The sequence below is a fragment of the Salmo salar genome, chromosome ssa04 (assembly GCF_905237065.1).
Source record: "Salmo salar chromosome ssa04, Ssal_v3.1, whole genome shotgun sequence".
NCBI classification, from domain to species: domain Eukaryota; kingdom Metazoa; phylum Chordata; class Actinopteri; order Salmoniformes; family Salmonidae; genus Salmo; species Salmo salar.
In genome coordinates this window covers 39,648,977-39,769,683 of record NC_059445.1, presented here as the reverse complement: position 1 = coordinate 39,769,683, position 120,707 = coordinate 39,648,977, and the positions used below count along the sequence as shown (strand labels likewise).

Genomic DNA, 120,707 nt, shown 5'->3' with positions numbered 1-120,707 from the left:
CAGTCTTTCATATTGATGTTGGGTGACTTTATGACACTCCTGGCTGTTTGATGGCTTGTAACCATCCATCTTCCTCTTGATCACATTCCAGAGGTTTTCAATGGGGTTCAGGTCTGGAGATTGGCCTGGCCATGGCAGGGTCTTGATCTGGTGGTCCTCCATTCACACCTTGTGATCTTAATTGCCTACCGTCTGCAAGCTGTTAGTGTCTTAACGACCGTTCCACAGGTGCATGTTCATTCATTGTTTATGGTTCATTGAACAAGCATGGAAAACAGTGTTTGAACCCTTTACAATGAAGATCTGTGAAGTTATTTGGATTTTTACAAATTATCTTTGAACGACAGGGTGAAAAAGGGATGTTTATTTTTTTGCTGAGTGTGTGTATATATATATATATATAAAAGATCATACTTTTTGGAGAAATGTCCTCTGGTCTGTTGAAACAAAAATATAACTGTTTGGCCATAATGACCATTGTTCTGTTTGGAGAAAAAAGGGAGGCTTACAAGCCAAAGAACACCATCCCAACCATGAAGCACAGGGTTGGCAGCGTCATGTTGTGGGGTGCTTTGCTGCAGGAGGGACTGGTGCACTTCACAAAATAATGTGGATATATTGAAGCAACATCTCAAGACATCAGTCAGGAAGTTAAAGCTTGGTCGCAAATAGGTCTTCCAAATGGACAATGACCCCAAGCATACTTCCAAAGTTGTGGCAAAATGGCTTAAGGACAACAAAGTCAAGGTATTGGAGTGGCCATCACAAAGCCCTGACCTCAATCCTATAGAACATTTGTGGGCAGAACTGAAAAAGCGTGTGCGAGCAAGGAGGCCTACAAACCTGACTCAGTTACACCAGCTCTGTCAGGAGGAATGGGCCAAAATTCACCCAACTTACTGTGTAAAGCTTGTGGAAGGCTACCCGAAACATTTGACACAAGTTAAACAATTTAAAGGCAATGCTACCAAATACTAATTGAATGTATGTAACCCACTGGGAATGTGATGAAAGAAATAAATCGCAACTATTATTCTGACATTTCACATTCGTAAAATAAAGTGGTGATCCTAACTGACCTAAGACAGGGAATTTTTACTAGGATTAAATGTCAGGAATTGTGAAAAACTAAGTTTAAATGGATTTGCCTAAGGTGTATCCAAACTTCCGACTTCATCTGTATATGAGAGAGTTGTATTTCTATTTTATTTCACTAGTCCTGCATGTTGAAGCTCAACGCCGAAGATTTTTACTGTACCCTGCAATCACACCTGTAACCCTGTACATGTGACTATTAAACATTCTGAATCAGTTGGGGAAAATGGGAGTAAAGCATCAGGAAACAAAACAAAAGCTCCCCAGAGACACCAATAGATTGTTTAAGATTTTATTCAACCAGCTTGAAAACCTGCTCTGGCAGCACAAATCAACAGGACACCAGAGTTTAGTTAGCCAAGAGGCCACTAGGTCTCCAGTTAGCATCAGGTCTAATCTGTAATCCATTACTGCCCCCAACCCCACCCTGTCGGTCTGCCACTAGTGTGGCCGTTAACCCTCTGTCTGCTGGATTTATGATCTGACTAAAAGGAAAGGTCAAGCATTAGAAGATTGAAACTATTACTGAAACAACTGTTTCTTTGGAGAAACCAAACCTAAAGCATGTTTAAAAGCTCTTTAGTAAAGTAAGTCGATTACATGAAATGGGCAGGATGTGTGGATTGCTCTTAATAGTCCTTCACAGAGAGTTGTGGTGTAGCGGCTGACTGAGCACCTGATGTGTAACAAAGACCTGGATCAACTATGCATGCATCAGGGAATAGAGTCCAGAATAAAAACAGCATCAAAAATGTGCTCGAGAAGGAACCAAAATGACCAAATAATGGACAATAAATACAACTACAGCAATGCTGTCTGGCAAAGTCTTAATGCACGGCAAAAGAAAAAGGGGGGGGGGGGGGGGAGAAAGGGATCAATGCATCGGTCTTCACATAAAACAGAGATCCGCAGTTAAATTGTAAGTGGATCTAATATGCGAGAGATATATAGCTCTTGCCTTGCTTTGTTTCTCTAAACGAGCAGGCGTGACAAATCTACACATTTCCCTTCACAGTTTAAGACCGTATAGACCTGTCTTTTCAAATAGAATCTCTCACGTCGTTTGCCTCTGTATCTGAACCTTTTCTTGAAGTTACTGGCTTTCAGGTCCTTGCCTTTCTTCGCAATTAAAACGTTCTTCCCAATTAAAAACTAACTCACAGCTCTAGCTATGTTCTTTCCCAAGACCTATTCAATATACTCCAATGTAACCCACGCCACAGAAAACAAGATAAAAATGAGTAACCCACCAGTACTAAACATGCTTCAAACAGGTGACTAACGGAAAGTGTACGTGTGAACAGAACCATATTCTCAAACCTTGTAAGCAAGCCCATATTCCTTAATGTAAGGAAGTAGAAACAAGGCTCCTGTACATCAATACAACAATCCCAGAGCCAGCCAGGCAGGGCTTCATGTTATCTACAAAGAGCCAGGCTTGGCAGCTTACAGTACATGCTCCTCCACTTTCTTCCATCCAAGAGGAGAGAAGGCGCAATGTTTCAATTCAAAATGGCTTTGGCTGCCACGGTGCTCTAACCAGAGAGAAGAGACGATTCTTCTTCTTCTTCTTAAAAAAAAAAGTGACCCGATTTGAATAAATAAATAAAATAAAGATTTAAACGAGTAGTGTCGAATTCCCAGCTGCAAAGAGATGCCTCCCTCTCCTCCTGTCTAAGCCCCTCATTCTCCTCTCTGCCGGCCCACAAAGCGGTACAGCTTGTCACAGTTGTCCAGCTTCAGAGACTCAGCCTTCGCCTTCAGCCTGTCATCACGGTACAGTTGGGCAAGGTTCGCCAAGTCCGACTCTGAACGAGGATGGAGGAAAAAAAACATATCAGCTTATATGGATGAAATTCATACTCTGCAACATGAATAAACCATGCATGGCTGCCTCAGTCAACATGTCTCCAAATGGAGACAGCGCCAAGCTACCAGGATCTGACTGCAGCTGAACTTACTCTGCTGTTTCTCCTTCCAGCAGCTGCTCTGCAGGTGTTCAATGTAGTCACTCTCTATGGTCTTCTCCAGCTCCTCCAGGGACTCCCCACTGTACTCCTTCTGGAAGCCCTTGTCCACGTAGTAGGGCACACCCATATTCTGGGTCTCCCGGGAGACCACCAGGCCCATGGCCCTGAAAGACAAATATACAGTCAGTCCCACTACAGGCAGACTTAGAGGGTAATACACGTCACACCTCACCTGCTTACGCAGGGGTGGGCAATTCCAGTCCTCGAGGTCCTGATTGGCCGTCACAGTTTTGCCCCAGCTCCAGCTAACACCTGACTACTAGTCTACTTTCGAGACAAACGTGTCATCAAGAAGCTTGGTCGATGTGGTTGACTCACGGTTTGTAGAAGAGACTGTAGGGAGGGTTGGTGGCCATGAGTTGGGTCACAACAGATATGAGGATCAGCACCAGCACAGGAAGAAGCTGCAGGAAGGCCGTGAAGGTGTTCTGCTGAGGAAAGGCAGAGCCAGAAAGAAATGTTAAAGCAAATGTTTATAACAAACCATATACCTGTAAATATATATATATTTTTTTTAAATCAATCTGCAGTAATATTCCTAGGACTCTATTGCTTATTGCGACAACAACAAAAAGAAAAGCTTGTTTACTCATTTTCACAGCTGGTCCGTTTCATTGGTCAACCTTTAACCCCTACTGTAACTGACCCTCTTGGAGCAGCATACGGTTCTCATTTTTATTGCCTCTTGTAGCACTGCATAAAGGGAAATAATATCTAAAATGGCAGAGACAGGATCAAAAACCAAACCTTAGAGTGGTGGCTCTAAATTTAAGGCCCAGCATTAATTGTGAACACATAGGAAATACATACGCTGTAGCCATGCGAGTTAAACTGTACGCCCATAGAAAAATCCGCTGTAGCTCTGTTGGTTAATCACACAGCTACAGAACATCTATGATGTGAACTGGTGGGAGTTTCTAGGAGATTCTGACTGACCGGACTGCGGTTCTCCTCCACTTCCTCATCGCGCCTCTCATATGCGCGTCGCCGACGAGGCTGGTAGAAGTTAGAGTAGGTGGCTCCTCTGTTTGTGTACACATGGATGTTGCCTGAGGGAGCAGAACATACTCGTAACTACTACGCAACAACCGACAAGGTGACTAATCCAAAAATGAAAGGGACAAGAGAGAAAACGCAGACACATACATGCACACAGTTCCACCAAGGTTATTATCCTTTTTATTTCTATTTGTTTTTTCAATTTTTATTTGAAATGTGAGTTTTAAGTTTGTTTTCCGACTTGATTTACTAGTTTTAGTTTTTATATGATTTAGTTTCAGTTTTAATGTTAAGGACAAAGTAGAGTCGGCGTGGGAGGCTAAAAGACATTTCAGTTTTGTAGGCCTTTAATTTTTTCGGGATTTTTGACGTCTTGCCACAGGGCAGTAATACATACATTGATAGGTTTAAATTGTGAAGTCAACCTCATTGTGACTTGGATTTAAAACAATTACTGCCTAGACTGGTTGCAGAAATATGGAAGACAACTTGCCCATTTTTACACAAAGCTTTTTAAAGCTTTTTCAGCTTTAGTAGTACATGTAAGAAACAAGTATCTATATCTGAAAGAGAGGAAAAAACAATAACAAATGATGTCATGGCACATTTGTTAGCTAGTGATAGTGATGCACTAGTCTCGGAAATCCCAGACCTAGGCAACAGCAGCGCTAGGTCTGGGGAGGATGACTCTTGGACATTTCGAAAGGGGGGGGGGGGATTGTTCCGGAGAGCGTCTTCTTAAGACACACAACTCTCTACAATTCATGAGTTTGGGTAGACGGGCCAGAATATCACGATTAGAAACTAAAGTTTGCCGGCAAAGCCTTTGCACTGGTTTTAGTGAAGGTAGATGCAAATTAGCCACTTGCGAAAAGCACTCATTACATACAACCATTCTCCATCTTGCTAGCTTGATATTACGTTATGTCCGGCGGGAATGTTTTACACTTGGGCAACAAGTAGACACGGTGGTGACACGCATCCCATTTCCCACTCCTCTGTCCCAACTGGCGCAGACACTTCTACAGACGTGTATGCAGGAACATTGGTACATTGTGGGAGGCAACGTCAGTCTTGAGAGACTAGTGATGCACAAGCAAGGTTAATTTGAAACGTCGCCATCTCCTGGCGGCATTTACCTGCCAGATTCAGAAGCATGAAAACCACATTGGGGAAAACAAGCTTGAAAACCCTGTTTCATTTTTGCCCAAAGTTTAGAAGAAAACAAACTAAAACTGAACCATAATTTGATGTTTTTCATATTTGAGTTAGTTTCAGTTTTTCAAATGGGTTTCTTCATTTTATTTCAGTTTACAAAAGTCTTCATGATTTGTTTTAGGGCTCCATTCAAGCTACCGCTGAAGCGTTACAGATTACGCAATAGAAATGTAAAGGTCATTTCCGATTGAGCCGAACATATGCAGCGTTTCCCGTGAATGCCATCTCCGCTGACGCGGTAACGTTTCCTTTCAATCACGCTGTAACCTTTTCAGTTTACTCTAATAACCTCGACTTCCACACACACACACAAATCTTACCTGTGGGAAATCTTCCTCCAAAGAAGATATTGAAAAGTTCTTCAGGGGAGATGTCAGCCTCAAAGTCCCTGTTGAAGTTGCGGTAGTGTCCGTGGCGAGCTTGGGCTGAGGGGTGGGTGGTGCTCTCAGAGGGAGCCTGCTCTCCGTACTGGTCATACTTATGACGCTGCTCAGCATTGCTCAGCACTGCATACGCATTGCCTATGGCTGTAGAGGGGGGGGGGGGAAACACTTATCAGGCCTATGATCGATGCTCTTGGGGTGACGTCGTCTGACTCGATGCACATACAGGGCCACAATAGCATGATAATTAAGGAGCTAATTATCTGCACCAGCAGTCCCACAAAATACAGAGGCCCTATTTATTCATCTATTTTGTTGTTAGAATTTGTTTCTTAGCTCACAGAGAAAGATGTGAATCAGATGAGTCCTGGATCAGGTTACCTTTAAATGCATCGGTGGCTCCCGGGGCACAGTTCTTGTCAGGGTGGAACTTCAGTGCCAGCTTCCTGTATGCCTTCTTCAGATCTTCATCGCTAGAGTCTTTAGGAACGCCCAGGATCTCATAGAAGTCCTTGGATTTCTTTATCCTGCAATGGATCAAACCCCACAAAGATTAGTACGAAATCTGACACCACAACAGGGCAACGTGCATTTGCCCTTTCACTGGGCGGACATCTTGACAAATGTAGCAAAGGTCTGTAAGTGCTCAAAATGAACGTAGGTCTATCACTCAGGTTACCTGAGAACACCCTGACGCTGATCCTCTGTGTATGTCTTCTTCTCCTCGTTGGCCCCTTTGCGCGCTTCCTCTCGATCCCCGTCCTCTTCATTGGATCGAAAGCCACGCGGTGGGGGTATGTGGGGCTCCTCTGGAGCAGCAGAGCTCCCATTCCTCACTATGGCATCGATCAGCACTGATGGAGGGATCAGGAATGGGGGCAAATATTAATAGAAGAAACAGCCAGTCTGGCCAGGCCTAGCTTTTGGTGTGTAAGTAACATTATGTACCCGAAACATGTATTCCCCTAACCTAGTCCCTTCTTGTATTCAGAAGATGAGTTACTTACACTGTGTGTACAAAACATTAGGAACACCTTCCTAATATTAGGTCCTGTATAAAACACAAACTCACTTCCTTGACAACAGCTCTCCGCTGCTAGGCAAAACACAAGAAGTACGAATGCCCTGAGTTCTGCAGAGGCCATACCACCATAACTGCTGCACGGCCAATGCATATGTCGGAATGACCATGCAGAGCCTATAAGTGTTCTGATAACCTTGCGTTATTATTAGCAGCTTGTGTCTTTTTTAATATTGAGGACTGTTTCATTTTTTGGGGTCATAGGAGTAACATGAATTGGTGCATGAGGCTATTTGCAGTTCTCAGCATTGTTACAAAATTTGGGAGGCGCACAGCGATGCGGTACAGAGCTCAATTTGGCCTCTGCGAGCCTTTGGAGGCTCCGCAATTACGTCACGCCTCCGACCACATTTTCAGATCAAGCATAAATTGGCTCTTATGTTTCGCCATCAGCTGGAAAACTGTGTCCTCTTTTCTCAGCAGAGGGAGGGAGAGAGAGACGGTGAGAGGCAGCCTCACCACTGCTCCCTCCCTCAGATGCAGGCCATCAGTCCAGCTCACTTAGCTGTGCCTCACAAGTAATACAACAAATTATCTATTAACAGTGTGATCATATACAAAGTATTTTTAAATATCATTTCAAAATGGTCTGAGAAGAACAGCATTGGCAGGGCAATTCCAGCATAGCCAATATGCAGTGATAATGTATTGGGTTTATAGCCTACTGCACAAACCTCATTGCTACAGAACGTTTTTTAAATGGTTACTGTTAAATAGGCTTACGTTTTTTATTTTATGACTGATCTTCACTCAAAAGGTTGGTGACCAATGAGCTACACTGATTGAAGTGGACTTAACAAGTCGCATCAATATGGGATCCTTATTGGTCAGTATGTCATGAAAAGTGCAGGTGTTTTTAATATATATCACATTTATTTTTAAATGTAACCTTTATTTAACTAGGCAAGACAGTTAAGAACAAATTCTTATTTTACAATGACGGCCTACCGGGGAACAGTGGGTTAGCCTTGTTCAGAAGCAGAACGACAGATTTTTTTTTACCTTGTCAGCTCGGGGATTTGATCCTTTAACCTTTCGGTTACTGGCCCAACTAGGCTAACTGCCGCCCCGGTGTTCCAAATGTTTTGTACACTCCGTGTATATTAACAATAACAAACAATTTGGATGGCTGAAAGCTGCAACTCCAGATTGACTAATAACACGGCAAGTAAGTCAAACATGACTAGTTACAGTAGCTATACATTGTAGGGTGGCCTACAGGTTAGAAAAAGTAAATCAATCCACTTACAGGCACAAACATGCTATCTAAAAATATTGATTATTATAAGCCTGACCATGTTGTAAATATTCAGATGACATGCATAACACATTCGCTGATTCGAGCATACATTATGCAATTCACATTCACAAGATACAGACGTTGCACTTTCTATTTTAACATTCAAGTTGGCAAGCAAGGCTAACAAGACGGCCATTACGGGACCCTTACCTCTGGCCCGAGTACTGGGAAATATTTTCTGGGCTTCATACAACAATTGAAGGGCCTTTTCTCTCCGCCCTGACCGCAAGCACAGCTTTGCTTTCTCTATCAACCGATCTGATTCCGCTTTATCCATTTTGACAGCTGTTCGATAGCTAGCTTGTTACCGTTAGCTTATTCTCAGAGGCTGCAACCCCAATTAGCTACACAAATGCGGTTGACTGCCTGAAATTGTAATATTTTAGCTAGGCTAGCTATCTTATGTTCAGAAGTACATGGACGTTGTATGTCAACTCAATTAACGGTAACTAACTAGCTTTGTTCACATCCAGATAACAAGCTAAGCTAGCCAGCAATCGGTTAGCTACGAGATTTCGCCGTAACTATCAGGTATCATAGCGATGATGGCGACTGCCACAAGTCAGACACGAACACGGGTGCGAGTGCGCCTATTCAAGTCAACATACAAAACTGAAGTAGTAAAAATCCATGCATGACTGAGAGAAATGTAATACCGACATTATTGAACTGGTGTGGTTTGTTTCAGGTTACCACAGCACTAACCAATCACTTCCGGGGTACGGATTTTTTAACGTTCTAAATAACCCCCCGAGGTAATAGTAGAAAAGTGCCAATAACCTGTATTTAATAATTGTCTAAACAGTCATTCATATTTGTTCATGTGTAAGTGAAATTTACTGGGGGAGGGGGAGACTGGTCCAACTCAACATATCATTAAAATAATGCACCCCCCAACGTAAAACCTACTGTATAAACACAAATCATTTAAAAGTGATCGGGATTGCGCAATAAAGCTGGGTACTTATTTCCATTGTGGTCCCTACATTTGCTGCAGCATATGCTACGGTAATATAAGGACTGAATGCACGTTTAATTTACACATCACCTGGCTTTCCAGGGTCATCTTGTTTTTTAACATGGCTACATCTATGGGTTTTTCTGTCGTACGAAATATGCGGTGGCCTATAACATAGGCTATGTATTGGATAAGGGCACAATAATTTGTTTTTTTGGACTTGGGCTCATAAAATGTATTTAATGTATAGCTCATCAGGCTCAGGTAGCAGCAGACTTGAATTGTCACGCCTATCAAAGCTCTAATCAAATCAAGACATATGCTTTAGAATTACACTTCCGGTTTGAGCGGGGGAAACATGGTTCCCGTGGAGTAAAGTGATTGTTCTCCCAATGAAAATAGTGGGAAAATATTCAAACCTAGTCTGTAGTTTATTCTTTAGATGTTTGGGGCTGCTGGTGAACCAGGATGTGCAGGCATAATCAAAGTAACACTGGACTAGCGCATTTATAGTCTTTAGTGTCTATAGGTTTCCATGCAATTGTCGACAGATTTTTATGCGAATATTCTAAAATATGCATGAAAACAATAGGCACATTTAAGGGTTTCCTTCAGGAAGATTTGACGCTGGACAACGTGACCTGGAATATTTTTAATTTACCAGACATTTGGTAAACGAGGGATATTGGCCAAATGAACCACATTAACGTGTCCTTAAAAACGGACTATAACACATAAAAAAATCACTATTCCTTGTGTTTCGATGTGTAGCATATGCAAAACTTTATAGCCTATTTTTTGGTTCAGCTGTCGGTGATTTGAGCGCTAAATGCATCAGGGAGTTGCATGCATAGGCCATTAGGCTTAGATGTCCACTGTATATTAATATGTACAAAAAATATATAGTCTATATAAAGGAAGAGAAGCTTAGGCCTATCCTAAGAGAGATAGATCGAGATATGCAGGCCGCATGCTAAGACACCGACATGCATTTCTTTATGTCAGATGGCTACTGCGTCTGCCATACATATATAGATTTACAGTAGAAGGTTAATTCGTTCGTTTTCGATCAGGACATTTTGTATAAAAATAAGCATTATATTGTTAGATTAAAGGAGTATCTCTGGTAGGCCTGAAACGTTTTTCCTCACCTCAAATTCAACTGTCAGAGTCAGTTGGAGCGCTGGTGCATACTGCCTTCATATCATAGGCTTGCAGTAGCTAAATCGTAATATAGCCACACCACACCAAACATTCACAAAAGTTTCTATACTTTATTAGGGTAAAATCAAAAGTAAGTCAAGCCATTGTTTATATGGAATATATCTGCAGGCTATTATATTGCAGAAAACACAACATTAAACTTAATTTGGACACAGAAAATGGCTCAACAGAATGAAATAAAACAATTGCGAACATGTCCTTAAAACAAGTCAAAATGAGGCTCAGTAGTGTGTGTGGCCTCCACGTGCCTGTATGACCTCCCTACAACGCCTGGGCATGCTCCTGATGAGGTGGCGGATGGTCTCCTGAGGGATCTCCTCCCAGACCTGGACTAAAGCATCCGCCAACTCCTGGACAGTCTGTGGTGCAACGTGGCGTTGGTGGATGGAGCGAGACATGATGTCCCAGATGTGCTCAATTGGATTCAGGTCTGGGGAACGGGCGGGCCAGTCCATAGCAACAATGCCTTCCTCTTGCAGGAACTGCTGACACACTCCAGCCACATGAGGTCTAGCATTGTCTTGCATTAGGAGGAACCCAGGGCCAACCGCACCAGCAGATGGTCTCACAAGGGGTCTGAGGATCTCATCTTGGTACCTAATGGCAGTCAGGCTACCTCTGGCGAGCACATGGAGGGCTGTGTGGCCCCCCAAAGAAATGCCACCCCACACCATGACTGACCCACCGCCAAACCGGTCATGCTGGAGGATGTTGCAGGCAGCAGAACGTTCTCCACGGCGTCTCCAGACTCTGTCACGTCTGTCACGTGCTCAGTGTGAACCTGCTTTCATCTGTGAAGAGCACAGGGCGCCAGTGGCGAATTTGCCAATCTTGGTGTTCTCTGGCAAATGCCAAACGTCCTGCACGGTGTTGGGCTGTAAGCACAACCCCCACCTGTGGACGTTGGGCCCTCATACCACCCTCATGGAGTCTGTTTCTGACCGTTTGAGCAGACACATGCACATTTGTGGCCTGCTGGAGGTCATTTTGCAGGGCTCTGGCAGTGCTTCTCCTGCTCCTCCTTGCACAAAGGCGGAGGTAGCGGTCCTGCTGCTGGGTTGTTGCCCTCCTACGGCCTCCTCTATGTCTCCTGATGTACTGGCCTGTCTCCTGGTAGCGCCTCCATGCTCTGGACACTACGCTGACAGACACAGCAAACCTTCTTGCCACAGCTCGCATTGATGTGCCATCCTGGATGAGCTGCACTAGCTGAGCCACTTGTGTGGGTTATAGACTCCATCTCATGCTACCACTAGAGTGAAAGCACCGCCAGCATTCAAAAGTGACCAAAACATCAGCCAGGAAGCATAGGAACTGAGAAGTGGTCTGTGGTCCCCACCTGCAGAACCACTCCTTTATTAGGGGTGTCTTGCTAATTGCCTATCATTTCCACCTGTTGTCTATTCCATTTGCACAACAGCATGTGAAATTTATTGTCAATCTGTGTTGCTTCCTAAGTGGACAGTTTGATTTCACAGAAGTGTGATTGACTTGGAGTTACATTGTGTTGTTTAAGTGTTCCCTTTATTTTTTTGAGCAGTGTATATAATTTCGTCATTGTATCTCAAAATCATTTTATGGTTAACCTTAAAAATCAAAATGAGGCCTCGCGAGTGGTGCAGCGGTCTAAGGCACTGCATCGCCAGTGGCGGTTATAGACCATTTCAACTGGGGGGGGGCCAAGCTGGGGCCTGTTGTACTGTTAGAGGGGCCATTTACATTAGACGTTATTGTTGTCATATCGTTTTCTTCACTACATTTCAGGCATTAGCAGGCAAAAGACCATGTTCATAATCATTCAACAATTTATTAGCATTTTCTGTCTAATAACGGATGTAAAAAAAGAACGATAGCAAAAATTAGGTATGTAAAAATTATTTCATACTCCACATTTAGGGGGGCCACAAGGGGGTCCAAAATTGTTGTCACAGGGGCACTGCCCCCCCCCCCAGAACCGCTAGTGTGCATCGCATTGCTTAAGGCGTCACTACAGACCTGGGTTTGATCCCAGGCATTGTCACAGCTGGCCATAAACGGGAGACCCATGAAGCGGCGAAAAATTGGCCCAGCGTCGTCCAGGTTAGTGGAGGGTTTGGCCGGCCGGGAATTCCTTGTCCCATCGCTCTCTATTGACTCCTTGTGGCGGGCCGGACACCTGCCAGCTGGACGGTGTTTCCTCTGACACATTGGTGTGGCTGGCTTCCGGGTTAAGTGAGCAGTGTGTCAAGAAGCAGTGCTGATTGGCAGGGTCGTGTTTCGGAGGACGCATGGCTCTCGACCTTCGCCTCTCCTAATTCCATAGGGGAGTTGCAGCGATTGGACAAGACTGTAACAACCAATTGGGGAGAAAAAAGGGTAAAAGTAAAACAATTATGACAATTATTGAAATCTAAAAGATAAAATTAAACCAGGGATCATGGGAAAAGGCAGCACTTGACTGTTTTACTTGAATCATTCTCACGGTGAATGGCTAGGCCCACTACTCTATGAAACCATAAACTGTTGCAGAGACTGATTTTACGGCCGCAATTGATGTGGGGTGGCAGAGGCACAGAAACTCGCATCAATACCTTTGCCAGATAACCTGTTAAACGAAGAATTGATGCTGCTAGCAATCAAGGGGAATCGTACTAAACGACTCAAACTCCCCACTTCATGCTCGCCAAATGGACGTTAGCTGTGAGGGCCTAGATGCGCATGCATTTACTTTTGTTCGTTATACATGTCGGGGGATGCTATTCACGAGGACATATTGTTCTGTCTCACGATTCCCAAGCATGAAACGGCACAGGGGATGTTCAGTGTGCTGCATGGCTATATTCACAAAAAACAGATTCCATGGGATCGAATGGTGGGCTTTTGCACAGATGGGGCTTCATCTATGGCGGGACGGAGGGCCTCCACTCTAGTTATGAGTACGTCTCCCTCTGCCATATGGATGCATTGTATGATACACCGAGAGCATCTGGTGTCAACAGAGCTGAGCACAGAACTAGGAGATATACTGCAGCAGGTAACTTCGATTGTAAACTACATCAAACCACACTCACTGTGTCTGTTCGCAAAACAATGTGGCGATATGGGATCAGAGCATGTTCTATGAAATCGAGCTGTCATCTGAATGAATGCATTCACGGATCACTAAGAGGGAGTTTTGTTTCCTAACTAAAAGGGAATACCCAGCAGACACGGAACCGTCTCCCTCTGAGCATTAATGCCGCATTCAAAACAACTGGGAACTCGGAAATCTCCAACTTCCGACTTCAAAGGGAAAGGGGAATACCTAGTCAGTTGTACAACTGAATGCATTAAACTGAAATGTGTCTTCCACATTTAAGCGTTCAAGTCAACTGGGAACTCGGAAAAAACGAGCTCCGAACAGTCATCCAACTCGGAATTCCAGCTTGGGAACTCTGACCTCTTCTCTTTCTAGAGCTCCAATTTTCTGACCTGAAAATCACTGACGTCATGATTTGACCTATTTTTCAGAGTTCCCAGTTGTCTTGAAAGCACTATAAAACTCATGGTACCCTTCGTCAGCTCATATCTGTATGAAGCTGGATTCAGTGCTCTCATCTGCATTATAACCGAATATCAATCCAGGTTGGCTGTGACAGTAGAGATGAGGTGCGCACTGTCACCACGCCCCATGACTTTGAGAAGCTTTGAAGCGACATGCATCAAGCACACCCATCTCATTAGTGGTGGAGAGATGAGTAAGGGATAATCAACGAGGGGCTATGCGTTCTATGGAAAATAATGAACGACGTGGAAGGTGTGTTCCACTATGTGCTAGCTGAGTGGAACTGAGCTTCCACAGAGTTGCATTATTTTCTAGAGAACGCATAGTGTTCTGAGTAGATTATCCCTTTTATACCATGGCTGTAATTGAACAAATTGGTGTTCATTTGCCAGTAGAAATGTGTTCAACATCCACTGAAGTAGCTAGCAAGTTTATTGGATAGGCCTAGCTACAGCAGTTGCTGTGGTAACCAAACAAACCATCAGTCCTAGCTTGCCGTGGTGAAAATCGAATTCAACAATGCCTATAATGTTTACAATTCGACTTTCGCTTTCAAAAGCAGCTCAAACATAGAACATGTGAGAATGAACTACAGCCACAGAATTCTACCCCGCAAATCTACTGTGAGTTATAGGGAAATAATATGTGCTCTAGAATGCCCTTCAAGCCAATCAGAAACAAGTATTCAACAATGCCATGGTATAAGTCAGACTAATATGCAATTGACTGTCATAGCCCTACATTAAAAGTATGTGACGGTTAGTTGAGAAGACAATCAGAAATACTGTTGGAATGTTTTTCAATTGACTGCCATGGCCCCAAAAAAAAAAAAAAAAGGTCAACATTTGCCGTTAATTATATAATTTGTTTCACATGGCTGGGGTCGTGACAGTTTTCAGATATCAAAATGGAGTAGTGGGCCAAAAAGGTTTGTGAACCCCTGATGTAGGCTGTATGTACACTCTAGACAACAGCATTATCTGCGCTGTTGGCTAGAATGCATATGCCAATACCAGAGTGGCCACACTGGCTATATAATGCAAACTCTTTATGTGAGTAAACCATAAGTATAGTTGAAAATGCTATGGAAACCCTTAACTTGTATTTTTTTATTCGGTACATGGGAATTTTAAAAGGGTAATTTTATGTGCAGGTTCGCATAAAGAAGAGATGCGACAGTTACCTTAATTTTTGTTGTTGCTGCGACATTGCTTTTGTAGAATAAACCTGGTTCAATGGAAACCTGCCTACTCACCCAGGTTTATTCGACAAAAGCAAGGTCGCGAAGATAAATCAATGCGACGTGTAACGGAAATGGCAGATAAACTATAGGAGACATTTTCTAAAGATCGACAATATTTTTATCCCTTCGACACATTTTTCTTTTGTTTATCTTTCTTTATTGTGACGAATGTTGATGGAAATAGAGTAACCAAAAAATCTCATTTGAATACATCCGACCAAAGGACAGATTTCCACGGTCTAATGTCCATTGCTCTTTTTTCTTGGCCCAAGCAAGTCTCTTCTTATTATTGGTGTCCTTTAGTAGTGGTTTCCTTGCAGCAATTCGACCATGAAGGCCTGATTCACGCAGTCTCCTCTGATGTTGAGATGTGTATGTTACTTGAACTCTGAAGCATTTATTTGGGCTCCAATCTAAGCGCTTGATGGGTTTTGCGACTGCACTTGAAGAAACTGTCAAAGTTCTTAATTTTCCATATTGACTGACCTTCATGTCTTAAAATAATGATGGACTGTCATTTCTCTTTGCTTATTTGAGCTGTCCTTGCTGTAATATGGACTTGGTATTTTATACCAAATAGGGCTATATTTTGTATACCACCCATACATAGTAACAACAAAACTAATTGTCTCAAAGGCATTAAGTAAAGAAATTCCACAAATTAATTTTTAACAAGGCACACCTGTTAATTGAAATGCATTCCAGGTGACTACCTCATAAAGCTGGTTGAGAGAATGCCAAGAGTGTGCAAAGCTGTCATCAAGGAAAATGGTGGCTATTTGAAGGATCTCGCATATAAAATGTATTTTGATTTAACACTTTTGGTTCGTACATGATTTTGGTTACTACATGTGTTATTTCATAGTTTTGATGTCTTCACTACAATGTAGAAAATAATTTTTTTAAATAAAGAAAAACCCTTGAATGAGTAGGTGTGTCCAAACTTTTGACAGGTACTGTGTATCTATAAGTACCTGTAATCTGGCTGTGACGACTTTATTTGAACCTACCTGCTGGAATGAGGAGAAACATACTCAGCAGAGTGACGGGATATAGAAGCAGATCAATGTCCAAATCCACACCGTTTCCTCTGTCTGTGACTGGAGCGTCTCACGTTCCCACTATGTGTGTGTGTGTGTATGTATGTGTAAAATGTATGAGTGTGTGAGTTCACCCAGGGGCAAGAGGAACCACTGTGTAGCAGAGAGAATGGAGACTCTCTGAATAGTATGTCTGTCTAAGGCAGCTGGCTCGACTTGTGGCGTCTGTGTGTATTTGTATGTGTTAAGGTCCTGGTAGCGGGATGTTATCGTCTTGATCCATAGACTTGCCCCCTACAGTGGGTTCAGTGTGAGGTGGGAGTGGTTGCCATGGCCTGTGTGACGCTGTTCCCGGAGTTTCCTGTGGAAGAATGACAGGAAGCAGACCGAATGCCCACATGGAAACTGGAGAGAAAAGCACATTCGCCTACTGTATGGGATCCAAGTTGGCTGTGAAAAGCAGCTCCCTTCAAAAACAGTGAAGCTGCCCATTTTACATATGCGCAGCACACACACACTTCATCCTGCAGAGCATACTGTTTAGGAGTGGCTTAAATTGTGAAAAGGCATTCTATTTACATCATGTTGCACACATTTCCTATCTATCGATGAGAAACTGGAAGCCACACTATTGGTTCATGCATATTTTATTCAAGAGTAAAAAATGTGATTTGTCCCATAGGGCATGCTTACAATGTGTGTATCGTTTAGGAAGTCAAATGCCAAAACTTAGTTCCAGAAAAAATTACAAGAACAATTGTCACAAGTTAAAATCCATGAAATTCCTTCTTCGAAAATAAACCATGTCTAGACCAAACAAGGATCAGAAAACAGTGGAAGGGGGGAAAAACTGTAAGCTTAATCGTTAGAATCATAAGAATATCATCAAGATTGATAATGAGAATATATATTTTTTCCTTTTAAAAGAAACTGAGACACAGGATTTTCATTATGTCCAATTTGTTTACATTTGAACAAACCATGCGAGCATGCTTTGGTAGCCTGAATGTTGCTTATCACGGAGTAATATGTTCATTCAAACGATTGAATAACTTCTGTACACCAACAGAACAGAAAAAAACAAGGCTTCACACCTTAAAGAGAGCATCTGTGTCTGTAGAGCGAAACAATATAAAAATAGAAAACAGTAATAAAATTAAAAATAATATTGATGGAAAAATGTACAAAAACAAAGGAAGCAAGAATGAAAAATTATATATAAAAAAACTAAAGATATCTTTGAAGAGGGAAATAATTCAAGTCTACTATATTGAAACACATCACAATAAAAATTGTACATATCAATAAGGAACTTAATTGCATGCATTGATGCGTTCCATAACGTAGATGCTGTTAAAAATCATTATCTTTGTTATTGTCCATCTTTATAATTAATTATATATATATATAGATATAAGATTTTTTTTTACTGCGACAGCAGATTTGACATACCATGTGCATTCTCTCTCTTTAGTTACAGGCAAGTGAAAAACAATCAGGTAGAAGGTAGGTAGAAGGTAGCTTAAACTGCAGCCCCTAAACATGACAGACTGTGGCTTTGGTTGGTGGAGAGGCCACAGTCAAGCCCACGTTCCAACCCTACCCTCTGCAGGCTCATGGCGTCTTACCACAAAATAAATCAAGAAAGAAAAGTTCTCAGGTAAGATTGCATTGCAAGTAGTAAAATGTACATCTTTTTTATTCTCAAATGCCCTTTCTTACAAATAACATTTTGTCTTTTTGTATTTGTTTTTATTACTACTAGTAGCAAAACATGTTGAGTAGCGAGATTATTTCTGTATGAGATGAGTTCATGAGTGAAACTCTTAATCAAAATAGTAAAATGTGTGTGTGGCATGGGTACTGTACAGGAGTGTCTCGTATCAGACCCTTTGAGGATGTAGCGGACATGGGAGAGAGTTCGAGACTCTAAACCCTGCCTACGCGGTCTGTGATTGGACTGAGAAAGGGAACAGCAGACACACCCACAGGACCATACCCCCTGGCCCTCATCCCAACAAGTTCCCCTGCATCCCGCCCCGCTCGCCTCCATGTCCCTTCCCTAATCTCTGACCCCACTACCCCCTCCCAATCCACAGACCAAAGAGCGGGAAAACCTTCCCTTCTGAGCTCAGTTCCCCCATGTGGTGACCTGGCGTCAAAGAATATACCACCTTACCCATTTGTACAAGAGACTTAACATTTGATTTGTTTCTCTAATTGGATGTAGGCGCAGCAGCGGCAGATGCAGATGTGTTGTGTCTGTGTTTTGTTGTATCTTTATTCTGAGGTCTGATATCACGATTTGGCGATGTCTTATCGCACAGCGCAGCAGTAGCATGAGCTCTGGGGCGGGCCTCAGCATCACTGGACGTTGCTGTTGTCATTGTCATTGTCGTCGGTGCCGTTGGCCTCGGACATGTTCATCTTGCCCATGGACTGTCCCACGTGGTTGACCCCGACTCTGCGGGGTGGCATGCGCTCGTTGATACGGTCTAGCCCCTTAGCTTCTTCGAAGCTGGCGATCTTATGCTGGGGAGAGAACCCACGGATGGCTGAGGGGAGGGACAGGTGGGAGGAGAGAAGGGGGCACACAAGGGATCAGAATCACTGTCTCATGACAGCGTTCATAAATAATAAACCTGGATTTTAAATCCTTTGAAATTCCTCTTTGTGCACGCTCATATGATAAAAATTTGTTAAGTACCATACTGGGCCTGAACATAATAGAACATTACAATATTTCAGTCCCTTAAACATAGCGTTCTCATGTCACACAGCAGTACAAGCTAGCATTGTGATTTCAAAGATCATTTGACACGCGTCTAGAGAGAACATCTGAACACAGCTTTGAGTAAGATAAAGACGATTTGAATAAGATTTAGTTGTGGACAAAGTGATATCAGAACCCTTGGGATATTCACAGGCTCTTCTAAGAGAAACGTCTGAGATAATGAGTCAACGACTCACCCAGCCACTCAGAGAAACAACCATGGCTATAATAGCACCCTCGTGTCCTGTACTAGAATGACACCCTTGTTTACTACAATAGCACCCAGCACCCTCCTTTACTCAAATGGCACCCTCGTTTACTAGAATAGCACATTAGTTTATTGGAATGCCACCCTCCTTTACTAAAATGGGACCCTTGTTTACCACAATAGCACCCTCCTTTACCTGAAGGGCACCCTTCTTTTACTGTTGTTATTATTATGCATCATGAAGCCAAATGACATTACAGTACCAGCTACATGGCATAAGCATGTCATACTACATACCAGTGGAGGCTGGTGAGGGGAGGACGGCCCATAGTAATGTCTGGAATGGGGTCAATGGAATAGTATCAATCACATCAAAGACTTGGTTTCCATGTGGTTGATACCATTCCATTGACTCCATTCCAGACATTATTATGGGCCGTCCTCCCCTCAGCAGCCTCCACTGCTATATACGTAGTCCTGATAGTGTGTTAGTTCATCACAACCCTGTCGTGATGCAGGCACTTGTTGAACTGCAGCTGTCAAATGGGTACTAAGTGTCCAGAGACTCTATGGTTCACACAGATAGCATCACGCTCATGATATCATTCAGTTGGCATCATGATGCATACTGTATTTCACCTTAGCGCTCACCTGTGTCCTGTTCTCCCTGAATGCGATGCATCTTTCAACCAGATGGGGGCGGAAGATTAGCCAAATCCCCAAAATAAAAGAAGGAATCATGCCTGAGCATAAAAAGGCACCCGAAACCATCATGCATCTCTTGGTAGCACCTCACTTTGCGTGGCTTAAATTACTTCCATACAAATCCACGTGTTTATATGTACCGGTATATTTGTTAATATATGTGCGTTTGTATTTTTAGAGCAAGGTATCAAACTTGTGAAAAAGCTTTGTTTTTCATTAGCACACTATGTAATTATTGTTATATATCCTGACCCTTATATCATAACTGATATAGTTGAGATATCTTGTAATCAAGGTACTGCAAAGTTCCGTGCTACCCACTCTAAACCAACTGTCCCCCTGAGATGTTCGACGCAGGCTGAATATGAACTGCTATTGTCACTGATGGGTAGTTGACCCAATGCATGTCCTGCTGAAAGGGGTGGGGGGACGCAGCTTTACCTTCTCCGTCCTCAGTTTCTGTGTCGATGGCTTCGATGGCCTCGGTGGTGGCTGGGGGGAGGGGGAAAGGAGGGGAGCGAGTTACTTCTGACAAAGCCATGCAAATGCAGAATGCAGCCCCCCGGCGGTCGGTAGGCAGCTGGCCAGAGACCAGCGAGACACACATGTAACCCAGCAACACAGCCAGGCAGGCTGGATCAGCAACCCACTCCAGTCTCTGTAGAACACAACAGACTGAGTGACCAAAGGACTGGGGAACACCCCAGGGCCGGGCTAGAGTGACTCTGGAGGCCCACAGACACCTCACCCAGCTTTTCAAAGAGCAACTCGATGGGAGTGAATACAGGTGAGACGACTGTCTCTCTCTAGTGTCGAGCTATAGCTAAAGAGGACGGAATCTGCAGTCCTCCAGAGTCACGGGTGGCTGCACAAACCTGGGTCAGAAACAAAGGGACCAGAGGACGGATACGAAGACAAAGACCCAGGGAGAGATGGAGAGCGACGGAGACTGTGACAGAAAGAGAGTAAGAGTCACAGTGATAGAAAGAGGAACGGATATACAGGGTGGGAGGAGGAGGAGAGGGCAGGCGGGACGGACGGAGGGAGGGAGGATAGAAAAGCCATGGCCTGGCTTGGGCCTGGTCCTCACCACTCTGCAGGGTCTGTTTTCCCCCAGAGAGCACCCCACTGGGCAGCATGCCAGTAGGCGTCAGGCCCTTCAGCGTCAACACGTTCTCACTCTCCTCCCTGCAGGACACACACACACACACACACACAGGCAGGTCAGAGGGCATCCACAAAGATCACTCATGTAGGCTTCTACTGTATATCTACTCAGTTATAATTACTCTATATTCCGTATTAGATATGTGTTGATGTGGAACAGCTCATGTGAAGTGAGGGGAAGAACGTTCTCACCGAAGCACTTTGAACATCGTGGCCATTTTCCCGATGGCGCGGATCTTGTTCCTGATGACCTCCTTCCGAGCTGCAGCTGCGTTGGCTAGAAAGAGAGAACACTCATTTTCAGATCTCAGGAGTGAGTCTACGGGCCACATTGAAGTGATCCATTTATATTCTTTACAGGTAATTCAAAGAGCCCCTCATAACAAACAAATACCCAGAGGCCATTTAATATACTGTACACATACATTGTTTTTCAATTGTTTATCAGGATCTATGCCAGGTAATGTGATACACTATAGCACAAATGGATTCTTAAAGGCCTAGTGCAGTCAAAAACTTGATTTGTCCTGTGTATTATATACTCTACCGTTCAAAAGTTTGGGATCACTTAAAAATGTCCTCGTTTTTGAAAGAAAAGCACTTTTTTTGTCCGTTAAAATAACGTCAAATTGATCAGAAATACAGTGTAGACATTGTTAATGTTGTAAATGACAATTGTAGCTGGAAACGGCTGATTTTAAATGGAATACATAGGCGTGCAGAGGCCATTATCAGCAACCATCACTCCTGTGTTCCAATGGCACGTTGTGTTAGCTAATCCAAGTTTATCATTTTAAAAAGGCTAATTGATCATAAAAAAAACCTTTTGCGATTATGTTAGCACAGCTGAAAACTGTTGTTCTGATTAAAGCAATAAAACTGGCCTTCTTTAGACTAGTTGCGTATCTGGAGCATCAGCATTTGTGGGTTCGATTACAGGCTCAAAATGGCTAGAAACAAAGACCTTTCTTCTGAACGCGTCAGTCTATTCTTGTTCTGAGAAATGAAGGCTATTCCATGTGAGAAATTGCCAAGAAACTGAAGATCGCGTACAACGCTGTGTACTACTCCCTTCACAGAACAGCGCAAACTGTCTCTAACCAGAATAGAAAGAGGATTGGGAGGCCCCGGTGCACAACTGAGCAAGAGGACAAGTACATTAGAGTGTCTAGTTTGAGAAACAGACGCCTCACAAGTCCTCAACTGGCAGCTTCATTAAATAGTACCCGCAAAACACGTCTCAACGTCAACAGTGAAGAGGCGACTCTGGGATGCTGGCCTTCTGGGCAGAGTTGCAAAGAAAAAGCCATATCTCAGACAGGATAATAAAAAGAAAAGATTAAGATGGGCAAAAGAACACAGACATTGGACAGAGGAACTCTGCCTAGAAGGCCAGCATCCCGGAGTCGCCTCCTCACTGTTGACATTGAGACTGGTGTTTTGCGGGTACTATTTAATGAAGCTGCCAGTTGAGGACTTGTGAGGCGTCTGTTTCTCAAACTAGACACTCTAATGTACTTGTCCTCTTGCTCAGTTGTGTACCGGGGCCTCCCACTCCTCTTTCTATTCTGGTTAGGGACAGTTTGCGCTGTTCTGTGAAGGGAGTAGTACACAGCGTTGTACCAGATCTTCAGTTTCTTGGCAATTTCTCACATTTAATAGCCTTCATTTCTCAGAACAAGAATAGACTGACTAGTTTCAGAAGAAAGTTATTTGTTTCTGGCCATTTTGAGCCTGTAATCAAACCTACAAATGCTAATGCTCCAGATACTCAACTAGTCTAAAGAAGGCCAGTTTTATTTCTTCTTTAATCAGCACAACAGTTTTCAGCTGTGCTAACATAATCGCAAAAGTGTTTTCTAATGATTAATTAGCCTTTTAAAATGATAAACTTGGATTAGCAAACACAACGTGCCATTGGAACACAGGAGTGATGGTTGCTGATAATGGGCCTCTGCACGCCTATGTAGATATTCTATTAAAAAAATAAATCAGCTGTTTACAGCTACAATAGTCATTTACAACATTAACAATGTCTACACTGTATTTCTGATCAATATGATCTTTTAATGGACCAAAAAAATTGCTTTTCTTTCAAAAACAAGGACATTTCTAAGTGACCCCAAACATTTGAACGGTAGTGTATATATTTCCACACTCTGAGGTTGGATAATAATACTGTGAAAATAATGACAATGCCCTTTTAGTGTAAGAGCTGTGTGAAAAGACCACCTGAATTCAATTAAATTCATTAATAGACCAATAAGAGAGAGTTCCAAACCTCTCTGCCAATAACAGCTAGCTCTCAGTTTTCCCCTCCCCACTCAGACCACTCCCAGACAGTCCAAGCAAAATTATTGCTTGAGAAATTGCTCTTTGCTAAGAAGCAATTTTTGTTTCTTTTTGACCAGTAAGGTACTTAAATTGTTACCCAGAAATGATTTGATATTAAGATACATTTTTTGGGGCTGCATTGGACTCTTAACAGTGCGGTATATGAGTGACTCACCATCAAGGATCTCCTGGTCATCTCCGTCATTCATGAGCTCGTCGTCAGAGCAGATGCTCAACACGTTCACCAGCATCTCTGTGACTGGACAAGGGTCAAAAGGTTCTCAGATGAGGGTGCTGCCGGACATATTTGTTTATGATAAAAATGTAGTAAGAGGGTAAATATAGGAAGGACACGGTCGTTGCTTATCGTAGCAGTCTAAGAGCCTGCATATGTCGTGCTGAATGTTAGTCTATACTATCAAATTAAGATGATTTTTTAACACAAACTTGGGGTCAGGACATAAGGGTGGTAGTGGTACCTTTCTCCCCCACAAAGGGCAGGGACCAGGTGAACACGTCCATGAAGTTGGGCAGCCAGTAGGGATGAGGGGAGCAGTTGAACTGGCGGATGTTCATCACGTTATTCTCATACTTCAGTACTGCAGCTGCGGAGGGAGGACAACTTGAGAGGGTCATGGTAACATAAACATTTCAGCATGGATACACACATACTACACAAAACATAGATGTACAGAAACAACACAGTAAAAATGACCATCAGTGTGTCGAGTGATACATTATTAAAGCCCTGTATGTCTTCCAGCTCACGGTTCAATATCACATTCTCCATTTTGAGCCCCCCCCTCCTATGTCAATGATGCAGCATGGTTTATTTTGCTGCCAGCATATGCATGGGAATACGTTCCAAATCCTGTCAATTCCCCCCCCTCACACCAACGTTTCATGCCTTCAGTTGCAGACAGAACACAAAGCATCTGATGTGCTTCTTCCCCAGGGATATTCATAGATTGATTTTTTATGTTTTGTTGTTGCATGTATTTGAAACAGCAGCAGCGGCTGATGCTAGCTAGCACTAGGATAATTATGACAATGCTACTTCCACTATATACAGTATAAGCTTGATATAGGAGTTTCTTCTCTTGACAAATATATGCTTTAGGAAGGAGCCTTTTTACTAAAAGTTGTAACACAATCCATGACATCTAAAAAACACTTTCTTTGAATGACTGTATAAAACACCACCACAACGAAAGACATCTAATAATCAAAAAATGTAAGCAAGAGTAGAGCTCTTATAACACACTGGCTCTTCAGGGTGGCAAGGAGATACTAGGCTGTAGCAACATCCTTAGTCTTATGGGGGTGCACATCTTGATATGTGTTTGCGTGTGAGAGAGAGACGGACACAGAAACACAGAGACAGACAGAGGCAGAGAGAAACAGAGGCAGAGAGAAACAGAGGCAGAGGAAGAGACAGAGTGAGAGGGAAACAGAGGCAGAGAGACACAGGAACACAGAGACAGAAACAGACAGGCAGACACAGAAACAGGCAGAGGAAGAGACAGTGAGAGGGAAACAGAGGCAGAAAGACACAGAAACACAGAGACAGAGGCAGACACAGAGACAGACAAAGGCAGCGAGAGGGGCAGCGAGGCAGAGGCAGCGAGACAGAGTCAGCGAGAAACAGAGGCACAGGAAGAAACAGAGACAGGCAGAGACCCATAGAGAGAGATGAGATGATCAACCACTAGGTGCCCCTCTTGAGCCCCAGAAATGCCGTTACAGTTCCATCAGGAGAGATAAAGCCACATGGAGATAGTCAGTCATACCGACAGTCCCTCCCACGCTCTCCCCATGTCCCACTATCCATCTCCACAAGCCACACATTGAACACCACCCACCAGCAAACACTTGCTCCAGCATACATTCACTACAAATATTTACTGGTTCACATAGATTCATCAAGTAGCACCACAAATACATGGAGCAGATAGACTGACCTTTGTTGTTGTAAACATCAAGGTAGTTTGGCGCTGAGAAGATGGTGATTAGGGAGGGGAAGCCGGTGGTTTGGCTCTTCCGGTACATCCGGTAGCTATAGGACACCACAGAGAGAGTGGGAGGTGTTTCCAGGTTAATAATCTGGATGAATCATCAATTGTATAAAAGCTACTGAAACGTGTGTGTGTGTGTGTGTGTGAGAGAGAAAGAGAGAGTGTGTGGGTACATACCCAGCATCTTGTGCTTCATGTGCTCGGATGACTGATAATAAGTTATTGTTCTGTAGGAACTCGCATACAGCTGGATAACTGCAAGGCAGAAAAGAGAGAGATAGAGGGTTTAGGGGATGTCATATATACATTCACACATATCACAGTGCAACACAGCCTGACCTATGGAATCGAAAACAGCGCGCCGAATGCAGAAGTATTGTGTAACAGAGCATACACATTACATTCAACTGAACACAAACATGATTTTCTGCATATTACATTCACGAAACAGAGCATGAGCGAGCATGACGCCCCTGGTCCAGCCACAGAGTAGAACATTGACATTGTCCTAAAATAAACACAGAGCAGAGCATCAGCAGTCATCAGTGTGCTGTTATCAGATCACTGCTCAGCATGATGCAAGACGTAACAGCCCATCCCAGCCCAGCACATGGCTCACAGGTCACCCAAAGCAACTTAATGCCACTCACTGGGCCTTAAAGAACACAACAAATCATCATGTCAACTCTCATTTGACGGCTAACTGGCTGTCAGTTCTACCCGACAGGAAGTGTGAGGATTAGGACATTTTCCCCATCCTTTAGGCATACTGTTAACGAGACGGCCTGCTTGACAGCATTGGTCCTCCGCCTCTCTCCCTCTTCACAGATCACTCCTTCCCTTGTAGCTCTCCCTCGCTCCAGTTTGGGCTGGAGGAGTGAGTTGTCATAGCAACAGCTCATTGCAGAGCCCCAGGGGGATTGTGGGATAGACGGCAGTGTTGAGTTGATACTGGCCACTTCTTTTATTCCACGCTCGACTCCGCCTCACCCACGGTGCATTTCAACCGCCTGGTTTGGAGTAGGAGATCCCTGCGTACTTGTCTACTCCCCCTCTCATCTCCTCTACATTCCTCTCCTTTAACCTCACAACCCCCACAAGCAGTATTTAATATATCCACCCCCCCCCCTCTGTATCTCACTCCATCCTGCTGATCCAGACAGACAGAGATGCTGATACAGATTCAGCTCGATTCCATTTAATTCCTGAAGCTCCAGTTTTACCTCTCAGTCTACGAGCTTAACAGACGTTAAGAAGCCAGGATGTGTACATGGTTAATAATCAGTGTGTAGGCTTCAGGTAAAATCTATGTCAATCAATTTCCCAAGACGGCATTGTTTTTCCCCTCTCACACCAACGTTTCATGCCTCCAGTTGCAGACACAAAAACGGAGCATGCGATGCGTTTCTTCTGCAGGCATATTCACAGGGATCAACGAAGGTGGCAATTTTGAAAAAAGCATGTCTTTGAAACAGCAGTGGTTGATGTTAGCAGGGCAAGATTAATGTAGGGGCTTACTGGGGCTGATTAAGGAACGATATATATATATATATATACACACGATATTATATACAGTGCAATCAGAAAGTACTCAGACCCCTTGGCTTTTTCCACATTTTGTTACGTTACAGCCTTAATTCTAAAATGTATCAAATGTATTTTTCCTTCATCAATCTACACAATACCCCATAATGACAAAGCGAAAACCGGTTTACCTTTTGCAGATTTCAAAACACAAATCAGGAAAAACGTACAGTTTGGAAAGCAAATGCCTACTGCTGAAAAGAGAAGACTAATCTGTCTGTAGAACCAATATAACTTTTTTTCTAGCCAACAGCAACGCTGTTTTTCAAAGTAGCTCATCTTGAGATAGGCCATTGCCACAACGAGCACATAGGGCCATCACCGTGAGTAGCCTATATCTTCATCATTAGGTTTCTTTTTTTAACTGTATTTATTTAACTAGGCAAGTCAGTTAAGAACACATATCTTATTTACAATGATGGCCAAACCCGGACGACGCTGGGCCAATTGTGCGCTGCCCTATGGGACTCCCAATCAAGGCCGGATATGATACAGCCTGGATTCGAACCAAGGTCTGAGATGCAGTGCCTTAGACCGCTACGCCACTTGGGAGTCAGTGTACAACTGGAATTTTGATTTAGTAGCCAATATATACTGCATATACAGTATATATATTGGCTCTTAATAATGTACATTCTGTGTGTCGCTTCATTGGCCTGGGCTATTGTTTGTTAAATTCAAGACCAGATTGATCTCAGTCTGTCAGTGTCAGTGTAGCCAGTCATTTCGGTCATTTGTGTGGTATTAGAAAAGATTCCGCTAATGTCTTCTGTCATGTACATTACTTAGAACTGCATAAAATGCATTTATAAAAAAGGCAGATTTTTTTTTTGGGGGGGGATCCTAAATATGCCTCTGCTCAACTGTAACCTATCCGTGTCATGGCAGGTAGCCTAGTGGGTTGGGCGTTGGGCCAGCGTTGGGCCAGTAACCGAAAGGTTGCCAGATTGAATCCCTGAGCTGACAAGGTGAAAAATCTGTTGTTCTCTACCCCTGAACAAGGCAGTGTTCATAGGCTGTCATTGTAAGTAAGAATTTGTTCTTAACTGACTTGCCTAGTTAAATAAAATAAAAAAGGTCTGTGTCAGATTTGGCTCCTGAGGCATTTCTCTGGACCACCGTAGTGTTGAAACCTTCAGGTGCTGAAGCCGTCGGGTTACAGAGTGACGGATGAGAAGCACTACTGAACTGTTCCCCTGAAGACACTACCGTAACTCCTCACTGACAAACCAGACCATAGGTCTTTCACCTCATCATATCAAAACAAGCACAGTCCACCACCTAACAACAAGGATGTCGGGTGGGACAACATACAGTGTTATGTGGCTGTTTGATAGTTCCCTTAATGTATTGCTGTGGTCAGTCAGAATGATACAGTCCACAAAAGGACACAAAGCCTTTACAACATGGATATATAAGCCAGCTGAGATCCACCAATAACACCAGGGATCCCAGATGCCCCCCATCAAACTGACAGACCAACGACCTGAGGTGTGCACTTGTTTCTGTGTAAAAAAAAAAAAGCCTCTAATGAGGATGTGTTCCCCTACCACAGCCATGTATTGTACCAAAATCTCCATCCATCCCATCCTACCACCACCATCCCCTCTACCCCTCCCTACAGCCACGCCCCATCTAAGTTATCATCGGCGTGTGAAATATTTAAGTGTTCAAAGACTTTGGGCAGGAAAGAAAAGAAACGAATAACGGCCGTGCTCTGAGCACCTACTGAGAGCCTACTGAATGCAGCCCCTATAGATCTGAGACTTTCCGCCCAAATACCCTCGGCACCTAGAATGTAGGTCAGTGCAGCGGCTGCATCTCACACAGACATGACAAATAACGGCACACACTATGGCTGACAGGATACAGAACCACGGCAACACAGATGCACATCGGGACTGCGTACGAGCTGTATTTCCCTGTGTGTGTACAATTTTAAGATAGGATTCGTGCTGTTTGGTTTGGAGGTAATTGTTCGGTCGACAGACCCAGAGTGGGATAATAAAAACATGGTGTTGAGGTGGAGCGAGCGAGCGAGAGAGAGAGCTGACCTGTAGAAGTACGAGCAGCCTCGGACTGTGTTATGGCTGAAGTACTCCTGGGTTTTCTCGTTGCCAAAGTCCTCCAGAGGGTCAGACCACAGTAGGTCACACATTGGCCCAAACGCTGGAGGCTCCTTGAACCGGTCTATCTACAGCAGAGAGAAACATACTGAATTCAAACACAAGCAAATACGCAAATATTCAAACTCAAAAACAACACTCTTGTACGCACACAGGTACTCACGCATGCACTCACACACAAAATGCACAAGTGCTGTACTGAAGTATGCAAAGACGTGAAACACAGTTCATTTGATTTTCCTATGCATGGCTTGTCAGTGCCATGGTGGTAGGTCAATACCTTCTTTATGTCATCTAAGTTGTGTATTTCTGGTGAGAGTCCTCCATGGACACACAGAAACTGCTGGTTCATGAGGGCAGCCAGGGGAAGGCAGTCAAAAGCGTCCATGCATGAGTCATACACCTGCTCCGAGTACTTGATTTTACCTGTCCACCACAGAGAGCGACAGACAGAGACAACTGGATCAGTGCAATTATACAGACAGGGACCTCAGGGACCACACAAGTCATCCATCAAGGTGGAATCCTGATGTGAGATATGGGCTAATAACTTTGACTGTTGCATAAGCTGTCCATTGACATTAATGCACGATTCATGCTTAAGAGAGATTTCAGCCTGGAATAGATAGTCCGAGTAAGAGCAAACACAATATCTCACAGTCAAAAGCATTTACGTTTTAGTCATTTAGCAGGCACTCTTAGCCAGAGCAATTTACAGTAGTGAGTGCATACATTTTTGTACGTTTTCTCGTAATAACATCCAACCATCCTCTCTCAAGAAGATATACTGTATTGTGTGATCCGACTGAGCAGAGAAGAACAAGATGAGTCCCGTCATGCACTTCTCCATGGATGTTAAGAGACCCAGAGAACTATAAAAATAAAGAGTCGCACACGTCATATATAAACTCCCAGTAATTTATTGGGTAAATCACCTAAGACCCAGAGAACACCTCTCTACCTTCTGTCGTATTCCTTCCCAGCTAAGGGATCTCGGATATTCATCACAACACCTTCTCACACTTCTCCCCAGGCTCGCCCGATTTCATCTTTGTTTGTGTGTGTGTCTGTGTCTGTATGCCATGGCAGTCTTTTTTCATTAACTCCTAATCCCCAACCTTTCACAGCATTGGTAACCATGGTGATGTGCCACCGGAGAAGATACGGAAATAGGTTCCAGGTCTACCTGTACTTGTAGCCTCCTGCCTGCTTCTCCTCATGGGATACCTCCGCTCGAACCATCCATCCACTACTTCTCTCTAATGTTGCACGCATTCATTTTCAAGAATCCTTTCATAGCCTCTCAAGGCACAATGCACGAGATGACAGAGAAATAGAACATCTCTGGAGAGTACTCACATTCTTGTTTGAAGGTGAAGTATTCTGTCAAATGTCTACATTCGTGGTTTCCTCGCAGTAAATATAGCGTCTTTGGGTAGAGGATTTTCAGCGACCAAAGGTACAAAACACACTGTCAAGAGAGTAGATAAAGGGTTATTAGATCAGTTTACATACACACAAAAAAACAATGATATAATACACTGTTCGGGACCTAAGAAAAAAGGCCTGCAATAGGCTGCAGCTTGACGATAACAACATCAGCGTTACATAACTTGGCATTGGATATAAAATCAGACTGTACCACGATCAATGACTGCCTTGAGCTCAAACCAGAAAAGGCTTAAAAATTGACCTTTATTTGAAATATATAAAACGCAACAATTTCAACAATTTTACTGAGTTACAGTTCATATAAGTAAATCAGTCAATTGAAATAAATTCATTAGGCCCTAATCTATTGATTTCACATGACTGTGCAGGGGCGCAGCCATGTGTGGGCCTGGGAGGGCATCGGTCCACCCACTTGGAGCCAGGCCAACCCACTGGGGAGCCAGGCCTAGCCAATCAAAATGAGTTTTCCCCCACAAAAGAGCTTATTACAGACAGAAATACTCCTCAGTTTTATCGGCTGTCTGGTCTCAGACTATCCCCCTAATTGAAGAAGCCGGATGTGGAGGTCCTGGGCTGCTGTAGTTACACATGAACTGTGGTTGTGAGGCCGGTTTGGCGTACTGCCAAATTCTCTAAAATGATGTTGGAGGCGGCTTATGGTAGATTAATGAACATTCAATTCTCTGCCAACAACTCTGACATTCCTGCAGTCAGCACGCCAATTGCACGCTCCCTCAAAACATCTGTGGCATTGTGTGACAAAACTGCACATTTTAGAGTGGCCTTTTATTGTCCCCAGCACAAGGTGCACCTGTGTAATGATCATGCTGTTTCATCAGCTTCTTGATATGCCACACCTTTCAGGTGGATGGATTATCTTGGCAAAGGAGAAATGCTCACTAACAGCGATGTAAACAAACTTGTGCACAACATTTTAGAGAAATACGTTTTCTGTGCATATGGAACATTTCTGGGATGTTTTATTTCAGTTCATGAAACATGGGACCAACACTTTACATGTTAGGTTTATATTTTTGTTCAGTATATATCAGATGAGGACCCCCAGCCATTGATTTGCTGACAGCTGATAAAGATAGTGTGCTAATCATGAGAATTGGTGGAGCCAGTCTGTTTGCGGAAAATCAACCCCTCAGGCCAGCGGGTGAGCCTTCCTTTATGCAAATGCAACTTGTCAGCATCGATTGCATGTGATTGGATGATTCCTCCTTCCTCCTCACGGAAGATTCCGGGGGAAGCTGGCCGCGTGACAGCGAGTGCAGAGCTGGTGTTTTTGCGGTGCTTCAGTGCACTATAGCTCCTCCACTATAGCAACGTAGGGATGCGGCACAGCACACGGAGAGGCACAGGGAGGGAGGCAGCAGGACAGAGATGCCAATCGTCTCTCATTCCATGTGGAAACGGCAGGAATGCCTCCCAGCCTAAAGGTCTCTTACCTCGATACTGAAGTATCCCCGGTCCACATAGTCTCCCAGGAAGAGGTAACGCGTCGTGGCCGGCGAGCCACCCACCTCAAACAGCTTCATAAGGTCAAAGAACTGCCCATGGATGTCCCCGCACACTGCAAAACATCAAATCCCACAGCATGAGAAAAGACGAGCTCATTATTACTGGATCTGTTAGCACTACATACAGTACACAGCGGGCGTTTTATATACAGTTGAAGTCGGGAAGTTTACATACACTTAGGTTGGAGTCATTAAAACTTGTTTTTCAACCACTCCACAAATTTGTTGTTAACAAACTATATTTTTGGCAAGTCAGTTAGGACATGACACAAGTAATTTTTCCAACAATTGTTTACAGACAGATTATTTCACTTATAATTCACTGTATCACAATTCCAGTGGGTCAGAAGTTTACATACACTAAGTTGACTGTGCCTTAAACAGCTTGGAAAATTCCAGAAAATTATGTCATGGCTTTAGAAGGTTCTGATAAATGATGTCAATTAGCCTGAGTGAATTGGAGGTGTACTTGTGGATGTATTTCAAGGCCTACCTTCAAACTCAGTGCTTCTTTGCTTGACATCATGGGAAAATCTATAGAAATCAGCCAAGACCTCAGAAAAAAAATTGTAGACCTCCACAAGTCTGGTTCATCCTTGGGAGCAATTTCCAAACGCCTGAAGGTACCACGTTCATCTGTACAAACAATAGTACACAAGTATAAACACGATGGGACCACACAGCTGTCATACCGCTCAGGAAGGAGACGCGTTATGTCTCCTAGAGATGAACGTGCTTTGGTGCGAAAAGTGCAAATCAATCCTAGAACAACAGCAACGGACCTTGTGAAGACGCTGGAGGAAACAGTATCTATATCCACAGTAAAACGAGTCCTATATCGACATAACCTGAAAGGCCGCTCAACAAGGAAGAAGCCAATGCTCCAAAACCGCCATAAAAACGCCAGACTACAGTTTGCAACAGCACATGGGGACAAAGATCGTACTTTTTGGAGAAATGTCCTCTGGTCTGATGAAACAAAAATTGAACTGTTTGGCCATAATGACCATCGTTATGTTTGGAGGAAAAGGGGGGATGCTTGCAAGCCGAAGAACACCATCTGAACCGTGAAGCACGGGGGTGGCAGCATCATGTTGTGGGGGTGCTTTGCTGCAGGAGGGACTGGTGCACTTCACAAAATAGATGGCATCATGAGGCAGGAACATTTTGTGGATATATTGAAACATCTCAAGACATCAGTCAGGAAGTTAAAGCTTAGTCGCAAATGAGTCTTCCAAATGGACAATGACCCCAAGCATACTTCCAAAGTTGTGGCAAAATGGCTTAAGGACAACAAAATCAAGTTATTGGAGTGGCCATCACAAAGCCCTGACCTCAATCCCATAGAAAATTTGTAGGCAGAACTGAAAAAGCGTGTGCGAGCAAGGAGGCCTACAAACCTGACTCAGTTACACCAGCTCTGTCAGGAGGAATGGGCCAAAATTCACCTAACTTATTGTGGGAGCTTGTGGAAGGCTACCCGAAATGTTTGACCCAAGTTAAACAATTTAAAGACAATGCTACCAAATACTAATTGAGTGTATGTAAACTTCTGATCCACTGGGAATGTGATGAAAGAAATAAAATCCGAAATAAATCTCTACTATTATTCTGACATTTCACATTCTTAAAATAAAGTGGTGATCCTAACTGACCTAAGACAGGGAATTCTTACTAGGATTAAATGTCAGGAATTGTGAAAAACTGAGTTGAAATGTATTTGGCTAAGGTGTATGTAAACTTCCGACTTCAATTGTATGATAAAGTGTGTGTGTGTGTGAGTGCGTCTGCATTCTTGTAAGTCTGCGTGTGTGGTACTGAGAAAGAGAGTGCCTGTGTGATGCATGCTTTTCCTGTGTAAATTAGACAGTAGAAGATTCATGCTGTTTCTCAGCTCAGTGGTTTTCTCAGAGAGTGTGTGAGAGAGAGAGGGTGAGAGAGAGAGATGAGAGAAGTTGCAAACTCCTGTTGTCATGGTGATATGATTTTTATGAGAATAAATAATGAAATAAATGTTTTTATTTATCTCGCCCTCGCGCGGTGTTGGCATGGAGATGCTGCCTGGGTGTTTGCCCCCAGAGGCCTCTCTCTTTCTACCCCCAGTAGGAGGTGGGTGTGGCTCAGGGACCCTGGGCCTGGGGGAGGGAGCCTGGGAGGCTGGGACTCTGGGAGGCTGGGACTCTGGCTGGCTGGCTGGCTCCAATCCCCTGGAGACAATAACAACTGGACTCTGGGTGCTCAACACTGTGGGTTTACAGCCTAAACCTGCATCTCATTTCGTCATCTTTCCCCGTCTCCTCTTTCATCATCACCACTCTCTCGCTCCCACTCACCCTCCCTCTCCTCCTGTCTGCCTCGGTCTCCCTCTATCAGCTCCACTGTGGCCTTTTGTCCACTCAAAGCTCAGAGCAACACGAGTGGGAGCCTCTGCTTGTGTGAGTAAAGCAATCAACACACGCACACATGCTTGCACGCACACGCAAAAAATAGCATATGCACACCGCACATATAGTAGTACATGAATGCATAAATACACACACACACACAAACGTAAGACTAAGCACAGACATTCAAAAACAGTGCTAGCAACAGCAAGAATACAGTCATCTTACATAGAGCTCCACACTTGCAACGCTATTCTTAAGAATGTCTTTGCACTGATACACACATCATCATCCATATTTCATGCTCAATAAATAAAGCATATGACCCTCATGTTTGTGGCGCTTGCTCACCAGAGGGTCGAAGGACTACCCCTGTACTGTAACTAAGGTATCCTGTCTCCATTTACCATCTCCCACCAATCAATCAACCAATCAATCACTCAGTGCCAGGGGAGGAGCCATCTGTACAATGGGCTGTGTCTATTCATCATGTTCACAACTCCTAGTATACCTTGGTAACACATGCTGCACAATGGCAACCGATGCCTTTTTCAGAGCAGGAATTAAATGAAAATGGGTACTAATACCAAATGAAATAACTCTAATTAGAAGAACCTATGGCCCCTAATGTCGGTGACACACGGTGTGCCTATTTTTAACTAAATTATAGCACACGAACAAGGACAGGCAGGCACCTCCGTACAAATAGATTTCTAATCTCAATGTAATCACCTGTATAAACACAGGATAAATTGGCAGTTATCTGACAAAGCAAATGGGTCGGGACTCACATTACAGCCCAGTCTAAGTGAACACTAGCTGCGGATGTAATATGGTAAACTGGGAGTTCCTCTGTCCTCTACTGCCTTACTCCAGCCTTCCTCTCCCTCCATGGCCTTAGTATGGCAGGGGGTTCAGACATGGGGGAAGAGTAGAAAAGGCTGATGTGTACAGAAGAGAACCTCGTCTCTCTCTCTCTGAGGAAGTATCATGTAAGTTAGTCTGCATCTAGCATCCCATGAATACTGGTCTTAATGACAGAGGCAAGACTAAATCCGATAACAGTGTGTATATGAATGAACCAGCAATGTCCAATGAGTGAGTATGTTTTTGCTGTGCTGTTGTATTTGCAGGTTTGTGTATACGTGCGTGCGTGCGACTCGTGCATATGGGAGTGTTTGTACAGTAAGCGACTGTGTGCTGGTTGTTTGTGTGCACGTGTTGTGAGTTGGTATAACCCTATCTGTTCATAATGACTTGGTAAGATAAGCCAAAATGAAGACGAATAAAGTATGTGTGAAAATCGTCTATTATTAATGTCAAGACCGTATCAAATAAACAAGAAGCTTTGAGAATGCTTATGGTAAATAGGTCTACCTGCTATGTGATAAGACGTAATGGTAAATAGGTCTACCTGCTATGTGATTAGACGTAATGGTAAATAGGTCTACCTGCTATGTGATTAGACGTAATGGTAAATAGGTCTACCTGCTATGTGATTAGACGTAATGGTAAATAGGTCTACCTGCTATGTGATTAGACGTAATGGTAAATAGGTCTACCTGCTATGTGATTAGACGTAATGGCAGTCGTGTAAAGTACTTAAGTAAAAATGATTTAAAGTGCTACTTAAGTCGTTTTTGGGGGTATCTGTACTTTACTATTTATATTTTTTTACTACTTTTACTCTGCTACATTTCTAAAGAAAATAATGTACTTTCTTCTCGATACATTTTCCCTGACATCCAAAAGTACTCCTTACATTTTGAATGCTTAACAGGACAGGAAAATTGTTTAATTCACGCACTTAAAGAGAAAATCCGTGGTCATCCCTACTGCATCTGATCTGACAGACTCACTAAACACAAATGCTTTGTTTTGTAAATTATGACTGAGTGTTGGAGTGTGCCCTTGGCTAGCCGTAAATTTAAAAAAACAAGAAAATTGTGCCGTCTGGTTTGCTTAATATAAGGAATTTGAAATTATATATACTTTTAAAAAAGGTGCCTAGTGTTTTGAAAGGGTATCTTAGTCCGTTTGAACCACCTGGGTGCTCCAGCAGCCAAGCAGCTTTCACTGGGATGTGCTCATGCTCAGTGGTGTGGATGTGTCTGGACTGTCGGGCTGTTCAGCTCTACCATCGCTGTGGGCTGGGTGGAGTCACTGTACAAGAGAATGAACACTTACGAATATAACTATTATTCCCAGAAGGAGGGAACGGAGTATAACAGACTATTGGGAATCAACGACCAATCATATTTCACCTGAAGAAAACTGAAATCACGCCCAACGGACCAATGGATGCTGAGCCCGCCCTCGGAAGCCCCGGCTTCCTGGCTATAATACTGGGGCTGCCGTTAATTTCCTCAATTCAGTGAGCTCAAATATGTGGGACCAAAATATGTTATACCTCGTTTCCTCCTTCAGGGAACAGTAATTATATTCATAACCGTAAGTTCCCTTTCAGTCGGTCACTCGGAATAACATACTAAGGGACATACAATCACGCCCCAAGCTGGCTCAGATGTTACCAAACTAGGAGGCCCATGGCAGCCCAAGCACACACACGTTTCACCGACTCCAAAAAGGGGTTACAGAAGCCACCCTTTTCCCTAATATTTACCGGAGAAGCCTGAACTGTCAGAGCCCGATGAGGACTGAACTGTCAGAGCCCGATGAGGACTGAACTGTCAGAGCCTCATATAGGAAACTGAACCTGCTGCAACTTGGCTATGTGTACTGACACGCTGCCACTACAGCCTAAGTCCACAGACCCCACGGTTCCAAGAACAATACTTACCTTGAGCCTGAAATGTCAGAATTCGTGCAAGGAATCACAAGTCCTAAAAAACCAGAACACCTGTCGTGACTCGGTACGCGCACACGTGCTCTGCATAGCATAGACCAGAGTCGATGAACCACGGCAGCCCGAGGCTCAAGCCCACAGGAAACCTGCAGTAATTTGTGTACTCGCGCACTGCCACGGCAGCTCAAGGCGCAAGCCCAAAGGAAACTGTGGTAACCCTGATAATGCGCACTTTACACGCTGCCGCTCCCACAGGCAGCCCAAGGCTCAAACACATAGGGAACTGTGGTAACACGGATAAATGCACAACCTGCACGCTTCCTAATACCCACTCCCGAACCCAGCCATAAGAACACTAGGAGCAGTTACATCCTAGTGATAAAACCTCACAAAAGGTATGTGGGGGACCCCAACTTACTGCAGCACAGGTATCACCAATCGTCATGCTCCTGAACAATGCCCAAGAAGCTGCCACAACCCTAGTGGAGTGAGTATGCATATCGCTAGGCAACCATTATCCTTTGGTGTCATACGCCAGGGACATAGCCTCCACAATGCAATGAGAAAGATGTGGCTTAGAAAGTGCCCTACCCCGAGCTGGATTAGAAAAAAAATTACAAAAGCTGCTCACAATGCAGATATCCTTGGTCCTATCCGTATACACTATATATACAAAAGTTTGTAGACACCCCGTCAAATTAGTGGATTTGGCTATTTCAGTCACACCCATTGCTGACAGGTGTATACAGCCATGCAATCTCCATAGACAAACATTGGCAGTAGAATGACCTTACTGAAGAGCTCAGTAACTTTCAACGTGGCACAGTTATAAGATGCCACCTTTCCAACAAGTCAGTTCGTCAAATTTCTGCCCTGCTAGAGCTACCCCGGGCAACTGTAAGTGCTGTTATTGTGAAGTGGAAACGTCTAGGAGCAACAATGGTTCAGCCGCATAGTGGTAGGCAACACAAGCTCACAGAACCGGACCGCTGAGTGCTCAAGCGCGTAGAGCCTAAAAATTGTCTGTTCTCGGTTGCAACACTCACTACCGAGTTCCAAGCTGCCTCTGGAAGCAATGTCAGCACAAGAACTGTTCGTCGGGAGCTTTATGAAATGGGTTTCCATGGCCGAGCAGCCGCACACAAGCCTAAGATCACCATGTGCACTGCCAAGCGTCGGCAGGAGTGGTGTAAAGTTCGCTGCCATTGGACTCTGGATCTGTAGAAACGCATTCTCTGGAGTGATGAATCACGCTTCACCACCTGGCAGTCCGACAGATGAATCTGGGTTTGGTGGATGCCAGGAGAACGCTACCTGCCCGAATGCATAGTAGCAATTGTCAAGTTCGTTGGAGGAGGAATAATGGTCTGGGGCTGTTTTTCATGGTTCGGGCTAGGCCCCTTAGTTCCAGTGAAGGGAAATCTTAACGCTATAGCATACAATGACATTCTAGACGATTCTGTGCTTCCAAAGTTGTGGCAACAGTTTGGGGAAGGCCCTTTCCTCTTTTAGCATGACAATGCCCCGTGCACAAACTGAGGTCCATACAGAAATGGTTTGTCAAGATCGTTGTGGAAGAACTTGACTGGCCTGCACAGAGTCCTGACCTCAACCCAATCGAACACCTTTGGGATGAATTGGAACGCCGACTGTGAGCCAGGCCTAATCGCTCAACATCCGTGCCCGACCTCACTAAAGCTCTTGTGGCTGAATGGAAGCAAGTCCCTGCAGCAATGTTCCAACATCTAGTGGAAAGCCTTCCTAGGTGAGTGGAGACTGTTATAGCAGCAAAGGGAGAACCAACTCCATTTTAATGCCCATGATTTTGGAATGAGATGTTCGACGAGCAGGTGTCCACATACTTTTGGTCATCTAGTGTACATGTGTAAAGCGCACACCGGACACAGATCCCATATCTGCGGTTGTGAGTGCCAAACTCTCCCGTGCGCCTGGGACAATATATCCCTCGACGGGTCCCCGCCCAACAAGTGGATGATCTCCGGGAACCGGGGTTGTCTGGGCCAACGGGAAGCCACCAGAATCAACAACAGACCCTCCTGACGGACCTTCTCCATGATTGCCCGAATCAGGTCCACTGGAGGAAATAGAGCAGGGTCAGAGGCCACTGATATGCCAAAGCATCCATTCCCAACAGAGCGCCCAGATCCTTCATTGAGAAGAACAGACGACAATGCACTTTTTCTCGCGATGCGTAAAGATCTCCGTCGACCCTGCTGAACCGGTCCCATATCTGGGCAACCACCCGAGGGGTGCAGTCTCCACTCTGTAGAGATAGAACCCCCCGGAACGTATATCTGCATCCATGTTGAGAGACCTGGGAAGATGCGTCAACCTGAGAGATAGGAAATGCGCACTGCTCCATGCGAGCAGATAATGGGCCAGGTTTAGGAGAGAGAGAGACCGCGTTAGAGGTCTTCACGGGTCCAAAAAGTTTAAAATGGATCCCCGATATGCATAGATACATTTAAAAAAAACGGAGACATGTTCCAAATGGACCCCAGGACAGTCATCCCCGTTCCGCAAAGGACTGTGGAAAACAGACCTAAACAGACCCGTTTGGGTCTGGTTCGGATCCGAGAGACCCGTTCAGATCCGAGAGTAGAAAAAGAGAGAGAAAACCAACAACAAAAACTACAACTGGGCCCTGCCAGCGCCATCAATTAACAAGTGATATTGGCCAAATGATCCACAGTTACGTGTCCTTAAAAACAAAAACAAATTATAAAAACATTATTTCTGTTCCGGTGCTGTTCTGTTCCTTTGGAACTTAATTTAGCCAACAAAACAACAAAAATCAAACAAAACACTTTTTGCATAGGCTATTTAAAGAACTGATTTAGATTATTAAAATAGGCCTACAATAATAATTACAATGATAGTAACGACTAAACAATTGATAATAAATACGAAAATAAATAAAAAGGTAAAAAATTGCTTTCAACCTCAGTAGTGAGTTGCACACAGTCCATTTGGCCGCTCCAACGTTCTTCTCATCTTTGTCCACTACAATATAAAAACATTCCCCTAGTCGGCATCTTTTCACTATACTCTTTCTCCTCTAACTTTAGTTTAACTTCAACAAAAAAGGACTCCATCTTCACAATCAACAGTAGCCTAGACCAAGGCTCCTTTTACACACTTTCTCTCTCGCTCTCCCTCTTCAGCAGCAGGCGTAAGTGAAATGAGCAGCCGGAACCAGTTTCAGCTGGACATAAGTTATACGTTTTATTTAGTTTCAATTGGCTGACACAGATAACAAGTTGGCGCAGTTCTCAACACACAAACACTAAATTAACAAAAGGCCAGTTCCAAACGGGTCCAGTCGGTAAATCAATATTAATTGCACATGCCCGAGACTCGTGGCAATTGTATCAAACCTGACTCAGTTCCGAGACGAAAGTCTGAATTTAGGACCCGGATCCCTGGTCAGATCTCTGAATTTCGCGTCTGTGAAAACCTTAGACCGCATCCCTCCCTACCTGTTGATGCACGCCACCACCAACACCAGTCCTTCCAAGGAGTCAACGCCCTTAGACACGACAGGGACACGTTGAGCAACCGATGGCTCTGTCGAGACGCATCAAGATGCGTAGCAATCACCCAGCGCTGACACAGATGCGTCAACAGCAGTCCCAGAGGCACCACGGCTATCATACAGGCCATCAGACCCAATAATCACTGGCACAAGTGAAAAGGCACAGAGTGCCCCAGCTGAAACCGTGTCAGATAGAGCCAGAACGCGACTCTCCTCTGTTGGGACAAAAACACATGATTCAGAACCGAGTCTAGAATGAGACCCAGAAATTGAAAGTGCTGAGCCAGAGTCTAACAACTTTTCTCATGATTCACTATGAACCCCTGAGACTTAATATGGGAAATCAGCGTAGCCGCGTGGAGCTCCAGATAGGCCAATACGCTGATCCCCTGTCACCGCACGGGTGTCAAAGCCACCTCCACCACCATAGAAACGGTGCGGGGTGATAGGGAGAGCCAGAAAGCCAGTACCAGAAACTCGGGGGCCACACCCTCGAAATGAAACCTCCGAAACTTTCTGTGGGGAGGATGTATAGGCACGTGAAAATACGCATCCTTCAGATCTATGAACGTGAACCAAACGCGGGGATGCATAGCGGCGAAAGTGTGATCAAAGCGAAGAGCTGAAGCTAATGTAATGCTAGGTAGCCAGCTGGCTAACGGCTGAGTGACAGCTGTCTATCACCGCATCTGGATGACTAAACCAGTGGTTAGCCTAAATTACAGTAGTTTTTTTTTTTTTACAATCGCTAGGACCCATTTCTCAATACTTAGGTCATTTTTTCAAAACTCTTCACACAGTGAGCACAACAGCAGTCTATGTGAGCTAAACTGTCGATCATTTTTCATTGCTTTGGCACAAAATGCATTCAATGACTACATCTTTCAAATTTCATGAATTCTTTTCTCACTCAGACACAACCACCACCAAAACTCTATGTACCTACAGGACAATTTGCACATGTTCACATACTCTTTTCAAAACGGTTAAACCTAAGTCCAAAACCTAACATAACACAACATTGAATAAGACAGCAATTTGCTACATTTCTACAGTAATACTCTATTGAAATATATTCCACATCTAAAAAATGAAATACTATCAAAACAATTAGAACAACCGCAGCTGATTCCCATTGTAGCTGAGCCCTTACACAGGTGTTAGTCTTTCAATTACATTACCATCTATACAAAAGGGGACATGTTAGGAATAATGCTGTACTGTAATGTAAACATGGACCCAGACAGAGATAGAGAAGTGGCTGACAGAGGAAGATTGCCAGGGATGGACCAGGCATGCTAAAAGATTCTTTCCTAGGCGTATTGCCCAGGATGACATAAGATGTGATGTGGATGAGAACCTGTGGCCAAATGCAGAAGACTGGGTTGACTAGCATTGCTACTGTATCTGTAGATGGTGTATATACAAATTCTTGTATTTTGGAATCACTCAATGCCAAAAAATGACAAACATATTGAAGCATATTGCATAACGTCTGATTAATTCCTATAACATATACTGCAGTGAATTCTAAACAGTGGAGAGGTGTCATTCTTGTTTTGTAAAGAAATTTGACAAAAGAAAACATTGTGTAATGGTACCTGTTGTTAGTGTTGTTTAGGTTGTTGTTTTATGAGTGACAGTGTGCTTGTTGGGTGACAACCTTTGCTAGTGTTATGGAAGAATGAGTTGATTTGAGACATGTATGAAGTGTTTTGGTAGTTTTAGTGCATTTTGGATGAGAAATGAACTGCTGTGCCAACTGAAAGTTGGTTAGGAGAACTGTGTGAAGAGTTTTGAAAAAGTGACCTAAGTATTGAGAACCGGGTCCTAGCGATTGTAAAAAACTGTAATACGATTACATTCCTACGTGTGGAAAAGATATTTAGAGAAAACTAACTTATGACTGAACAGACAAATATAATGGAAATGATTTGCTAAATTATGAACTTTTACACTAGTGACAAGAAACATATGGAATGTTCCATGCATCTGGACAGTGGATATAGCCAGAGCCATATATTTAGAGAGTTTGGACAACTTTTTTAATTTGTAATATATATATATTTTTTTACTAAACTCCATGTGTAATGTTAATGGGGTGCCAACATGGCTGAAGTGTTCGAAGTGTCATGTAGGCTAAATGTCATGTAAATGCATCATAATGCAGAAACCTCAATGTCCCAACTGTCTAAACACATGGCTCAGGACACAGCGCATAGTGTCCGATATCGCGTTTTGCAACAAAACACATTCTAAAGCACATCTAAAGTAAATGTTCATAGAAAGGGATGCATGAGCATTTCAGATGAAAAAAAAATGCTAAATGTGAAAAATGTGTGTCTATTGCGTTTTGGAATCAAACCCTTTATATGCAGGTGAGGCGACAAACCGCTGTACTTCTATGATTGGTTGAACAAGCCTCAGTATACTCTGGTCCTCATCATGTATAAGTGCCTGTCTGAGAGGTATCTTCAAACAACACTCAACATTGATGCTCTGATACTTGAAAAGAAAGCTAAAGAGAGATACAGAGCGCTTGAGGTGCTTGAGAAATATATTATTCTTACATGACTATAATACTTGAGAGTGACAGCTACCTGCTATGGGACTCTGCATATAGAGAGTCCTGCTTTGCTGTCTCTGCTTTTCATCTTCATTTCAACTCCAGTCAGGTGCTTTGGAGTTTATTTTTGTATTTCAGGTCATTCATTTGCACACTCACTCCCAGTCTCTCTATGCTTGTCTTCCTGTTTCACTTTCAGACACTACTTTCCCACAAATATTTGCTTATAGACATAGTACAGTAAAACACCTTCACACACATACATTTATACATCAAAAGAAAGTACATTCTCCCAGATAGCCAAAATACCAACTTCTCTACAGTGCAGGTTTACTCCAGAGCTCAGACTCACTCTCACGCTAACCTGCTTATATAAGAGTCCCTCAGTCTGAAGCACTTTAGACCCACAGACCCACTCTCACAGCAACCTAGTCACTCATAATACTCTTTCTCACTCGCCACTGGACCAAATAACCAGAAGAAATCATATCTATTCTGACAGGTCTGTCTTCAACATTTTGATATGACTCCCTTACTTCCTCCCTGTTGGACCGTGATATGAACGCTGTGAATGTTAGTCAACGTTTGTTTCACCGAAGTCAAAAAGGGAATCTCTTTTCCTCACCTGTGACTGGTGCTTCTATGTCCAGCATGGTTTTCTCCTGGCGCAAGATGGCGGCGCCCTCGTTGACGATGCGTAGTGCCACGGCTTCCTCCACGCGGCCCTCCTTGGTGAGGTGGGCTTTGAGCAGGTCCACCCTGGGCTTCCCCTCACTGTCAAAGACCTCCTTCAATGTGAGGCGATGACTCAGGGGGAAGGGCACGGCTGTGGAGACAACACAGTGAGACAACACACCCCAATGGGACGTCAGGACAGTCCGTGATCACCTGCTCTGAGACTAGGACACAAACACTTCAGACTTAAGGTTAAGCACGGGGGAAAGAGGCCAGAGAATTCTAATCACATAATGTTTTGTTTAAAAAAATAATAATAGCTGGCCAATTACTTTATGTGATAATGTTTGCAAGCTACTTTAACTCTGGTCCAGATTGATGGTGCAGAGGTTTATTCCACATTGGCTAGCTTGTCCTTCCTATGACATGAGTTCCCTCTGCGGGATGTATTATACAGGGAACATGGCTTCATGTAGTACAGTACAATCCAATCGCTGAGGGCCCCAGATATAGGGGGCGGGGCAGAAGAGAGCCAATGAGAAGAGGAAACAGACCCATCAAAATCAAACCACCATGAGACAGGGAACAAAGACCACTCCCCTTAGAGACCCTCACACTGTATATCAGATGAACACAGAGCATCAGTTGTACAGCCAGCTCACAGGGGGGAAACCCACTAGACATCCTCAGATGCCGGATTCCAAATAGTCTGAGAGCAGTATGGCAATAAAAGCGTCGCAGAGTGTCTATCAGCAGACCTGCACAGAGCCCAACACAGGTGCGTTGAAACATTTCATTATGAGCTGCCTGGCGCTGTTTAACAGCCGTGGTGCTGAATCGGCGACCAGTCCCTTGTTTTAGTTCGCGCTGGTGCTGAACGTTTGTGTACCACTATAAGGACACAACAAGGGATTGCCGCAGGCTAGTTAGATGTCTTCACTGTACCGGCTTCTACAATTCATGTTACAACTAAGGCCTAAAACAGATACTCTATCCTCCAATACTTTGGTTAAACCTGCTCAGCCCGTTCAATTATGGTGCTTATATGCATAATGCTAATCCCGCCCTTCAAGAAACCTAAAAGAAAGTCAAACTTCTTTGCAGAGGGGAAAAGTTCTGTCAACAAATTCTTCCAAAATGTGGCCTACTTTAATTATGGATGCTTCCACAGCATATTATAATTCATGAATCGCTGTAAATGTACAATCTGATGTGTGGAATAAAAATCTCCATGTGATTTTTCCTCAGATAACACAACCTCTTTTTTTGTGAGAGTCAACAATCCATATTCTGAAGTACTGTCACGTCCTGGCCAGTATAAGGGTTAATTGTCATTGTAGTTTGGTCAGGACGTGGCAGAGGGTATTTGTTTTATGTGGTTCGGGGTGGTGTTTTGGTAAAAGGGCGTTTGATTTAGTATTTCCGGGTTTTTGGTTTATGGTCTATGTTTATGTATTTCTATGTGGAGTCTAGTGAGTGTGTTTCTATGGTTGATTAATTGGGGTTGGGACTTTCAATTGAAGGCAGGTGTTTTCTCTTTGCCTTTGATTGAGAGTCCCATATATTACGGTGTGTTTGTGTTTGTCATTTGTGGGAGATTGTTCTGTGTTTAGCCTTGTGCCTTGCCAGACTGTTTTGTTGATCGTTCGTTCTTTTGTTATTTTTGTACGTTCATTCTGAGTTAATAAACGTCAAGATGAGCATAAACATACCTGCTGCGTTTTGGTCTCATCACTACGACAACTGTGACAGAATCTCCCACCAAACTTGGACCAAGCAGCAGAGGAACGAGGAGGAAGGATGGACATGGACAGAAATAAGGTTGAGCGTTTCCAGGGCTATGGAGGAGTTTAGGAAACTCGAGAGGCAGCCCCAATACATTTTTTTGGGGGGGCACAAGGGCAGTTTTGCGGGGCAAGAATGGAGCCCCAGGCCAGCTCCCCGCACTAGCCCAAAGGTGCGTGTCTCCAGGCTGGCACGTCCAGTACCAGCCCCACGCACAAGGCTTCTAGTGCGTCAGTCCAGCCCCGTCAGTCAAGAGTCGCCGGAGCTGCCAGAGCGGCCAGACTGCCCGGAGCTGCCAGAGCGGCCAGACTGCCCGGAGCTGCCAGACTGCCCGGAGCTGCCAGACTGCCCGGAGCTGCCAGACTGCCCGGAGCTGCCAGAGCGGCCAGACTGCCCGGAGCTGCCAGACTGCACGGAGCTGCCGGACTGCCCAGACTGCCCAGAGCTGCCAGAGCGGCCGGAGCTGCCCGGAGCTGCCGGAGCGGCCGGAGCTGCCCGGAGCTGCCAGAGCGGCCGGAGCTGCCCGGAGCTGCCAGAGCGGCCGGAGCTGCCCGGAGCTGCCGGAGCGGCCCGGAGCTGCCAGACGGCCCGGAGCGGCCAGACTGCCCGGAGCTGCCCGGAGCGGCCGGAGCTGCCCGGAGCGGCCCGGAGCGGCCGGAGCTGCCCGGAGCGGCCGGAGCTGCCAGACTGCCCGGAGCTGCCAGAACGGCCAGACCGCCCGGAGCTGCCAGACTGCCCCATCGGCCAGGATCAGCCAGAGTGGCCCATCGGCCCAGAGTCTGCCGATTACGAAGAACCAAGGGAGTCGAGCAGCAACCCTGAACTGAGTAAGCCTGACAATCCAGAACTTAAAATGATTAACGGTTCAATTAATGAGTCTGTATACAGGGTGGAGAGGATGAGGTCTGCCCAGGATCCAGAGCAAGGGGAGTCTGCCTACGGTCCGAGGCTGATCGGGGTCGGCACTCTGGAGGACAATAGGCCGGAGCCTGAACCACCACCTGCATAGGTGGGTTGGGGAGGGGGGGTGTAGCACAAGTGCCGTCGGTGGCGGCAGCCACTCTCCCTTCCCTCCCTTTAGTTTAGGGCGATTTTTTGTTGTTGTTGTTTGGGGTTTTGTTATTCTTGAGGTGCTTCCGGGGTTAGCACCTTTAGGGGGGGGGTACTGTCACGTCCTGGCCAGTATAAGGGTTAATTGTCATTGTAGTTTGGTCAGGACGTGGCAGAGGGTATTTGTTTTACATGGTGTTTTGGTAAAAGGGCGTTTGATTTAGTATTTCCGGGTTTTTGGTTTACGGTCTATGTTTATGTATTTCTATGTGGAGTCTAGTGAGTGTGTTTCTATGGTTGATTAATTGGGGTTGGGACTCTCAATTGAAGGCAGGTGTTTTCTCTTTGCCTTTGATTGAGAGTCCCATATATTAGGGTGTGTTTGTCATTTGTGGGAGATTGTTCTTTGTCTAGCATGTATGAGCCTGAGAAGACTGTCAGTATATCGTGAGTTTGTTTTGTTGTTTTTGGTAATCATTTTGAGTTAATAAATGTTCAAAATGAACAAAACCAGTTCTGCTGCATATTGGTCCTCCTTTTCCGACGATGATTTCGCCATATCGTCTGACGACGACGAAATCCCTGACAAGTACGTATAAACAGCTTAACAAAAGTCTGCTCAACACAGAGGGCTTTATTTGCCACCACCATCTGAGTAGTTACTGTATGTATCTCTGATCCCTTAAAAGAGGGTACTGATTGTGTTGTGTTCCAACCAGGGGGTGCAGTAAGTTCTGATGAAAGAAAGCCAATAATACTGTAATACGACAGGAAACAAAACTTGAGTGTGAAGGAATAACTTCACCGGGTCATTAATACAAATCTAAAAACCCGTGAATAAGACAGCACTTGTCTACCAGACATCCTCTGAAAACATCCCTTCCAACATCACATCCATTGCTTTGGGAGCAACAAAAGGGAATTTACTGCACTGAAGCTAATCTATCTGTGTCAGTGGTCGAAATACTTTGGCGTTGGCTTTGCGTGCTGCATAATATAAAAGGGAATGGAACCACGCTCACTGATGCAGCAGCCTTTCTTATTGGACCTGTGGCCTTACTATGAAAGCAGGTTTGCATTCCAATCAAATCGGTCATAGACGATTATGTTTGATTCAGATTGGATACTAAATCCAACACCATTGTGCTCTTATATCACGGACCAGTCAGAATGAAAACAGCACGCATCAGGCAGGTCCTTTGACCCATAGGACAATGCACCTGTGAACTCACAACTATATAGGCCTGGGGGTCTTGATTGTTTCCATCAGCCAATAACACTACTGTACAAACCTACAAAAAGTTTTTGATTGGATAGTGATTACCTCACCAGTGTCTGAGCTCTAAACCTGTTGCTGACTGAAAAGTAATAATAAAAAGCAGCTGATACCATGACCTAAAGCAGAGTGGTGCTCCAGCCCCTGCAATATGGTTGTCTGAGACGTGCAAACACGCACGCACACACGCACACAGAGCAATATAGCAATATGGCCAAGTTTGTCGGCGAGAGATGTGTGTTGCTCAGTGCATGTGGCAATGGGGAGCTGCTGAGCGGAGTGCTGGGGGAATAGAAGAGAGAGAGAGAGAGAGAGCTCTCCAAGCTGAGGCTCAACGTGATCAACATGCTGTTAAATAATGGATGCTTGACTAGAGGGGGAAAAGAAAGAAGTCTCATGTTCCTGCTGCTGGGATAATGAGCCCAGGCCTGGCATGAGATTTTCACTGGGGTTAAATTAATCCCATTCAACAGTGTGTTTGTGTTTTATCTGTGCATGTGTCTGTGTGTGAAAGTCCATGTTAGTATATGTCTATGTGCGTATGTTTTGGGCTTGTGTATTTGCCTGAACGGTGCATGTTAACGTGTTTGTCGCTGTGCTTACATATACGGTAGGTGTGTATACCTGACTGTATTGTGTTTCCAAATATACACTGAGTGTACAAAACACTCGATGACCTAGACTGACCAGGTGAAAGTTATGATCCCTTATTGATGTCACTTGTTAAATCCACTTCAGTGTAGATGAAGGGGAGGAGACAGGTTAAAGAAGGATTTGTAAGCCTTGAGACAACTGAGACATGGATTGTGTATGTGTGAATAGGCAAGACAAAATATTTAAGTGCCTTTGAACAGGGTATGGTAGTAGGTGCCAGGCGCACCGGTTTTAGTGTGTCAAGAACTGCAACGCTGCTGGGTTTTTCACACTCAACAGTTTCCCGTGTATATCAAGAATGGTCCACCACCCAAAGAACATCCAGCCAACTTGACACAACTGGGAATCATTGGAGTCAACATGGGCCAGCAGCCCTGTGGAATGCTTTCGACACCTTGTATAGTCCATGCCCCGACGAATTGAGGCTGTTCTGAGGGCAAAAGGGGGGTGCAACTCAATATTAGGAAGGTGTTCGTCATGTTTTGTACACTCAGTGTATGTACGAGTTTGTGCAACTACTCGGAGCAAATTAAGTTCCCCCCTCAACGCTATAAACCAGATTGTGTTCTCGCAGCTAGCAGGAGCGAGATGAGGCAGAGCTGTGTGATCAAAAGAACGTGTCACAATCTCAGTGGCCTGTCTGGTGTGTTTATATCTCAGTCTTACCTACAGACATCACTGAACAGCCACTATAATACACTCAAAAAAGCCCTGATGGTAGAACTGCAGTGGTAGGTACTGTACCTAATGAAGAGACTAGAGATACTGCATGTCCTGTATGTTTGTAGACATGTCTGTATGTGTTTGAGAGTGTGCCTCATTTCCTTCAGTGTGTGTTTTTACACAACAGACAGTACTGTCCTTCTGATACTCTCCAACGCTAAAAGACTGAGAAGTCAGGGAGATTACTGGTGGACATTAGAGAGGGGGAGAGAAAGATGGAGAGAGATGAGAGTGTAGAAGAGAGCAAGAGATAAAGAAACAGAGGAGGGAGGATTTAGAGGGAGAGAACACCAGGCACGGTGAAAACACACAAGAGAGAAAGAGAGAGGGGGGGTTGAGATGGGAGACAGCTCACTTCGACTGGGCGCCCAAGCTAAGTTGAACTGTGGTGTATGTTGCCGGGCAACAGCAGCTAACTTTTGGAGTACAGCCAGTGTCAGTGCGAAATACTGCGATTTGCATGGGAGGATCAGAGACGCATACAGTATTCCCTCGTTCTCTCCTTTTATGAAGCACAATTTCCCCAAGACAATGCAGAAAGGGCAGGGAGCTTAATAATTGAGTAAGGATTTCAATAAACAGGAGACTAACAGTACAAATATAGCTTTTCACCCATTCTGCTATTCCATGGACTTATCATCATTGCACAGCCTACACTAATTACCACCAGACACATGTACTGTACCTTCATTAATAAATGGTAACGTATGCCTTATTGCCTAGGTCCTTTTTTTACAACCACTACTGTATATCAACCTGTCCAGCTGTCATGAAACATTGCCAGGCTGGATGCTGCAGAGAGAGAGACGGGGGAACTTTTGGTCGAACACTGCCCAGGTTTCTACCTAACTAATACAACAGCAGCAGTGAATACTCTCCATCCAGCCCTGGCATCCTGTCAATCTGTCCACACGTACAGCACACTACTCATCCTCTAGGTGTGTAGCTACTGTCCATCTGGATCTATGTGCATCTGGCTGTTTGTCTGTCTGTCTGTCACGTCTCTGGCCCAGGCTTGTGTTGGCTAGCTGCAACTGTCACTTGTCTCAGCCCTGCTTCTACCAAACCCTGCTGTCCCCCCTCTATCTGGGCCTGTGACCGTCTTCATTACCACACAGGAATATGCGGCAGGGAGGGAAGTTGCTCCAGGACTAGGGCTCTTGTGGTTTATGTCATCCTAACTTTGTAAAGGGACATTGCACACAACTAAGAGTAGAATTTACTACCTAAGTACAGATTCCCGCCAAAGCCATATGCAGCGTTGCCAGCAAGCTTTTCTTTGACGAAATAGACAAGACTAGAGACACGTGGAGATATTGTAAATAACATGGCAAACAACGTTGCCTAACCCTTTGGGTGACAAGATGTTTTGTTTGGTTCCTGTGTGCACTGTGAATAACTCTGACCTTTAAAGAGTCCATTCAATACCAATGTTGACGTTCCATCTATTTTGTTTCGTCTGTTATTATTGTTGTGATTATCACCGTACTCCATTTAATTGGGATTGTGTAGCAGTTGGGATAACTGAAGGGTTTGTTATCATAGGACTCAACAGCCTGCGATGCAAATGTTTGAAATGTCAAAATGAGTGTGTTCAATGATTGGACCTACGTTGACCCTGTTTCTTTCCTGTGCAAAACCCAAAATTGTGCAGAGCCCTAAAGTGCATTCTGCCTGCTTGCACGGAGTCTGCCAGGCCGTATGGCAGCTTGCGGCCCACAGATCAGCCCATGCATGAAAACCCAATATGCTAAAGACTGGGAAGAGAAGGAGCCAAGGAGGAAGCCATGTTAGCGGGTATCTGAACAGAGCAGCCAGGGTAGACACTAGGCAGTGTTTGTTTGACCAGTCTACAATACTGATGATGTCCCAAAACCACAACAGGTAAACTCAGTTGAATTAGAGCGGCACGTTGCTCTTCAATTATGCATAGAGGATACATTTGGACATTCACAAAATGGCAGAACTCAGTCATCGGTTCATGTGTCTTTTTGTCACCACCCCATAATGGCTATAGGAGTTGGTTCTATGACCCATCTTCTAGGTGCTATGTTCTAGGTGTTCCTTCAGTGTTCTGTCCCCTACTAAACCATGTAGGGTAGGCTGTCTCCCCCTCCAAACTGTATACTTTAAGTAGCACATTTCAGCCATCTATTTCCTGTCACTTACATTTCGCTGGATTGATTGCTTTCATTTTACTCCGGAGACTCTTTCATACTCTTGCTTGTGCCTGTCATTTTTTTTAAATTATAAACATTGCGACCGTGGAAATGTTAATAATGACCTGTCAAACACATCCTGGTAATGGCTGAAATGGGCTCGATTAAATACATTGTTTTTCCGTTACATCTATCAGAATGCTAAAACTTTGTCGGGGGCGTAACATATTGCCTCGACACTTGCATCACAAGAAAGAGAGAAATTATTTTGTGTTTTAATTTTTTGTGCAAAAAAATTATAATACAGTTGAAATGTTTCCAAATTAGATGCGCTGAAATGAAAGCAACCTCCCAAAATGAACACTTGGATTATAGTGATATTATGTGTGGTTTTACAAACAATGTAAAGTATGTATAGATAGGTGTAATCTGGAGCCAAGTTTGTTGATTTTTAATCCGAGGGTATCCTGCTATTGACACACTTGTTGAATAATGCAACAGAACATGACAACAACAGTAATTAATGCAGCAGTCTAGACAGAGCAGGTGAAGGCAGGTTGTCCTGTTAATATCTTCCCGGTGTGAAATAGTTCCCAATTGTTCTGATTGTGACGTCATGTTGTAAACATTTTCACGCGCGTTTGTGTGGATGGCTGAGCTCGTGCAGATGTTTTTCCTCACATCCCCTCGCCCTTGCTAGCTAACTAGCTGTAAACTGGTCTTAATGGCTTGTTCTCAGAAGTGTGCAATTTGAACCTGTTTGTTTAGCTAACAAACATTTTATGTATGTATGTATGTATGTATATATATATATATAGTCGTTTGCAATCACAAAATTGCGTGCCCACAGAACAATTTTTCTAGGTCGAAGGAGGGTGTGAGAGAAACATCCGCACGAGCTCAGCCATCCCACATAAAGAGCTGCGCATCCAATTATTGAACTGGGAACATATTCATGCTGGGAGAAATGTTACAGCATGACGTCACAATCAGAACGATCAGAACGACTGGGAACATATTCATGCTGGGAGAAATGTTACAGCATGACGTCACAATCAGAACGATCAGAACGACTGGGAACATATTCATGCTGGGAGAAATGTTACAGCATGACGTCACAATCAGAACGATCAGAACGACTGGGAACATATTCACGCTGGGAGAAATGTTACAGCATGACGTCACAATCAGAACGACTGGGAACATATTCACGCTGGGAGAAATGTTACAGCATGACGTCACAATCTGAACGATCAGAACGACTGGGAACATATTCACGCTGGGAGAAATGTTACAGCATGACGTCACAATCTGAACAATCAGAACGACTGGGAACATATTCACGCTGGGAGAAATGTTACAGCATGACGTCACAATCAGAACGATCAGAACGACTGGGAACATATTCATGCTGGGAGAAATGTTACAGCATGACGTCACAATCTGAACGATCAGAACGACTGGGAACATATTCACGCTGGGAGAAATGTTACAGCATGACTAAACAATCAGAACGACTGGGAACATATTCATGCTGGGAGAAATGTTACAGCATGACGTCACAATCAGAACGATCAGAACGACTGGGAACATATTCACGCTGGGAGAAATGTTACAGCATGACGTCACAATCAGAACGATCAGAACGACTGGGAACATATTCATGCTGGGAGAAATGTTACAGCATGACGTCACAATCTGAACGACTGGGAACATATTCACGCTGGGAGAAATGTTACAGCATGACGTCACAATCTGAACGACTGGGAACATATTCACGCTGGGAGAAATGTTACAGCATGACGTCACAATCAGAACGATCAGAACGACTGGGAACATATTCATGCTGGGAGAAATGTTACAGCATGACGTAACAATCAGAACGATCAGAACGACTGGGAACATATTCACGCTGGGAGAAATGTTACAGCATGACGTCACAATCAGAACGATCAGAACGACTGGGAACATATTCACGCTGGGAGAAATGTTACAGCATGACGTCACAATCAGAACGATCAGAACGACTGGGAACATATTCACGCTGGGAGAAATGTTACAGCATGACGTCACAATCAGAACGACTGGGAACATATTCACGCTGGGAGAAATGTTACAGCATGACGTCACAATCAGAACGACTGGGAACATATTCACGCTGGGAAGATTGTTTACATGACACAGGTAGGCCTAGATCAATGGACACCAACCTTTTCTGAGTCAAGATGACTTTCAAAATGCAAGCGATATCTACTGTTCAGATTTTTTTTTTTTACATGACTTAAAATATAAGCATTATGCAACATGAATCTATTAAAAACAGTACTGTGGTAATGAGGTAAGTGCATTATCACCACATATTGGCTGTGCTTGAATTGCCCTGCCAATGCTTTGTTGTTAAATCTCAGACCATTTCAAAATATACAGTACCAGTCAAAAGTCTGGACACACCTACTCATTCCAAGGTTTTTTCTTTATTTTTTACTATCTTCTACATTGTAGAATAATAGTGAAGGTATCAAAACTATGAAATAACATATGGAATCCCACTGCTGGCTTGCTTCTGAAGCTAAGCAGGGTTGGTCCTGGTCGGTCCCTCAATGGGAGACCAGATGCTGCTGGAAGTGGTGTTGGATGGCCAGTAGGAGGGACCCTTTCCTCTGGTCTAAAAAAAATATCCCAATACCCCTGGGAAATGGTTGGGGACATTGCCCTGTGTAGGGTGCTGTCTTTTGGATGGGAATTTAAATGGGTGTCCTGACTCTGTGGTCATGGCACTTATTGTAAGAGTAGGGGTGTTAACCCTGGTGTCCTGGCTAAATTCCCAAGCTGGCCCTCATACTGTCACCTAATCATCCCCAGTTTACAATTGGCTCATTCATCCTCTCCCCTCTAGCTATTCCCCAGGTTGTTGCTGTAAATGAGAAATTGTTCTCAGTCAACTTACCTGGTAAAATAAGGGTTAAATAAATGTAGTAACCAAAAAATATATTTGAGATTCTTCAAAGTAGACACCCTTTGCCTTGATGACAGCTTTGCACACTCTTGACATTCTCTAAACCAGCTTCATCAGGTAGACACCTGGAATGCATTTAAATTAACAGGTGTGCCTTCTTAATTTGTGGAATTTCTTTCCTTCTTCATTTGTTTGAGCCAAGCAGTTGTGTTGTGACAAGGCAGGGGTGGTATACAGAAGAAAGCCCTATTTGGTAAAAGACAAGTCCATATTATGGCAAGAACAGCTCAAATAAGCAAAGAGAAACGACAGTCCATCATTACTTTAAGATATGAAGGTCAGTCAATCAGGACAATTTCAAGAACTTTGAAAGTTTCTTCAAGTGGAGTCGCAAAAACCATCAAGCGCTGTGATGAAACTGGCTCTCGTGAGGACCGCCACAGGAAAGGAAGACACAGAGTTACCTCTGCTGCAGAGGATGAGTTATTCGAGTTACCAGCCTCAGAAATTGCAGCCCAAATAAATGCTTCACAGAGTTCAAGTAACAGACACATCTCAACATCAACTGTTCAGAGGAGACTGAGTGAATCAGGCCTTCATGGTCGAATTGCTGCAGAGAAACCACTACTAAAAGACACCAATAAGAAGATGCTTGGGCCAAGAAGCACGAGCAATGGACATTAGATCGGTGGAAATCTGTCCTTTGGTCTGATGAGTCCAAATTTGAGATTTTTGGTTCCAACCTCTGTGTCTTTGGGAGACGCAGAGTAGGGGAGTGGATGATCTCCGCATGCATGGTTCCCACCGTGAAGCATGGAGGAGGTGTGATGGTGCTTTGCTGGTGACACCGTCTGTGATTTATTTTGAATTCAAGGCACACTTAAGCAGCATGTCTTCCACAGCATTCTGCAGCGATATGCCATCCCATCTGGTTTGCGCTTAGTGGGACTATCATTTGTTTCTCAACAGGACAATGACCCAACACACCTCCAGAATGTGTAAGGGCTATTTGATCAAGGACAGTGATGGAGTGCTACATCAGATGACCTGGCCCCCACAATCGCCCAACCTCAATCCAATTAAGATGGTTTGGGATGAGTTGGACCGCAGAGTGAAGGAAAAGCAGCCAACAAGTGCTCAGCATATGTGGGAACTCCTTCAAGGCTGTTGGAAAAGCATTCTGGGTCAAGCTGGATGAAACAATGCCAATAGTGTGCAAAGCTGTCATCAAGGCAAAGGGTGGCTACTTTGAAGACTCAAGTATTAAATATATTTTGATTTGTTTAACACTTTTTTGGTTACTAGTTTTGATGTCTTCACTATTATACAATGTAGAAAATAAGAAAAACAAAGAAAAACCCTTGAATGAGTAGGTGTGTCAACTTTTGACTGATTATATATATATATATTTATATTTCAATATTTGAGGTAGGCTATATGATCACACCCAGGGGCGGAAATCCCGGGGGGGACGGGGGGGACACGACCCCCCCCATCCTAGGAACAATATGATTTGTCCCCCCCAATATATCACTGAAACATAACTATGTAATTTAAATCATATTAATAATACGCAATGAAAGCAATTGTGCTGATTATAGACACTTAATAGCGTGTTTTTAAGTTTCAAAAGATTGCGACCCCCCCACCCTTTGCCTCACAATGGTTTGATCCACTGCCAGTTCCTTAGTTGGCAAGGTAACAGAGGGGTCGTGTCTACTGTCTGAAAGGCACTCAATGCACGTAACTGACGTGAGGTTAATCCAGTCAATCGCGCACACACACTAGCTGAATATGCAGAGCTAGCGCGCAAATATTAACTATTAAGCTAGCTAGTACCTATTCCATTTATGTGGCGTCGTCAAAGATGGAATCTTTGCTATCGTCAATTTATTCCAAGATCAGCATGCAGATGATGTAAATTAGTGCTTCAAAGTCCCTGTGATAAGGTTAGCGATAAACTGAAGTCCAAACTGAACAGAACTACACTCTCTTCTACCATTGTCTTAAATATATTTAATGGTCTCGTTGCAAAAGCTAAATTGTCGCAAGGGAACTTTTATTTATTTATTCTATTTCACCCGGGTAGCAAAGATTATAGCAAACACCACTGAAACTGAATTGGTGCTCACTAGCTTTGCAAATTCAGCTATTGTTGGAAGCCAGCCAATATGAAACAAACTATTAAAATTACAAAAGGTTGCAGCATATGTTGTGTAAATGGTGAACTCATACAGCTGTCAACTCTTGTCATTTTAATCCGTTTCACATTTGCTAGCTACCTTTTAGATCGAAGCCCAAATAGAATGATTGAAGATGATAGAAGCCCATCTCCTACTGTAAATAACCTACACACTGTGTGTGTGTGTAGCCAGCCAGCCAGGTAGAAAAATGGCAGAAAAATAAAAGACGGACATCAGAGTATTTTTCAATACACCAAAACGCATAGTAAGAACCCTAGTAGCCTAATATCTCAAAGACTAGTTGATAAAATGTTCATAAGAAAGAAATTAAATTCTAATGGAAATGTTTCACAATGATGTCATTAGGCAGAGCAGGCAACAGATGGCACACAGACAGCAGAGTTGGGGACAGATATGCAGGGACAGACTGGCAGAGACAGGGAGTCTCAGGTAAGTTTGTTGAGTCTTTGTTTGGCAACATTATGAAAGGTTCTCAATTTTTTTGACTTGTAAAATAGGAACATAATTGGAAAATGCCATGGATACCCCCACTCTCAACTTTAACAAATCTTAGTTCAGTCACCAGTTTAAGGCAATGGTATTGCTGTTGTGATTAGTTGTGTAGTTTTGGGTACCGGTAGTTAGGAGTACGGCAAACACCTTATTTCTTTGGTTCCTCAATATACATTTACCATATTACAATGTAGGCTATGTGTTACAGCACTACTTTTGGTGTCCCCCTCAGGAATTGCTCTTGAGAAAATTTCATGTAATTGTCCCCTCCAAAGTTGATATCAGATTTTCGCCCCTGATCACACCAGTTGCTGTATTACTTGTCGGGCACAGCTGAGTGAGAAGAAATGTTAATAATTTGCTTTTTTTTAATCTGACTGGGCTGATGGAGTCTGCATCTGATGGTCAGTCTCAGCGGAGGGAGAGGGCAGCAATAGTGTGCAACTGCAGCCTGCAATTCGGGGTGTTCCTGCATGCATCCCATTGGTTCCTTCATGAACCCCCCCCGAGCATCCCATTGGTTCCTGCATGAGTTCTTTCGATCCCGCCTGCTGGAGTCCTCCTTGCTACCTAGCGGGACACCCGCCCTTACCGTCATTAATAGAAGTGTGGGAAAACAGTGCCCGACAGCTAGCTAAAAAACAGTACTGGTGAACAGCTAGCCAAGTACTGTTGTCGCCCCCGCTCCTTCTTCTGCGGGTTTAATCGGTGACTGGCATCCAACATTATTGTGCATTAACGCCACCTACTGTACTGGAGCACCACTGCCTCCTGCCTGTCCTAGTTTAAAAAGTCACCAATAGAAGTATAAAGGGGGTTTACCGGAGATGCAGGAATACCCACATGCAGGAACGCCGCCGAATTGCAGGCCCCAATTGTCCTCTTCGAGGGGAGCAGACTGAGGGTCTGCCTCAACGTCCCTCTGCTCTCCCTTTCCTCCACTGACACTGACCAAAAAGGGCCACCGTCTTCAAGCTGATGGCGAAACTCAAGTCGCACCGCAATTTCTGCCTCGTGCACAAATTCATGTTGTTACTCATATGACCAGAGAATGTCACACCCTGATCTGTTTCACCTGTGTTGTGATTGTCTCCAACCCCCAACAGGTGTCTCCCATTACCTCGCATAGTTATAGCTGTGTTTTCTGTCTTGTCCCGCCAAGTTCTAACAGCATGATCCCGTGTTTCCTGTGCTTTAGTTTTTTCTAGTCTTCCCAGTTCTGACCTTTCTGCCTGTCCTGATCCTGCCTGCCCTGATCCTGCCTGCCTCTGATTTGGATTACGACTCTTTGCCTGTCTTGACCTACCGATTGCCTGCCCCTTGTACTGTAATAAACTCTGACACTCATATTATCCACCTCCTGTGTCTGCATCTGGGTCTTAGCCTGAGCCTAGACAAAGTGAAATATTCCACAATATAAAAAAAAAGACCCAATAATAACAAGGCAAACCTATCCATACACTTTCCTACTCATTCGGTGCAACTTCACTGCTGGTTGTAGTATGAGTGGAAGTAGGTAGAATACACATTTTATGGTAGCTCTTTGCTGTATTCGTTAACAGTCTCTTCTTAGTTGTGGTTTTAAAAGTTTTGAAATCTCAGTCTCAATTGTGCTGTAGCTTTCTTTTACGCCTGCTACGTTACTGCAGGCACGGATGAGCCATCCGATTGTCCATTGGTAGGCCTACAGTGCATTTGATTTGCTCCCGGGCACATGCACACTGACGTCGGTCGCCAAGCTGTATGGCGTTTCCTCTGACACATTGGTGCGGCTGGCTCCCGGGTTAAGCGAGCAGTGTGTCAAGAAGCAGTGCGGCTTGGCGGGGTCGTGTTGACTCTCGACCTTCGCCTCTCCCGAGTCCGTACGGCAGTTGCAGTGATGGGACAAGACTAACTACCAATTGAATATCACGAAATTGGGGAGAAAAAGGGGTGAAAAATAAAATGTTTAAAAAAAAAACATTAAATGGTTCAAAATGGGAACACGTCGCCTACCCGGTGTGTACAGGGCAGCTGAATCGGGTGCACCTACCCATTTTTGGTGTTTGCAGCCATGTTCCACCCCTTTACGTTAATGAATTCATACAGTATATGCAAATACACACCGTATATTTATGCAAATTAGGAACATATCATTTATTTTATTTTAATTGAATACCTAAATTCCCACCAAAATCCCTGAACTCCATTATTTGTACGTGCCAGTAAAATGTTTTATGTGCCATAATTCAGTCAATATCTGATGGATAAAACAAAATAAACTTGTTGATGACTGTTTCTACTGTAAGAGCGCTCATGCGTGTGTGCAATCATGTGCGAGTGTCTCTCTCCTCCACCCCCCCCTTACTCTATCCTTTAGATTTGTCCTCTCCACTACACTACACTACTCTTCCTGACTCCATCTCCCTCCTCTACCCCCTCATAGCTAGACCTCAGGGAAGTTTCATTATGTAAGAGGCCTGTGTGCAGTAAAACACTGCTGCAAACCGATCCTTAAATAATTCACCCAAACTGCTAAATAAAGCTTGTGAGTATCATGCATGCAGATAGCCTTCAGAGGGGGCAAGCTGGGCGCAGGGTATCACACCATCAAGATACACCATGTCCACACATCTCAGGGGGTGGGCTCTACGCTGTCTGGCCAATGAGCCACCATGTCACTGATATTATTCTCAAAAAACAAAAAGCACACACTTATATAGCATCCATCACAGTAATAAAACACAAACGCTTATGAGAACAGGACACGTCAAAAAAAAAAAAAAAAAATTGCTTCCACAGAAAACAATTCAACAAAGAGTGACACATTTCCATGGATACAGACACCTAGCAGAATCATACCAACATTATACGACATCTAAAAGTGAAACTCATTTCTCAAGCATAGGTATAGCAGAATGGTGAAAGGCCTCTTCTCCCACAGACCCTTACACGTGAACCCGATCTGACCCATAACACACTACTTTCACAAACAGTGGGAACACAAACACCCAACAACTAGCTGTGCATTTTCACACTGAATGTCAGGAATCTGATTGTGGGTGTAGAGAAACGGATCAGAAACGGCTGAATGTTTATTGTAAATATGGATGTCCAAAGGATGGTCACCATTTTTAGAAAGATCTCTATCCAGCCTGAGCTTTGGGGGAGAAAAACGGAGCGACTGCATATGTCATAATCATATTTCAGAAGAGAGATTCCCCCTGTGTGCTTACTGACTGGCTGTCTAAATCCAGAAGTGCCTGTACTGATATGTCAGCCCTTTCCATGATTGTCTCCGTTTTGTTCTGAAAATAAATCTGCTATTGTCAGGGTTCCCTCTCTCAGACAAAAGGCATTCGATCCACAGTGATTTACCGAGCCCCACCAGAACTAACACCTATAGTGTCCTAGAATCTAAGACAAAGTAGGCCGCTCTGAGCCTAGCTTGTTCACAGTCTCCAGAGATGCCCTGACATGTGACCAGGCCAAGTGGCAGACACAGTCTCCACTCCTCCAATAGCCAGTTCATGTCCTGGTCACAATAACCCTACTCATAGGCATCACTAATATCCTCATTCCTCTATACCAAGACTAAAATCACCATGATCCCTGGTGGCCACCCATCCTCCTACACAGAGAAGGTACAGTAGTCCAGCTGTGTGACAGAAGAACAGCACCTAGGACAGCTTTTTCAATGAACCCTCTTCCCTCTCTGTTACATTTCCTGTGTGGGCCAATCATGTATCACAGTGCTGAAGAGTGCGGTCAATACACACTCCCGAGACCCTACTTGTAAATAGAGGGCTCTTCTTGAACCAGTAAAACAGTACTCATGCCACTGTGAATGTAGCACATGCCATTCTGACGCTATCTTGTTACGTGGGAGGATGTAGCAAGTGGACATATGATAGTATCCATCACTGAGTACCAGAGGGAAATTATGTGACAACATCAGAGGTTAACATCTTACCACCTGATATATAACTGTAAGAGAACATAAGAGTAAGTGTGACATTGTAAAAATAAGAGCTGAGTAAAATCAAACAGGAAAACAAACGCTTAAACACAGGCGAGTCATTTATAGGCCAGTATGTTTAGCTATGTGCTAAGCTTTGCTTCGGGGCAATTCCATGTTAACTGAATGACGCAGACTCCCATTTTTCATGTTAACACTCTGCCAAACAAAAACCATTGGTTGCAAAGTTAAACAAACCATACAACTCTATGCACAAGGACTACTTTGAACAATTTCCCCTGGAAAATGTTAAAACACATTTACTAGAAGAACCTGCAGATGTAAGGTTTGATAATGGAATGACAATCAAATTTCCCTCCGATTTTTATGCGGCTGTGTTTTTCAAAAACTCTTGTTAAATATCTACTCCGAATTAAGATTCCAAGATGTCAGTAGAAATAATGGGGTGTCAGCTATGACATCTTGACTTTAAAAAAATTGTTTTGGTTATTGTACTACAATAAGTGTTTGGATATTATTTTTACACACTGGCTATTATTCTGATGAGCTCTGCACACAAACAAGACCAGATCAAATCAAGATTGAGTTGGTCCGGAGTGGTCCAAATCTTTACCAATCATAGACATCTATGTTTCACAAGTTTGGACATCACAGTACAGTATACAGTAGATACAGTACAATAGAGTACAGTTCAGTACAGTATAAAATACAGTAAAGTACAATACAGTCAATTATACTGTACTCTACTCTGGTGTGAAAACAGCACCCTTCACTCTATCCCTGATGCAGTGAAAATAATGAAAATAAAACAATGAAGTAAGCTTTCCTTTATTTGTACTATTTTCTACATTGTAGAATAATAGTGAAGACATCAATACTATGAAATAACACATATGGAATCAGGAAGTAACCAAAAAGTGTTAAACAAATCAAAATAAATGTTATACTTTAGATTCTTAAAAGTAGCCACCATTTGCCTTGATGACAGCTTTGCACACTCTTGGAATTCTTTTCCAACAGTCTTGAAGGAGTTCCCACATATGCTGAGCACTTGTTGGCTGCTTTTCCTTCACTCTGCGGTCCAACTCATCCCAAACCATGTTAATTGGGTTGAGGTCGGGCGATTGTGGATGCCAGGTCATCTGATGCAGCACTCCTTCACTTTCCTTCTTGGTCAAATAGCCCTTACACAGTCTGGAGGTCTGTTTTAGGTCATTGTCCTGTTGAGAAACAAATGATAGTCCCACTAAGCGCAAACCAGATGGGATGGCGTATCGCTGCAGAATGCTGTGGTAGCCATGCTGGTTAAGTGTGACTTGAATTCTAAATAAATCACTGACAGTGTTACCAGCAAAGCACCCCCACACCATCACACCTCCTCCTCCATGCTTTACGATGGGAACCACACGTGGAGATCATCCGTTCCCCTACTCTGCGTCTCACAAAGACCCGGCGGTTGGAACCAAAAATCCCACATTTGGACTCATCAGACCAAAGGACAGATTTCCATGAGTCTATTGTTCCATGCGCATGTTTCTTGGCCCAAGCAAGTCTCTTCTTATTGGTGTCCTTTAGTAGTTGTTTATTTGCACCAATTCGACCATGAAGGCCTAATTTACACAGTCTCCACTGAACAGTTGATGTTGAGATGTGTCTGTTACTTGACATTTTCCTGATTGACTGAAGGTCAGTCAGTCAGGGAAATTAATGATGGACTGTCATTTCTCTTTGCTTATTTGAGCTGTTCTTGCCATAATATGGACTTGGTCTTTTACCACCCCTACCTTGTCACAACAACTGATTGGCTCAAATGCATTAAGGAAATAAATTCCACTATTTAACAGGGCATACCTGTTAATTGAAATGCATTGCAGGTGACTACCTCATGAAGCTGGTTGAGAGAATGCCAAGAGTGTGCAAAACAGTCATCAAGGCAAAGGGTGGCTACTTTGAAGAATCTCAAATATAAAATTATTAGGTGTGGCCAAACTTTTGACTGGTACTGTATTTGCCACAGCTGTAGCTTTGTAGGGTATTAGGAGCTCTAAACAAGCACCAAGTAGTACCACAATTCATCAATCTTCAGAAACCTCAAAAGAGATGTTTTTGTGAGCAGCATGAAGATATTACTCAAATTGATTAATCGGTTAATGAATTTCTAGTGCTATGAGATTGCTGCATTTACCAGTCCTGCCAGGGATGGCACAGGCATTGATCTGGCTGTGGTCATCCTGAAATCCCTTCACATTCAATACACAGTTGCAGTGGTTCATCCAGCATATCCCTCCTCCCTTACAATGCAACAGACCCACGGAAGACAGGATGTTCCTTGGAGAGAATTGTGCTCTACATTAACAACTACAGTCAACTTTGAGTGAACCCATTCCACTGTCAAAACCCTTCGTCCTCTCTGCAGAAACGCTCACTCGTTGAGATGCAGCACAGAAAACACACATCGGTCTGCTGTCTCTATTGTCACCTGTTCAAAGCAGTCTCTTTCCAAAACTATGTAGCTATGCCCTCTCAGAATGGAATTGAGTATTAAGGGATCTGTCCTTGCAATGCTTGCTGACTTACTATCCTGCAGCACATTCTTTTGCTAACTCGTTACGACTTAAATATGCTCTGCTTCTAAAGCGATTATTAAATTCTCCTATTGGCAATAGCCCCAAAAAGATTAAACATAAGACAAATAAATGATGTCTTCAATGGAAATGGTTACTTACTGAACTAACAAGTGCGTTAGTATGCAGGAATACATTACAAGAAGACAGCCTATGCATATTCACCCCCCAAAAGTTGATACATCCAATACCAGTCATATATGTGTCACACCCTGATCTGTTTCACCTGTCCTCGTTGTTGTCTCCACGCCCTCCAGGTGTAGCTTGTTTTCCCCAGTGTATTTATCCCTGTGTTTCCTGTCTCTCTGTGCCAGTTCGTCTTGTATGTTCCAAGTCAGCCAGCCAGCGGTTTTCCCGGTCGCATGCTTGTTGCTATTCTCCTTTTTCTGGTCTTCCTGGTTTTGACCCTTGCCTGTTTCTGGACTCTGTACCTGCTTGCCTGACCAGTCTGCCTGCCTTAACCATGAGCCTGTACCTTCTGGACTCTGATCTGGTTTTGACCTTTTGCCTGTCCACGACCATTCTCTTGCCTACTCCTCCTTTTGGATTAATAAACATTGTAAGACTCCAACCATCTGGGTCTCACTTTGTGTCATGATATGACATTTTTTCCCAAGTACCTTTAGGCAATATTAATGTGTGGGAGTGATCTAAACTGTATAGGCCTGAGCCTGTATGTGACATATTATAGGCTCCATCTGTGTTTTTGTAGCTTTGACCTATTGGATGTGGGGATGGTCCCACCATAGCATCATCAAATCATGTTGCCCTGCCCATCGTAGTACTGTAGGTGCACTGGGACAATTTGAAGAGCCGCTCATTCTGAAACAAATCGCAACACTACGCCTACCAATACTGCATGAGAAGAGCAAGCCGAGACGAGATCCAAGACTGGAAATTATTCCCATGTTGTATAGGCCTATCAGTTTATATCAGAGGAGGCTGGTGGGAGAAGCTATAGGAGGACGGGCTCATTGTCATGGCTGGAATGTAATTTATGGAACTGAGTCAAACGTGGTTTCAATATGTTTGCTACAGTTCTAGTTAATCCATTACAGCCATTACAATGAGCCTGTCCTCCTATAGCTCCTCCCACCAGCCTCCTCTGGTTTATATGTACTCTTGGTTAACCTTGGTTACATGAACTAAAGTCTCATGTAATTGGTCAGCTGCTTAAGGTCTGGGTTGTACCATAGAGGCACAGAATTAAGTTAGAGGAAAAATAAATGGAGGTACTTATTCAAGAAAGATCCAGTGTAATATATTATAAAAATAAAGCGAACTGGATGGAATATGGGGAAAAATGCACCAAATTCTTTTCCAATATAGAAATGCTACCACAAATGTGATAACTTGTTACAAATGATGGCGTCACGCATGATTCACCGAATGATATTTTGAAAGAGGAAGTAAAGTACTTTAAGAATGTTTTCGTTTCCATCTCCACTAACTGAAAGTAATTGTATGGATTTTTTTCCTCCTAATAATAATGTAAAATTAACATCTGTACAGAAAGACTCATGTGAAGGTCAAATTACAGAGGAACTTCTTGATGCAATTAAAGCCTTTAAGGCTGGGAAAACGTCAGGGCTGGATGGCATACCAGTGGAAGTATACAAAACTTTTTTTGATATACTCAGAGGACCATTATTAGCATGTTTTAACCACTCCTATATAAATGGTAGATTATCAGACACGCAACAAGGTCCAATATCATTATTACTGAAACAGGACCCAAGTGGTGTATATATAAAGATCCAGTCCATTTAGAAAATTGGAGACCTCTTACACTTCAGTGTTGTGATGCAAAAATCCTAGCAAAATGCTTGGTGCATAGAATTAAAGTATTGTCAGATATTATTCATCCTAATCAGACAGGTTTTTTACATAGACGGTACATTGGAGATAATATAAGACAAGTACTGGAAACAATAGAATACTATGAAATATCGGGGACACCAGGCCTGGTTTTCATAGCTGATTTTGAAAAGGCTTTTGAAAAAGTACAACTGGAGTTTATATATAAATGCCTAGAATATTTCAATTTTGGAGAATCTCTTATAAAATGGGTTAAAGTTATGTATAGTAACCCTAGGTGTAAAATAGTAAATAATGGCTACATCTCAAAGTTTTAAACTATCTAGAGGAGTAAAACAAGGTTGTCCACTATCGGCATATTTATTTATTATTGCCATTGAAATGTTAGCTGTTAAGATTAGATCAGAAAATAATATTAAGGGATTAGAAATCCGTGGCTTAAAAACTAAAGTGTCATTGTACGCTGATGATTCATGTTTTCTTTTAAAACCACAATTAGAGGATCTAGATACTTTTGCTATCCTCTCTGGATTAAAACCAAATTATGATAAGTGTATTATGTATTGGATCACAAAAAAATGCACATTTTACATTACCGTGTAGTTTACCAATTAAATGGTCTGACGGAGATGTGGACATACTCGGTATACAAATCGCAAAAGAAAGAAATGATCTCACTCCAATACATTTTTATAGAAAGTTAGCAAAATAGATAAGATCTTGCTACCATGGAAAGGAAAATACCTGTATATTTGTGGAAAAATCACCCTGATTAACTCTTTAGTCATATCACAGTTTACCTATTTGCTTATTGTTTTGCCTACACCTAGTGACCTGCTATTTTTAAATTATATGAACAAAAAATATTGAATTTTATTTGGAATGGCAAGCCAGACGAAATTAAAAGGGCCTATTTATATAACGAATATGAATTCAGAGGGTAGAAATTATTAAATATTAAAGCATTAGACTTCTCACTAAAGGCATCAGTCATACAAAAGTTATACTTAAATCAAAATGGGTTCTCTAGTAAATTGGTAAGAATGTCTCATCCTATGTTCAAGAATGGCCTTTTTCCCTTTATTCAGATTACACATGCTCACTTTTGGTTGTTTTGAAAAGGAAATCATCTCAAATATCGTTATTTTTTAAACAAGCCTTAGAAAGTTGGTTGCAATTTCAGTTTAATCCACCTGAAAAGACAGAACAAATAATACAACAAATATTGTGGTTAAACTCAAATATATTAATTGATTAAAAAAAACATATTTTTCGAAGAAATGTTTAAACAAGGTATTTTTGTGAATGATATCATAAATAGGACAGGTGGAGTGATGTCACACATGCAGCTAACACAGACATATGGAAATGTCTGCTCTACCCAAAATTACAACCAACTAATTGCAGCAATACCACAAAAATGGAAGAGGCAAGTAGAAAGGGAAAAAAGTAAGGAACTTGTATGTCGGCCCTGTATTAAAGAACATAAATGGTTAAAGAAGGTGTGATAAATAAAAACATATACCAATTTCATTTAAGGACCAAAAACCTGACAGCTGTGCCATATAAATTGCAAAATAGTTGGGAAGAGATTTTCGATGCACCCATTCCATGGCACATGGTTTATGAATTGATACGCAAAACAACGCCGGATTCAAAACTTCACAACCAATAGAATGTTATATATATGGGGGATACAATCTTCCCAGCTCTGCAGATTCTGCTGTGAGGAGGCAGAGTCATTAGATCATTTATTTTGGTATTGTCCATATGTAGCTCGTTTTTGGTCACAGGTCCAGGAATGGCTGAAGAATTGCAACATTTTCCTAGAACTAATGCTGCAGATAGCAATACTGGGCGATTTGAAAAGCCATAGTCAATCAATCAAAATTATAATTATTATTTTAGCAAAAATGTTTATTTTTAATTTACAATCTGTAGAAGCTATGAGAATAGAAAGGTTCAGTACTTTTGTCAATCATCACAGCACAATTGAAAAATATATGGCAAATAGAAATCCAAAATGGATGGTGTTGAGAGATAGATGGGAGGGGTTGAATGGAGCTGAAGGGTGGGACTAATATCAAGATAACCAGTGTAAAACATACAGGGTCTGTAAAATGTATATAGGTTCAGATATTTTGTGAAATAGCACAGTTACAAATAGAAATCAAACTGGATGGATATCAGAAATAGAGGAAGGACTAAAAACAAACAAAATATAACAATTGTAAAATAGATTGTGTCTGTAAAATGTGTATAAGATGTATATACTGAAGGTAGAAGCCTAAGTGGTATTGTTTATTAGTTTACTCCAATTGTTGGAGGGGTGGTAGGGTTTGCGGGGAATAATAAAGGTATATTCTAAAAAAGTATGTATGTGTCACACCCTGGCCATAGAGAGGGTTTTGTTCTCTATTTTGGTTAGGCCAGGGAGTGACTGGGGTGGGCGTTCTATGTTCCTTTTTCTATGTTTTTGTATTTCTTTGTTTCTTTGTTTTGTTCTCTATTTTGGTGAGTTTCATATTTATTAAACATGTGGAACTCTTAAGTACGCTGCGCCTTGGTCTACTCCTTTAGACGCTCGTGACAGTATGTCTATATAGGTATGTGTATTTATGTATGCATATGTGTATGTATATGGATATATATATTTACAAAAATATATATATGGGGGATTGGAAATGATGCAGACAATTACATTGATGGAAGCAACAATCTTTCCGCAATATTAAGCTGATCCACTTCTTAAAAAAAAAAGTTCTGGGTCCATACATGTTAAGAGAAGAGATCAAGAAAATGTTAGAACGAGGACCACCACCTTCTGTCTTTGCAAGTTATGCGCCACCTCCCCTTCCCAAATTCGAAAGATGCTAACACGGAACCCAAACCGGCTGCGCACGTGCTCCATCGTGCATAAATGTATTTTGTCCCCCCACACCAAACGCGATCACAACACGCAGGTTAAAATATCAAAACAAACTCTGAACCAATTATATTAATTTGGGGACAGGTCGAAAAGCATTAAACATTTATGGCAATTTAGCTAGTTAGCTTGCACTTGCTACAAGCTAATTTGTCCTATTTAGCTAGCTTGCTGTTGCTAATTTGTCCTGGGATATAAACATTGAGTTATTTTACCTGAAATAAGGTCCTCTATTCCGCCAATTAATCCACACATAAAATGGTCAACCGAATCGTTTCTAGTCATCTCTCTTCCTTCCAGGCCTTTTCTTCTCTTGACTTTATATTGCGATTGGCAACTTTCATAAATTAGGTGCATTACCGCCACTGACCTCGTTCGTCTTTCAGTCACCCACGTGGGTATAACCAAAGAGGAGATGGCACATGGGTACCTGCTTCTATAAACCAATGGGGAGATGGGAGAGGCAGGACTTGCGCAATCTGCGTCACAAATAGAACTGACTTCTATTTTAACCCTTGGCAACGCAGAGGCTTGTTGGCGCGCACGAGCAGTGTGGGTGCAATAATTGAATAATATCGATTTCTACATTTATTTTGTAACGCGAGCACACGACGCGAGCGGTGTAGTCAGCCTGTAACACCCTCGAAATCGTGATTTGTCCAAATGACCAGTGAAGACAAGCAAAACACGGGAACTACTGCTGCTCCTTATCCTAGCATCCCATTAAATCCAAACAGATTATCTTGGTTTACAGACAGAATCTTTCCACAACAGGTAAGCACATGCCAGATTGTACAATGCCTGGATAGTTATTTTACTTATAAACTAACCACATGTTATAGCAATCTGATGCTTGGCAGCACAGTCGATGACGTGACACCCAGCCATTGGTTGATGCATGCAACTTCTGAGCAGGGGCACACGACCTGTATGTGACAGTTGTCAGGGGCTTGGTGGGTCTAGCAGGCAGTGATCATCTTGATTTTATACTTTCACATGTTCTGTAAGAGATTAGACTCCCCTATGAAACACAGACCACATAAGGTTCCCACCCTTACACTACGATAAACCGAAGAGTAGATGTATAGCCCTATTTTCAATCAAGTGCTACAGTATTTGTATTTTAAACAATGCATATTCAATATATCACAATGCTGCTGTCCGGGCCTGGATAGCTGCAGCACCGAACTCGGGTTTACATTAGATTAAACCTCGTCTGCGATTGCAGACAAGTGCAATATGATTGCAGACAAGTGCCATGGGGTTGGGTGTGCAATTGAGACTCCAATTGTAAATAAAATGCGTCAGAAATAAACTATTCCAATATTGGAAAGCGGCAACCCCAAGGAGGAGCCCTGACGCACCACCGTAAAATGACTAAAACTGTCAGAAATCCCACGGGATGGCACATTTATAATAAAACGCCATTTAACATGAACGAGACGGCAAAGACAGTGACTTATTATTGAAGCTCAGTCGACACTATTTTACTTGTGGCATAGCCCCTATACATCATTGCAGACGACAGCACTTTTGACGCCAGAAAATGATATTGCAGAGACAATAGGGCTATTGAAAGAAAAGACTACAGGTCTACATTATGTTATATTTTCTATGATATGCATACTAATAGCCTACATCATAGCAGCATATATTTTATTGGCACACGTGCCAAAGAAACGTGAATATAGGCCTAATCGAAACGAGTGCGTAGTTTCAAACTCAAGATCCAAGCAAAAATAATCTATATGTTTTACTCATCGACAGTGAAAACTGCCACATACAATTCCAATATAGATTGCAACCCACCCCATCCCCCAAGTGAGTACGTAGATCCACGTATTCACCAAGCGCCCTCTATCACGGTGCCAGCGAAATCATGCTGCATCACTGCCTCAACCGCAAAGACGTCCACGGCAACACGGCCTCATTTAGTCTCTTCTTCTGTCTGTCCATGACTAAATTCAATCACATTGGGACAGTGAAAAACATATTGCCGGGACACGATTAGGAAGAGTTACCCCCCCCCCCCACACACACACACACACACACACACACACACACAGTCTGTAGGCTATAGCTATAAACACAGTCACTGCCTTTCACTGTTTATCAACATCACAGGTTCCGAGCAAAATACAATTATTTATATAGCACATCAGACATCCACATGACGCAACCCAACCCTAAACGAGATCTTAAACGGCACACAATTAATAGCGTATAGCTCTTAATAGCCTATAAAATAATCAAAAAAACAAAGAAAATGCACTCACTTTTTACTACCCGATCGGTGGCGTTTAAGACCATGTCAACGTTAGACATCTTCATGGGCAGTTGCGCTCTTGAGGCAAACTCGTTTTTAGTCCTCCTTGCGGAAGTGACTGTTTATTCTCGGTGTGTTTTCGCGGTTGCGAGATTTGGTTGGTGCAGTGGCATCACTTGGATACGTCCCTCCGTGTATCACTGCCTGCGCTGGGGATGACTACTGCTACCCAGTTAGGGTGGATGCTGCTGAGGAGGGTGCTGTGCTAAGCTGTCGTGTGGGGGAGGATGGAGGGAGCGAATTAGGAGGGGGTGGCAGAGAGAGAGAGAGTGGGAAAGAGCGAGCTCTGCTCAGGAGATCCTCACTGCGCGCTGCACCACCCCGACATGGCGTTGAGGGGAACTCCTACGCAAATGTTTCACGGGGCTGCCTGATGCTGCCATCAGGTGGAGGCAAAGCCGGGGTTTCCCAAAAACACGCACACGCGCCATGTTTTTGTATTCTATGCACTTGCTGAAAGGGGTGGGGATGTGGCCTGAGACGCATAGGTCTGTCGAATACTGTATTTAGTATGGTTGTATCGGTGAAGGTTCCTGGGGTAAAACATTGTGCCATTGATTTTTGTGTGAGATGTTATTTCTCCAACATTTTCAAATATTCAGAGAGACCTATGGGAGAACACGTGGCATCAATAGAGGAGATGACAAGCCCAAAATGTGTGTGTGTGTGTGTGTGTGTGTGACAAGAGCACATTGAATACGTAACCAATCAACACAGCACATTTCCTGGAAACTTTCAAATAACCATGGCATGTGGTTGCGCAAACTGTTCTGCCTCTCAGACCAAATGTGTCTGGGTGCCAAAGAATCTTGGATGAGTAGGCCTATTAGAGGAAAGTGGAAGTCTTAACGGCAGAAGGTTTTCCTGCAGCCACAGCCCCATAACAGGTGCTTTGAATGAATATTCTCATTATATAAGCTGCCAGAGCGCGGCGCTGTTCAGTGTCCGTGGTTCTGAAACCAGCGACCAGTCAGTCCGCGCTCATCGCAGCGCTGTGCGTAGTGCTGAATGTTTGCCCGCAGGTAGAGGGCACCTTCCCGTAGGCTAGATTCACTGCGGATTCTAAAATGTAAGTTAGAAAAGACGGACAACTTGTTTTGCCACCTCAACAACACACTGTGCTGTGGTGTCACAAGCACTTGGAAGACTATTTGTATTTATCTCAACTATCTTTTTTAGCAGGCCAAAGACAGGTAGCCTATGATGCGATCATGAATATTGTAGGTTTATCTTAATTTAGCCTATAGAGACCTACCTGTATATTGGGGATACGCTTTACAATAGCATTTACAATTTACATTATAGGCAGGTGGTAGACATACAGTGCAACCTATAATGTGGCCTAATTGGCCATTACATTTTATTTTTGTTCTAGTAATTTCTACAATTTGTAACCCATAAGAATCCATCTAATGAAACGAATTTTGCTGACTTAGCTCAAACAACTTGGCTGGGATGCCTTACTCATTCCCAGTGGTGTAAAGTACCTACGTAGAAAGTACTTAAAAGCACTACTACTTTAAAGTACTACTTAAGTCGTTTTTTTTTGGGGGGGGGGTATCTGTACTTAACTATTTATATATGTTTCACAACTTTTACTTTTACTTCGCTACATTCATAAAGAGAATAATGTTATTTTTACTGCATACATTTTCCCTGACGCCCAAAAGTAGCCGTTACATTTTGAATGCTTTGCAGGGCAGGAACATTCTCAAATTCATGCACTTATCAATAGAACGAACCTGGTCATCTCCCCTAATGCGTCTGATCTGGTGGACTCACTAAACACAAATGCTTCGTTTGTAAATGAGGTCTGAGTTTTGGAGTCTGCCCGTGGCTATCAGTACATTTGTTAAAAAACAAGAAAATTGTGCTGTCTGGTTTGTTTAATATAAGGAATTTGAAAGGATTTATACTTTAACTTTTGATACTTAAGTATATTTCAAACCAAATACTTTTACAAAGGTAGTATTTTACTGGGTGACTTTAACTTTTACTTGAGTCATTTTCTAAGGAATCTTTATTTTTAGTCAAGTATGACTATTGGGTACTTTTCCCACCACTGCTCATTCCCATGTAGGCCTATGGCTACAATAGAAGTCGTGGATTGGTGGGTCTTCTCTTCATCTGGATTTGTTGCCATGACGGGCTAGGACTTTGTGATGACTGTAGAAATGTGTGTGCTTGGCTAAATGTTCTATGATGTAACCTTATGCATATTACATGAACAAAATAAAGCTCTGAAAACGGTGAAACAATCTCTGTAGGCCTATTTCTTTTTGACAGCTATGAGGTTGCAGCTCCATCCCTTGTACATATGGTTCCACAGTTATTGTATATGAATATAAAGTTTACCATAACATGGGTAGGCCTAATTATGGATACAAGTGGGCTATCCTATTTATACATCTAGCTAATCATTAGAAAATATAGCACAAATTAGTCAAATCAAGGAGTCATATGGGAGGAACTAGTGGAGTTATGTAGCCAATTGCATAGCTCTAACCTGTCCCACGGTTTCCAGCGGATGTAGCGTGTCGCAAGCAGACGATTGCATCACAGTCTACCGAGAAGTGATGCGGTGCCCACTGCCCACAGCTGCTAGGAGGAGCCGGGTGAAGCGCACTGTATTTCACTTTCGCTAGGCTACTCCGATAGTCAGTCGCCGCATTGTACTGTAAGACAACAATTTAAAAACGTAGCTAGCTAATTTTAACTCCGGGGGGGTAACATCTGTGTGGAGAGGCAATAATCGTTATTTCGCAGAAGTAAACCGACCATACATTGACAGCGGCACGAACACAACAATGGCCCTGAAAAGAATTCATAAGGTAAGGAAGTAACGTTATCTTGCTTCCGTGCTAGCTAATTGCTAGCCCCTTTTGGCCTAATTACGAGCTAGGCTACTAAAGCAAAACGGCTTGCTAGCCCACATTTAGACAGCTTTCCTCATCTACCGCCTGGTCGGTGGCTAACTTCTGATCAGATTAATTTGCTTTTGAAAACTAGCGTTAGCTTGCTGGCTACTAGTCAGTTAGCTAGCACAGTTTAGCGGCAGATGACATCGATAACAGTGCGCTATGCTAGCTAACAAGGTAACTAACGTTAACTATGAGTTATTGGCTACTAGCTAGCTAGGCAACGACGTTAGCTAATTTGATTAGCAAGCTACCATTAGCTTATTATAGTTAGTTAATTAGGTAGTTAGCATACTGGCGGTGGTAGCTAGTTAGTTTGGCTAAATAGCTAGCTAGCTTTAATCATAGCTAGGTAGTTACACTTGGCAAGCTAACGTTTTTCGGGAAATTCCTTACTAGCTAGTACTACCTACTAACGTTACTTCCTTGTTGTAAACAAATGAACATCAGCTGCTGGTATCGTTTACACTCCCAAAAAATCACGTTTGGCATAGCTACCATGGTCCTGACCTGTCTAATGCCAGTAGTTACTTCAGCAACTTGACTTGAACAAGCTATAAAATAGTTTTACCATTGTCTTCAGTATCAAAATGAAGTTACTCTGTATGCTCTGTTGCCTTCATCTGACACTGGCTGATCAATGATTCATGAAAACGATTGAAGTTGACAGATTGTTTGACTTGGAAAGGAAAATATTTATCCGTCAATGCTATTCTAAATCCAGTACTATTTCTGTTTCATTGAGGACATTTAACTGACTTTCAGTTATGGCTGTGGCGGAAACGATGCTCAGTAGTAAACATGAATCCCGCAAACCCGTACAGGACAGGTCTGACCACAATGTTGTTTGTAGTCCTTGAAATGAGTTACATTTTGATAGGCCTCTGGCAACAAATCTGAGCCTAGCCTACTACATACCAGCCCACATTTAGCATTGGAGACATTGTATGCAGTTTGGCTGAATTACTAATACAATACAGGCATTGTTCATGGAAGTATTATTATTATAGTTTTTGGAAGAAATTAGAACTCTATTTTATTTAGTTTTTTCTCCTAGGAGTTAAATGATTTGGCTCGTGACCCTCCAGCACAGTGCTCCGCAGGACCAGTGGGAGATGACAGTAAGTCACCTCTATCACACAACACCACCACCTGCAAATGACTTTCACCACCTATTTCAATCAATATTCTTGATGGTTCATATCTTTAATCACAGAAAACAGTATTTGACTCCAAGAATACTGTTGATGAAATGTAGCCTATAGATGGGAGCCAATAACGATTGATGCTGGTATTCATCAATGACACCAGTTGTCATTTGCATACTGGCACGGAAATCTAATTAAAGCACTATTTACTTGTAATGGTGCTCATAGTGTATTAAAACAGTTTTCTCCTCTCCTACTTAGTGTTTCACTGGCAGGCTACAATAATGGGACCTGTAAGTATACCCCCTTGTTCTGCTCTTTAAAGTTTAGGGGTTCACAGCCTTTACTCTGGGTCATATAGTAACCATCTATTTTCCTTTCTGCAGAATGACAGTCCGTATCAGGGCGGCGTGTTCTTCTTGACCATTCACTTCCCCACTGACTATCCCTTCAAACCACCAAAGGTAAGGACTTATCCTGGAACTTGTGGGTAGACTTTTAATGTAGCTATGCGCTAGACCTACAATGATCGTAAAATTCCGTCATGCATGACTGTTTGTTTTCAGTGCATGCGACGTCTCGTCATTGCGGTAAAGGAGACGGTGAAAATGTAATACATTTGCAAAATACAGGGGGAAAAAAACATGTCCTCCCTATAGGTTGCATTCACCACAAGAATCTACCACCCGAACATCAACAGCAATGGCAGCATCTGCTTGGACATCCTGAGGTCGCAGTGGTCGCCAGCACTCACCATCTCCAAAGGTAAGTCCAAAATGGTGCTCTTGGTTTATATTTGTATATGGGTCTAGATCATTTGTTTTGGTTGGTTTAAACCAGTATGGTTTGAGTTTTCACAACAGATCCTGGTAAGTATGTCCCGAATTATGCTCAGGAAGAGGTCAGAGAGTTACATTGATTGTCAGAACTGTGGTGACTGTTGTTGGTCGTCCTACAGTCCTCCTGTCCATCTGCTCACTTCTGTGTGACCCAAACCCAGACGACCCACTAGTGCCTGAGATCGCCCGCATCTACAAGACAGACAGGGAAAAGTAGGTCTTACACATTTTCAACATTCAACACATTTTTGTATAACCTGTCTGCTACAAGGGAAGTGATTTGTATCCTGCTGTCATTCCAGATACAACAGAATAGCCCGGGAATGGACACAGAAATATGCAATGTAGTCTCAAGGCATAACACCAGAGAATCTGCCTTTTATATTCGAAGGCTTGGGGAGCTTTGAACGAAAAGAGGGAAAAAGTCTTGTTGGTTTCCATCGGAGTGATTTCTTTGAGCCACACCCTCCCTCTCCCTACGCACTTCACCTCCATCCTCCTGCCTCACCCTCTTCAAAACCTGTCCAGCTGCGGTGTTGTACATATTTCAGATTGCATATTGTATACCCCACTGTCTGTTTCTGCCACTATGTCCAACGGCACCCATGTAGGACCACTCTTATTTGATTCCAAGAAGCATTCCTTATAATTTTTTATGAACCCAAGGTTTGCTTTCCCAAGATAGAGTTTTTTTTTGTCTTTTTAAAAAAAAAACATTTTTTATTCTTTTTTTTCCTCCCTCTGTGCTTCCAACTATCCTGTGAGATGATGGTAAGGGTGGGGAGAGATGGGACTTGGAGAGTGTTTTTGGCTATGATAAGAAATAGCTTTCAATCTGTCACTATGGTTCTGGAAACCTCTAGGGGACTTTTTCTGTTTGGCTACGGTATGCCCAGGATCCCGCCTCAGCCCCACCACAATATTAATCACTGTCATTAAGATGATAGTTAAGTACCGGTGGACCCATCCACACTGTATGAAGTGGGACAATAGAATAATGAGACAGCGATCTATTGATAGCAGTATCTGAATATAACTTCCAAATTACTGTTTTCCCTCAACTTAGTCAAATGATATACTCCTTGTTGTTTTTGCTAAAGAAAAAAAATGGTGCCCTTTTAGATCGCCCTTTGAGCCTTCATTATATATTTTTTCTCTCAATGGTGGAAAGTCTTTCTTTTTGGTGTAGGTCTGATTTGGAAACAGCCAATGTTAGGCAGATAAGTTGGGTGGTACATGTAGTTTGTGACTGAAATGGTATTAATCCAGCTTGATCGTCCATTTGATCTAGCCTGAAAGGACAAAGACTTGACATTAGTAATAAATAATTTTTGAAGGCAACTTCACAAGACAAGCTCTAAAATGTTTTAAGCAACAGTAGCACTAGACTAGACGAATATGATAAGAGTTGAACTGTCTACCCTCAAGTGGGCTAAGTTGAAGGAAACAATCTGGGATGTAATTTTCAGTTATTTTCATTAAAAAATAATTTAAAAAAGTGAACTCATTATTCTGTATTCACACTTTGTATATTTGAGCTGCCATTGTTGACTTAGCTCCAATGACTCATTGGCTGGATCTCAGAACCCTGGACTCAAGGACTTGAGTTCCAGACCGACAAACTTCTGTATATTTAATTACCCAGGAGCTCATGGAGCTTGTGTTAAACTGTGTAATAAACATGATTATTAAAGTTGTGAGTTTCACTGTTTTATTTAATATCATTGCTCAAATATTTGCTTTTACAATTTTATCTGAAGTCTTTGTCAATTTGAAAAGATGAATATCTTATAGTTTTACTGTTTTTTTTTATTTATTTAACCTTTTATTTAGCTAGCCGAGTCTTGCATGTGCCCTATTCATGTCGGAGATTTTTGCTGATGTTTTCATCGCAACAATGAAACCTACGAAATGAACCTTTTTAATACAACTGTGGAACATTTTGCCTTCCTATTATTCCAACTGATTCATACCATCATGTTGTCTCACTCAGGTCCCTTTTACAGCAAACTTTACATTAAGACTTAGGACCAGGCTGTTCTTATTACTGCCAGCCAATACAATCAATTATTACATTATTTGAAGCAAAGTTACAGAACCTGCAACTACACTAGACCCGAATTCCATTCTTATATATTAGTGCTGCGCTGCTCCAAAAGTTGTATGGAATATTTCAGAAACAACTGTCTGATTTGTGAGACTACTGTACAACACTGTCCTGAATTTTTAAGGACAAAGCTGGGCCAAGAGCCGCATAATATACTTACACCAATTCAGCTGTCTCACCATGATGCTCAATTATAGTATGTATTTAGGAGGGGTTAGACCTTGTGTACAATATACAAATAAAGGTGTCTTTATTTCCAGGCAACAAATTAGATTATGTTTTATTCTCCCACTAGATGGAGCTCTATCATTGGGTTTGGCTCTAATGTTAGTTCGATTTTTCATAATGTAGGCTTAACGGCTTGTGCCATTCATTTGAGGGCCACAATCAGCTAGCCACTGTGGCATTTACAGTGGCTGTAGTCAATTAAGAGGTGTATGAGATGTCTTAGTTAAATGCCAATAGATACCGTAAACATATGTTATATCTATATAATGACTATGTCCATTTGCCGTGGATCCCAAGGGTAGTTTGCGGCCTATCACATTCTGAGTGCAGAGAATGAACGTGATTGCTTGTGGTCTGAACAACAAATCCTTGAAATCACGCCAGTGTTGACTGCCAGCAGCCCAGTGCAGCTTGGAGCGATGAGGCGCAGGTAAAGTCTACTATAGTCTACTGCATGTTTGAGTCATATACCTTGTGGTGAGGACATTTACCCACACAGAGAACCCATATCACCAATAAAACGATGGTTCTTTCATTCACTACAGGGGCTTGAGGCAGGGCCCAATACCCTTCCACATTTTGTGTGTCCTTGAATTTGGCAGTACTGAGGGGACTGATGAGTGGAGGGAGGCCAGCCAGATGAATGGGATGAGCCTCTGGACTAAAACAGGAGGTGTAAGGTGGGGAAGACAGCTGCACAGGGAGGTGAGGTACTGTCTTCTCATAAGGGTGTGTGGGAGTGAGAAAGGGGAGCTGCACTGTGATGTTTGGAGAACTTGCTTAGCTTGCAACATTACTCAGTGTCTGAGAAACCGGATGTTCATCTCTCTCTCTCTCCCTTCCTCTCGCCCCTTTCTCTCTTCCTCTCACCCCTCACTCCTCTTTTAGGCTTCCTTTAGAGGCTCTCCTGTGGCGCTGGTCATGTGTGCAGCTGGAGAAAGAGGCCGTGTAACACTAATCCCCCGGCCGGCTCAGGAAAGTACTCTGCCTCGCTTAGCACAGAGAGAAAACAACAAAGAGCTGAGTGTGGCTGCAGCCCCAGGGCTCAGCGCGCCCACAAGAACGTCTCCTGTGTCACAGCTTGCTGCTGCCTCCTACCCATGGCCACTCTCTCACCCATTGCTCTCTCGTTGTAACGCTCTCTCTGACACACCCCGTACCCGTGAAAAAAAAGACCCTTTCGGGAACTATGACGCCTAACCTATGTGTGTGTGTGTGTGTGTGTGCACGTGCGTGCGTGTGTATGTGAGTGTGTGAGAGAGATTGACTTCTGAGGGTCCAGATCAGGAATGTAGACAAGCCTAGAGCGGACAGGAAAAATGTGATCAGTCTGGACATTTTAAAATAACAAGGATGCACATGCGCGCCTCTGCACTATATATCAAATCAAAGTGAGGGACTCATGTCTGCGTGCTTTTAATCAATTTGAAACGAGTAGGCCCATGTGACCAATTACGAGAGTTCACTTATAAGTGTTATAACACATATTTTGGTAACGTGGTAAATATTGACCCCTTGCAGTGCATACACGCCGTTCCTCAAATGTCGTGCACACCCTACTCCACTATGCACATGCCTCAGAGCTTGGAGTTGGTATGGCTGGTGGTCCACATGAAAGTGATTTCCAAAGGCGCAAGGGATGACGAGGGGATTGACGTCTGCTTAATATGAGATAGGGTTAGACCAGGCATATTGCCAGAGCCATGCTAGACACTCCAGGGATTACGGAGAAATGCGTGTCCAATTTATGCACGGCAGTGCGTCTTGGGGGAATAGATGCGACCATTGTGCACTTACCTTGAACGGAACCCTTGCTTGTTATCCCACAGCCACTCTCAGTAAACACAGAAGCCTACAGGTAAAAATGATAATAATAATTGTAGAATGATAATAAACCAAATGGTGGTACAGCACTATTAATTGAATAGATTAATGGTACATTGTGGCCCTACAGGTAGTCTAGCAACACCAATCTATAGCCTATATTCTACTGACATGAAGAGAATATAAACGTTTGGCTTGGCTAAATTACAACAAATGGCATGATGAGTTAAACAAACAGGGAGATAAGTAATCACAAGAAACCCAAACCAAGCGATTCACAGGTGGCCATCCATGTGCTTACCTGTCACATTAGTGATTCCTCCACAGAACGTGAGGTGTGAATTGAGCGTAATAACAATTCAACTTTGGTTTCAAACCCAGTAATTAAGTCAATGTTTGGTGCTTCAAAGGATAGCTCTTAAGTGCCCAAATTTGCCATTTTTTTTGCAGATTATGCAATGCTTAAACATTGATGATAAAGTTGGTAATTTTAATAGGTCATGTCATGGACATGCCAATTACAATTATTGTTTACCAAATAGGTTATTTCTTTTTTCTTTTTGAGGATGTGAACACAATTACACAATAATGCATTACTCATTACGCATGAAATTGCTCTGCGTAATAGTGACCGAAAGGCTGCGTTTCGTGACAGATAAAGGTTTACTATTCACTGTGTGTGTGTATATTTGTGTGTCCAAGTGAGAGGGTGTTTTTGTCTGCGGGAGGTTGGCTGACTACTGCCAGTGTTGAACACCCCTCCCTCTCTCTCCCTCTCTCAAGCTGCCGCGTTATTTTCCAGCTCGGAACCTCAACCGCACGGCTCGATCGATTCGCATTGATTGTCCCTGACGAGCTGCTCCACTTTCTAGCCAATGTCAGCCCGTCTGCAATTGGGAAGGAGAGAAATGAAGGAAAATCTCTGCCGCCCTGGCGGTGTCATTTCCACACACTTCGGTTGGCCGCCTGCCAGTAGACAGGACATTCGAAAGAGGTGGAGTGGACTCTTGGTTTGAGCGAGAAGAGGAGCCGAGCGCACCGGTCATGGGCGATAACATAGCGAGTGGCGACAGAGCACGGTGTGGCCACTCCTGCGCGCACACACCGCTTCGAGTGTGAAAAACAACCCATCGCCTAATTACCTAATTACGCACGGTCAGCCACTGCGTAAAATAAACATGGTTACCATCAGAAACCACCAGTGACATGCCACACGAACGTGTCATCATCCTAAATTAGAACATTAAAATGTTAATGAAAGACAACATGATGTAAATTTCTAATAATTAAGTTCTACCATCAAGACAATTATGTTGTTTTGCAAATCAGACTCATTGCTACTGGAAAGGGGAATTGCAATAGCGCATCTTGCCATACTTTGGTTGGTTTAGGCGATTTTTTTGAATAAGGTAATAGCCTAATAGACACTTCGCATAACCAGGCTAGGTTCACACACATGTGGATGTCCATCACTGAAAATCAAATAAGAGAAAAATATTAGTTTTTGTCCGTGCAATATTAACCATTGGATATTTTTCCATATTGATGGATTGCACTGTAAAAGTTATTTGTAAACATTAACGTGTTAAAGGAAAGTTAAGTCTTAAAGAGGTATGACGAAATATCAACTTGCGCTCATACAGAGAGAAACAAATCATATTGTGCATACAGCCTGCACTGATGGGAGCCACAACAACCAGTCAAATGCATCTCAAAGTCCCTAAATATGTAAAGCTTTAATAACAAACATGTTCTTCATTATCCCTTGAATATTCAAAGTCGAGCCCTTAAAAGCCTCGAGAAGAGTAATACATCTCTATATTTAAAAGGTATTGGTGATATATTATTTGCTGTCGCCATGCTGCCGAAAATCCAGTTCGGTTTTTCCGAGAAGCTCCAAAAATCGATGAAATGTGTTTGCATGTTCTTCTCGGCGAGCGGGGATGTAGGTGGGATTGCGAGAATCGAAAAGGTTGGAGATCCCACACGCTCAGCTTCCGAGAAAGTACGTTTTACAATCATTTATTATTATATTTCCCTCTTGTTCTATACAGGCGAGGACTATATTAATTGAATTGCTTTGGTGTAAGGTTTTTTTCTGTATTTTTTTTTTTACATCAAGCTCTACGGTAGGCTTGGAGACGGACGGCTTGGACAGTCGGAGCCCTCCCCTCCACTCGGAACCGCTTTGGTAGGTGCGAACAAAAAAGAGCCAGTGTTTGCAAATATGCAGATACATAGGAGGGAGGGGGGGATCATACTTTGTTGAAGTCTGCTGAAAGTTGGGATGTCATCTTCCTAACGATCAAGTTAACTGGGAGAATGGGAGAATGGTTCTTCTCAAACGTGCTGGTGCAGACCATACGCTGGCACCGCAGAGACCGGGGTTTCAGGTCATTGAGTCGAGACAAAAGGTATTTTTTTGTGCTGCTTTAATGTTAGATACAATTAGGATTCGCGGGACTCGGATGCGTGTGATGTATGCACGGTTATTGGCTTGTTATTTTTTGAATGGCCATAATAGTCATTCTGCTGTCACATTCTATCCTCATTTGTAAATTTTTTCTTCGATCATTTGGCAACGCTCTAGAGGTTTGTAGAATTGTGGAGAGCTGTTCTTTCATTCAAAGATTTTTTGGGGGTGAATATTGAAAGTGTGAATCATCTGTTAATGACATGCGCTCCAAGAAACTTGACGCTCTCCAGAAATATTTTCCATTGAAATGATGGCAGTTTGCATTGGGTCTTGGCGTTTATGGTTGTAATCCTGTTAATGTCAGTAGATGATGAGGCGTCTCTTTACCTAGAGGTACATTTAAACGGAACTTTTATTTTCTGCTGTGTTCCCTTGAATCATCAACAAATGCTTTTGTGAAAATGCATAGCCTAATGGCTGAAAAACGAGCAAGATTTTTTTTAAATTTGTTTTCGATTTAGCCTATAGCCGAGTCATCCGAAGAACAGTATGCCAGGTGTTCTCAGAGTGATTAAATTGTAGAGCGAACGTGTTTGTTCTTCATTGTTCCGCATGCGACGATCAGCCAGTCTCCTGCGCGCGATGTCTCTGTGCTGTATCGCCGCTGCAAGCCTGGATTTTACGGCGACCCCCCTGGTACTGCCGCAATCCGCCACCAGTAGTGGCGCTCTTATGCTGCATGTTTATGCAAATAATTAGTCACGATTTAACACAAATAATTAGTAACGATTTAACACACCATCGCATGGATATACTTTTGTCTATTTTAACTCAGGAATTGGAGAAAAAAAAAACAGAGAGGCGCAACAGGTTGGATATTTAATTCTGGTCTTTATAAACTTCCTTGTGTCTCGTGCACAAATGTGCCTGACGGCGTGTGTGCGTGCTAGTGTGTGTCGGGGTTGGTGGGGGGGGGGCTTGTTGGCTTGTTGTTAGATGTTTTGGTGTTATGAGTGATGACAAAAATGAATATTTATTTCTTAATAGGCCTACATATTATTTTTACACTGACAGCAAATATTGACCGAAAACTATTGCAACGAAGGCCCTATTATGCCATATTGACAGTATTATCTATCCCAATTTTAATACCCCAAATAGTTTAGGCCTATCTGTTTATTTGTTAGCCTACTAGGCCCTCTCTTTTTATAGGCTGTGGTTATTTTCCATAGGCCTAATGAAGATTTTATGAATACAGCAAATACTTTGAGGAATATTAATTCTATGTTCTACAAATCGAAATGATTCATTAGGCCTTATATCATGCAAACTTCAGTATGACTTTTTACACTTGCAGATTTCAACGATTGTTCTGTTCCGATAGTGGGTTAGTCCATTTTGTTTGTATATTCCATACAGCTCCCTTTCTCGTTGGCCTTGGGGAGCCTGTATGGTCAGACTCCTTGGGATGGTTTATTCAGCAGAGAGGGGCCAATTACCGCTGCGCGCTGACCTCCAGGGATGAAGCACGAGCCACGTCTCTAGCAGCTCCCCCCTGACGTAATCAGTGAAGACCTATATGAGCAGGGCGAGGGGGTGCTCCAGTCAAAAGTATAGTCGGAAAGTATTATTATGTTTTATAGTGGCAGTCCTATTTGTGACGCTATTAGGAGAAGTTGAGCGCGAGGAAGAAGCTGTGGTAGAAGTTATAACCTAAGGCTACCCTTGGCATGATGGGTAATGACGTCATCGATGAAGATAACCTTTCCCCAGTAATATACGTTTTTTTTGCACCAACCTGTTCCTCATTATGCGTTCATTCTTGCGTTTCTAATCACCATCATCTCAACAGTATCAGCATAATTCTATTCAGAGAGAATACTTTGGTTACTGAAACTGGGGGACTGTTGAGTGACAGAGAAGAGATGATCAGTCTAGGGTCTGGAAGAGATATCACTTGAATGGGAAAGGGGGATACTTACTCAGTTGTCCAACTGAATGCATCCAACTGAAATGTGTTTTCCTCATTTAACCCAACCCCTCTGAATCAGAGAGGTACAGGGGGCTTCCTTAATCGACATCCACATATTCTGTGTCCAGGGAAGAGAATACGTTCTGCTCAGGGGAAGAACAACAGATTTTTACCTTGTCAGCTCGGGGATTCGATCCAGCAACCTTCTGCTTACTGGCCCAACGCTCTAACCACTAGGCTACTTGCCACCCCTGCACAGGGGGAGTGTGTGAATGACATGGCGGAGGAGCAGAGTGTTGAAAACTAGAAGGAATGTGGTCAAGGGGCAGGGAGACACTGTGAATGGATATGGAGGTGGGACAGAGACTATTATAAAGTCATGGCCATGGCATTGGAAGACGGATGGTAAAGTGAGAAAGAGGCACTGAGATGGTTGGGAAAGATAGACCGTGAATGACGTGTTCATGTTTGATGGAGATGGAAAGAGTGCGAAGGATATGGGTCAGACAGAGAGACACTCTCAGCATAGACGGAGTGAGGTAAGGACACCAGGAAGAGAGAGAGACACACACACACACACACACACACACACACACACACACACACACACACACACACACACACAGAGGCATAGACGTTAGTGGAGCAGGCGGGCGGCCCTGTAGCAGCAGCGAGAGAGAGCAGAGCCCTGGTCAGACTCAGAGCAGGAGAGCAAGGAGAGGAGCTGAGTTGCTGGCTCCGGTCCGCTGGCGCCACGGACCCCTGAGCTGGTGAGAATGCGGGGGCTGCGCTCCTGCCTTTGAAGCTTTACCTCCCACTAATTTTGGCCTTCCAATTTCCACACACTGCGCAGACCCCATCCTCTCTCCCTCCCCTTCCCTTTGTTTCCCTTATAAGGACTGGCCCGGCCATTTCCTCCGTTTTTCTCAGGGAGGTGCTTGTTTGTGAGTGGGGACAGGTCAGTGGGATAGTGTGTCTCTTCATAGGAGGTTAGCCATTGGGATCTTTCACCTGTACACACTCTGGATAAAGTATTGGAGTCACATCCATTTCAGTCCATTTTAATTTATGAATGAATTGGAAAAAATACCCACCCAGCAAATTGGTTGTTTTTCAATTCTTGGATTGTTCAAATGAAATGGACTCATAGAGAATAATAAGATGTCCCCCAAGAGAGACTGTCAAGCAGCATTTAACCCTCCTGTTGTGTTCGTTTCATGTTCATTCATTCTGTGTTCCCGGTCCAAAATGACCGCCCCCCATTATAGCTGATTATAAATCCATCCTCCTTGACCTGAGCTCATCCAACTCGTTTTTGAGTAAACAAAGCATAATGTATGGACTGTTTTCACTATAACAAATACTCAGATGAAACATTTTGTGCGATTTATCACAGACTACTTTGTGGCAAAGTTTAACAAGGACTCTCTCCTCCTCACCAGTGTCATGATCAAAGATATGATCAAGAGCCTCACATACAGTATATCTGGTCATTGTGCTGCCACAGAATGAATTGTGAGCAAGGCCTCAAAAAAGCTTTATGTACCAGAGCTACGAGAAAAGTTCTGTATATTATTGAAACAATGTTGTGATTGTTTGTGAGAATGCCAACAGGTGTGGTTCCTGTGGGGGAAAGATTCTATTGGGGAAAGGTTCTCGTGGGGGTTGCCATGGAAGCCAAGAAGGGGAGTGAGGTGTGTGTGTGTGTGTGTGTGTGTGTGTGTGTGTGTGTGTGTGTGTGTGTGTGTGTGTGTGTGTGTGTGTGTGTGTGTGTGTGTGTGTGTGTGTGTGTGTGTGTGTGTGTGTGTGTGTGTGTGTGTGTGTGTGTGATCAAACACACATGCATGTGGGAGTCTGGGAGAGGAAGTATGTCCATCTGATGAATGGGCATGTGCCTAAACTCAATTTTATGCACTAATTGTAGTCTCAGCCATTCATTCCTAATGACCGGTGGGAACACCACAGGTGTACAAAAGTTAAATAAAACACCCAAAATGTAATGAAAATCATCAAAATGTATTTTGTGTGTTCAGATGCCCTGTGAACACAGCAGGAGGGTTAAAAGAGTCAACCAACTTGACCCATGCTATGCCATAGTAAGTGGTGATAACTAGTTTGATTGATTGACATGATCAATTATGTTTTGGTCACCCTACACATATGAACATTTATAATGGAGAGTCTAGAACAGTGAACTTCTGGCAAAAAATGCTTCAAGTGTGATGGAATATCAACCAACCAGAGTCATACCAGCCATGACACTGTCCTCCACTATCTGTGCACATCCTCCATTCTTTTTTGAACACAACTTTATTGATTGTCATAGGCTATACAACCATTATATGTGAATACAGCTAATTGGACCGGAAGTAGGGCATCCACAAGGCATAATGATGAGTTCAGATTACAACATTAGCAACTTATCTTTTGCACATGTTATTTGAGGGTTGATGACGTCATGAAGTATGACAACCAACAAACTGACAGTGTTGTAAGTGGTCAACCTGTGTTTGTTTATTTTTCTAAATGGCTGTTTGTGTGTTATTTCAAAATCAAATTGTATTTGTCACATGCGCTGAATACAACAGGTGTAAACCTTACAGTGAAATGCTTACTGACAAGCCCTTAACCAACAATGCAGTTTTAAGAAAAATACCTTTAAAAAGTAAGAAATAAAAGTAAGAAATAATTAAAGAGCAGCAGTAAAATAACAATAGCGAGGCTATATACAAGGGATACCGGTACAGAGTCAATGTGCGGGGGCACTGGTTAGTCAAGGTAATTGAGGTCAGAAGTTTACATACACCTTAGCCAAATACATTTCAACTCAGTTTTTCACAATTCCTGGCATTTAATCCTAGTAAAAATTCCCTGTTTTAGGTCAGTTAGGATCACCACTTTATTTTAAGAATGTGAAATGTCAGAATAATAGTAGAGAGAATGATTTATTTCAGCTTTTATTTCTTTCATCACATTCTCAGTGGGTCAGACGTTTACATACACTCAATAAGTATTTGGTAGCATTGCCTATAAATTGTTTAACTTGGGTCAAATGTTTCTGGTAGCCTTCCACAAGCTCCCACAATAAGTTGGGTGAATTTTGGCCCATTCCTCCTGACAGAGCGGGTGTAACTGAGTCAGGTTGCTCGCACTCGCTTTTTCAGTTCTGCCCACAAATTTTCTATAGGATTGAGGTCAGTGCTTTGTGATGGCCACTCCAATACCTTGACTTTGTTGTCCTTAAGCCATTTTGCCACAACTTTGGAAGTATGCTTGGGGTCATTGTCCATTTGGAAGACCCATTTGTGACCAAGCTTTAACTTCCTGACTGATGTCTTGAGATGTTGCTTCAATATATCCACATAATTTTCCAGCCTCATGATGCCATCTATTTTATGAAGTGCACCAGTCCCTCCTGCAGCAAAGCACCCCCACAACATGATGCTGCCACCCCCGTGCTTCACGGTTGGGATGGTGTTCTTTGGCTTGCAAGCCTCCCCCTTTTCCTTCAAACACAACGATGGTCATTATGGCCAAACAGTTCATCAGACCAGAGGACATTTCTCCAAAAAGTACGATCTTTGTCCCCATGTGCAGTTGCAAACTGTAGTCTGGCTTTTTTATGGTGGTTTTGGAGCAGTGGCTCCGACCTTGCTAAGCGGACTTTCAGGTTATGTCGATATACTTGTTTTACTGTGGATATAGATACTTTTGTATCTGTTTCCAACATCATCTTTACAAGGTCCTTTGCTGTTGTTCTGAGATTGATTTGCACTTTTCGCACCAAAGTACGTTCATCTCTAGGAGACAGAACGCGTCTCCTTCCTGAGCGGTATGACGGCTGTGTGGTCCCATGGTGTTTATACTTGCGTATTATTGTTTGTACAGGTGAACGTGGTACCTTCAGGCGTTTGGAAATTGCTCCTGTAACCGATGTGAAATGGCTAGTTAGTTAGCGGTGGTGCGCGCTAATAGCGTTTCAATTGGGTGACGTCACTCGCTCTGAGACCTGAAGTAGTTGTTCTCCTTGCTTGGCAAGGGCTGCGGCTTTTGTGGCGCGATGGGTAACGATGCTTCACGGGTGACTGTTGTTGATTTGTTCCAGAGGGTCCCTGGTTCAAGCCCAGGTTGGGGCGAGGAGAGGGACGGAAGCTAAACTTTACACTCCCAAGGATGAACCAGACTTGTTGAGGTCTCCAATTCTTTTCTGAGGTCTTGGCTGATTTCTTTTGATTTTCCCATGCTGTCAAGCAAAGAGGCACTGAGTTTGAAGGTAGGCTTGAAATACATCCACAGGTACACCTCCAATTGACTCAAATGATGTCATTTAGCCTATCAGACGCTTCTAAAGCCATGACATAATTTTCTGGAATTTTCCAAGCTGTTTAAAGGCACAGTCAACTTAGTATATGTAAACTTCCGGCTTCAACTGTATGCACGTACATGTAGGTAGATTTAGTGACTATTCACCTACAAAGATTTGATGAATGCCTATATACACAAGATATGCAAACTATGTCAACTTCTTTTCTATAGTCAATCGAAGAGTTTTGTTCCAAAACAATATACACACACATTTTTTCATCAGAAATTATTCCACCTTCATGTGTTTGTAAAATATTAGTGTTCTCATATTTTTCATTCATGGATTTGAGTATTAAAATGGGGTTTGTTGCAAAAAACGCTATACTTCCGTTGTTTATTTGGAATGGATTGTTGGTATCCTGTATATTTGACTGTGATATGTGGTTGTCTCACCTAGCAATTTTAAGATGAACTAACTGCATGTCACTCTGGATAAGAGCATCCGCTAAATGACAAATGTAAATATTTGACATACAGATACAATAATACAAAAGTCATATTACTTTATTGATACATTTTGTAAAACTGGGAAAAAAATAATTGGGTTTGTCACAAATGTATCATTTGTACAGTTCTTTATTAAAAATGTAGTTATTTGTTACATTCTACTGTGTAAAACCTAGCAATATTTCTCTGAGAGTGTGGCGGATATATAGCATTTTGCAACAGAACATGATTATTTGTCTCTCTAAAATGAATCCATCAAGTGATAGATTTCAAACAAGCACATTTGAACCACCCCGTGCCATGATTAGATAAAAACACACCAATCTCTTTCAGAAGTTTTTTAAACAATAAAAGCTTATTTCCCCGTATTTCTAATACTGGATATATTGCACTTTGGAATGAAACTCTTCAATTAAATAAATAAACTAATGTTTAACATTGTCACATGCCAGGAGATCCTTCAAAACATGAAGTGTGACCCTGAACAGCGGTGGCACCAGCACAAAATCTAAGTCAACGTTTCTGTGAGTAGGAGAGAGGGATGGCAAAGTGGGGATTGTTCATGGTCTGAAGTCTTAATTCATGTGAAATGGATTTAAATTGTGTCTGCATGTAGTGTGTGGGAATTATTGTTACAAATCCCTTTGATGGAAAGAGTGAGTCTCCACAGGCCAGCTCTTCTTGGTTTCCTCATGGGAAATACTATGGCTGCATTCAACCTAAACCTAAAGGGTGGGAATTAGCTCATAAATTGGTGAAATTGGAGGAGAAAACATAGCAGTGTCTTTTCTCTTCTGTCACTGTCATTTAGTGTAATTCATGTTTTGCTGTGTTCTGAATGTTCTATTGTGTATTGCAGCCGGGGTGGGGGGTGGGGGTGGGGATGAACGTTTAGTTGTGTAAGTGGACACATCTTCCAGGGCTATTACACTGTGATCATGAGCTGTTTAGATACAAACCCTCTGAGTGAGCTGTCTCATTTTTGCAGCTTTTTTTCTCTCTCCATGAGCTGTGTTCAATCTAATAAACAGGTAACATTAAGGCATGGCAGAGTTGCTGTCCCATTTATATCAATGGAGTCGGTTGTTTACTCAGATGCTGTCTAGGTCCAACACTGAGCCTGTTATTGAAGGACCCTTCTCGCTCTCCTCTCTCCCTGTGTCAGTTTGTAGGTTGCCAGTGAAAGGATGTGGATGAGGGCTGAGGTTTAGAGCGAGAGCCAAGGCTCTAGGGCCTGCCTGTGGTTGGCTGGCCGATTCGCCCACAGCAGGGAGGCGCCACCTCACCTGGGCTCAGAGCAGACTGTGAGAACCTATCGGCTCCCCCTCCTCTGCTCGCCCCCTGTCCCCCTCCCGCCCCGATCCCCAGCCCTGCACGTACTGGACCATGTCTAGCGGAAGCCGAGACCGGACAGCCGAGGCCCTGGAGCGGAACAGCTGCACGGAGGATGTCCCTGTCATTGAGCGCAGGAACCGCAGTGGCATCATCAGTGAGCCCCTGAGTAAGAGCCTTAAGAGGTCCCGCACCCTCTCCCAGTACACAGCCGCCTGCCCCACCAACACTAATGGACACGCACACCACAATGGAGAGGCCAAGAGCCACCCGGCCAAGCCCCAGCCACCCCCACAGCCCCAGCCCACCGTCTCAGCGCTTGCGGCAGCCAAGCTGGACCGCACCCTGGAGCAGGTCTTGGAGGGACAGAACGGCCTGCTGCACTTTGCCCAGGCGGCGGAGCTGCTAAAGAGGGCTGGGATGGAGCACATGCTGCTGCCGGGGGGCATGGGGATGGGGATGGGGGGTAGCGATTCAGGCTCAGGGGCAAGCGACTTGGAGGGTTCGTCTGCTGTGGACTCTGTTGGCGGTGTTGCGGACTTCCCGTACGGTGTTGGAGGCGGCTTCCCGTTCAACCCGGGGCTGTTCATCATGACACCGGCAGGAGTGTTCTTGGCCGACAGCGCGCTGCACATGGCCGGCCTGGCCGAGTACCCGGCGCAGAGCGAGCTGGCCTCGGCCATCAACTCCGGCAAAAAGAAGCGGAAACGCTGCGGCATGTGCCCGCCCTGCCGCCGGCGGATTAACTGCGAGACGTGCAGCAGCTGCCGGAACCGCAAAACGGGCCACCAGATCTGCAAGTTCCGCAAATGTGAGGAGCTGAAAAAGAAACCGTCTGCCGCTCTGGAGGTAAGAGCACAGTGGGGGGTTAGAGATGACATAGAGTGTCATATGGGGTCATAGAGTGTCATAGAAGGGTCATAGAGGGTCATAGAAGGGTCATAGAGGGTCATAGAAGGGTCATAGAGGTTCATAGATTGTCATAGAGGTTCATAGAGTGTCATAGAAGGGTCAGGCAGGATGGGCTCCCGAGTGGCACAGCGGTCTAAGGCACTGCATCTCAGTGCTCGAGGCATCCCTACAGACACCCTGGTTCGAGTCCAGGCTGTATCACATCTGGTTGTGATTGGGAGTCTCATAGTGCGGCGCACATTTGGCCCAGCGTCGTCTGGGTTTGGCTGGTGTAGGCCGTCATTGTAAGAAATAAATTGTTCTTAACTGACTTGCCTAGTAAAATACAGTACACAATAAGATGCTATCTAGAACCTAAAAGGGTTCTTCGGCTGTCCCCATAGGAGCCCTTTGAATAACTATTTTTTAGTTCCAGGTAGATCTCTTTTGGTTCCAGGTGGAACCCTTTTTAGGTTCCATGTAGGACCCTTTCTACAGAGGGTTCTATAGGGAACCTAAAAGGGTTGTACCTGGAGTCAAAAGAGTGTAGGTATGGAAAGAGTGTTGGGAGTTTACCTTAACCATACACACTTACAACTGAACTTTATGCGTGGAAGTGTAGAGCGTGACACTGCTCTGAAGGGTGTGGAGCGACTTTTTGATGGGGCGAGGCTTTGAGCAGGGCAGGAGAATAACAGGTGGTGACGAGGGGGAGGGTGGGGGGGGGTAGACATGCCCCATGGGGTCTCTTTAATCTGTCCTCCACACGCACTGAGTAAACCCCTCTCCACACCCACCATGATACACAGCTCTTTTTTTACGCCCTCACAGAACGGGTAGATTGTGCGTTTCTCAACTGGGAGGGTCATTGCATGTTCTGTTAGCAAAAATGTGTGTGTGTGTGTGCGCGTGATGTTTTGTGTGATATGTTACTAAATTAGTGTGGCCTCGCGGGTTTGTGTGTAAGGAAGAACGAGAGAGGGTGTAATGGGCTTTTTAGGATTGTAAGAGTTTCTGTAGATGTTTGACCGAGACCGTGTGTGTTGCAGTGTGTGATATTGTGGATGTGTTTGTGTGTGTATGTTTTGGATGGGTAGTATGTGTGGCAGAGCATATGTGTGTGTGTGTGTGTGTGTGTGTGTGTGTGTGTGTGTGTGTGTGTGTGTGTGTGTGTGTGTGTGTGTGTGTGTGACATGGTCCATCTGGCCATGGGGTTGTCATCTGGAGCACCAGGTGTCAGTGTGGCACAGGCGCCCCCCTCTCAACCTATCTCTCTCTCTCCTGTGGCACGCCTGTTTTGGCTAAATTGCCTCCAAACTTCTCATCTGGGTCACCTCAGTGGCACTGGGCCTAAACTCAAATCAGTGTTGCCCTTTTGTGATCTCAGTTCAAGTTCATGTGGCATATCCAAGCGTGTTTTTAGGGCACCTTTGACAATTACATTCATGATGTCAGTACTGTACAATAGCTCTGATAAACATGCAATGACAAATTACATAACATCCCTGACATAACATCCCTGACATAACATCCCTGACATTACATCCCTGACATTACATCCCTGACATTACATCCCTGACATAACATCCCTGACATTACATCCCTGACATAACATCCCTGACATAACATCCCTGACAATATTTTGGTCTATTACCTCAATTGTCACGATGGCATTACGCCAATATTGAATTACCGTTAAGAGGGGTAAAGCAATTGATCTCCGTTAATTGTACAAAAGAGGTGAGCATCACATACAAAAGTATAGGACTCATTTATGGTTCCTTTCTTAGATGGAAATACAGTAGTGATGTCTATAGGTTCTGCTGCCTGGGTATCAACATTTGTTCCTCCAATAGCGACGCCGACAGTATCTTACGCGGATACTGTACATGTGCTATGCTAGTAAACAATCCTGCCCTGACCATAACAAGTGGGCTCTCTAACAATGTATGTTACAGTCTGCAGAATACTGTGATCCTGAACATCCCCCTGTTGCTACAGATGTACTACAATACTCACGTTCATGAGACAGTGGGGTGTCATCTGGTGTAATCTGGTCATTGTGCTCCGAGCACACATGCAACAACTCAGATTAATCAGGGCTTGACCCGCATGCTCCCCCCCCATCGTCGCTTTTGTGATCAAGACAGGATTCCACTTCAGATGTCACGTCATATGGTTTCACTGTGAACAGCCCTAACCTTACTCTGAAACGGTTCTCTTAAGCAATCAGATGCTTGTGGATGTGTGCTGGTAATAGGATTCCCTGTATGTTATTGATTGATAGTATGCTATCAATGGTCACATGGCAGAAATGACCAACAGTTGTTCACAGCATCAGATCAACAACAACTGATTGAATATGCATGACTGCAACCTTTACTATGAAGTCAACGTCTGCGTTTGTTCGCCCGAAACCACAAGAGAGAATCACACAAACTAAACTCAGTTTCCCATGGATTTATGTCAGGTAGTTGTAGGATTTTATGCTGCTAATAAAATCAGATTGCTTGTTGTGTTTTTTCCACATGCAGCGCATCAGCAGTACAGCCATAGCAGGGGGACTTGCTGTGATGTTAACGGGACAAATACGTACACCTGTTTAGCATTTCCGCTTGGAATAGCTTAGCATGAAATGAACTGTTGACCTCTCCTTCGGATTGGGTGAGTTCTTCTATCTTAAAAATGGTGTGCCTGATCTGAACTGGCCGTTTAGCAGGCCAATGCTGGCTAGAACTTGTTCTGTGTTAGTGCCTGCGTTGGTCCGCGGTCCAGTAGGTCAGAGAGTAGACTCGCACAGTCGGTCAGTAGGTCAGACCGAGTTGTGTCATCACAGGACTGAAGGTCAAAGGTGAGAATAATGGCACAAAACATATTTTGAACAATAACACATCCGACATTTGGCCCCAGTATCCCACTTTGATCTTCCAGATTTGTGTGTTTATAATTTATTAGGGCATGCCTGAGAGGACTGCCGTTCATGTTGTCAATGGAGGGGGTTCTTTTAGGCTTTACAGTAGATTACACTGCTTGTATTATCAACCTATATTCCCCTATTAAGTATCATCGCACTGTGGACAGTACAGATAATATTATCTAGGTTACGCTGTTTTATGTTCTGTTAACTGGGGAATTATGGAATGGTTCAAGATATTGCCCAACCCACTCATTACTCTTGGTCACTGAGGTTAGGACATGTTCAGTAACATCAGGGCAGCAGCACCCGGGACAAAATGGAGGGCCATGGTCATCCGGTTCGGCTCGTAAGCAGCACGCCACAGACAGTCATCTGCTGTTTGCTTCAGCTGGAGTGTAGTGGAAACAGCCCCAGAGTGTCACATCTCACACACACACACAGGCTACTGTCTAACAGGGATGCTAATGGATGGGGATCACTTAGCGAGGTGGCATAGACCGTTGGCCATAGTGCTTGTAGTGTGTGTGTGTGTGTGTGTTTCTCTCTCTCTCTCTCTCTCTCTCTCTCTCTCTCTCTCTCTCTCTCTCTCTCTCTTTCTCTCTGTGCGTGTGTGTGTGTTTCTCTCTCTCTCTCTCTCTCTCTTTCTCTCTGTGTGTGTGTGTGTGTGTTTCTCTCTCTCTCTCTCTCTCTCTGTGTGTGTGTTTCTCTCTCTCTCTCTGTGTGTGTGTGTGTGTGTGTTTCTCTCTCTCTCTGTGTGTGTTTCTCTCTGTGTGTATGTGTGTGTGTAAGTGTGTGAGTGAGTGAGTGAGTGAGTGAGTGAGTGAGTGAGTGAGTGAGTGAGTGAGTGAGTGAGTGAGTGAGTGAGTGAGTGAGTGAGTGAGTGAGTGAGTGAGTGAGTGAGTGAGTGAGTGAGTGAGTGAGTGAGTGAGTGAGTGAGTGAGTGAGTGAGTGAGTGAGTGTGAGTGAGTGAGTGAGTGTGTATTTGGTCGTAAGGATGTGTATTTTAATGCTTGGTTTGTTTTGACCTCTTCAGACACCCGAAATCTGGGAAAAACAGGTCGTTTTTGTGTTTTGTATACATTTTCTCAGAGACCTCGGCTTTTGATAACATATTTATAATTCCTTTATTACAAATTTGCAACAGATTTATGACAGGTTTTAATTGTTGTTCGGTGTGTGTTAGTTGTTTGTTTTTGATGCACGTGAGTGGACGTTGGTTGAAGTTTATACAGTCTGATGTGGTCTGTGTATGTGAGAATAGAAAGAGAGGCCGACGGCTCGATGCTTTGAGGGTGTTGAAGGTTTCCCGTCGAAACCTCATGGCAGACTAAAGATGGCTGTAAAAACAGAGTTAGGGGGAGGTAGGGTGACGAGGCCTTTGCCACCTCACACCTCGCTGGCTGGAGATGTCTGGATTTATTTTGGGAACGCTACATTTGAACAGAAATAAATGGAGCCCAGGAGAAATAGTCCTTTTCTGCAGCATGCTGCGTTTTCACAGCGGGCTCAGTCTCACTGTTGCTATTTGCTGTCTAGGTGAGGAAAGTATCGATTTTAGGTCAACATCTGTTGTTATATTGTGCATTTATTTTAACGCTAGTGTGTTTCTGCACTATGGTCTGTTGTTTTGGATTTGTTTGTCAGGGTCACTTGGGGCCTGGGGGATTGTTTTGGTTTTTTTGTGAATGTTTGTTTGTTTGAGTGTATACATCACTGTTTGAGGAACATTCTGTTAGGGCTGTGTGTTTACCAATAACTGTGTGTCTGTGTTGGTGCGTTTCAAGTATGGTAGTCTGATGACAGATCAAGCCGACCCACTACAGGCGTTAGATGTCTGGTGACATGGCCAGTTTGAGGCATGCAGACACTGGAGCCAGAGAGTTTTCACTTAGTGTTGTGACCCCCCCCCCCCTTCCCTTCCCTTCCCTCAGAAACCAAACGGCAGACTGGGAGAGCAGACTGACTCAGAGACACACTGGCATGCAGACTGACGCAGAGACACTCGGGCATGCAGACTGACCCAGAGACACACGGGCATGCAGACTGACGCAGAGACACACGGGCATGCAGACTGACGCAGAGACACACGGGCATGCAGACTGACGCAGAGACACACGGGCATGCAGACTGACGCAGAGACACACGGGCATGCAGACTGACAAGGGGACACACGGGCATGCAGACTGACGCAGAGACACACGGGCATGCAGACTGACGCAGAGACACACGGGCATGCAGACTGACGCAGAGACACACGGGCATGCAGACTGACGCAGAGACACACGGGCATGCAGACTGACGCAGAGACACACGGGCATGCAGACTGACAAGGGGACACACGGGCATGCAGACTGACGCAGAGACACACGGCATGCAGACTGACGCAGAGACACACGGGCATGCAGACTGACGCAGAGACACACGGGCATGCAGACTGACGCAGAGACACACGGGCATGCAGACTGACGCAGAGACACACAGGCATGCAGACTGACGCAGAGACACACGGGCATGCAGACTGACGCAGAGACACACGGGCATGCAGCCTGACATTGAGATGCACAGATCAGTAGGCACGCTGCCAGCCAGACACAGAAACTGCTAGGAGTAGGATAGACAGGTACGGACAGACAGACGAACTTGCAGACAGCTAAACCCACATACAGCAGTGGGGTTATTGACTCCCATAGCCTACCTACGAGAGGGGAGAGATGACATCACGGTTTAGAACTGTCCGAGGTCTCTCAGCATCAAGGGTCAGGGTGAAAGGGCTCTTGTGACAAGTGGACCTGGGGCTGTCCAGTGAGAAGTGATTGACGGGAGTCTTTAGCCTAATGCTCTGCTCTAAAGAGAACGCTCCCCTATGGGCAGGTCCTGGATCAGCTGTTCCCACCACAGTCAAACTGTGCCAGGACAAATAAGATAACAAATTAGATACTGGTGCCATTTCAGGGTATGACCTGTTCCGCTAACCAATTCTCTCTGCCTGTGTGCTGAAGGAAGGCTAGCAGGCCCCTGCGTGGGGGAAAGCATAGGCTATATGCAGCGTCCATTGAGGAAAGTAGCAGTAACATATTCATAGTTAAATCAATAAACAGAGATTAAGATGCTGGACATTGAAATGGATGCCTGGAATGGATTGTGACCTTGGGAGTCCCCTCCCCCTAGGCCAGACATGACAAACAACCGTGTTTATACAGAGTGGAGGCCACAGGTGTTGGCTCAGAGTTTTTTCCTCTTTAAATGTACTGGTTCCCGGTGAAAAGGGCCTTGAGGTTAGCATCTATGTGCCTGAGTGTCATAGGTGAAAGGTCATTAGTGAGGTGCTTATGGACCTTGCACCACCTTGACCTCCTTGCTTTTCTAGTGTCCAACGTTGATGGACTTTTGCCCTGGCTGTAAATAAATGACATTTTCAGTATTTCTCTGCCTGTGTGTTGACGTGCGAATCATTTGCGTGCTGTCTGTGTGTATGACTGACAGGCGAGCAAATTGCAACCTTCTTACTATCTGTATGGTGTGTACATCGTTTAGATTGTGTCTGAATCGTGTGCTTTTTGTGCGGCTGTGATTTGTGCCTGTGTGTGTGGAGGTGTGTGTCTACATGTTCATAGGCGTGAGGTAGGCGTGAGTGAAGGTAGGCGTGAGTGGAGGTGGGCGTGAGTGGAGGAGGGCGTGAGTGGAGGTAGGCGTGAGTGGAGGTAGGCGTGAGTGTGTGTGAGGGACAGTGCTTGACTCGGGCAGGAACTTCCTGGAGTCTCACATGTTCTACTGCTTCGGCTCCTGTTCCTCTTATGGAATATTCGCTCAACAGTACTGTGGAGCTCCTGCACCGAAATATGAACAACAGTACCCAAATGGAGAACCGGCACCGATTTCAGTCCAAGTCAAGCCCTGGTGAGGGAATGAGTGGGCGTGGGTGCGTAAGTGTTTGTGGCGCTACTCCTGACTGGCCCCGGGCAGTCCTAGCTAACGTGGGATTCTGTGCCGCAGTAGAGTTGTGCTTTTCGGAACGCTAGCCATGCTGCAGCTCTGGGGACTGAGCCTGAGCCCCAGTGGTCCTCTGTCTTATGACTGGCAGGCGACCACTGAACCCCTGCAGCTGCATTGCATTGGTGCCTGCCCTGCCTAGTGCAATGCAGTCAGAGCTAGAGATCCCACACAGAGAGGAGTGAGGGAGGAACAGAGAGAGCAGTGTCACCCATGAGAGTGGTGTGGTGTGGTGGGAGAGGTCTGTGACTGCGTGGTGACTAAATAATGAATATGCCATATCGAGTTTCGTGTGGAGCCAAGGCCATTGCCCATGGCTGATGAGGGAGGAGGGTGGGGTGTGGGCCAGAAGGCCAGAGAGAGGTGAGGGAGGAGGGGATGGCTGGGGATACGTCTATGTGGGACGCAGTGATTTCACTGATAGGGGGGGGGGGACACAGAGAGAGACACAGACAGACACAGAGAGAGACAGAGAGAGACAGAGAGAGAGACAGAGACAGACACAGAGAGAGACAGAGACAGACACAGAGAGAGACAGAGAGAGAGAGAGAGAGAGAGAGAGAGAGAGAGCAGAAGACAGGAGTCGGCAGATATGGAGGGTTATAGTGTCTGTAAATGTGTTTGATGTGGAGATTTGATGAGCATGTTGTTGTCTGAATCTATTCAATCATTAGTCTGGGGGAGAAAAACGTCCACAGAGAGAGAAAGAGAGAGAGAGAATACAAACTGCAGATGTTGCAGTTTAGAATGGGTCTCGGGATGTGTTGTCTTCTTCAGCCTGTATCTACTAACCCTCTCCTTCCCTCTGCTCTCTCTGTTTTTTTGTTTCTCTAAGAAGGTGATGCTTCCTACAGGAGCAGCATTCCGATGGTTCCAGTAAGACTCTGACCCTCCTCCACCCTTACCCCTACCTACCCACCCAAACCCAAAGCTCTGCGATCAAGTGCAATGCCAACTCTCGCTTGGATTGTCTCGGCACGGACACTGGCTGACAAGCAAACAAACAACAAAAATATACAAAAAAACTAAACAGAAATTATACAAAATAATCAATTGAGTAATGGATGCACCTGCTTATTCCTTGAACCAAAAATTTAACATAAAGAAAAATATCTATGGCAACTTTCATTCCCTTTTCTATGTTTCCATTTTGGTACCTTTTGTCCTTTTTCCAGCAGGTTTTTTCTGTCGCTTAGACATGGAACTGTTCATTGCCAAACAGAAATGACGGACTGAGTGTGGACAATCAACTAATTTGTGTGTTTGGTGTTAATGTTGTTCACGTGTGGAAAGATACAGTACTTGTGTAGAGAATGTACATTTACGGCTATATTTTAAAGCTAGTGGCTAATGGCAGGCACTATTGTAATTTAGCACCATTGTTCTTAAACTTAAACCCGTCTATTTCATGATTTGTTTTGTTTTAAGAATATTGTTTTGAAACGGATCAATGGTTGTCTTTTAAAAGAAAAAGGAAATATTTCCAAATGTAAAAATACTTATCGAAATGAAATAGCAACTGTTATCCCATCGGGCAGAAGTCTAGGGGACTCTTTAGCAGGATGATGCTATCCTCCAGAGAACTGGAATCTCTCCAACCAACAAACCAACCAACCGTGTTTTCCACGCCTGTATTTCCAAGCTTTTTTATTTTGTGAAACTGGCAGCCTTACGTTCCTGTGGCCCAAACTAGTGTGTGTCATGAGGATCCCAACACAGAGGGAGACAGCACTTCCATTTGGAATAGCACAGAGGGCGACAGCACTAGGAGACAGCACTTCCATTTGGAATAGCTTAGCTCTGGGTCTACCCATTTGAACGCACTGAAACAAGATTTCTTTATGTTTTATTTCAGTTTTTTTTTTTTTTTTTCATTATGTTGCTGGTAGCTACATCTTTTAAAACAACAGCGATGTTTGTATTCATTTAGAAAATTGGACTGGTTTTGTGAATAAAAACGAATGCATGTATTTGTGTCAAAATTTACAGTTCTGATGTTTGTTTACTTGTCTTTGCATGTTTTTTTTCTAAAACAATGACGGAATTTAGAAAATTCTGAAGTATGAAAATGTTCGGTAACCTTAAACATTTGTTCCCTTTTCATATCATTGGATATAATAATAAAAAAATGGATGGGGTGAGAAATACAACTCATTAAAGCAGAATCAGGAAATGGTGAGTTTCACCATGAGTCCTTGGTTTCATTCATTCATAGATAGTCAATACAGACAACAACGATAGTGTGACAAAGTAGGAACCACAATTTTGGTCAGTGTTTCCCAGGATGCCCTAATAAAGGTTGAACAGCTCAGAAAGTATAAAAACACACATTAGTTCTCGAAGGAACTACAGTGCCTTCAGAAAGTATTCACACCCCTTGACTTTTTCCACATTTTGTTGTGTTACAGCCTGCATTTAAAATTGATTACATTTAGATTTTGTGTCACTGGCCTACACACAATACCCATAATGTCAAAGTGGAATTGTGTTTTCGAAATGTTAGCAAATTAATTAAAAATGAAAAGCTGAAATGTCTTGAGTCAATAAGTATTCAACCCCTTTTGTTATGGCAAGCCTAAATAAGTTCAGGAGTAAAAGTATTCTTAACAAGTCACATAATAAGTTGCATGGACTCACTCTGTTTGCAATAATAGTGTTTAACATGATTTTTGAATGACTACCTCATCTCTGTACCCCACACATACAATTATCTGTAAGGTCCCTCAGTTGAGCAGTGAATTTCAAACACAGATTCAACCACAAAGACCAAGGAGGTTTTCTAATATTTCGCAAACAAGGGCACCTATTGGTAGATGAGTAAAAAAAAGCAGACATTGAATATGCCTTTGAGCATGGTGAAGTTATTAATTACACTTTGGATGGTCTATCAATGCACCCACTAACTACAAGGATACAGGTGTCCTTCCTAACTCAGTTGCCGGAGAGGAAGGAAACCACTCAGGGATTTTAACCATGAGGCCAATGGTGACTTCAAAACAGTTACAGAGTTTAATTTTTTTTTTTTTTTTTTTTGAGTCATTTAGCAGACGCTCTTATCCAGAGCGACTTACAGTAGTGAATGCATACATTTCTTTTTTTTTTCCATTTCATACATTTTCTTCGTACTTGGCCCCCCGTGGGAATCGAACCCACAACCCTGGCGTTGCAAACACCATGCTCTACCAACTGAGCTACGGGGAAGGCTATGATACACTATATGACCAAAAGTATGTGGACAAATACTTGTCGAACTTCTCACCCCAAAACATGAATAATATGGAGGGCATTAATATGAAGTTTGCTGCAATAGAAGCCTATACTTTCCACTAATGTTGGAACATTGCTGCGGAACTTGCTTCCATTCAGCCACAAGAGCATTAGTGAGGTCGGGCACTGATGTTGGGCGATTAGGCTTGGCTCACCGTCCGCATTTCCAATTCATCCCAAAGGTGTTCGATGGGGTTGTGGTCAGGGCTCTGTGCAGGCCATTCAAGTTCTTCCACACCAATCTCGACAAACCATTTCTGTATGGACCTCGCTTTGTGCACAGGGGCGTTGTCATGCTGAACAAGGAAGGGCCTTCTCCAAACTGTTGCCACAAAGTTGGAAGCACAGAATTGTCTAGAATGTCATTGTATGCTGTAGTGTTAAGGTTTCCCTTCACTGGAACTAAGGGGCCTAGCCCGAACCATGAAAAACAGCTCCAGACCATTTTTCCTCCTACACCAAACTTTACAATTGGCAGGTAGCGTTGTCCTGGCATCCGCCAAATCCAGATTCATCCGTCGGACTGCCAGATGGTGAAGCGTGATTCATCACTCCAGAGAAGGCGTTTCCACTGCTCCAGAGTCCAATGGCGGGGAGCTTTACACCACTCCAGCCGACACTTGGTATTGCGAATGGTGATCTTAGGCTTGTGTGCAGCTGCTCGGTCATGGAAACCCATTTCATGAAGCTCCCGACAAACAGTTATTGTGCTGATGTTGCTTCCAGAGGCAGTTTGGAACTCGTTAGTGAGTGTTGTAACCGAGGATAAACGATTTCGACGCTCTTCATCACCCGGCGGTCCCATTCTGTGAGCTTGTGTGGCCTACCACTTCACGGCTGAGCCGTTGTTGCTCCTAGACAGTTCCACTTCACAATAACCACACTTACAGTTGACCGGGGAAGCTCTGGCAGGGCAGAAATTTGACAAACGGACTTGTTGAAAAGGTGGCATCCTATGTCAGTACCACGTTGAAAGTCACTGAGCTCTTCAGTAAGGCCATTCTACTGCCAATGTTTCCTATGGAGATTGCATGGCTGTGTTTTAAAATGTATATACCTGTCTGCAACTGGTGTGGCTGAAATAGCCGAATGCACTAATTTGAAAGGGTGTCCACATACTTTTGTATATATAGTGTAGGGGAAAACTGAGGATGGATCAACAACATTGTAGTTACTCCACAATACTAACGTAAATTATAGAATGAAAAGAAGGAAGCCTCAACAGACTAAAAATATTCAAAAAAAATGTATCCTGTTTGCAACAAGGCACTAAAGTCAAACTGCAAAAAATGTGTCCTGAATACAAATCATTATGTTTGGGGCAAATCCAACACAACACATCACTGAGTACCACTCTTTATATTTTCAAGCATGGTGGTGGCTGCATCATGTTATTGGTATGCTTCTCATTAGCAAAAATATTTTATGGAAACAGCTAAGCACAGGCAGAATCCTAGAGGAAAGGCTGGTTCAGTCTGCTTGGATACAAATTCACCTTTCAGCAGGACAATAACCTAAAACACATGGCTAAATATACACAGGAGTTTCTGATCAAGACGACATTGAATGTTTCTGAGTGGCCTGGTTATCAGCTTGAAAATCTATGTCAAGGTTTGAAAATGGCTGTCAAGCAATGATCAACAACCAACTTGACAGCACTAGAATAATTTTTTTAAGAATAAAGTGCAAATATTGTACAATCCAGGTGTGCAAAACTCTTAGAAACTTACCCAGAAATACATCCAGCTGTAATCGCTGCCAAAGGTGATTCTAATGTATTGACTCAGTGGGTTGAATACTTACGTAATCAAGATATATTACCATTTTATTTTTCATATATTCTTTTATACAAATGTTAGAATTTTTCTTCCACTTTGATATTACAGAGTATTTTGTGTAAATTGTTGACAGAAATGGACAATTAAATACATTTGAATCCCACTTTGTAACACAACAAAATGTGGGGAAAGTCGAGGGGTGTGAATACTTTCTGAAGGCACTGTACGTAGACTGTGTGGCCCATGCAACGGGTGGATCGATGCAGCATTGTAACGTTAAAGTAGAACCAAAATCTAAATGAAGAATAGAGAAAATTCTGTCTGGAATGTACCTCCAAATCTATGGAGTCACCAGCTCCTCCACGCCTCTCAGCTGTCCTTCTCTCCTGCTCCCCTGCTGCCGCATGACATTTACAGGTAAAAAAAAAAAAAAAACACAATTAGAAAGCTATGAATAATTAATATTTACTCAATAACGCTGATGGAGAGCTTTGTTCTCAAAGCCATGAAGGAGAGGGCTGTTTAAGTGCAAAGGGAGGCTTTTTTGGATGGCAGGAGTCAGCTTCACTCTAGCGACTTCACGCATGCTGCTGTGACACAGGTGTGGCGTTACCTATAGACGGGAAAGAGCAAATGACACAGGAACATACTAAACATGATTTTGTTCTTCATGGAGCAGCTGTATTTAAAGCGAGTCAACAAATCAATTCAGTAAATCTCTGGGCATACAAACAATACTCTACTTACATTTGACTTAAAGAAACACATTGAACCTCGCTTTGCATCAAACAGGGAGAACATCCGGAAAACTAGGGATGTTTTCACTCTTTTACCAAAGTCAGTTCATTTATCCAATTGCAAGCTCTTTATGAGCTCCAACGTAGGCTAAAAGGCCACAACTGAAGTTATTACATTCTATTGGAGGTAATGAATATAACAGGTCAAATGAGGCTTTGATTGCGATGGTGGGAATTTCATGATCACGGAGCTTTGCAGAGCATATCTTAGTGGGCTACATGGGGCAGAGGGCATGAAGGTGAATTCCAGTTCCTGAGAAATAATTAAAATATCAGATCGTTCCAAACCCTGGCTAGAGTTAGCATTGTGGACGTAGATACTGGTTTCTGCAGTGGTTCTAATGGCCCCGTTTTTCTAACGAGTGAGTATCCACGGCGGCGGCCCCGAGTGGTGGGCTAGCTAGTGCGAGTGCGAGTGTGCGTGTGCGTGAGCTGGTGAGCAGCTTGGCCTTGTGAGGTTTGGAGAGTGCGTATAACCAGCTCCCCCCGGTGACAGCGCTGGGCCGGTGCCATCGCCGTGGCTCTGGGGCGAGGGGGGGCTGAGTCCCTGCATTATTAATGTGCGCCGCGGCGTCCTCCTCTGCTCCTCGCCGCCCGCACCGCTCCGCACAGCACTGCTCACTGCCCAACCTGTCATCATTGAGGGGGGTGGAGGGGAAGGGGGGAGATAAAAAGACAGCAGAGAGAGCAAACATGATTGTGTGCCTGTGTGTAGGAGGATCTGAGGTGGAGTGGACTCACTGTTTAATTCTTATATTCCTATTTGATGCCTGCTGCTGAGAAAAACACTACTTTATAGGTTTAAATCGTGGTATGACCCAGGGTTGGGGTAAATCCCATTTGAATTCTAGTCCATTCAGGAAGTACACTGAAATTCCAATTCCAATTCTCCAATGAAAAAAAAAATGTGGAATTGGAATTTGGTTTACTTTCGGAATTGACTGGAATTCCAAAATGGAATTGACCCCAACCCTGGTACGAACCCAAACCACTAATGGTCAGATATTAATCGGACCACCTTCCTCCCCCCAACCACCCTCCTCCCCCAAGTGTCCAAAACCCCTCGGTGTGGTGAGAGTTGATTGAGGTTGGTGACTACAGTGAGGTGGTACAGTATAGTTGGAGTTGAGGGTTAGGTGGTGGTAGTGGTGGTGGTGCAGGTGTTTCTCTACAGAGGGGTGGTGCTAGGGTGGGTGAGCAGGGCCTGTCACAGTGTAAGAATCCTGGAATCTTATCACCGCCTCGCAGACACTGAGCTGCACTGATCTGCTCACCCTCTTGGCCGGCAGACGTGCCCTTCCCCCATTCCCCCATCCAAATGCCCCTGCACAGGCAGACCCCTTCCCTTCTCTCTCCGCTCCGCTCGCCTCCTTCCTCGCAAGGGGAAGATAGTAGGAGATGACGCAATTCTATTGTTGTGAGTAAAGGAAATGTCTTAAAAGAAAGAGGAAGATGTATGCTTCCAGAATAAACAGATATTTAGGCATTTAAAATGACTATTTGGTGTGATGAAAGGACTTACCTCCGTGAATATACCTGGCTGGTTTGAGAGCTACTGTGCATGAACGTCAAACTTAGCTAACACTCCGCCAATGGTCGACAGTGGCGAAGGAAAAGGCTGATTTCTCTGTGACTGCTCAGCGTGTGAGATGTTATGCTTTAGCGTGACTGGCTTTGAATGGACCTCCATCTGGCTTAGGTTAGGTGATGCAGGCGGTGAGAACTCAGTTGCGTCTTGATGATTGGCGCACATCAATTTAACAGTGATGACCGTTTCCTCATCTCTCTTGTATCTTTGTTTCTGCTGTGGCTTTGAGGTTCGTGCCTTTTGGCCAGCAACACCGCTCCCCCTTTATTTTTCGTGTGCATAACAGTCTCTGCTATGAGGACAAGAGGCGTCAAACTCCAGCCTCAGAATGTATCTGTTATGATGACGAGCTTCCAGCGGCTGAACGTACCCAATTATACACACTGTGTGTGGGTCTGAAAGCTGGGGGGGGGTTATGCCTCATCTCTGGTGGTGACGTCATACACACCTCCCTCTCCACTACCCAGGGGACCTCCTGTCCTGTGTTTGTGTGTGAGCTGTGAGGGAGCTGCTGCAGGGAGATAGAATGGTACTAAGGCATAATGCCTCAGTGACACACTCAGGCTATTTCTGTATCCTGTTAGTTAGCAAAGATCATATTGACAAGCCTGACTTGTGTAACAAGAGGACATTGACAGGCCAGGAATAAAAAAACCAAAAAACACCACTCTGCCATATCAGTCACAGAGATGAATAATTCACTGTTTGCAAGAACGCACACAACAATATCTTCACTACTTGTTCCGATTGTATAACTGTGATATGGAACAAGGAACAACTTAATGAGGAGAGACCAAACCTGGGCGTCTATAGACATCCACCATAGATGAAAATGTAGACGAGACAAAAGGCAGCCAACCTGATGAGTATATTGGTCATCCAAAAGCCAATCACTACGTTACCTAAGTCTGTTATGTTATGTGAGTGGTGATTTGTCGTTTACCAGGAAGGAAGCCGTTTTCGGACGTCAGGGGCTGCATTTACCAAGCATCTTAGAGTAGAACATTGGTGCTGAGAATATAGACATTTTAGTCCTACTCTTATTGGTGAAAATAAAAGCTACGCTTGAAGCCTCTTTAGTCATAAGAGTCCCACTCAGTCGACAGGTATTTAGGGGACCTCGTGAGCTGTCCTAACCACTTAAGAGTTACCAGCAGGTGTGTTGATCATGGAAAAACGCAGCGATTCAGTGCCTCCTGCACCATAGACAGGCAATTGCTTCTGAAGTTGTTGAAATAAAGTTTTTATATTTCTATATGATCATCCCATAAATAATCTAGACCTACATCCCACTGGGTACAGACATCAGTTAAACGTCTAGTTTTGATTTGCATTCGGTTGAGATGTCAACGAATGTGAATTTAACTTGGAATCAACAACAAATGTCACCATGTCATTGTATTTAGGTTAGAAGTAGGGTGAAAAAAAGACGAATTGCCCTTATGTTGATTGCTTTTTGCAAATCCAATCAATTTTCCACGTTGATTCAACGTCATCACATTTATTTTTGGGGTTGAAATGACGTGGAAACAATCCGTTTTTGCCCAGTGGGATGCAACAGTACCTATTGCACTTTTGACAATTATTTCACAAGGCCTTTATTCACAAGATATGCCTAAATACTGAAACCACTTGGCTAATAAATAATCACTTAAAAAAAAAAAAAAAAAATATATATATATATATATATATATATATATAATATTTCATTATAGGCCTGCATCATGTTATTTCAAGTTATCCCTTTGAAGTGCAATATCATGTTGTTAAAAAAAATATGTCTGAATTGGGCAATTAAAGGTACTCTATCCAGGGCCTACGTTAACTTCGATTGTGTTCAGTAAAAATGATAGACCCTTCAAACGTTTTATGCAACCGGCAAGTGACTTGATGCCTACCGTGCCAAAGCAATTTAGAGTTGTTGAACAGGACTGACAAGTGTGTTGATATAACAGTAATATAAAATCGGCTTTTAACAACAACCATCCGGCTGAGCCATCCACTGGTTAAATCAAAAAGGTTGTGCATGCCAACATATTAGGCAATAATTAAGAATAGGCAAAGTGACCGTGTCAGAGAGTTATATCAAACGTTTCACCATTGCAACATTTGGTGTACAGACACATTCACCGTGATTGGGTGGTATAGTGTCCATGGCGATGCCTCATCGTGATTGGTTATTCCCTATCACTTGCAACAATGTCAATGAGCGTCTGTCACCACTATCTTCCGTTTGCAGCACCTTAAGCTGTCGTGATCACCAACCGAGATCAACTTTTAGGAGTTGATTTTACTCCTGGCTCAGTTTGTCTGAGCGGTGTGTTAATGTCATCCTAAAACCTACTCTGAGCTGGGAGCTATTTTAGTCTTGAAACCGGTTTTTGCAGGATTCCTAGAACCTTTCCTGGACGCTTTGTAGATACGGCCACAGACCACATTGGAAACATTGATTTAATGCTCAAGCTGGCCACTTGGGACTTCTTAGTTCTTCAATAGGTTGGTGTTTATTTACACCCAGACCAATTCTTCTTGTAGTTGTTATGTGTGGATCCCTTGCATACACAATGATAACACGATAGTTCACCGTCATGACGGCAGGAGGATTTTCAGTACTGATGTCAAATGTATTTTTTTGAAATAGATATAGTCAAAATTGGTAAGCAGCGTCACCCTAAGCAGACAAACGATGCTGTATTCCAAATAGTGCATCATCTGGATGGTTTACTTCTTCAACATAAATAACAGTGTAGGTGTGCAGGAAAAGAATGAAGTATTAGGTACATGTACACATGTTAAAACATAGAGAGAGAGAGAGAGAGAGAGAGAGTAGAGAGATGATTTAAGATTTACCCACCCACTAAAACACATGCAAATCTAAGTTTGTCTTGCGCACAAGCCAAACACACGCACACACACACACACACACACGCACACGCACAGAAACAGATTAAGCCCAAATCAATGGCTGTAGCTCGAATGGGAGAGAGAGATTTCGCCCAGGGTTCTCGTTAAGGCCTGATGCAGGCGGCTGAGACACGGGGGAGTGTTATTACCAGGGTGATGGCTGATAAGACGCTCGTTCCTCCACGGTGCGTCCCGTGGGACAGATGCATGCATCGTGCAGCCATGGTAACCGTAAGGCTAGGTGTTATGCTATAATTGGGCCAGCATCTTCAACTTAGAAACGTAAAAAGCCATAGACCTTCACCTCTCTTTCTGTTCCTGTGTCATTTGTTATGTCCAGTAACAACAGACAGGCACAGGATAGATGGATGACTCTATTGGGGAATATCAGAAATGTAAAAATACAAAATGGTGAAAGGTAAAGTCTACTCGCTTCAAAATGTGATACAGAAAGATACAAGGCACAAATATCTGTATTTTAATATTGACAACAGCATCAATCAGCAACAGTCATTCAAACATAATTATAATCATTTGTCTGAATAAGAAATGAGAACACACACACACACATACAAATACAAGCTAATATACATGTAGCATACTGATACACCCCTTTCCACATCACACGATTTCTCCCTTGTTTACATTTCCTTTGAAGTCAAGAGAAACGTACATACGGGGAGGCTGGTTGGGGGTGGAGAGGAAGGAGAGTTGATGACCGTGCTCTGCTCACTCTCTGCAGCTCGCTTGATTACGATCAATTTCCCTGGTATCGACGGCTTCCCTGGCCCTGAGCTACACTCCCTCCTGCGTTTTGCATGGCACGTGCTTTGTGTACCATGACACATCTTCCACACCAGTGGTTCCCAACCATGGGTACTAGGACCCTTGGGGGTACTTGGCCAATCCACAGGGGGTACGTGAGAGGACTCATGAGACCATAGGCCTAATGGCAAAAGGGGGTACTTCAGGGGTACTCCGGGCAGAGCAAAATTCAGTTGGTGGTACAGTAACTGACAAAGGTTGGGAACCACTGTCCCACACCATCCACCACAACCAATCCCTCACCAGCCGCCAGGAAGCCCTCATCTTTCCCCACCTGCAGTCCAGTTCAGTCCCATGCACATTATGGCCTAGGGGAGAACAACATGGAGGAACAGGGATGGCTCACCAACAGCGTGCTCTGCCAATGTACTGTACAGTGCATTTGGAAAGTATTCAGACCCCTTCCCTTTTCGACAGAGCGAAAACAGGTTTTTCAAAATTATTGCAAATGTATTAAAAATAAAAAACAGAAATACCTTGTATTCAGACCCTTTGCTATGAGACTCAAAATTGAGCTCAGGTGCATCCTGTTTCCATTGTTCATCCTTGAGATGTTTCTACAACTTGAGTCCACCTGTGGTAAATTCAATTGATTGGACATGATTAGGAAAGGCACACCCCTGTCTATATCAGGTCCTACAGTTGACAGTGTCTGCTAATATACACACAGTGAGAGTTTGACTAGCCTTGCTCAGATGCTCTACACTAGCCTGTATATGTATCTGAATATACTTTGATATTTTTGGTAGAACTGTTTTGTCCCCTGATATAGCTTAGTGGTATTGATGTAATGGTGTTGATGTACGTTTCTGTGTGTGTGTGCGTGTGTGTTTACTGTGCAGAGCGGTGTCTCTCCCAGGACTGTGTGTAGATCTGTTGTATTGAGCCTGCTCTGCTCTGCTTCTCAGACACTGGGAGACTAGGGGAGTTGCAGGGCCTGGAATGAGAGAGAGAGGGGGAGGAAGAGAGAGGGGGAGAGAGAGGGGGGAGGAAGAGAGAGGCGTTTGTGATGTCGCGGACTCGGAGGAGACGAAGAGTCTGGTTCTCTGTCTGTGACTGTGAGACCATACTCCCTCCTGCATGTGCGAGGGTGCACCCCGCATCCCTCTATCTCTGCACTCTTGGCAGGCTCTATCCAAATTAATTGCATCTCCGAGAGGGAGAGAGGGAGTGAGGGAGAGGGAAAGAGAGCTAGAGGGGAAGAAAGAGAGAGAGAGAGAGCAAGAGAGAGGTAGTGAGAAAAAGAGAGGTTTAGTCGTACGTACTGCTGGGCTGGTCTTGCTACGGGGGGGGGGAATCATTTAAAATTCTACCTCCCATGTGGTTCCTGGTTTCCAGTTTAATGACCCCCCCCTCCTCTCCCGACTTTCCTGTGCTTGGAGCTCAGAGCTGTTTCCTCGTTCTTACGTCTCCATTGTCTTCAGAGAACATCCCTCCCCCGACACACACACACACCACCACCACCAGCGCTACGACTCTCTGCTGCAGTTCCACGTAACGCCCTGCTCGCCAGTTATCAGCAGTAGATCCTGCATCGCCCCCGGGGAGCATGGCTGCTGCTGCACCTGTTGTCAAGGTTTGCTGAAAGATCTCTGAACTAAAACCTGTTACAGGGCCATACACACAGTGATATTTGTGCACCGAAATGGATCATGAAGTCTTTGGTTTGTAACTTTTTATATGTCTTTGTTTGTTACTCCGTGGAAGGGACTAATAAGGGACTTGCTGCCTCACGACTCGTATTATCCAGGGGGTTTAATGAGAGAGAGAGAGAGAGAGAGAGAGAGAGAGAGAGGTCCCCTACCCTGGGCTTGAGCTGGCCCACCTTGACAGTGTGAGGGGTCTGGGACCATCTGGTCTTTGCGTGTTTGCCAGGTCTCCTGTCACCTGCACCAGTGGACCTGGGTTCAGGCTGAGTGGACAGACAGGAAGTGTAGTGTTCCCCTCGCCATGCTCCCTAACTTCCACGCCAAGCAGAGAGGGGGAAGGTGGAGTTCTTTTTGTTGTTGATATGATTGCCTTTGGCAAATTCAGTCTCAGACCTTGTATGGCCAGCCATAAGACGCCAGTAATTTGTTTTGTTTCGGTAAATGGTTGAGGCGGCACACAGTCCTGTGTTGAGAGCATTGCTGCAGTTTTAGTTGTCAGCAGTAAAACTGTATGTAGTCTCTTAGAGACCGCTAACCCTAACCTTAACCCCTACCGTTACCATTACCCTAACCATAACCATAACCGTTATCTAATCCTAACCTTAACCCCTACCGTTACCATTACCATAACCATAACCATAACCGTTATCTAATCCTAACCTTAACCCCTACCGTTACCATTACCATAACCATAACCATAACCGTTATCTAACACTAACCTTAACCCCTACCGTTACTATTACCCTAACCATAACCATAACCGTTATCTAATCCTAACCTTAGCCCCTACCGTTAATACTTACCATAAATAACGTTATTAATAACCTTACCCCTACCGTTACCATTACCCTTACCATAACCAAAGTTAAAATAACCCCGTAAAATAACCATAACAAACCGTTATCTAACACTAACCTTAACCCCTACCATTACCCTTACCATAACCATAACCGTTATCTAACCCTAACCTTAGCCCCTACCGTTACCATTACCCTTACCCTTACCATAACCATAACCGTTATCTAACCTTAACCCCTATTGTTACCCTTACCCTAACCATAACCATAACCGTTATCTAACCCTAACCTTAACCCCTACCGTTACCATTACCCTTACCCTAACCATAACCATAACCGTTATCTAACCATAACTGTTATCTAACACTAACCTTAAACCCTACTGTTACCATTACTCTTACCCTAACCATAACCATAACCGTTATCTAACCCTAACCTTAACCCCTACCGTAACCATTACACTTATCCTAACCATAACCATAACTGTTATCTAACCCTAACCTTAACCCCTACCGTTACCGTTATCTAATCCTAACCTTAACCCCTACCGTTACCATTACCATAACCATGACCGTGATCTAATCCTAACCTTAACCCCTACCGTTACCATAACCATAACCATGACCGTGATCTAATCCTAACCTTAACCCCTACCGTTACCATAACCATAACCATGACCGTGATCTAATCCTAACCTTAACCCTTACCGTAACCATTTTAAATGCCAACATCAACGGGGTGACGTCAGAGTTGGACGTCCCATGGTCCCCGGATAGCAAGGGCCGACAGGCAGGGAGCGTCTCACTAGTACATGATGGGATATGCCCTCGGACACCGGCGAATGAGCCGAGCCCACCTGCCAGCTATTTGTAGGACACACACACACGCACATACTGAGAGAACGCTTGTAGGACAGCGACTGTCCGCAAGGTCAGACTAGGCAGCAGCGTATACGGTTGTTTTTCTCTCAGTGTTTCTCTCTCTCTGTATCTCGGTGGGGTGGTTGGGCGCAGTGTGCTGCCTGCCTGCCTGCCTCCCCAGGTCTCTCCCCTATCTGGTCAATACGAGCACGCAGCTTGTGGAGATCAATTTGGGGGTCAATACCTCTCAGACGCCTGCCTCTTTGTGTTCTCACTGATTTAGCTACCTCCAACCCCGGCCCTCTTTTTTACTCTTTTTTCCCCCCTTCTCTCTTTTTTCTTAACGACCCGTGCTCTTAAATACGTCGCCCTGCTGAAATTAGAGACGCAGTAGTAAATCTGGGACGCTGAGCGCACACTCTTTCCGCCAAACACCATAAACCTAGCCCCTCACCAGGAAAGCACACAGCTATAATTCCGCTGTCTCTGCTGCAATACACCCCAACAAGCAGGCAAACTCACGCACAAAGACGATAAGATGGCGACGCTGAGGAGGGCGCGACCCTTGCCAGTTCCTGCTCGACTTTGCTGTTTTATGGCTATTTTTGTGTTAGTTATTCCTTTGTTTGTTCAGAATGTTCGTGCAATAATTTCCTACTTCCGACAAACACTTCTGGATCATGAATAGGAAGCTACACACTTGTCTCTCAGCTTCCCAGATCTGGAATATTACCTTCACTCCTTTGTTCCGCGCACAGCGTGTTGCTCCTGGCTGAGATGACCGAAGGCTACGCTGGCGACAATAGAAAGAAAAGGGGGACTTGTGAAGCTGGTTGAGAGAATACCAAGAGTGTGCAAAGCTCTCATCACGGCAAAGGGTGGCTATTTTGAAGAATCAAAATATAAAATATATTTGGATTTGTTTAACACTTTTTTGGTTACTACATGATTCCATGTGTGTTATTTCATAGTTTTGATGTCGTCACTATTATTCTACAATGTGGAAAATAGGGAAAATAAAGAAAAACCCTTCAATGAGTAGGTGTGTCCAAACTTTTGACTGGTACTGTATATCACAGAGGACCAACAACACCACCACTGTTGTCAAGAGGGCACAACAGCGTCTATACTTCTTAAGTCGGCTGAAGAAATTTGCAATGCCGCCCCGGGTTCCTCGCCGAATATTACCGCTGCACCATCGAAAGCATCCTGGTCGGCTGCATCACAGCCTGGTATGGGAATTGCTCCGTCCATGACCACAAGGCCCTCCAGCGGGTGGTGCAGACTGCCCAGGACATTACTGGGACCGTGCTCCTACCCATCCAGGACATCTACTCGAAACAGTGCCTGAGGAAGGCCTGCAGCATCATTAAGGACCCCACACACTCAAGCCACGAGCTGTTCTCTCCCTTACCGTCGGGCAGATGGTATCGGAGCATGAGGTCTAATACCAACAGGTTCAGAGACAGTTTCTATCTACAAGCCATCAGACTGCTGAACATTTGAAGTGGACTGAACACCTGCTCGGATTCTCCACACCTTAGCAACACATGCGCTCACTCATGCTCTCACCCCCCCCCACCACAGACACACCCATATACATTCATGCTACACACACATCACAACTGCTGCTACCAGACACTTATTATACTGCTCAGTTTATCCCTCTCTTCCCCGAAACAAGTATAAATATTGGACTATAAGTTGTGCCTTTCTGTATTATACTTATATTAAAATGTTTATTCTATTCTACCGAGCCATTTACTTTACGTTCGTGTTCTTATCTTGTATTATTTCTTATTGTTGCTGCGTTGTCGAGAAGGAACCTGCAAGTCAGCACTTCGTTGATTGGCGTATGCCATGCGTATCCCGTACACGCGTCTAATAAAACGTGTACACGTACACACAAAAGTTGTTGTGTTAACATGATCCTGTTGTGAATGACGGTGAGGGTTATTATCTTCCCTTGGTACTTCCTCATACATCACTCTTAGCAACAAAAAACAAACAGAAATACTCAAGCAGGAAGGAACCATTAATCACACTTCTACAACATGACAGGTATAGATCTAGTCGTTTGCTGGTCATTGCCTGCTATGATGATAGAGATTTGGATGTTTTGGCACTCACCACCTTCACCTGTAGGTAGGGCTAGATTAGGGTTTGCCAAACTCGGTCTTTGGCCCCCCCTGGGAGCACGTTTAGTTTTTTCCCCACCTAGCACTACACAGCTGATTCAAATAATCAACTAATCATCAAGCTTCAATCATTTCAATCAGCTGTGTAGTGTTGGGGCAAAAAAACTAAACGTGCGCTCCTTGAGGTCCCGGGGGAACCGAGTGTCGGAAACGCTGGGCCTAGTTTAAGGGCCCATCATCAAGGCCATAGAAATATGTGTTGCTGCTTAGCTGTATGCAAGACATTCTCTAGGTTGTTTCTCAGGGTTCATTGGCAAATTGCAGGCAACCGTTTGCGTCACACATCAAACGACAACACATTACAAATAGTGCCAGATACATTTAGCCACTCCCAGAGAGACAGAGGGAGGATATGTAGGATGACAGAGGACGTGTTGCAAACACATAAAGAGACTTGTCACTCATATCATTATATAACTACTGGTATTATTATCGCGTTCGAGTTTCTGATGCATGTATTGAAGGGTTTAGGTTCATTTATATTATATGTTTGTAAGATAAAGTGGCCAGAGGTTTTACAGAGGGTGTTTGGATTGTTCCTGATTTCTAGAGATGTTTGGAAATGCCAGATTAGAAGTTCTGGGTTAGATGACTGAGGGCATGGTAGCGTGCTGGCGGGTTAGGTAACGAAGCGTTAGGGAGCGGCGGAGATGTCAGAACTTGTCAGGGTGTACGGCCACACTTGCAAACATTAGAAAAACGTTTCACTTTATACTGTTTCTCCGTCTCAAAATGCACATCACTGGGTCAAAGACCCCAGCCACCCCAGTCATAGACTGTTCTCTCTACTACCGCATGGCAAGCGGTACCGGAGTGCCAAGTCTAGGACAAAAAGGCTTCTCAACAGTTTTTACCCCCAAGCCATAAGACTCCTGAACAGGTAATAAAATGGCTACCCGGACTATTTGCATTGTGAACCCTCCCAACCCCCCGCAACCCCTCTTTTTACGCTGCTGCTACTCTCTGTTTATCATATGTGCATAGTCACTTTAACTATACATTCATGTACATACTACCTCAATTGGGCCGACCAACCAGTGCTCCCGCACATTGGCTAACCGGGCTATCTGCATTGTGTCCCACCCACCACCCGCCAACCCCTCTTTTACACTACTGCTACTCTCTGTTCATCATATATGCATAGTCACTTTAACCATATCTACATACTACCTCAATCAGCCTGACTACCGGTGTCTGTATGTAGCCTCGCTACTTTTATAGCCTCGCTACTGTATATAGCCTGTCTTTTTACTGTTGTTTTATTTCTTTACTTACCTATTGTTCACCTAATACCTTTTGTGCACTATTGGTTAGAGCCAGTAAGTAAGCATTTCACTGTAAGGTCTACACCTGTTGTATTTGGCGCACGTGACAAATAAACTTTGATTTGATTTGACACCAGCCAATTCATATCGTTGATTTACTTGCATGTGATAGAAAGTTACATTATAGCTGGTCCCTTCAGATTGGCTGGCATACGTTAGTCCTACGCTAACCTTACCAAGTGGCAGTGATTATATCTGTTATCAAGTTCTGCATCAGATAATTCCAAAGGTTTCTATAGGTGGACATGACCGAACACTTTTTCATGAACACGTCGTGCGTTGTAAGTAAGAACAGGCCCTTAGCCGTGGTATATTGGCCATATACCACACCCCCTCAGGCCTTATTGCTTAATTATAATCAACCACTTTGTCATATGCGTTATTCGAATCGAGTATAGAGGACCGGCAGTGAACAGTATTTTCCTTAACAAAAAAGCTTGACAGGAGGGGGCTGTAACTCACAGTTAAAGCGATGGTGATAACGGTACATGACAGCTATTTGATCCAGAAATCCATAAGGCTCCTCATCTTTTTTTAACGACGTACAATAAACTCACGTACCTCATTTAAGGACCTCCTTTATATTTCTTCGTAAAGGCACATGGATGTGTGAAACGGATGAGCAAAAACTTGGGCTTTCGTCATATTTTTTGTTGTTGTCTAACATTAGGATGTATGATCATGCACTATTGGCACACAACATTTTGTTACAGTCCATGTGGAACAAAAGTAAAGCTGGAATTTGGAGGTTTTAAAATACACCTCTGGTGGCCAAGTTGACGCATTTTAAGAAATTCCATTGGTTGGTGGATATAAAGTCTTTAATAGGCTGATACGGAATTTGTTACAGGAAATAATGACTGTCATCCAACGAGGTTAACATAGGACTAACCTGTGCCAGGTTATCTGATGGGACCATCTACAATGTAGTGTTCATATCATATGCAAGTAAATCAACAATTTTAATTGGCTGATGGGCATTTTGAAATGGATAATGTTCGCAAGTGTGGCCCCCGGGTTCAAAAGATATTGATTGCAGAGGGATGGGCTGCAATTACGGAGAGACTCTTGGTGAGTTGAGCAGGCATGGGTTTATTTTACAGTGCATTCGGAAAGTATTCAAACCCCTTCCCTTTTTCCACATTTTGTTATGTTACAGCCTTATTCTAAAATGGATTGAATAGTTTTCCCCCCTCACCAATCTACATACAATACCCCATAATGACAAAGCAAAAACTGATTTTTAGAAATGTTTGCAAAAGTATTAGAAATTAAAAAATGAAATATCACATTTACATAAGTATTCAGCCCCTTTACTGAATACCTTGTTGAAGCACCTTTGGCAGGGATTACAGCCTTGGTTTTACAATTCTTGGGTATGACGCTATAAGCTTGGCACATCTGTATTTGGGGAGTTTCTTCCATTATTCTCTCCAGATCCTCTCAAGCTCTGTCAGGTTGGATGGGGAGCGTCGCTGCACAGCTATTTTCAGGTCTCGCCAGAGATGTTCGATAGGGTTCAAGCCTGGGCTCTGGCTGGGCCACTCAAGGACATTCAGAGACTAGTCTCAAAGCCACTCCTGCGTTGTCTTGGATGTCTGCTTAGAGTCATTGTCCTGTTGGAAGGTGAACCTGAGCACTCTGGAGCAGGTTTTCATCAGGGATCTCTCTGTACTTTAGTCCGTTCATCTCTCCCTCAATCCTGACTAGTCTTCCAGTCCCTGCCACTGTAAAACATCCCCACAGCATGACGCTGACATCACCATGCTTCACCACTGGGATGGTGCCAGGTTTCCTCCAGACATGACACTTGGCATTCAGGCCAAAGAGTTCAATCTTGGATTCATCAGACCAGATAATCTTGTTTCTCATGGTCTGAGAGTCCTTTAGGTGCCTTTTGGCAAACTCCAAATGGGCTGTCATATGCCTTTTACTGAGGAGTGGCTTCCGTCTGGCCACTCTACCATAAAGGCCTGATTGGTGGAGTGCTGCAGAGATGGTTGTCCTTCTGGAAGGTTCTCCCATCTCCACAGAGGAACTCTGGAGCTCTGTCAGAGAGACCATCAGGTTCTTGGTAAACTCCCTGACCAAGGCCCTTCTCCCCAGATTGCTCAATTTGGCAGGGCGGCCAGCTCTAGGTAGAGTCTTGGTGGTTCCAAACTTCTACCATTTAAGAATGATGGAGGCCACTGTGTTCTTGGAGACCTTCAAAGCTGCAGAAATGTTTTGGTACCCTTCCCCAAATCTGTGCCTCACCACAATCCTAGTCTCGGAGCTCTACGGACAATTCCTTTAACCTCATGGCTTGGTTTTTGCTCTGACATGCACTGTCAACTGTGGGACCTTATATAGACAGACGTGTGCCTTTCCAAATCATGTCCAATCAATTAAATTCACCCACAGGTGGACTCCAATCAAGTTGTAGAAACATCTCCAGGATGATCGATGGAAACAGGATGCACCTCAGCTCAATTTTGAGTCTCAAGCAAAGGGTCTGAATACTTATGTAAATAAGGTATTTCTGTTTTTTTTAATATATAATTTAGCAAAAGTTTCTAAAGACCTGTTTTTGCTTTGTCATTATTGGATATTGTGTGTAGATTGATGAGGGGGAAAAACTATTTAATCCATTTTAGAATAAGGCTGTAACATAACAAAATGTGGAAAAAGCCAAGGGGTCTGAATACTTTCCGAATGCACTGTATATAACCATACCTGTCCTGTCCTGTACCGTCGGCTAGCCAGTGACAGCTCGAGTTCCAGTCCCAGAGACATAAACAGACCAAAACGACGCGACGTCGTTCCTCATCTCCCGCGCGGCATCTGACAAACGTCCCCTCTCCCCAAAGTGTCGTGTGATTGAAAGGCCCCCGTGGAGCCCAGTGACATTATGGTAATTGTCATTACCGGGGCTGGAGTGCGTGCGTGACTGACGCCATTAGAGCGAGCGCAATTACAGTAGGCTTTGGCGACCTTGCTGACTGGAGGAGGTCAGGGCTTCTCATTAGAGTGTGGTGGAAGGCAGCCCAGTGTCTCCGCTATGCCAATCAATAAGAGCGCAGCTCAGCCCGCACTAATCACAGCCGCCGCCGCGACGCAGCCCAGCCTCACAACCCATCACCCCCACTCCACACCACTACCCTCCCATCAGTACCCTGCACCGCATTCCCTCTCTCTCCCTCACACACACACAACTCCTCTGACTCACCATTCCCCCAGAACCTGAGTAAGACCACCAGACCCGGGTTCAATTACATGTGTATTAGATTATTTGTTATTTAAATACTTATTTTCTGTGTATTTTCAAATAATATGGTCCGAATCAACTACTCCTACAGCCAACTATTTGAAAGTATTTTCAAATCCTTATTTCGAAATACATTTCTTCAAATACCAAACAGACCTGGGTCCATATCTACAAAGAGTCTCAGAGTGGAAAATTGGCCGTAGCTGAGAGTAGACATCTTACTCCTACTCTTATGGGTAAAAATAAAAAGCTATACATGAAGCCTCTTTAGTCATAAGACTCCCACCTAGTTGACAGATATTTAGGAGACCTCGTGAGCTGTCCTAACCAGTTAAGAGTTACCGGCAGATGTCTTGATAATAGAACAATGCAGTGTGTCAGTGGTTCCTCCTGGGCCACATGCAATTGCTTTGGAGTGGTTAAAAGAATGTTTTAATATTTCTGTTTTGATTTGATCAATCCATAAATAACATAGTCCTACATGTAACAGTTGGCTGCCAAAAACTGGTCGAATAAACATTGTTTCCACATCATTTCAACAAAATAAATCAACGTGATGAAGTTGAATCAACTTAGAAAACCGAATTGGATTTGCAAAACGCAATCAATGTAAGCGAATTTCATATTTCTATCAACCAACTTTTAACCTAAATCCAATGGCGGGAATTTTTTTGTTGATTTCACGTTGAATTCATGTTAGTTGACAATTCAACCAAATGTAAATCAAAACTTGATGTTGAACTAACATCTGTGCCCAGTCGGCTATCTCTTGCGCTTTTGACAATTATTGTCAAGAAGCCTATTTCACGTTACATGCCTAAATACTTATAACTTCTAGGCTAATAAATAAACACCTTTTTCTTTTGATTATTTAATTACCTACTGTATGTTATTTCAAGTTACCCGTTGGAGCAGAACATCAGATTGTTAAAAAAAAGATGGGGGGTGGGGGGGGGGCAGTGCCCCATGACAACAATTTTGGACCCCCTTGTGGCCCCCCTAAATGTGGAGTATGAAATCCTTTTTACATAACTAGTTTTTGCTATCGTTCTTTTTTTACATCCGTTATTAGACAGTGGCAACGATGATGATTATGAACATGGTCTTTTGCCTGCTAATGCCTGCAATGCAGTGAAGAAAACGATATGACAACAAT

General features: G+C 43.7%; 4 protein-coding genes across 18 annotated transcripts; 2 read left to right on the top strand and 2 right to left on the bottom strand.

Moving 5' to 3' along the window:
• Positions 1–1,373: 1,373 nt before the first annotated feature.
• Positions 1,374–8,826, bottom strand: LOC106603035 (dnaJ homolog subfamily C member 18). Of its 2 annotated transcripts, none has more exons than XM_014196154.2 (8): positions 8,257–8,826; positions 6,405–6,579; positions 6,107–6,252; positions 5,663–5,869; positions 4,062–4,174; positions 3,444–3,556; positions 3,057–3,229; positions 1,374–2,903 (listed from the first exon to the last, which is right to left on the bottom strand). In XM_014196154.2, the coding sequence occupies exons 1-8, from the start codon at positions 8,381–8,383 to the stop codon at positions 2,779–2,781; spliced, it is 1,179 nt and encodes a 392-aa protein (XP_014051629.1). In that variant the 5' UTR covers positions 8,384–8,826; the 3' UTR covers positions 1,374–2,778. The 2 variants fall into 2 exon arrangements, with proteins under 2 accessions (XP_014051629.1, XP_014051630.1); XM_014196155.2 differs by having other exon boundaries at positions 3,444–3,553.
• A 7,899-nt stretch (positions 8,827–16,725) lies between these two features.
• LOC106603034 (serine/threonine-protein phosphatase 2B catalytic subunit alpha isoform) lies at positions 16,726–71,252 on the bottom strand. Of its 3 annotated transcripts, none has more exons than XM_014196148.2 (14): positions 70,873–71,251; positions 43,922–44,122; positions 31,913–32,037; positions 30,366–30,477; positions 29,287–29,432; positions 28,935–29,074; positions 25,474–25,551; positions 25,243–25,337; positions 23,761–23,886; positions 23,457–23,540; positions 21,140–21,224; positions 20,871–20,968; positions 20,222–20,272; positions 16,726–18,649 (listed from the first exon to the last, which is right to left on the bottom strand). In XM_014196148.2, the coding sequence occupies exons 1-14, from the start codon at positions 70,925–70,927 to the stop codon at positions 18,459–18,461; spliced, it is 1,587 nt and encodes a 528-aa protein (XP_014051623.1). In that variant the 5' UTR covers positions 70,928–71,251; the 3' UTR covers positions 16,726–18,458. The 3 variants fall into 3 exon arrangements, with proteins under 3 accessions (XP_014051623.1, XP_014051626.1, XP_014051624.1); XM_014196151.2 differs by lacking the exon at positions 70,873–71,251 and adding an exon at positions 63,955–64,008; XM_014196149.2 differs by lacking the exon at positions 20,222–20,272 and having other exon boundaries at positions 70,873–71,252.
• Positions 71,253–73,448: 2,196 nt separating this feature from the next.
• On the top strand, positions 73,449–77,523 carry LOC106603036 (ubiquitin-conjugating enzyme E2 D2). Its single transcript, XM_014196156.2, has 7 exons — positions 73,449–73,753; positions 74,898–74,961; positions 75,250–75,281; positions 75,375–75,452; positions 75,648–75,753; positions 75,947–76,040; positions 76,130–77,523. Exons 1-7 carry the CDS (start codon positions 73,730–73,732, stop codon positions 76,173–76,175), a joined length of 444 nt encoding a protein of 147 aa, XP_014051631.1. The 5' UTR covers positions 73,449–73,729; the 3' UTR covers positions 76,176–77,523.
• Positions 77,524–81,877: 4,354 nt separating this feature from the next.
• LOC106603033 (CXXC-type zinc finger protein 5) lies at positions 81,878–100,501 on the top strand. Of its 12 annotated transcripts, none has more exons than XR_001328348.2 (6): positions 81,878–81,991; positions 82,109–82,177; positions 89,639–89,710; positions 90,352–91,367; positions 93,944–94,073; positions 99,155–100,501. XR_001328348.2 is itself a non-coding variant. In XM_014196147.2 (4 exons), the coding sequence occupies exons 3-4, from the start codon at positions 90,573–90,575 to the stop codon at positions 99,194–99,196; spliced, it is 837 nt and encodes a 278-aa protein (XP_014051622.1). In that variant the 5' UTR covers positions 81,879–81,991; positions 82,109–82,177; positions 90,352–90,572; the 3' UTR covers positions 99,197–100,501. The 12 variants fall into 12 exon arrangements, 2 of the variants coding, with proteins under 2 accessions (XP_014051622.1, XP_014051621.1); XR_001328349.2 differs by having other exon boundaries at positions 82,109–82,181; XR_001328345.2 differs by lacking the exon at positions 89,639–89,710.
• The last annotated feature ends 20,206 nt before the right edge of the window (positions 100,502–120,707 follow it).

Coding starts and splice junctions, on each gene's coding strand:
- LOC106603035 (XM_014196154.2), bottom strand. CDS start 8,383: ATGGATAAAGCGGAATCAGATCGGTTGATAGAGAAAGCAAAGCTGTGC. Junction 6,253..6,404: donor CAGCGTCAGGGTGTTCTCAG/GTAACCTGAGTG, acceptor GATCCATTGCAG/GATAAAGAAATCCAAGGACT. Junction 5,870..6,106: donor AGCCACCGATGCATTTAAAG/GTAACCTGATCC, acceptor CCCCCTCTACAG/CCATAGGCAATGCGTATGCA.
- LOC106603034 (XM_014196148.2), bottom strand. CDS start 70,927: ATGAAGATGTCTAACGTTGACATGGTCTTAAACGCCACCGATCGGGTA. Junction 23,887..25,242: donor TGATGTTTACAACAACAAAG/GTCAGTCTATCT, acceptor CTCCCTCCGCAG/CTGCAGTACTGAAGTATGAG. Junction 23,541..23,760: donor GCCCTTTGTGGGGGAGAAAG/GTACCACTACCA, acceptor ACCCTTGTCCAG/TCACAGAGATGCTGGTGAAC.
- LOC106603036 (XM_014196156.2), top strand. CDS start 73,730: ATGGCCCTGAAAAGAATTCATAAG. Junction 73,754..74,897: donor CCCTGAAAAGAATTCATAAG/GTAAGGAAGTAA, acceptor TTTTTCTCCTAG/GAGTTAAATGATTTGGCTCG. Junction 76,041..76,129: donor TACAAGACAGACAGGGAAAA/GTAGGTCTTACA, acceptor CTGTCATTCCAG/ATACAACAGAATAGCCCGGG.
- LOC106603033 (XM_014196146.2), top strand. CDS start 90,573: ATGTCTAGCGGAAGCCGAGACCGGACAGCCGAGGCCCTGGAGCGGAAC. Junction 91,368..99,151: donor AACCGTCTGCCGCTCTGGAG/GTAAGAGCACAG, acceptor TGTTTCTCTAAG/AAGGTGATGCTTCCTACAGG.